Below are 144,179 nucleotides of genomic sequence, written 5' to 3'. Positions count from 1 at the left end.
CTATCCCCCTTGGTTCAGTCCCTTCCCACCTACACCTGCGACACTTCTCATGCTCTCACTCTTTTCAGTAACTTCCAATTCCTTGGCCCTGACCGCCTCATCTCACCTTGGATGCCCAGTCCCTATACATTTCTATCCCCCCATCAAGATGGCCTCAAAGCTCTTCGCTCCTTCCTCGACAAACTGATCCCCTTCCTCTGCTACCCTCCTCTGTCTGGCAGAACTGGTCCTCACCCTGAACAATTTTTCCTTTGGCTCCTCCCACTTTCTTCAAACTCGAGGGGCCGCATGGGCTCCAGCTCTGTCGGAGTGTCAACAGCCCTGAGGACCTAACCATGTCCCAATGTGTCAATGTATCTATAAAAAAGGCAAGACAGCGGTCTTTTAGTTCTTCTCACCTGCCTATTACTTCCCCCTGAGTCCCCTCCTTCTTCCCTTTCTCCTGTGGTCCACTATCCTCTCCTATCATATTCTTTCTTCTCCAGCCCTTCTTCAGCCCTTCTTCACCCACCTGCCTTCACCTATCACCTTCCAGCTAACCTGTTTCCCACCCCCCCCCACCTTTTTATTCTGGCGCCTTCTCCCTTTCTTCCCAGTCCTGAAGAAGGCTGCCTGCCTGAAATGGCAACTGTTTATTCATTTCCATAGATGCTGTCTGATCTACTGAGCTCCTCCAATATTTTGTGTGTGTTGCTTTGGATTCCTAGCTTCTGTAGACTTGTTTCTGTTTAAAACTGAATACAGAGCTATCTTGTGAGATTACCCTGGCATCCTTAATCAAATGTAAATTCATTATGTTTGATACTGGCAGATGGCACTTTATTCACTATCAAAATAATCTGCTGAGTCAAGACAGACCTGTCAACACCAGGATTAGGCCATTTGCTGCAATGTTTGGAGTATTGTCTGCTCCAACCACAAGTTCACAGTTGTTACAACCACAAGTCTACACCTCACTTCCTTACATGGAAAAAGAAACTGCTCCTATTAATTTTTGAACACCTTTTCCCAGACATCCCACCCTGCATTTCAGGTTCCTCTTTTTTTTTTGGAACACTCTACCATGGTACGCTCTCTTGCGCTCTCTCTCTCTCTCTCAAAAAAAATTGATTTCCGGGATATTGTATATAATTTGCTGGTGTCAGGGAGCCGCCATCAATAAGCGGGAGACTCCCAGAATTTCTAGGAGAGGTGGGATGTCTGTTTCCCTGAATAGCTTCTTAAGTAGGAAACAAACTGGTCTCAAAAACTGGTTGAAAAAAATGGTCTCATTGTCATCAAAAATAATAACTGTAACACACATAAAATGTTGGAGGAACTCAGCAGGTCAGGCAGCATCGAGGGATAGGAATAAACAGTCAACATTTTGGGCCGAGACTCTTTCTTTCTTTCTCAATCTTCATTAGGACCGGAACACCAACTGCTTATTTCTTTCCATAGCTGCTGTCTGACCTGCTGAGTTCCTTCAGAATTTTGCATCTATTATTTTGGATTTCCAGCATCTGTAAAATCTCTTGCATTTATCAAAAAACGCAAGACTCATCTGTTGTCACCTTACTTGCAGATTCCTATGGTGAGTCAGGAGAAGCAGAGAGAAAACTATACAGAAATATCAGGCATCTCTGACAAATCTGGCAAAGTAGAGGGCCCAATGAAAAATTAATGAGTTAATTTTACTTCTGCCACTCTCTGGGCGCTCCAAGAAAAGGACATTGGCTGACAGTCAGTCAGGTCCATGAAAGATTTTAGATCTAGAGATACAACATGGTGACAGCACCTTGCAGCCCAACGAGCCTGCAATTACATCTGTGTGACTGACTAACCTACAAATCATACGTCTTTGGAATGTGGGATGTAACCAGAGCACCCCGAGGAAACCCACAAGGTCATGGGGTGAACGTGCAAACTCCTTGCAGAGAGCGATGGGAAGTCACTGGCACTCTAATAGCTTTACTCTGACCTCTGCCCTACCATACCCCCAAGAAGCCTTGGCTTTTGGGGAAAGAGACTCTTTTCATGGCTATTGCTAAGTGCATTAGATAACTGACTAAGAAAAAAACATCAGGTTCCTTTACAGGGATAAATAAAGCTGTGGCTTTTTAAAATTATGTTCTAATCTTCAAGGAGGATTTCGTGTTGGTGCACAATTGTAAACAGATTATAAAACAAATGGCTGCATCACTGTCTGATATGGGGGCGGGGTGGTGGGGGTGGGGGTTTACTGCAAAGGATTGAAATAAGCTGCAGAAAGTGATATACCTAGCCATCTTCATCTTGGGCACGAGCCTCCCCAGCATCCAATACATCTTCAAGGAGCAATGCCTCAAAAAGGTGGCATCCATAATTAAGGACCCTATCACCCACAACATGCCCTCTTCTCATTGCTACCATCAGGGAGGAGGTACAGGAGCCTGAAGACACACACTCAATGATTCAGGAATTGTTGCTTCCCCTCCGCCATCAGATTTCCAAATAAACAATGAACCCATGAACACTACCTCACTAATTTTTTTTCCCTTTTTGCACTGTTACAAACCCCGTAACTGGGTCACTTACCAGCAAAGATGGAGAAGTCCGTTGAGGTCTGATGATACTATTTTTAACAGTATTTATTAGTAAAAATACACAAAAATAATATCAATGCAAATATACAGATAATATACGTCGTCAATACTAAATCTAAAAGTGCGGGTATAATAATAAGCAATAAGAAATAAGCTCTATCATTGTCTAGGGGATAATGTATTGTCTGATGGAAATATAAAGTTCACTCAGTTCATGCAGGCTGCAGCCATTGGGGACCGCTGTGTTGCAATTGTTGGAGAGAGAGTGAGATTTGGAGAAAAACTTGCTGGCTTTCCTTTACGATTTCGATCCGTCAGGAGTCTCATTGTCGTGGCCGTTCACTTGTGACCTCTCCTTTAGCTAAACCGTTCTTCCGTGGTGAGCTCGCCACCCCAGGCAAAGGGAGGACGCACACGAGCCCCCACCGGCTTTCGCTATTAAATGCTGTCACGGGATTTCTAGCGTTTCTCCTGGTGCGTCTAAAGGGGTTGTTCCCCAGACCCTCTTTTATCCTTACTCACGGGGTCTCAGATGTCAATCAGGTTTGGATGATGCAATCCCTCAACCAGACCACTCTGGTTGTCCCGAGGGGTTTCAATGAATAGTACAGTACTCAAGACACAATTCCGTCTCCAAGAGACAATAGCGGTTATCAGTGGTTCCGTTCTGCTGTTACCAGGATACATTCCAAACCTTGTGTATTCTGGATGTCTCTCTCTCATTTCCTGGGTCCCAGACCCGAAATAATAGCGATCTTGCGATTCTCAAAAAGGAGGGGGTGACTTTGTACCCTTCGGCCCCTCAGAGTTGCTTCACATTCATAACACCCCCTTCCTTCTAGGATTTTTGCCACAGGTAAAAATTAATTAATACAGAGTCTTACAGGATTTCAGAATCTAACACAATACAAAAGAGTTTTTTTTCTACAGAGTAATACAGTTATACATTCAATTCAGCATCTAAACAGTTAGCGATTACATTGTCACTTCCTTTTATATCTTAATATCTTGTACCTTAATAAATTCTTGTAGCATCAGACTCCAATTTAATAACCACCTATTTTTATTCCTTTTCTTCAGCAAACAAAAACTTAAGAGTTGTGATCTTAGCTTATGTGTATATTACAAAAGTTCATGCAAATACTAATCTTTATTTTACTTTCAAACTTAACAGTCAATCTTCCATGGGGTTGTCTTTATTAGTTACATGCTTTGTCGAAATCCCTTAAAACCGGATCCTGTTATTTAAAGTGGCATCCCGTCAACCCTCGCCCCTTTTCCAGTTAACTCCCACATGGTTAGCTTGTATACCAGTGTGAAATAGACTTTTGCATGCTCCTTTCATAGGAGTTATTTTATCAACAATGTTTTCCAAACGTAGCCCATTTGCTGAATTTCCACACAATTCTTTATTTTTAAGCAAGTCGTTAGTTTTATCTTCAGGACCCTTCATTCTATTGGTTTTCAGTTTAAAATCTGCAAGCGATCCTTCTTTGTCCAAACAGCATTTCAAATTCTGCCTCTTCACAGCACACTCTTGAATAACAATAGTTTGTGGAGCACCTTTACATTCCAAATCAACCTGTAATTGATTCACAGGCACCGTGTTACCAAGCCATTGTCCCTTCAGCCTGGTTACTGCTTCTGACATCAATCCAGACTTTAAATTTTCTTCATTCAATTTAGGAACTACACTTTTCCCTTTCCCTTCAATAATAATATTCACCTCACCACCTTTTATCTCCTCACTAACTTTTAACACACCTTCGAACACAAACAACTGGGAATTCTCACTTCCCACTAGTACCACAGTTAACCCTTTCTTCACTGAACCAAGTCCATCTGACCCACAAGGACTGCATTCCTTTTCAACTGAATCAAATACCTCAGACTTTTTCTGAGTTCCATTACTAGGTTCAGTACCACGTGCATCCACATCTTGAACACACTCAAACGGGACATCTGCCTCTTCCAGGCTTTCAATACCCGTCCCCTTTTCAAATTCTAAGTTCCCCTGATCCTCCCAGTTACTCTCTGGGCAACTCCCTTCTGGAGTAAACTCAACCCTGTGGGCTGAAACAACCTCATCTGCCAACCCAGCAGACTTCTTCAAGGTAATGGCATCCTTTTCATCTAGGACTGCCCTCATTTCATTATCGGGAACACCTTTAAAATTTTCAACTTCTTCAAACAGTTCTGTCAAACCAGACAGATCATCCATGTCCAACCCTGGACCTTCTAACAGCCTTATCTGTTTCTCATTTTTACTCTGTGCCTCTATAAATTTCCTCCTGATTAAGGGCAGGTCTACCTCCTCTCCCTTACTCTCTTTCACCTCCCAATTCTCCAACCCCTCTTGGTACAGGGTCGGTAAAAACGTCTCAGCCAAATCGATACTGGCCTCTTTCTCAGCTGCCTTTCTCGACATGCTGCGAGTGGTCGCGCATGCAGGACAGATCTTGGAATCTAGGGGCGGGTCCTCAACACTTACAGGCTGGCTCGTCAACTCCATGGCCGACCAAACTTCACCACCAGCTAAATCGTTACCCAGAAGGATGTCTACATCAGTTCTCTGAAATTCTGATCGCACCCCTACTTCAACTGGTCCAGATACCAGCTCACAATTTATAATGATCCTATGCAAAGGCACAGCTTCTGTCCCTTTTCCTATGCCTCTCAAAGTAATCTCTCCAGTCTCGGGACCAAAATCTAGTACCTTACTGCGAATCAATGACAGCTCAGCTCCAGTGTCTCTCCAGATCCGCACTGGAACTGGTGTGTCTCCCTCTTTCACAGACACGGTTCCTTCTGAAATAAATTTCTCAGGCCCCTCTCATATTCTGTCTACCTGGGGCTTTCTCGTCGATTTACTGATCACCACAATACATCCTGTAGGGACTGCTGCTTTCCCTTTTCCTGTCTCCTTCCTCGGAGCAAGGCACTTAGATGCAATATGACCCACCTTTCCACAATTCAAACAGGTCAAGCCAGGACCCCTCCTGCCGTCTTGCCTTTCTTCCTCCTTATTTTTACCACTAGCTCCCGGCTGAATCTCTGCCTCAGCCGGCGGGCTTTCTCTACCGTTCCCACGGTCTTTCTGGTAACTCTTATTCAAGGAAAACTTTGTCTTGTGGGTTAGGGCATATTCATCTGCGAACCTAACAAATTCGGATATGGACTTATTCGGCTTCTCATTCAAATACATCCGGATATCATCCGAAACACAACCTTTAAATTCCTCAATCAGAATTAACTCCCTGAGACGCCGAAAATCTTCTTCCACCATTTCTGCTGCACACCAACGATCCAAGAGCACACCCTTCTATTAGGCAAACTCTGCATATGTCTGATTCCACCCTTTCTTTAAATTTCTGAACTTTTGTCTATAGGCCTCAGGTACCAATTCATAGGTCTGAAGAATGGCCTCCTTTACTCCCTCATAATTCTCAGACTCCTTCTCCTCCATGGACAATGCCACATATGCCCGTTGTGCCTTCCCTTTTAACACACTTTGTAACAACACCACCCTCTGATCTCTGGGCCACTTCTGACTCACTGCCACCTTTTCAAAATGCAAGAAATAACTATCAACATCCGTCTCCTCGAACGGCGGTACTAACCAAAACTCCTTACTAACATTAAATCTCTCCTCTCGGTCTGGCCCTGGAGCTCTTCGCTCTTGCCTTAACTTCTCCATGTCCAACTCATGTTTCCTCTGTTTCTCCATCTCCCTCTCCTTTTCAACTCTTTCCTTCTCTTTTTCAGCTGTTTCCAGCTGTTTTAACTTAATTTCATGTTCCAACCTTAATTTCTCCAACTCTAACTGAGCCGTCCCACTAGCTGGTACCTTTTCAGGGATATTTTCCAATACCTCAGCCGAAAACACATTCTTCACAATATAATACTGAGTTATGGCCCTCCACACCTCCCGCTTTTTCATCGACAACCTCACCTCTGCGAGATTTAGTCCTTTCGCAATATTTATCAAGTCTGACTTTGTGGCAGCCTCTAGCGCCTCCAGAGTCAGGTTTTCTATAAATTCGTCTACGTCCATCTTTGCTGGTTTCCCGTCTGGTTACCCGCACAACCAGATCCAAGCTTGGACTTATAAGCCCAATTTACTGGCCCTCCAATTTGGTATCAAATCTCGAGACAAGGCCCCACGTTGTTACGAACCCCGTAACTGGGTCACTTACCAGCAAAGATGGAGATGTCCGTTGAAGTCTGATGATACTATTTTTAACAGTATTTATTAGTAAAAATACACAAAAATAATATCAATGCAAATATACAGATAATATACGTCATCAATACTAAATCTAAGAGTGCGGGTATAATAATAAGCAATAAGAAATAAGCTCTATCATTGTCTAGGGGATAATGTATTGTCCGATGGAAATATAAAGTTCACTCAGTTCATGCAGGCTGCAGCCATTGGGGACCGCTGTATTGCAATTGTTGGAGAGAGAGAGAGATTTGGAGAAAAACTTGCTGGCTTTCCTTTATGATTTCGATCCGTCAGGAGTCTCATTGTCGTGGCCGTTCACTTGTGACCTCTCCTTTAGCTAAACCATTCTTCCGTGGTGAGCTCGCCACCCCAGGCAAAGGGAGGACGCACACGAGCCCCCACCGGCTTTCGCTATTAAACGCTGTCATGGGATTTCTAGCGTTTCTCCTGGCGCGTCTAAAGGGGTTGTTCCCCAGACCCCTCTTTTATTCTTACTCACGGGGTCTCAGATGTCAATCAGGTTGGGATGATGCAATCCCTCAACCAGACCACTCTGGTTGTCCCGAGGGGTTTCAATGAATAGTACAGTACTCAAGACACAATTCCGTCTCCAAGAGACAATAGCAGTTATCAGTGGTTCCGTTCTGCTGTTGCCAGGATACATTCCAAACCTTGTGTATTCTGGATGTCTCTCTCTCATTTCCTGGGTCCCAGACCCGAAATAATAGCGATCTTGCGATTCTCAAAAAGGAGGGGGCGACTTTGTACCCTTCTTTGTACTTTGTACTCAGAGTTGCTTCACATTCATAACAGCACTGCTTATTTAATTTAACAATTTAAATATATATACTTAATGTAATTTACTGTTTTTTTATTATTATATATTGCATTGTACTGCCGCCACTTAGTAACACATTTCATGACATAGCTCGGTGATGTTAAACCTGATTCTGATCACCATTAACAATTTTAAACAAATCACTGTAATCAGAACATTAACTTTCCATCTAATGTAAATTCAAAATCTGGGTTCCTCCTGCTTTCATTTTGCATGACCATAGAAGGAAAGTCAATTGCATTTTGCACCTCTTATCTATGAGCTCTGCAGATTTCTCATGAGATTCTACAGAAGGAAAGAAATTGTTCCAGTCTTGTGCGATCTGCAGAATCACATTCAGATTCAGATTTATCTATCACATGTACATCAAAACATGCAAGCCCTCTACCTCCCTTCCACACACCCATGCACATACAAAGTGCTCTAACCCCAGGACAGACTTTGGCCTGTGGACACATGTGGACTCATGGATTCATAAACAGTCGGCCATCGAATTCCCTAGCAGATTCATGGAGATTCAGACTTGATCCTCTGACATTTGAGCCTTGACCTCTGGACTTCTGACCAACCTTCGGGCTTTGATCTGGACTCCCGATCAACCTCTGACCTTAGATCTACAATATTGACCTCAGGACACACCAATGGCAATGAATACATATTGCACGGTGTCCTACATTGAAAATATTCCCAGTTTTGGGAAGTGGATATCTAGTTATTTTTAAGTGAATAGATCTTGAAATCAGGTTCCCAAATTGTTAAATACTTTTAAATCATGTATAAGCTGGCTGGTGATAGGTGAAACTAGGTGAGGGGAAAATAGATGGGTGGGGGAGGGGGGATGAAGTAAGAAGCTGAAAATGTGGAAAAGGTAAAGGGCTGAAGAAGGAATTTAATAGGAAAAGAGAGTGGACCATGGGAGAAAGGGAAGGAGGAGAGATAAAAGAAGGAGATGATGGGCAGGTGAGGAGAAAAGAAGAGGTAAGAGAGGAACCAGAATGGTGAATGGAGAAAGAGAGAAGGGAGAGGGGGTAGAAGCTACCAGAAGTTGGAGAAATCAATGTTCGTGCCATCAGGTTGGAGACTCCACAAACGGAATGTGAAGTGTTTCTCCACCAACCAGAGAGTGGCAACAGCATGACTATAGAGGAGGCCATGAATCAACATGTTGGAATGGGAATGGGAAGTTGAAATGAAATGAGCGGCCACCGGGCCTCCACTACAGTCACTTCATTCCCCTCCGTCACTCATGCACCTTCCTCCTCTCCTGATCTTACCTGTCAGCTGCCAATGTGTACCCATCTTCTTTTCTGGCTTCTGCCCCCTTCCTTTCCAGTCTTGGAGGGTCTCGGCCCCAAGCGTTGACCATTTACATATTTCCATATATGCTGTGCTCCTGCAGCATGTTGTGTGTGTTACTCAATAAAATATGAAATACATTTTCAGCCGCTAACAATGTTTCACCCAGAATAGCCGTGTTACACTGCTTGCCTGTAGTATGCTGATGACACACAATTTTCTCTGGTCAGCTTATTGCTGTAATTATTCCGCGTTTCCTGGACACTTAAGGCTTTTGCAGAGAACCAGCTTAATAAAGAGACATGAAAAATCACAGTTTAGGCAAAAAGTAAAGTTACATGTGGGGAAGTGATGGGGGGGTGGTGGAGGAGTTGGTGGATGAAAATTCTTATGACAGCTGGAAATATTCAAAAGGGACTTAAACTAGTCTGCAGCATTTGCCAGAGTACAGTACAGGAAGAGATGAAGTGGTGAAATGGAAGGAAGCAATGGTTGGAGACAGGGAAATCTCATTGAAACCTATCAAATATTGAAAGGCCAAGATAGAGCCAATGTGGAGAGGATGCTTCCAATAGTGGGGGTCTAGGACTAGCAGGCACAGCCCAAAATACAAGGATGTTTGTTTAGAACAGAGATGCGAATGAATATCTTGAGCCGGAGAGGGGTGAATCTGTGGAATTCATTGCCACAGACGGCTGTGGAGGCCAAGTCATCGGGAGTATTTAAAATGGAGGTTGATTGGTTCTTGATCAGTCAGGGTGACAAAGATTACAGGGAGAAAGCAGGTGAATAGGGTTCAGAAGGAAAATAAATCAGCTATGACTCAATGGCCTAATTCTGTTCCTATCTATTATATGATCTGCTCATGTAAATCCGAGTGGGTTTGAAAAAATAATGTAAATATATTTGTTGAGTTTATAGGTATTGGGGTTGAGAGGGAGCTGAAAGGAAAGGACAGTGGTCAATTAATTTTTACTGGCCACCATGTTTCCTTCCAAGACAAAGTGAAAGGTTTCTGTGAGAACAAACTGAACAAAACTGATACTGTCCAGCGTGTAGCAATAGATGGTCAATTAGTACAGAAAGTGGTGGCACAGCCCAGTCCATCGCAAGCAAAGCCCTCCTCAGCATTCAGCACATTTACAAGGAGCGATGCCCCAAGAAAGCAGTATCCATCATCAAGACCTCCACTATCCATAAGATCATAAGACAATGGAGCATTTGGCCCATTGAGTCTGCTCTGCCTTTGAATCATGGCTGATCTTTTGCTCCCCTCCTTAGCCCCACACTCTGGCCTTCTCCCCATAACCTTCGATGCCATGTCCAATCAATGTCCTATCAAACTCTGCCTTAAATACACACAACAGCTTGGCCTCCAAAGCTGCCTTCGGTTACAAATTCCACAAATTCACCTCCATTTGGCTAAAGAAATTTCTCTGCCTCTCTGTTTTAAATGGATGCCCCTCTATCCTGTGGCTATGCCCTCTTATCCTAGACTCCCCCACCATGAGAAACATCCTTTCCATATCTACTCTGTCTAGACCTTTCAACATCTGAAAGGTTTCAATGAGATCCCCTCTCATCCTAAATTCCAGACGGTATAGGCCCAGAGCCAGCAAACAATTGTCATATGATAACCCTTTTATTCCTGGAATCCTCCTTGTGAACCTCCTGTGAACCCTCTTTAATGCCAGCAACCTTTGCTTAGAAAAGGAGCCAAAACTGTTCACAATACTCAAGGTGAGGCCTCACTAGTGCCTTATAAAGCCTCAGCATCACATCCCTGCTCTTGTATTCTAGACCTCTTGAAATGAGTGCTGACATTGCATTTGCCTTCCTCACCACCGACTCAACCTGCAAGTTAACCTTTAGGTGTTCTGCACAAGGACTCCCAAGTCTCTGTGCACCTCAGATTTTTGGATTTTCTCCCATTTAGAAAATAGGCTGCACATTTGTTTCTACTACCGAAGTGCATGACCATGCATTTTCTAACACTGAACTTCAGTTGCCACTTTCTTGCCCATTCTCCTAATCTGTCTTGTCCTTCTGCAGCCTATCTGTTTCTTCAACACTACCTGCCCCTCCACCAATCTTTGTATCATCTGCAAACTTGACAACAAAGCCAAGTTGACAAATGATCCAAGAACCTGAAGCCCTACCCGTTGCATCAGCTTCTCAGCCACACATTTATCTGCCAAATCATCCTGTTTCTACCCTCACTGGTGTGTGCACAGGCAGCAATCCAGAAATTACTGCACTGGAGGTCGTGCTTCTCAGCTTTCTGCCTAGTTCTCTAAATTCTCTTTTAGGACTTCTTTGTTCCTCCATCCTATGTCATTGGTACCAATCTGTAACAATACATCTGACTGCTCTCCCTCCCCCTTCAAAATGCTGAGGACGTGATCCGAGACATTCCTGACCCTGGCACCTGGGAGGCAAAATACCATCCAGATGTCCTGTTCACATCCACAGAATCTTCTGTCTGTTCCTCTGACTACTGAGTCCCCTATCACTACCGTTCACCTCTCCTCCCTCTTTCCCTTCTGCACCATGGACCCAGTAACCCTGTCTCCATGGCATTTCTCTGGGAGATCATCCCCCACAGCAGTATCCAAAATGGTATATCTGTTATTGAGGGGGAATGTCCACAGGGGTGCTTTGTGCTAACTGCCTATTCACATTTCCATTTCTCCTGGCAATCACCCAGTACTCGCCTCCTGCAACTTAGGGGTGACTACTTCCCTGTAACTCTGATCGATTATCTCCTCACTCTCCCATATAAGCCAAAGGTCATCCAGCTGCGGCTCCAGATCCCTCACACAGTCTTCAAGGAGGTGTAGCTGGATGTAGTTCGTTGGGAGACTCTGGATCTCCCAGGACTTCAATATCCAGCATGAAGAACACACTGCAGCCATTTACTATGCTTGGTACAGTAAGAGGAAAGAAGAAGGGAACCTTAACGGGAACCTTAACCTACCCAGCGCCAACCCTTCTTTCAAGCCAAAGCCTCCTTTGAGCCAAAGCCTGACACGCCTACTCACATCACTTGCCTATTCCCAACAAAGACCGCCCTGCTTATCCCTTCTGTACTTTTAAACATGTGTCGCTGCCTATGAGAAGGGGACAAAGTGAGAAGCTGGAAGGTCACCTCACCTATCTCTTTATGGACCAATTAATAGTGAAAAGATGTTCTAAAATGGCTAATTATTATTTTCTGTGTTGGGAGTAAATGGGTATGATTTTCAGGATTTATGAATATTTTTTCAGCAAAGGATTAGATGTGTAAAAATGTACATTCATACATTTTTAAAAAGAAGCATAGAATATATGATTAAAATGACAGTTTGGATATTCATCAGAAAGTCTACAAATAAAAAGCAAATTTATTAGCCTGTCTTTGCAAAAGATAAACATAGAACATGTATTACACTGGGAGTTCCCTAGCCCCTGAAGCTTAATAAGTTTTCTCTAACATAGATTGCCTCTTGAGAATAAGAATTGAAAGAGATAATTTACAATGCAAGATTTGAGATTGTATATTGTCAATCATCAGTTTTTATTGACATTGCTCATTCTTCTGCTGTTTGTGCAACATGTTCTTTTGTTTGCACGTTAGGTGTTTGATGTTTTCTTTGAATGTGATCCATGGCTTTCTTTGTTTCGTAGCTGTCTATGGGAAGATGAATCTCGGGGTTGCATACTGCATATACTTTGATAATAAATGTACTTTGACTTTGAGTTTCTCAAGTGTAAAGGAGAACAACACGGTTGTTATTCCAGAGCTGATGCAAGCATAAAAAAAGACAATCAGCATAAAGAACACAATTACAACATGATAAATATAAATACAACAAGATTAGCTTATATGCATTTGAGCAATGCCTCAAAAAGGTGGCGTCCATCATTAAGGACCCAGGTCATGCCTTGTTCTCATTGTTATCATCAGGAAGGAGATACAGAAGCCTGAAGGGACATACTCAGTGACACAGGAACAGCTTCCTCCCTTCTGTTATTCAATCTCTGAATGGAAATTGAACCCTTGAACACTACCAGAAAGCCATGAGCCAGTGCTCAGTTGAGGATCAAGTGCAGAGGGTCAACAACTTTAAATTCCTCTGTGTTTTTATCTCAGAGGTCCCGTCCTGGGTCCTGCACTTAAGTGCAATTATGAAAAAAGCATGGCAATGCCTCTTCTTCCTTAGGGGTTTGCGAAGATTTGGCATGATGTCTAAAATGTTGACAAACTTCTATAGATGTGTCGTGGAGAGTACATTGACTGGCTGTATCACAGCCTGTAATGGAAACACCAATGCCTTGAACAGAAAATTCTACAAAAAGTGGTGGATACAGCCCAGTCCATCACAGGTAAAGCCTCAGCACCATTGAGCACATCCACATGAAACCCTGTTGCAGGAAAGTAGCATCCATCGTCCAGGACCCCAACTGCCCACAACATGCTCTCTTCTCGCTGCTGCCATCAGGAAGAAGGAGCCTCGGGACTCACACCACCAGGTTCAGGAACAGTTATTACCCCTCAACCATCAGGCTCCTGAACCAAAAGGGATAACTTCACTTCATCGTCGAAATGTTCCCACAACCTATGGACTCACGTTCAAGGACTCTTCATCTCATGTTATTGATACTTATTGCTTATTTGTTTATTATTATTATTTCTTTCTTTTTGCATTTGCACAGTTTTTATGTCTTTTGCAAACTGGCTAAATGCCCAAGTTGGTGTGGTCTTTTATTGATTCTATTATGGTTATTATTCTATGAATTTATTATGTATGCCCACAAGAAAATTAAACTCAGGACTGTATGGTGACTTAGAAAAGTACAGCACAGAAATAGGCCCTTTGACCCATCTAGTCTATGCAAAAACCATTTAAAATGCCTACTCCCATTGCCTGTACCTGGACCATAGACCTCCATACCCCTACCATCCATGTATCTATCCAAAGGAGCTTTGATATAAGATAGATATAGATAGATACTGAGAATATGAGTTGTAGATTCCTTGAAGGGGAGTCCATAGTTTGTGGAATCAGTTCAGATTTCAGATGAGTGTTAGTTTAGGATCTTGGTGGCTGAATGATAATAACTGTTGTTGAACCTGGTGGTATGGGACCTAAGGCTCTTATATCTGCTCCCAATCTGTAAGCCTATCTGGATGAGATTATCAGAAATAGCTAATGAAATTGCATGAAATTTTCAACCCAGGTAGTAAATGATCAGAGTGAATTTCTTGTGAGAGGCCTTAAAGAGTTGGTATTTCTCCAAGACTACACCCCTAGTAGTTCAATCACAAACAAGAGAAAATCTGCAGATGCTGGAAATCCTGGAGAAACTTTGCAGGCCAGTCTGTTACTTGTAAAAATGCCACCCCTTCCCCCCAATTCCTCTGTCTCTGCTGCATCTGCTCTCAGGATGAGGCTTTTCATTCCAGAACAAAGGAGATGTCCTCCATCTTCAAAGAAAGGAGTTTCCCTTCCTCCAGCATCATCGCTGCCTTCAACCACATCTCTTCCATTTCACGTACTTTTGCTCTCACCCCATCCTCCCGCCACCCTACTAGGGATAGGGTTCCTCATCCTCACCTACCACCCCACCAGCTTCTCAGCCACACATTTATCTGCCAAATCATCCTGTTACTACCCTCACTGGCACATGGCACATGTAGCAATCCAGGAATTACTACCCTGGAGGTCCTGCCTCTCAGATCTGGACAACGAGATGCCATGAGATCTCAGAAGAAACCTGTTATGTGACTTAATGTCAGTAACTATTATTTAAATAAGTTCTTGAATGTGATTAGACATACAGGGTTATGGCTGGTTTCTATGAACTAACTAAAATATAAATCTACAATGTAAGTGTGTTTATTTGTTTGTATGGTGTTGTTTTCTAGATCAGCATGGCAGGCTGCTAATGTTTTAATAAAAACCATGTGGACATCCATTGGAACATGCTTACACCACTTCTAACTTTATTATTTATTTATTTATTGGAATACTCTGTGGAATAGTCCCTTCCAGCCCTTTGATCCACGCTGCCCCGCAATCCCTGGTTTACCTGTAGCCTAATCACAAGACAATTTACAATGCCCTATTAACCTACCAACTGGTATGTAAGTACATAAGAACTTAAGAAATTGGAGCAGGTGTAGGCCATCTGGCCCATCGAGCCTGCCCCGCCATTCAATAAGATCATGGCTGATCTGTCCATAAACTCAACTCCACCAACCTGCCTTTTCCCCATATCCCTTAATTCCCTTACTATGTAAAAACCTTTCTAACTGTTTCTTAAATATACTTAGTGAAGAAGACTCAACTGCTTCCCTGGGCAGAGAATTCCACAGATTCACCTCTCTCTGGGAAAAACAGTTTCTCCTCATCTCCATCCTAAGTTTTCTCCCCTGAATCTTGAGGCAATGTCCCCTAGTTCTAGTCTCACCTACCAATGGAAACAACTTTCCTACTTCTATCTTATGTATCCCTTTCAAAATTTTGAATGCTCCTATAAGATCCCCTCTCATTCTTCTGAACTCCAGTGAGTATAGTACCAGGCGATTCAATCTCTTCTCATATGTTAACCCCTTCATCCTCGGAATCAACCTGATGAACCTCCTCTGCACCACCTCCAAAGCTAATATATCCTTCCTCACGTATGGAGACCAGAACTGTACACAGTACTCCAGGTGCAGCCTCACCAGTACCCTGTATAGTTGCAGCATGACCTCCCTGCTCTTGAATTCAATCCCTCTAGCAATGAAGGCCAATATTCTGTTTGCGTTCTTAATAACCTGTTGTACCTGCAAGCCAATTTTCTGCGATTCATGCACAAGCACTCCCAAGTCCCTCTGCACAACAGCATGCTGCAATCTTTCATCATTTAAATAATAATCTGCTCTTCTATTATTCCTTCCAAAGTGGGTGATCTCGCATTTATCAAAGTTGAATTGCATCTGCCAGACCTTGGCCCACTCACTTGACCTATCTATATCCCTCTGCAGACTCTCCACATCCTCTGTACAATTTGCTTTTCCACTCAGGTTCGCCTTTAGACTGTGGGGGAAAACTGGAGCACCCAGAGCAAACTCACGTGGTTACAGGGAGAACTTACAAACTTCTTAAAGGCAGCAGTGGGACTGAACCCAGGTCATTGGTACCGTAAAACATTGCGCTAACCACCCTGCTACCATGCCACCCTGAAGGTCAACAAAAGGGTGACAGTTCTGATCAGTGGATAGTTTGACACCTGGAGACACGGTGCACCATTTAAAAGCGACGGTCAAAAGATAAGGTTGGAGAAGTGGTGGAATAAGACCATAAGACATAGGAACAGAATTAGGTCACTTGGTCCGTTGAGTCTGCTCTGCCATTCTATAATGATTGATTTATTATCCCCCTGAGGACCATTCTCCTGCTTTCTCTCCCATAACTTTTGATACCCTTACTAATCAAAATATCAGTCATTTTTCAGCACAGAAGGAGGCTGTTCAGCCCTTCAGGTCCATTCTGCTTCTGTGTGGAAACAATCTGTCTACTCCCATTGCTCTGCAAATGGATTTAAGTGCATTCAGACATGCAGATAAAATGGCCAAAATGTTGCATCTCTGACGTTGTAGTTTGACTGGTTTAGTGGTGTCACAACAACAACCTTGCACTCACCATCAGTAAGATCAAGGAATTGATTGTGGACTTCATGAAGGGGAAGTCAGAAGAAGACACACCAGTCCCCATTGAAAGGCTTCATTGGGGGTGGGGAAGTCAGTGGTGGAAAGGGTGAGCAGCTTAAAATTCCTGCTTGTCAACATCTCAGAGAATCTAACTTGGGTCCAACATTTGATGTAATTACAAATAAGGTACACCAACAGCTACTTCATTTGGAGTTTGAGAAGACCTGATACGTATCCAACCAAAGACTCTAGCAAATTTCTACAGATATACTATGGAGAGCATTCTGACTGGTTGCATCAATATCTGGAAAGGAAAGGCCACTGCCCAGGATCAGAAAAGGGTGCAGAAAGTTGTAGACTCAGCCAGATCCATCATGAGCACTAGCCTCCCCACCATAAAGTACATCTTCAAAAGGTAGTACCTCAGGGAAGCTGCATCCATCATGAAGGATCCTCACTCTCCTGCCCTCTTCTCATTTCTACCATCAGAGAGGAGGTATAGGAGGCTGAAGATGCATACTCAACATTTTAAGAACAGCTTCTTCCCCTCCACTGTCTGATTTCTAAACGGCCCTTGAACCCACGAACTCAGTATTTTGCTCTCTTTTAGCACAATTTATTTATTCATATTTTTATATTTCTTAATGTAACCTATAACAATTTTATTTATTTATTATACTGTACTGCTGCCACTGAACAATAAATTTCATGACATATGTCTCTGATAATAAAACCAATTCTAATTCTGATTGTAGCTGTAATATGCTTTTCATATTCCGTTAACATATCAGTCGAAATGTCTGGTGAAATCCACAACATTGCTTAAACCTCCAACTTGTGCATTCAGAGGAAAAATAATAAGAATTTGGAAGAGCTGGCATTTTCAGATATGATACATTCATAAAAATTCATAAAGTAAGAGGTTATATCTAAAGAGAGAAAAAAATAATTATAAACATTTAAAGATACAAAACAGCTCAAATTGCATGTCAGTTTTTTTTTGAAATAACAGACACTATGTGGTTGCAAATAATTCCACTGTGGATTGTCCCAAGCCTGGGTGTGAAAAGAGGAGGGTTGGGTCTGGAGCTAGCAATCCTATCCCATGAAGACTCAGAGTTACAGAAACACTAACAGAAGTTCCAAAGACCTCATCCCTGGGAGAGGAAGGATTTTCAATGGACTACACCTGGAGATATCTTGAAAGACTGGCCCAGGACAGAGGAATCTGGTGAGCTGCTGATGCCTCTGTTGGGAATGGTGAGAGTGGCACAGGTAGAAGAGAAGAAGTGCGGGGGCAGGGGTGGGGGGTTGGCGCAGGTGAGGACACATTTGCCCTGAGATACCAGGAAAGGTCATTTGATTCTAAGCAATTTGGTTACTGATTATTACAGAATGTCTCTCTGGTGATTCCAGCTCCCTCACCTCTTCCTTTCCCTTTTCCCATCATTCCCCTCTCCCTGCCCCCTTCCCACTCTCAGTCCACAAAAGAGACCCATATCAGAATCAGGTTTATCATTACTCACATATGTCATGAAATTTGTTTTTTTCTGCAATGCCAGTGCAGTGCAATACATAAACCCACTATGGTACTGTGCAAAAGTCTTAGGCTTCCTATATAGGGGCCTAGGACTTCTGCAGGGTACTATCAGCATGTGTTGCAAATGGTAAATAATTCTCTTCTGAATGAACTATTTCTCAATCAGAATGGCTGAGTTTATTGACATTACAGTGAGGTGGAATCAATGTTACAAGCCATTACTTGTGGATGATCTTTTACTACTTTTACAAGTCAGATTGAAATGCTGCATTACTGCGTGGTACAGAAACTGCACTGTGGCTGACAGGAAGGCTCCACAAATGGTGGTTGAAACTACCCAGTGCAATACCAGCACAGCCTGCCTGCCATCAAGGATGTATATGTTAAAAGGTGTCTGAAAAAGGCCAGAGCTATCATAAAAGATCCCTCCCACCCTGTTCATAGACTGTTTGTCCCACTCCTATCAGGGAGGAGGCAATGTACAGGAGCAACCATGCCAAGACCACCAGACTCAAAAAGTTATTTTCCACAAGCAGTAAGGCTGGTCAACACCTCCACTCTCTAACCCACCCCTCCCACCACCACTACCGTCAGTCATCTAATGTACAGGCACTTCTGTTCCTTGCATCACTTTATGCACATGATTATTTGAGTGGTGGATCTGTGGAATTCAATGCCACAGACAGCTATGGAGGCCAAGTCATTTGGGTACACTTAAAGGGGAAGATGATAGGTTTTTAATTAGTAAGCGTGTCAAAGGTTACGGGAGAAGACAGGAGAAAAGGGGTTGAGAGGGATAATAAATCAGCCATGATGGTAATTCCATCTCAATGGGCCAAATGGCCTAATTCTGCTCCTATGTTTAGTGATCTTACGGTCACATAATCAGTCTATGTATATAAGCTAATCTTATATATTTAATTACATAATCTTATAAGGCCAGTAGCCTTACACGCTGGTGAGACAGGGTCTAGCATGTGAAGTCAGCTCTGTCCGACTGACTGTGCAGATGAGATTCAAATCGCGATGGCTAGGAAGGTGGTATTACATTGCTCTGTGGAGAGTGATGGGCCTGACAAGGCACAGAAGACATCACTGTAACCACGGAAGACCATGGTTTGTGATGCTTGTTCGTACCACTGGAGCCAGACTTCTGAGGTCGAGAGAGTGCAGCTGCCCCAGTGAAATGGCTTTTCCACTTTAAAAACTCTCCTACACACGTTTCCTGTCATCATTGGACATGATAGACGATTTATATGCATTGTGTTTTTTTGTAGTATCTTTTTTATGCTCATTGTATTTTTTATGCTGCATTGCATCTGGAGTAAAAATCATTTCATTCTCCTTTACAGTTGTGCACTGAAGAATGACAATAAACCATTTTGAATCTTGAAAATGTTAACATTTTATTTGTCAATCTTATCAAAATGTTTTTCCTATCCAATTTCTAAAGGGACTGTAATCACCCAATTATTCAGCATTTAATAAGGAGTCTCTGGTATAGATGTTCCGGTGGCATGATTTTGACACATAAAATAAATTGGTTTGTATCAGCATTAGAGTAACACTGATGAGGGTATCTAGATTATTAAATATTTCCAGTCTTATTCCAATTCCATTACAAAGTTGGTTTATTTAGCAATTAGGAAGATTGCTAACATTTTTGGTATTTAACATGGCTGATAAATTCTCCACAGTAAAAAAAAATACACAGATGAGTTGCACAACATAAACCTAGGCAAAAATTGTAGGTACTGCTGTACATTGTAAATTACTGAAGTAATAGTTGTCTTCCATTAGTGGCATGGTTATGCCTGAAGCATAGATTTAATGTCAAATGGCATTAAGATAACAGTATAAGCAATTTGTGATTTGAGAGCCAAACATTTTTAGTTTAATATATATTGCTATCAGACAGTGTGTTTGAGAGTAAATTGTAGAGAATATTAAAACAATCTGTCTGATGTGTCAACAGGGAAAACACTAATGAGCTGCTTTGTCACAGTGACTGAGTGGAGCTACAAAAAACAGATCGATCAATGTTATGTGGTGTGGAACCTTGTTTATTTGGAGTCACAAATTCAAGATGGTTGGAGGACACTTTTTAACAAACACAACTGAAAATATATTAACACGTAAACATTGTATTTTTATTAAATAGAGTTTATTTTCAAATGCAGTTTGTAAATTTATGAGGCAAGAAAGAATGCTATCAAAATTTTTCAATGAATTTGCTGCTCTTTTTGGTGGGATTTCAGGAGGTTGGGAGGAAAAGCAGAGATCAGAATCAGGTTTATTATCATTGACATGTTATGAAGTTTGTTGTTTTGTGGCGGCAATATAGCACAATACATAAAAATATGGCAAGTTACAATATGAAATGTATAAAATATAAATAGTGAAAAAAGAGTAAAATTGTGAGGTAGTGTTTGTAGGTTCAGTACAGACTGACAATTGTAATTGATTTATTTGTTTATTTATTTATTATTATTGTTATTTTTATTTATTTTTTTCTCTCTGCTAGATTATGTATTGCATTGAACTGCAACAAATTTCACATCACATGCCGGTTATAATAAACCTGATTCTGGTTCTGAGGTTTATGTTTCAAAAATCTGATCACAGCCATAATGGCAAAGTTCTACATAGGTAGCCTGGATATATGATGAAAATCAGTGAATGCATAGAACACAGAACGTCATAGCACTGTACAGGCCCTCCAGTCCACAATGTTGTGCCGACCGTTTAACCTACTCTAAGGTCCTCAGTCCCAACAACACCCTTGTAAATTTCCTCTGTACTTTTTCATTCTTATTGATTCTTTCCTATAGGTAGGTGATCAGAACTACACAGAATATTCCAAATTAGCCCTCACCAATGCCTTATACAACATAATATCCTATATTTCTTGTACCCAATACTCTGATTTATGAAGGCCAATATGCCAAAAACTCTCTTTATGACCCTATCTACCTATGACACCTTTTTCAAGGAATTATGAATCTGTACTCCAGGGTCCCTCTGTTCTATTGCACTCATCAGTGCCTTACCATTTTCTGTGACTTACTGACCCAGGGAGAAGATGAATGTTGATTATTTCTTTTGGAACACCGAGCCAAAGACAGGTAATTTGGGTCCATTGTAAATAAACTTTAAAATATAAATTATTATCAGCTTTAGTCCATTAATATCCACGAAGTCTTGAACTAGTTATTGAGAGAATTAGTTTTCTCCCATATATAAAAAAAACAAATGCAAAGAAGTTGTTCAATAGTTACTATGGCTTGGAAGGTAAAACTGACCAATTGATGCATTTTCCATGGTATCCATAGAGGTACTAAAAGTTTTTGCAATTCACCGATTTCTCTAGCAAGGCATAACGTTTTCAATAACTTTTGCAGTAAAAACAATTGATCATAAAGTAAATAGCATATCAGATTACAGATTTTATGTTAATTGTAGTTGTAAGGGTGCATTAATATATCCATAAAGAAGCAGGGCTTACAATAACTTGCTGGGTCCATACCTGCTTTCAGTTTCATAAAGTACTTTCAGTACAAACTGACATCTGTATGATCATTAGAACAAGTTCTGGGGCATTAAACTCTTGCTAGCCCTATTTTGACAGCAAACCTTGATTTTATGTCTAAATGAGAAATTTGGGAAATCATGAATTGGAATTGTTTGGAGCAAGACTTTAGAACTGGGATGCCAAAACCGAGATATTTTCCATTGTAGGTGTGAATGAGAGAATTACTATTAGGTTTATTATTACTGACATCCCTTCTGTACCTAATAAAGTAGCCACTGAGTGTATGTTCATGGTTTTCTCCTGTTGTAGCCCAACCACTTCAAGGTTTGATGTGTTGTGTATTCCGATATGCTCTTCTACACATCATTGTTATAACATGTGGTTAATTTGAATTACTGTCACTTTCCTGTCAGCTTGAACCAGTCACAGAATTGCTACCGATCTGATGATTTGCGTTTGTTGCGCCATTCTCTGCGAACTCAGACTGTTGTGCATGAAAACCTCAGGAGATCAGCTGTTTCTGAGATATACAAACAACCCCATCTGGCAGCAGCAATCATTCCATGGTCAAAGTCACTCAGATCACATTTCTTCCTTATTCTCATGTTTGGTCTGAATAACAACTGAACCTCTTGACCATGTCTGCGTGCTTTTATGCATTGAGTTGCTGCAATGTGAATGGCTGATTAGATACTTACATTAACAAGTATACAGGTGTACCTAACAAAATGGCCACTGAATATATGTCATGATATTTGTTGTTGTGTGGCAGCAGTATAGTGCGTTACTATTAATAAGTAAGTTGTGCAAAAGAGGAACAAATAAGTTCTGTTCATGAATCATCCGGAAATCTGATGGTGGAGAGAAAGAAGTTGCTCCTATAACATTGATTTACAGCATATTCAGGCTCCTGTCCTTCCTTCCTGATGGTAGTAATGAAAATACAGCATGCCTGGCTGTCCTTCATAATGGATGTCACCTCCTTGGGGGACCACTTTTTCAAGATTTCCTTGATGGTGGGGGGACTTGTGCCTGTGATGGAGCTGGCTAAGTCTACAGCTCTCTGCAGCTTCTTGCCATCCTGTGCATTGGATCCTCCAGGTGGTGGTTCAATGAATTGACTGAAAAAACACACTGCATGACAACAGATGGATGTCTAGAAAAGCTCCGGTGAATTATGAAATGTTCTGGTGTCTGCATAGGGGCCATTGTGAAGGCATTAGCAACTTAGGCTCATTTTGAGTCAAGTATATAGTGACCATGTAATTCTAAGACAGATGAGCAAGAATGGGTAATTCCACTTTTATCCAGGTCTTTTGATTAGATAGCTGTAAGTGTCAACTGTTTATTCCCCTCCATAAATGCTGCCTGACCTGCTGAGTTTCTCCAGCACATTGTGTGTTGCAGAAATGTTCAATATGCCATATCTACATTTGATGTTCTGAGCTTTCTCTAACTCACTAGTATGTGGAACCTGAGTGGCTGCTTAATGAAGGTAATAAGCACCACTTGTACTGTATCTCCACTTTTAAACTTTGCTCATCATTCTTCAAATAGAATCTATTAGTTGTCAAATGCCTTTACAACAAAGGTGATATTACAGATGGCAAATCAAATTAATAATCATGAAAAATAATGTGGAACAAAATAATGAAGATTAAACTCCTCAGTTCCATAATCCAGGCAAAGAACTACATTCAAAAGGAGAAATGATTATTGACATTGTGATACAAGACTGTAGACACATTAAATATGAACATTTCACTAACAATATAAGATGATGCAATTTACACTTATAGATGAACTAGATAAGTAATTGCAACAAAAATTAAATAGCTCATATCTTAAACAAGGTTTATAAAATCAATTAAACAACACATTTTGTGTACCGCAGTTCTCGAGGAGACATTGGACTTCATAGAGGAAGAAAGAGTTTTAAAAAATGAGCAGGGGTGGTCGGCACAATTTTGTATGTCACAGTTCCCGAGGGGACATTGGATTGCATAGGGGGTAGTTTAGAAGAAGTAAATTGTGACAATCGGCACAGTTTACACACCACAGTTCCCAAAAAGACATTAAATTGTGTAGAGGAAGAGAGTTTAAAAGGAACGAGTGGGCAGTTAGCACAATTTTGCACATCACAGTTCCCAAGGAGACATTGGGTTGTGCATACTTAGCAAGGTCCAATAAAACAAAGTTAGGTTTAAGCAGCACAGCCTATGTTTGAGAGGGCCAGTATTAAGAAGTTGAGGCTTTGACTCATCAAGGCTTCAGTCAGGAGAGGCATTGGCTACAGGTAGATTTTCTTTCTTATTGCACAGATAGAACAGTGGAGATGCCAGTCAAGATAGTCAAATATGGGAAGGCAGGCAGACCTTCACTGTCTCTGATAACTACACATGCAGAAAATGCATCCAGCTGCAGTTTCTAACAGACCATCTTAAGGAGTTGGAGCTTGCAGGTTCTCCCTGTGACATCATGGATTTCCTCTAGGTTCTTAGGTTTCCTCCCACATCACAAAGATGAAAGTGCTGGTAGATAATTGGCCCAGTCCATCACAGGCAAAGCCCTCCCCCAACAGTGACAAAATTTACAAGGAGCACTGCCATAAGAAAGCAATATCCACTATCAAGGACCCCAAAAATCACTACTCGCTACTACCATTGGGCAGAAGGTACAGGAGCCTTGGGTCACACACCACCAGGTTCAAGACCAGTTATAATCCTTCACACATCAGGGTCCTGAACCAGCGTAGATAACACACGTCAATGCTGAGCTGACTCTACTATTCTGTTCCTGGGCATTGATGTTTCCATACCAGGCTGTGATACAACCAGTCAGGATACGCTCCACTGTGCATCTATAGAAGTTTGTCAAAGTTTTAGATGACATACCAAACTTGTGCAAACTTCTAAGAAAGTAGAGGTGCTGCTATGCCTTCTATGTAAAAGCACTTACTTGCTATTCCCAGTGACAGGAATGTGTGGTAATGACCCAAGTGCAGAGGGAGAGACACTGAAATGGATGAACACTTCACTGACTTTTATTAAGAATTGTGCAGAATTAAAGGAAAAAAAGAATCAGAAATGCTCGGCCAAAAGGGCTGCTAACTAAAACTCGCAAACTGAAAGCTAATGCCGAGTCAGTAACCTAGCACTAAATAAATAATTCCTTTACAGCATCAAACTAAGTATAGTCTTAGTTCCTGGAAAAGGGACAAAAGTAAGTAGGCAGCATTGGCATTGTTGTGCTTTTTGTCAAGACTCGACAGGAAACAAGAAAGAGTTAGGTACCACCATGATTAAACACTGATCAGCTGGAATGTGCATATTCATGAGCATGAATGAGAGACGTCTAGTCTTGTCGTGGGCTGGAACCCAAGAGCTTTCCCCCAGACTATACCCCTCCCAATCCATGAGATACTGAACCCTGCCCCATATCCAGCAAGATGCCAGGAGGCACAGCACATAATAGACTAGGAACTCATCCACCAAGCAAGTGGGGAGGAAGTCACTGGCTTAAGCCGGGAATCATGGAACACTGGGTGAATCTTTATTGATGATGGTAGGCACAATCTATGTGATTTTGTTGACAGTCTTCTCCACTACAAATGGTACTACATAGTGTGTGTCCAACTTGTGCCATTCAACTTTCAAAGGAAGCTTTCTAAACACCGGCTAGACTTTCGCTCCTGGCTTCAGAGGACTTACCTGTTGGTAGACCCGATCAGCCTGCTTGGCATATTGTTTCTGAGAATGCAGTAGGGAAGACCAAATCCTGGACGTGTTCCTGGTGAGAGCAGGAATAGATAAGAATGCTGTCCAAATACACGAAAGCAAGCTGATTCAACATGTCCCAGAGCACATTGTTGGCCAGGGCAGTGGTGTTAGCAAGACCATACAGGTACTCCTAGTGGCCAGTGGAGAATGCTGTCTTCTACTCATCCCCTTCTTAGATACAAACCTGCTTGTAGGCATTGTGCAGATTCACCTTGGAAAATATAATTGTTCCTTGAAGATGTTCAAATACAGAGGCAAGAAAATGAAGGGGGTAGTGGCTCTTCATTGCATGTTGTTGAGGTGCAAATATCAATGCAAGGATAGAGTCTGCCATCCTTTTTGCTCACAAAATAGCCCACTCCTGCTGGCAAGGTTGATGGACTGATAAATCCTAAGGCCAATGCCTCCTTGATGTACTCTTCTGTGGCCATAGTTTCAGGAGACGAGGGAAAAGATCCAGCTCCAGGGAGGACTAGTACTGGGTAAGAGGTCAATGTTGCAATCTATGGCCGGTGAGGAGGCAGGAAAAGGCCTTATTCATACTGAAGACCTCAAGAAGGTCAACATATTCAGCAGAATACCAGACAGGTCCACACTAGCAGTTGACACAGGAGGGGATATGCTGACAGGGGCTTGAGCTTGACCCAACTCATAGACATGCATGCTAGTCTCCACTCTCGGAGCGCCTTTAGGGACCAATCAACTCGTGGGTTGTGTGGAGATAGCCTAAGAAAGCCAAGCACCAGTGACACAAGGGAATCAACAATCCGGAAGGAGGGCTATTCCCTACGGTTATATTCTCGCACAAGTTGAAGGGCGTTCTGAGGAAAGGCAAATTTTGCCAGTAGCCTGAGGCTGCGCATCCAGAGTCTTGACAGTGGTATTTTCTCTCAATTGCGGAGTTGGAACTTTCCATCTTTGAGCCAGAGGCATATCCATGAGGGTTCTGGATGCCCCGAAGTCAATGAATGCCTAAAGCCTATGGGTCTGAGAAACCCCCTCCCCCCACGACAAGGAAGCTGTGAGCATTACACATTCAGGGGAAGATGACTGCAGGAGAATTGACCTGTCGCAATTTCCCCTCCTGCTGACTGGTATCCTCTTTTACAGGAATGCTTGGGATACGATGCCCAGAAGTGTCCTTGATTGTCACGATACAGGCAGGAATCAGTTCTCCTGCGCCGATCTCATGTCTCTTGAAATGTGCCCCACTTGCACAGACTCCTCAGTGGACTGTGTACTGGGTAAAGTGGAAGGGGGTGAAGACAGATGGTGATCTAAGGAGTAGGAAGCTCAGGGCAATCTTCTGTGCCACTTAGTTGCCCGGTTGTCAATTCAAATGGCCAGATTAATCAAGTCATCCAAGCAGTCCTGATCATCATGCACTGAGATCTCATGTTGAACCCCTGTGCTCAGCCCACAACGGAAGACAGTAACGAGGGATCTCTCAATCCACTCCAGCTCAGCCGCAAGCATGCGATACTTTACTGCACAGTCCCTCACTGTACCTTTCCCCTGGGGCAGGTCCAGGAGTCCGTGGGTAGCCTCCTGTGAGTTCTGGGAGATCAAAATCTCTCTTGAACTTTACGACAAATTGCTGGAATGACTAGACTGCTGAGGAACCTTGTTCCCATAGAGCATTGAACAGGTTGAGTGGGGGTCTGCCTAAGAGATTCACCATGTAAGCCAGTTTATGTGCATCATCACTGAACTGACCTGGCTGGGCTTGGAAAGTCAGTTCACACTGGGTAATAAAGTCCTGCAGCCGTTGGGGTCACCAGAATATTTGCCTGGTGGAGGAATCCTCGGTTCAGTTCTGGTCACGGGAATCGGGCATTAGTGGCTGAACCTGATGAGACTTTTAAGAAGGAGAATGTGGGAGAGGGACTGACCTGGCTGAAGGCTACTGAACTACGACAGCAAGAATGGGAATGGTTGCCACCTGATTCTGGCTGTCGGTAGTAAGCTGCTGAACCGTGGTCATGAGAGCAATAATCACTGCCTCCTGATTCTGGCTGTCTGTGGTGAGTTGCTGAACTGTTGCTACGAATGCCGACACTGGTTCTTTCTGCCTGGACTGGGCTTGCTGCTCTGAAAGTAGTTGTTGCACTGCGCGAGACAGTTCTGCCAACCCAGACTCTACTGATTTTAGCTTCTCCTCCTCAAACTTTGGTTTGGACTGAGCTTGTCATTCTGCGAGCTGCTGTTGCACTGTGTGAGACACCTCTGTCAACGCAGCCTCCGCTGACTTCTCTGCTATCTGATCAATGAATTTCTGCTGAGTCCACTTTTCTGATCGAGTTTTCCTGACAGGAATGTGTGGTGATACTCCAAATGTAGAGGGAATAACACTGAAGTGGATGAACAGTTCACTGACTTTTACTAAGAATTATGCACAATTAAAGATAAAGCAATGAACACTAAGCCAACAGGGCTATTAACTAAAACTCCCAAACTGAAAGTGCGACACTGTTGCTCAGAAGCAGTAACTGAACACTAAATAAAAGCCACTCCTTTACCTGCAAGGGTGTGCAGACTCTGCAGCAGAGTCCGTGTTTTTAACAGATAGATCCTCTGAAATGATGACAGCAAGAATTTAAAGTTACTGATCCTCTCCATCTCCGATCCCCTGGTGAAGATTGGCTCATAGGCCTCTGGTTCCTCCTCCTGTAGTCAATAACAGCTCTTTGATTTTGCTAACATTGAATGAGAGGTTGTTGTTGTGGCACCATTCAACCAGATTCTTAATCTTTCTCCTATATGCTGATTCGTCACCACTTTTAATTTGACCAACAATGGTGATATTGTCCGCAAACTTGAATATGACAACGGAGCTGTGTTTAGCCTCATAGGTAGAATCAGAATTATTATCACTGGCATGTGACGTGAAATTTGTTAACTTAGCAGCAGCAGTTCAATCCAACACAAATCTAGCAGAGAAAAAAAAATCAATTATGTATATTGAATGGTTTTATGAAATGTGCAAAAACAGAAATACTGCATGTTAAAAAAAGTGAGGTAGTGTCCAAAGATTCAATGTCCATTTAGGAATCCGATGGCAGAGGAGAAGAAGCTGTTCCTGAATCGCTGAGTGTGGGCCTTCAGGCTTCTGTACCTCCTACCTGATGGTAACAGTGAGAAAAGGGCAGGCCCTGGGAGTATAAAGCGAGTAGATCAGGGATAAGCACACAGCCTTGTGGTGCACTTGCACTCCAGGAGATCATGGAGATATTGTTGCCAATCCAAACTGACTGGGGTCTGCAAGTGAGGAAATCAAGGATCCAATTGCACAAGGAGATATCAAGGCCTAGGTCTTGGAGCTTAGTTTTGATGGGATGATAGTTTTGAATACTGAGCTGTAATCAACGAAGAGCATCCTGATACCTGCATCTTCAGTCCCAGTTGAGTGATTCAAGTTTGGTCTGGAATTGCCAATTCGCGTGTGAGGTGGCTTTCCGAAGATTGTTCTTTCCTTGGCCGCCAGACCTGAATGGCACTGATCTAACCCTCAGCAGATTGTGGATTTCTTGGTTCATCCAGGACTTCTGGTTGGGAAAGACTGAATGATTTTGTGGGGACGCACTCATTCATGAGTTTCTTTATAAGGTCCGTGACAAACATGGCAATATTTATTCAATCATCTGATGAATCTTTGAACATGGCGCAGTCCAGTGACACGAAGCACTCCTGTAGCCACTTCTTTGCCTCCTGTGATCATCGCTTTTACATCCTTACCTCTGTTGCCTTGGTTTTTAGCCTTTGCTTGTATGCAGGAAGGAGGAGGACAACCAGGTGATATTTCCCAAAATGGGGTCTAGGGATGGAATGCTAGGCATACCTTATGTTAATATCAAAGTATCAAATGCTTTGGGACTCCTGGTGCTACAGGTGATATGTTGATAATTGGATAGCTATTACTTCAGACTAGCTTGATTGAAGTCCCGTCAATGATGAAGCAGATGCATATGCAGTAAATTTTAAATTCTTAGCACTTAGTTCTCGGATATTCTTCCAACTGTAGCGCTGCCGGGTGCCGGGAGCCCCCGCGCTCGGACCGCGGCGGGTGCCGGGATCGGTCGCGCTCGGACGGCGGCGGGTGCCGGGATCCGTCGCGCTCCGACCGCGGCGGGTGCCGGGATTCGTCGCGCTCGGACCGCGGCGGGTGCCGGGATTCGTCGCGCTCGGACCGCGGCGGAGGCCGGGATTCGTCGCGCTCGGACCGCGGCGGAGACCGGGAGCCCCCGCGCTCGGACCGCGGCGGGTGCCGGGATTCCTCGCGCTCGGACCGCGGCGGAGACCGGGATCGGTCGCGCTCCGACAGCGGCGGGTGCCGGGATTCCTCGCGCTCGGACCGCGGCGGGTGCCGGGATTCCTCGCGCTCCGACCGCGGCGGGTGCCGGGAGCCCTCGTGCTCCGATTGAGGCAGGAACGGGGCGGGGTGGTGTCCGAGAGCTCGCGCGACGTTAAACCAACGGACCGACTCCGTTGGTGGGAGGAGGTTGAGGGAAAGGGAAGCCGCTTCAACCACATCCCAGGCCCGAGAGCAGCCTGGCGCTCGGGAAGGTAGGGGCACGGCACCTTCCCACGGTCACACCTTCCACATGTCCCTCCCCACCGATCTCCAACCTGGCTCATAATTGCCAGCATAATTGCTACACCTGTCTCTACTCCTCCTCTCTTACCACCATTCAGGGCCCCAAAGAGTCCTTCCAGGTGAGGCAACACTTCACTTGTGAGTCTGTTGGGGTCATCTAATGCATCTGGTGCTCCCGGTGCGGCCTCCTCAACATCCGCGAGACCCAATGCAGATTGGGGGACCACTTTGTCGAGCACCTCCACTCCGTCCGCCACAACAGACAGGATCTCCCAGTTGCCACCCACTTCAACTCTGCTTTGCATTCCCATTCGGATATGCCCACACATGGCTTCCTCTACTGCCATGATAAGGCCAAACAAAGGTTGAAGGAGCAACACTTCATATACCGTCTGGGTAGTCTCCAGCCCCTTGGCATGAACATCGAATTCTCCAACTTCCGGTAATTCCCTCCCTCTCCCTTCCACCATCCCACTTTCACTCTGCCTCCTCTTCTAGCTGCCTATCACCTCTCTCACGATTCTGCCTTCTTCTACTACCCATAGTGCTTTCCCCTTTCATTCCTTCTTCACCTTTCCGCCCTATCCCCTCCCTCACCCCTTGATCTTTCCTCTGATTGGTTTTCCACCCTCCCCCCACCTTCTTTATAGGGCCCCTGCCCCCTCCCTCTTCAGTCCTGATGAAGGGTCTCGGCCCAAAACGTTGACTGCTCGTTTCCACGGTTGCTGCCCGACCTGCTGAGTTCCTCCAGCTTGTTGTATGTGTTACCTTCCCAGGGGAGAGGCTAGGCCTCCTGCCGCCCGGCAGGTGGGAGGATTCTTCAACCTGCAGACAGTGGCAAACCCTTCCCACAGCGATGAAACCTGCTGCTCCTAGCCAAGGCCAAGGTTCTCACACTTGTCAATCAGATTCGGGTATACATTATCAATGACATACACCGTGAAATTGCTTGTTTTGTTGCAGCAGTACATAGAACATTGATCTTTAGTGTAGGCCTTTCATCCCACGATGTTGTTCTGACCTTTTAATACACTCTAAATTCAATCTCACTTCCCTCTACATAGCCCTTAATTTTCTTCTGTCATCGATGTGCCTATCAAAGAGTCTCATAAATAACCATAATGTACCACCACTCCTGGCAGAGCGTTCCACTCACCCACCACTTTGTTTAAAAACCCTACCTCTGACACCCTGCACCCTCACCTCCATGTTTTCCTTCAGTCACCTTAAAAATTTCCCCCATCATATTTGCCATTTCCTCCCCGGGGAAAAAAGTCTCTGGCTAGTTGTTCAATCTACGTTTCATATCATCTTGTATACCTGTAGAAACATAGAAAATAGGTGCAGGAGTAGGCCATTTGGCCCTTCGAGCCTGCACTGCCATTCAGTATGATCATGGCTGATCATCCAACTCAGAACCCTGTACCTGCTTTCTCTCCATACCCCTGATCCCTTTAGCCACAAGGGCCATATCTAACTTCTTCTTAAATATAGCCAATGAACCGGCCTCAACTGTTTCCTGTGGCAGAGAATTCCACAGATTCACCACTCTGTGTGAAGAAGTTTTTCCTCATCTCGGTCCTAAAAGGCTTCCCCTTTATCGTTAAACTGTGACCCCTCGTTCTGGATTTCCCCAACATCGGAAACAATCTTCCTGCATCTAGCCTGTCCAATCCCTTTAGAATTTTATACGTTTCAATAAGATCCCCCCTCAATCTTCTAAATTCCAGCGAGTATAAGCCTAGTCGATCCAGTCTTTCTTCATATGAAAGTCCTGCCATCCCAGGAATCAATCCGCTGAACCTTCTTTGTACTCCCTCTATGGCAAGAATGTCTTTCCTCAGATTAGGGGACCAAAACTGCACACAGTACTCTAGGTGCGGTCTCACCAAGGCCTTGTACAACTGCAGTAGAACTTCCCTGCTCCTGTACTCAAATCCTTTTGCTATGAATGCCAACATACCATTTGCCTTTTTCACTGCCTGCTGTACCTGCATGCCCACCTTCAATGACTGGTGTACAATGACACCCAGGTCTCATTGCACCTCCCCGTTTCCTAATCGGCCACCGTTCAGATAATAATCTGTTTTCTTGTTCTTGCAACCAAAGTGGATAACCTCACATTTATCCACATTAAATGGCATCTGCCATGAATTTGTCCACTCACCTAACCTATCCAAGTCACCCTGTATCCTCTTAACATCCTCCTCACAGCTAACACCGCCGCCCAGCTTCGTGTCATCCGCAAACTTGGAGATTCTGCATTTAATTCCCTCGTCTAAATCATTAATATATATTGTAAACAACTGGGGTCCCAGCACTGAGCCTTGTGGTACCCCACTAGTCACTGCCTGCCATTCTGAAAAGGTCCCATTTACTCCCACTCTTTGCTTCCTGTCTGCCAACCAATTCTCTATCCACATCAATACCATACGCCCAATACCGTGTGCTTTAAGTTTGCACACTAATCTCCTGTGTGGGACCTTGTCAAAAGCCTTTTGAAAATCTAAATATACCACGTCCACTGGCTCTCCCCATCCACTCTACTAGTTACATCTTCAAAAAATTCTGTAAGATTCGTCAGACATGATTTTCCTTTCACAAATCCATGCTGACTTTGTCTGATGATTTCACCTCTTTCCAAATGTGCTGTTATCACATCTTTGATAACCGACTCTAGCATTTTCCCCACCACCGATGTCAGACTAACCGGTCTACAATTCCCCGGTTTTTCTCTCCCTCCTTTTTTAAAAAGTGGGGTTACATTAGCCACCCTCCAATCCTCAGGAACTAATCCAGAATCTAAGCAGTTTTGAAAAATTACCACTAATGCATCCACTATTTCTTGGGCTACTTCCTTAAGCACTCTGGGATGCAGACCATCTGGCCCTGGGGATTTATCTGCCTTTAATCCCTTCAATTTACCTAACACCACTTCCCTACTAACATGTATTTCCCTCAGTTCCTCCATCTCACTAGACTCTCGCATTAGGTATCAAGACTCTCCATACCAGGCAGTGATGCAACCTGTCAGGATGCTCTCCACTGTACATTTGTGATTTGTTGTCATTTCTTGTGTTTTTGGCGTTCAATGTTTTCTTTGAACGGGTTCCATGGTGTTTCCTTGTTCGGTGGCTGTCTGCAGGAAGATGAATCTCAGGGTTTTAAACTGCATCACACACAAAATGCTGGTGTAACACAGCAGGCCAGGCAGCATCTATAGGGAGAAGCGCTGTCGACATTTCGGGCTGAGACCTTTCGTCAGGACTAACTGAAAGGAAAGATACTAAGAGATTTGAAAGTAGTGGGGGGAAGGGGAAATGCGAAAATGATAGGAGAAGACCGGAGGGAGTGGGATGAAGCTAAGAGCTGGAAAGGTGATTGGTGAAAGTGATACAGAGCTGGAGAAGGGAAAGGATCATGGGACGGGAGGCATCGCGAGAAAGAAAGGAGGAGGGGGGAGCACCAGAGGGAGATGGAGAACAAGCAGAGTGATGAGAGAAAAAAACAAACAACTAAATATGTCAGGGATGGGGTAAGAAGGGGAGGAGGGGCATTAACGGAAATTAGAGAAGTCAATGTTTATGCCATCAGGTTGGAGGCTACCCAGCCGGTATATAAGGTGTTGTTCCTTCAACCTGAGTGTGGCTTCATCTTGACAGTAGAGGAGGCCATGGATAGACATATCAGAATGGGAATGGGATGTGGAATTAAAATGTGTGGCCACTGGGAGATCCTGCTTTCTCTGGTGGACCGAGCATAGGTGTTCAGCGAAATGGTCTCCCAGTCTGCGTTGGGTCTCATCAATATATAAAAGGCCACACCGGGAGCACCAGACGCAGTATACCACACCAGCCAACTCACAGGTGAATCTGGGCATTAAGGGCCAGGTTGTTACCGGCACACCACGCGGCCAAGTGCTGGACCTCGTCCCTGTAGGCTATCTCATCATCCCCTCTGATCAGGCCAACCACTGTGGTGTCATTTGCGAATTTGATTATGCAGTTAGAACCGTGTACAGGAACACATGAAATATAGACACTAGTGTGCCTAATTATAAGTTACAAAATAAATAATTCTAAAGAAGAGTGGTGAGGTAGTGTTCATGGGTTTATGGTCCATTCATAAATATGATGGCAGAGTGAAAGAAGCAGTTGCTAAAACATTGAGAATGAGTCTTCAGGCTCTTTTAACTCATTTCTGTTGGTAATAATAAGAAGACATATCCCAGATGCTGAGTGTCATTAAAGATGGACGTTGCCTTCCTAAGTCATCATCTCTTGAAGATGTCCTTGATGGTGAGGAGGGTTGTGTCCTTGATGGAACTGTCTTTGTCTACAACTCTCTGCAGCTTCTTGTGATCCTATGAATTGGAACCTCCATAACAGGCCATGTTGCGACCAGTCAGAATGCTCTTCATAATACACCTATAGAAATTTGCTAGAGTCTTTGGTGTCATGCCAAATCTGTTGGCAGAGGGGAAAAAGCTGTTCCTGAAATGTTGAGTGTGGGTCGTCGGGCCCTGTACTTCCTTCCCAATGGTAGCAATGAGAAGGGATCATGCCCCAGATGGTGAGGTTGTTGTACTTGAACACCTTGTTACCATAAAAAGTGTGAATGGGGGGGGGTGGAATATCAAAAGTTCTGCCAACTGTTCTGTGTTCACACCTGTGCAAACATTAGCATTTTGCTCTATTACCACTGTAACATGTACAGTGTAGAATACAAAAGTTGGGATGTAATGTTGCAACTTCACAAAATACCAGTTAGACTGTACTTGGAGTATTGTGTGCATTTCAGGTTACAACATCATAGGAAGGAAAGAGTAGAAAGGTTGGGCTTATATTCTTTGTAGCCTATGAGATTCGAAGGATGACCTGATGGAGGCATATAAAATTATAAGAGACATATATAGGGTAGATAATTGGAATCTTTTCCCATGGTAGGGGTATCAAAAGCAAGAGGGCACATGTGTAAGGTGAAAGGAAGGAGTTTTTAAAGAGGAAAAAGGATCTCATATTTTCCTGGTATATATCGCAAATAAACTCTTCTCAGGCTTCCAGCCGGATACAGGTATCAATTATAACCGATGTTTTGATGCCAAACTGTGCATCTTCTCAGTGATGATGCCTGGGCATGTCTAGTCTGGTGGTATTTATACCCCCCGTCATCCATCCCTCCTGATTGGTTAGTCCTCATCCAATCGGGTTTCTGCTGTCCCACCTTGTTTACAATCAAATTTCAGCACTTAAAATGAGGCCCTTGTCTTTGTTAAAATTCTTTTCTTATAGTTTTACTTCAATGGCTTCCTTCTACCTGTCGCCCTGACTGCAAAGGATGGATCTGGCCCCACTCCCACACAACGCCCCAGTCAGCTGGTCATTGCCGCCATACCTGTCCTTCTTAGAAAAGTTCTTCCAGGTCAACGCCTTTGAACACAAGGCTATTAGACAGTGGTCAGCACGTAATGTCCTGCAGGCGCTGCAGGAGAAGGATGTGATGGACTCAGTGGGGTGGTTCCCTGAGCAGACTGTCCAGTACATCTGGCAAAATGCCTCATCGCCAGACCTCACAAACAGGCACCAAGACCTCACCTGGCTGGCGGTGAGAGGGGCCCTCCATGTCAGATCCTTCCTGTATGCCCGGAACGTCGTCTCCACACCCTGCTGCCTACGGGAGGACTGCAATGAGGCAAAGTCAGTGACTCAACTCCTTGCACACTGTGGGTTCACGAAAAAGGTGTGGAGAAGGATGGAAGGGGTGATGTCAAGATTCATGCCCAGCTGCTGCGTAACTGAGGACTTCCTGATTTACGGGCTGTTCCCGGGGACGCACACGGAGACAAACATCCAGTTCTGCTGGCAGATCATCAACTCGGTGAAGGACGCTCTTTGGTCAGCCCGAAACTTGGTGGTCTGCCAGCACATGGAGATGTCCGTGGCTGAGTGCTGCGGCTGGCACATTCTCGCCTGCAGGAATACGTGCTGAGGGATGCACCCAAGCTTGGTGCAGCCACCGCGAAGACCCGTTGGGGAAGGACCACAGTTTAAGGTTCATCACCTGCGGGAGTGGGAGGGGTCAGGTGGGGAGGAGAATACCCCTCATCAGCGGTGTGGATAGATGAGTCAACATGGCACCCCAGGAGTGGCTGGAAATGTATAGACTGTAAAGGAACTTCGGGAAAGGAATGAAAGTCAATACCTGGATGTTTATCATTAATAATTTTATTTTATTGTAAATAGGTCTTTAATCCTTGTCTAAAGTTTGAGGGTCAATGAATGTTTTATTGTAAACATCTTTAATTTGAATAGGAACAGAGAGTCAACACATAATTTATTGTAAATAACTTTATTGTATAGGGACTCAGATTTAACAAATGTTTTTTCTATGTAAATAACTATTTTGTAAAATTTCTGAATAAAGTATTTTTGAAAAAAAACAGTTTTGTGGTGTTGAAGTCAATCCTATAGCCATTGCGAATTCAATGTTATGCTACCACTGATTTCTCCAGGTAACCCATTTGGATTATACCTTCTGTGCTCCTTGATGTGGGTTTCCATCGTGTATCCTGTCTGCCAATATACGCTGCTCCACATTCACAGGATGTCTGTGATTTGAGCTTCCTTATGTGTTTGTGGACAGTATTAATCTGGTATTCAGGCTCCTGGTGGTCCTTCCAGAATCCATGAAAATATAGGGGTGACAGGCGGTAGTGACAGGTTACTCCTCATTAGGTTTCCTGGTTTTTTCCGTCGGCCTTTTTAAGGCCTTTTTAAGATTGATTTTCTTCATCTTGTAGCTATTCTGTAGGAATGTCATGCATAATCTTACTTTTTCATGGAGATTCTCTGGGTCCGAAATAGTTTTTCTTGGTTAATTAAAGTAGAAAGAACTGTTCTACATTCAGCTTACTTACGTTCTTGTAAGGAAGTTCAAATCACACTTATGCGGATTAGAGGTGACCTGGGACTCAGGACAGGGGTGTTTACGGGATTCCCTGTGAATGCAGAGCAGCGTATATCGACATGGTGGAAACTCACATCAAGGAGCACAAGAGGTGTAGCCATTTGGGCTACCCAGAGAAATCAGCTGTAGCAGAATATTGCATTCCCAATGACCATTGATTTCAATGGCACAAGACTACTGTACTGAGCCAATGGCTTTTAGGACTGCCTGGTGAAGAAAGCCATTGAAATAAAACTAGAGAAAAAGAAGTTTAACAAAGACGGAGGTCTCCCTCTAAGTAAGAACTGGAATTCAATTGTAAACAAGGTGGGACAGCGGAAACCTGATTGGATGAGGACTAACAGATCAGGAGGGACAGCCGATGAGGGTATAAATACTATTGGACCAGACATGCCTGGGTATCAACCCTGATGAAGATGGCAGAATTTGTCATCGAAATGTCAGTTGAAGTCAATACCTGTACCCAGCTAGAAGCCTGAGAAGAGTTTATTAGTTTTAAAGAGGATTTGAGGGGAGATATTTTCATAGATTGAAGTCTGGAACTTGCTGCCAGAGAAGATGGTTGAATCAAATGCATTTCATATCAACACACATAAAATGCTGCAGGAATTCAGCAGGTCAGGTAGCATCTATAGAGGGGAATAAATAGTCCCCTCAGCCGGAAATGTTGATCATTTACTCTGTTCCATAGATGCTGGTTTTCCATCATCTGCAGAATCTCTTGTGTTTACATCTCATATCAAGCATACTCAGAATAATAAATTCACAGGTCAGACTTTTCAGAATGTAGGCTTTATTTACAGTCTGCTAGAAAACTAACCATATTGGTGAATAGATTAAGATATCCAATACAGCAGTCTCAATATAATCCAGCAATTTTCTCTAACACAGATTAATTGGCTTTTTGAAGAAGTACCTCAAAACAGATAGATAGATAGATAGATACTTTATTCATCCCCATGGGGAAATTCAACATTTTTTCCAATGTCCCATACACTTGTTGTAGCAAAAACTCATTACATACAATACTTAACTCAGTAATAATATGATATGCATCTAAATCACTAACTCAAAAAGCATTAATAATAGCTTTAAAAAAGTTCTTAAGTCCTGGCAGTTGAATTGTAAAGCCTAATGGCATTGGGGAGTATTGACCTCTTCATCCTGTCTGAGGAGCATTGCATCGACAGTAACCTGTCGCTGAAACTGCTTCTCTGTCTCTGGATGGTGCTATGTAGAGGATGTTCAGGGTTTTCCATAATTGACCGTAGCCTACTCAGCGCCCTTCGCTCAGCTACCGATGTTAAACTCTCCAGTACTTTGCCCACGACAGAGCCCGCCTTCCTTATCAGCTTATTAAGACGTGAGGCGTCCTTCTTCTTAATGCTTCCTCCCCAACACGCCACCACAAAGAAGAGGGCGCTCTCAACAACTGACCTATAGAACATCTTCAGCATCTCACTGCAGACATTGAATGACGCCAACCTTCTAAGGAAGTACAGTCGACTCTGTGCCTTCCTGCACAAGGCATCTGTGTTGGCAGTCCAGTCTAGCTTCTCGTCCAACTGTACTCCCAGATACTTGTAGGTCTTAACCTGCTCCACACTTGCATGAGTAATGAAAATACTTCTCCAAGCAAAGCTTCATCAGAAACAATCAATCACTTGCTGAAATTATGGTTTTGGTTAGAATGCATACAGACTGAGATAGCCATTTCTGCAGTTCCTGTGGTCATTCTACAATCATACTGGTTCAGCATGAATAGAGATAGAACACAGAACAGTACAGCCTCTCTAATCCAGGCAGCATCCTGATACACCTTTTTTGCACCCTCTCCAAAGCTTCAACATCCTTCCTGTAATGAGGCGACCAGAACTGAATGTAATAATGAGACATGTAATCCACATTGATTTTCTATTGTGTTTCATTAGTGTTTGAATGTTCTATTTCTCTCCCTGTCAACTGTAAATCCGAGCTACACTGTTAATCCCTTATGCCTATTTATCCCTAAGAAGAACCGGATCACATATACACATTTTTAGTCAGGTTATTTCCACTTCCATTAGATTGCCAGGTGCCACTCAATCTCAAAGTTCAAAATACATGTATTATCAAATTACTTATATGTCATTATGTACAACCCTGAGATTTGTTTTCATAGTAAATCCAGGAAACACAATAGAACCAATGAAATACTTCACCTAATAGGTCTATCAAACAACCAATATGTAAAGGACAACAAAACTGTGCAAATATGAAAGAGATCAATAATAAATAAATAATCCATAAGTAGAGAACATGGGATGAAGTGTCCTTGAAAGTGAGTTCAAAGGTTGTGGGAACAGTTAACTGAATGAAGTTGAGTGAAGTTTTCCCCTCTGGTTCAAGAGCCTGATGACTGAGGGCTAATAACTGTTTCTGAACTTGGTGGTGTGGGTGCTAAGGCTCTTGTACCTTCTTCCTGATGGCAGCAATTAGAGGTGAGCATGGCCTTGGTGGTGCATGTCCCTGATGACGAATGCTGTTCTCCTGCAACAGCCCTCCATGTACAGTAGATGTGCTCAATGTTGGGAAAGGCTTTGCCTGTGATGGACTGAGCCATATCCACTACTTTTTGTAGGATTTTCCATTCAAGGGCATTGGTGTTTTCATACAACTTTCATTAACTGCTTTCATGATGCAAGCAGTTAATACACTCTTAGATGTTCATGCCAAATCTTCATTTCCTCCATGTTTTCCTTTTACCAATGCTTCCCTTGCTGTACCTTTCATAATCCAAATTTCCACTATGTCCTAATTTAATCCAAGTCTCGTTGGTCTGCATTGGATTCCAGTAAATTACACTTAAATGCTAACATTTTCTTTTTCATTTTCAAATCCTTGTCCTCATGCATCACAGTCTGAAAAATTGTTTCCAGTCCTACAAGTGATGAGATATCACCACTTGTTCAATTTGTCTTCATGAAAATTATTAATTAAATTATTTTACTTCTGGTGACCGTGCCTTTAGCTGCCAAGGACCCTCTGAAATTCTTTTGCCTCCACTTCTTTTTCTCCATTAAGTTGCTACTCAATACCTACCTTGTGAGAAAGCATTTGGTCATTTGCCTAAAATCTTTGAGTAATACATTTTCAAATTTGATTTGATAACCTGAGAAGCAACTTGTGTGAGGAGACCAAATGTAAGTTTGGTTTTGATGCAAAGTTAGGTGGAAATCTGAGTAACAGTGATGATGCAAAGACATTTCAAAGGGATAGACTTTAAAGGGCAACAAGATACAGATGAAGCATAATGTAGAAGAATGAATTCTATTTCAGTAGAAAAAAATCCCAAGTATTTTTAAATGATGAGAGATTGAGAAATGCTTTCATTCAAAGGACATTGATATCCTTGTACATAAGTCACTGCAAGGTAACTTACAAGTGCAGCAAGTAAATACAAAGGAAAAATGGTTTGTTACCCTTTTGAAGGATGACTTGAGTACAGAAGTGGATTCATAGGATTTCTGTGATATCACACTTGGAGTTTTGTACAATTGTAATCTTCTTACCAAGCAAAGAATATACTTTCTGTTAGAGGGAGTGTGGCGAAGACTGACCAGCTAGGAGATCAAAGGTTGTGGAAATTAAGTGGGAAAATGGATCAGCAATAATATTGAAAAGTGGCTTGTAGTGCTAACTTAGCTGCTTCTTTTGTTTCATATCTTCACAGACTCTGGAGTTAGTATTTTTTTTTGATTGATTACAATGCCTTTGAGCTTTGAGATGTTAAGAAAATCCTCCGTCACGCTTACTCCTAGTACCTAAGAATACTTTGGGCAATGGCTGAAATACAGTCTCTAGTTCCTATTTCAGCTTTTCTACATCTTCTACTTAATCATTTTATCTTAATTTTGTTTTGAAACTGTTGGAGCCTGTGACTTACAGTCTGTAGATTGATCAAGTGAGCTAGCGCTCTGCTGTCCCTGAGAATACCCCAAGAGAGAAATGCAAGCACAAACTATCATGAAGAGAAGCTCAGGATGATCAACTACATTTCTTGCCAATTAAGGTGTTGAGGTAGATTGAAACATTGAGACAAATGCAGAGGAGAGTGAGCAGTTCTCAGAGGCTACTGGTTCCAATTGCTTTCCTCAGAGAGTCCGCTGGTTCAACTTGCTGCCCTCAGAGAGGCTGCTGGTTTGTGTCACTGCCCTTGGGTCCCGATGCTCTCGGAGATGTTATCGAAATTCTGAGATTTATGGATTGGACTGTAATTCAAACTAATGGTAGTTCATATTGGCCTCTTTAGTTATATGTTTATTTCACTTGCTCACCTATTTTTTCTTGTTACAAATTGGCAGGCTGGGGTTTTAGGTGATCTTTTAGTTTTTGTGCAAGGGAGAGGTTGGGGGTGTTTGGGGTTTGTGAGATTTTGTTCTTTTTCTTTTTGTGCAGGGGGAGGAAGATGGATGTCTTTCAGCTACTTATATAGATAGATAGATAGATACTTTATTCATCCCCATGGGGAAATTCAACATTTTTTCCAATGTCCCATACACTTGTTGTAGCAAAAACTCATTACATACAATACTTAACTCAGTAATAATATGATATGCATCTAAATCACTAACTCAAAAAGCATTAATAATAGCTTTAAAAAAAGTTCTTAAGTCCTGGCAGTTGAATTGTAAAGCCTAATGGCATTGGGGAGTATTGACCTCTTCATCCTGTCTGAGGAGCATTGCATCGACAGTAACCTGTCGCTGAAACTGCTTCTCTGTCTCTGGATGGTGCTATGTAGAGGATGTTCAGGGTTTTCCATAATTGACCGTAGCCTACTCAGCGCCCTTCGCTCAGCTACCGATGTTAAACTCTCCAGTACTTTGCCCACGACAGAGCCCGCCTTCCTTATCAGCTTATTAAGACGTGAGGCGTCCTTCTTCTTAATGCTTCCTCCCCAACACGCCACCACAAAGAAGAGGGCGCTCTCAACAACTGACCTATAGAACATCTTCAGCATCTCACTGCAGACATTGAATGACGCCAACCTTCTAAGGAAGTACAGTCGACTCTGTGCCTTCCTGCACAAGGCATCTGTGTTGGCAGTCCAGTCTAGCTTCTGTATGTGCTTTCTGTATGTGGTAAACTATGTATACCTGTCTGGACACACCCCTCTGCTGACTGCTCCTGTGGCTCCTCCCACAGGCCCCTGTATAAAGGCGATTGGAGGCACTGCTCCCCCCTCAGTCTCCAAGATGCTGTGCTCCATTTTGCTGCTAATAAAAGCCTATCGTTCGCCTCCTGTCTCCGAGAGTTATTGATGGTGCATCATTGTAATATGGTTATCTTGGAGAAGAGACTCATTTCAGATTTGTATTCTGCATACAGAGCTTGATAATAAAATGAACCTTTGAACATTTTAACTGTTAAAATTTTTATTGACTGTTCAGTTTTCACAAGTCAATAAGAACATAAATAGGAGCAGGAGTCGGCCATCTTGCCCCACTGACCTTGCTCCAGTATTCATGAAGATCATGGCTGATCTGGCTGTGGACTCAACCCCACCTATCCGCCTTTTCTCCATAATTCGTAGTTCCGCTGCTATACCAAACTCTGTCTAACTGCGTCTTAAATATGTTGAATGAGCTAGCCTCTTCGGCATCCTTGGCAGAGAGAATTACACAGATTCACTTCTGTCTGGCAAAAGCAGTTTCTCCTCATCTCCATCCTAAGTCTACTCCCCTGAATCTTGAGTCTATGTCCCCTAGTTCTAGTCTCAACTACCAGTGAAAACAACTTTCCTGACACTGTCTTATCTTTCAGTTTCATACTCAGCCTTATAATATTGCCATATTTTTTGATGCTGAGATTATAAGGGTGTAGTTATATTTTATATTGATACAGAAAATGTTTTTGTTTTCTGCTGATAGCTAGGGTTGCATTTCAGATATTGGTCAGTGGTTATTCTTTGTTTGAAATGGGTTATAGTAAAAGCTTATGATCCACTCCTTGCAAATGCCACCCTAATTAACATCTAAATGATTGAACAAATGTTTGTCATGATATGCTCCTAGTAGGCTGGGCAAGTACTTTAGCCCCACATGGCCAGCTGAAAGGGGAACTTAATGACTACAATGCACATTCTCAATGAAGCTGAAATGGTATTATTGACTGCCTAATTGGATTAAATTCACCATCCCCAATTAATGATCTGAATTGATGTTTCGACATCTATAGCTTAAGCAGTTCATATATGTTGACGCATTTCACACAGTAGTTTTCAGTTGTGATTTTACATTTCTGAAGTGTGCTGTTATGTATTTTGCATATGTTGCATTGGTAGGTAAAGTAAAACTACACTTATGAATGCCATTTTGTTTATGGTCTATTTTTCACTGCTCAGCTGCAAGAATGTTCATTTATTAGTCTTTTTTTCTAAATTAGCACATCTGGTTAGAAAGTCACTGAGATCAGGCTTTATCTGGGGTATTCCAGATACACTCAGACATGATAATAATAATAAAAATAGACATGGTACATCAACCTGGAAGTTGGGATTAATTAACTGCATACTGTATAAATTATTGGTATTTTGTTTAGAATGGAAATACATTATTTGTAGATATTTGCACAATACGTTCGATATCAGTAATACTCACTTTATATTCTGCTTCTGATTCATTCATAACTTTTAATTTTGATGCAATATATTTGCAAAAGTTTTCCTCAATCTTTGATCAAGCTTTACATTTGTTTGGTGAATAAACAAGTTGGATTACTCCAGTGAGGGAATTTGCCCAAAAAGACATAAAAAAATACTGTAGTTTTTTTCTAGATAAATCATGCTCTAAATAAATTGCTGGAGATATTTATTATTTTCTTTTCATTTTTAATTTTAAGGTTTTCCGGAGCTTCGAATGATAAGTAGTAAATCAAAATAATGGATCTTTTTGATAAAGGATTGTATGCAGACAAGGTGTGGATTCAGTGTGAATATGAAGATTGCTTGAAATGGAGGCTTTTGACAAAGGAAGATGCTGCATGTGTGGATTTAAGTTTGCCCTGGTACTGTGACATGAATAGTGATTCTAGCTTTAATTGCTGTTCTGTGCTTGAAGAGAGTTTCCCCAAGAAATCTGTATTCCACCAACGTGGATTGAAACTTGTCTACTCACAACTTCCTGTGGGAAGTCTGGTTTTAACAAAAATGCCTGGATGGCCCAGGTGAGACACACCTCTGGAGTCAGGAGGTATTTTTCAAATTGCATACTTTTATTCACAATTATACAGTGCTTCATGGTATATGCATAGTATTGAATGTTTCCTTTTAAAAGTCTGTCAACAATGTCAAAGCAGCAAATCCTGAAGCTGACTATATGGTTATTTCACAAGTTATTTCATGGAAAATGGTTTGGGAAAGTTATGTGAAATTTGTAAAATAACATTTATCAAATTGTTGCTTTATTAACATTGGGAGTAGATTTTAAAGAGCTGTAGTTCTGATATATAAAAACAATATTTCTATAAAAGCTGTAGGTACAATTTACAGATTTGTTGATAAGATGTGAATTGTTAAGTTCTATGTAGATTTATAAATGACTTAAAATGATATTGAGTTATAAATTCAGCTTGAGCCTTGTCAAGTGATGCATTGGCACCAATGATGGTGTAAATAAATTTAAAGTTTAGTTTATGGGTGGGTTGAGTTGTTCACCGATCTTCAGAATCAGAATCAGGTTTAGTATCGCTGGCATATGTTGTGAAATTTATTAACTTTGCAGCAGCTGTACAATGCAATACACAATAATATAGGAATAACACTGTGAATTACACTAAGTATAAGTATGTATATTAAATAGTTAAAATAAGTAGAGAGTTAGTGTTAATGATTTAAATGTCTATTGAGAAATCAGATAGCAGAGGGAAAGAAGCTGTTCTTGAGACAACACGAGGAAATCTGCGGATGCTGGAAATTCAAACAACACACACAAAATGCTGGTGGAACATGGCAGGCCAGGCAGCATCTATAAGGAGAAGCACTGTCGATGTTTTGGGCCGAGACCCTTTGTCAGGACTAACTGAAAGGAAAGATAGTAAGAGATTTGAAAGTAGTGGGGGGAGGGGGAAATGCGAAATGATAGGAGAAGACCGGAGGGGGTGGGATGAAGCTAAGAGCTGGAAAGGTGATTGGTGAAAGGGATACAGAGCTGGAGAAGGGAAAGGATCATGAGATGGGAGGCCTCTGGAGAAAGAAAGGGGGCGGGGGGGGGGGAGCACCAGAGGGAGATGGAGAACAGGCAGAGTGATGGGCAGAGAGAGAGAGAAAAAAAACAAACAACTAAATATTGTCAGGGATGGGGTAAGAAGGGGAGGAGGGGCATTAACGGAAGTTAGAGAAGTCAATGTTCATGCCATCAGGTTGGAGGCTACCCAGCCGGTATATAAGATGTTGTTCCTCCAACCTGAGTGTGGCTTCATCTTGACAGTAGAGGAGGCCATGGATAGACATATCAGAATGGGAATGGGACATGGAATTAAAATGTGTGGCCACTGGGAGATCCTGCTTTCTCTTGCGGACTGAGCGTAAGTGTTCAGCGAAACGGTCCCCCAGTCTGCATTGGGTTTCACCAATATATAAAAGGCCACACTGGGAGCACCGGACGCAGTATACCACACCAGCCGATTCACAGGTGAAGTGTCGCCTCACCTGGAAGGACTGTCTGGGGCCCGACGCAGACTGGGAGTCCGTTTTGCTGAACACCTACGCTGGGTCCACCAGAGAAAGTAGGATCTCCCAGTGGCCACACCTTTTAATGTCAACAGTGCTTCTCCTTATAGATGCTGCCTGGCCTGCTGTGTTCCACCAGCAATTTGTGTGTGCTGTTCTTGAGACACTGAGTATGTGACTTCAGGCTTCTGTACCTCCTTCCTAATGGTTAACAGTGAGAAGAGAGCATGTCCTGGGTGGTGCAGCTCCTTAATAATTGGATGCCGCCTTTTTAAGGTACCGCTCCTAGAAGCTGTCTTTGAAAATACCAAAGATGAAGCTGGCTAATTTTATCACTCGCTACAGCTTACTTCAATCCTGTGCAGTAACCCTCCCTTATCAGACGGTGATGCTGCCGGTCATAATGCTCTTCATGATACATCTGTAGAAACTTTTAAGTGTTTTAGGTGATATTTCAAATCTCCTCAAACTCCAAATGAAATATACCCGCTGTCTTGCTTTCTTTTTAGTTGCATTGATATGTTGGGACCAGGTTAAGAGATGTTAACACCCAGGACCTTAAAACTGCTCACTCTCTCCGCTTCTGCTCTCTCTATAAGGATCGGTGTGTGTTCCCTCGTCTTACTCTTTCTGAAGTCCACATTCAGCTCCTTGGTCTTACTGATGTTGATTGCGAAGTTGTTGTTGGACAACACTTAACTAGCTGGTATGTCTCACTCCTGTAGGCCCTCTCATCACCATCTGAGATTCTGCCAACAATCGTATCATCAGCAAATTTATAGATGGTATTTGAGCATTTAAGTAAATTGGAAAACAACTCAACCCAACCATCAATCAGCCAAGCTACTCATTTTGTGAATTATTTCTAGTTTAGTTAAATGGATATGAGGTTTAGACCAGTGATGTATTTTGGAAAGATAAGGCCATGGAGAAATTTGTAAAGAGGAGAATATTAAAATTGAGGCACTTGTTAATGTGGAGCCAAATGTTGATATACAGCAGAGATAGTGGCAGAATCAAATTTTGTTACAAGGGTGGAAATAGGTGTTCATAAGTGTTGGCACAGACATGTGAACCAGAAGTTATCTTGAACATTGACAACAAAGTTGAAAAGAGGCTGGTTCCAATTCTCTGTTTGCTGGGGATAGAAGGGAGTATGACAGAGTAGTTGGCCAGGCTTGTCTACTGGATCAAAGACAATGGCTTTTTCATTATTTAATTGGAGGATATTTCTAAATTTCCAGCACTTGAGGGCAGGCAAGCCGTATGACTATTTCGAAGGAGTGCAAGAACAACAGGGGTGATAATAGATCTTTACAACAAAGCAGGTCGTATTAGATTTAGTAATGACTAATTAACACTATTCGTTTAACAAATAGTTCACAAATATTTATTTAATCTATGATTGAATTCAACTTTATATTTGAAAGGAGAAAATGTGACAGTTACTAAGATTAGATAAGACTAACATAATCAGACTGGACAAATTTATAATGGATAAAATGACAAGAGTTCAGTGAGGGAGAGGCAAAAGAGGTCCTCATGTACATTAAAATCAGCTTACCCCATAAAGGAGCTGTTCAGAGTTGCAAAAGGCATGATTATACTTTTTAAAAACTGGCACTGGATTGTTGTGGGCAGTTTTGATGTAGGATCTTCAACCTGAAAAGTTAACTTTGTTTCCATAGGTGTTACATGATGTTCAAGTGTTTATGATATCTGTCATCTGTTGTTCTTTTATTTGCAAAGTAAATTTAGTTTGGAGTTGAAGCTTGCTGCATTTGAATTTCTCAGCTATTTTGTTAGGAAAGAAAAGTTGGTTAAAATTATGTGCAGTATATTTCAAGGATTTTTAGACTATTTTCTTGACATTTTTAGCAGATTTTTTCCCATTGCAAGCAATTCATACTTAATGTGGTTACCCACAAGAAAATGAATTTCAGGGTTGTATATGTGACATATTTTTTGATAATAAATTTACTTTGATCTTTGAACTTATATAAGATCAAGCTTACTTCACAGGTTGGTTAGAGTAAGGATGGCAACAGGTGTGTATGCAAAATAGGTTTTTAATGAAGAGTTTAAAGGTCCAAATTCTACCTCAATTTTAAAAATAAATTTGAGGAAAAAATGAGTTATAGACAATAGACAGCAGGTGCAGGAGTAGGCCATTCGGCCCTTCTAGCCAGCACCGCTATTCACTGTGATCATGGCTGATCATACACAATCAGTACCCCGTTCCTGCCCTCCCCCCCCATATCCCTTGACCCCGCTATCTATAAGAGCTCTATCATTCTGCTATTTCATTTACTGAACAAGTTAATTACTTAAATAGTGCAAGGATAAGACAGAGTGAGGCAAAGCAGGTTCAGTGTTGCCTACTCTTAGATGAAATTTTAGGTCTCCTGATAAGAAACAAAATTTATTTTGAATTAAATATATATTCAGATGAATATGCTTGCAAAATTGAACTTTATTCATTATTCTTATTGGCTACATAGCATCAGAAACAATGGACTTAGTTTTGTAGTGATCATGCAATATGCAATATTTTGCATATATGATCATGCAATATATGCAATATATTTGCACATATTTGCAATATATGATCATGCAATATTTTCTTGTAAAGATTTGGACTCAAGAGTAATTTGCATCCTTTTCCAAAATATTATTGTTTCAATTTGGCACATCAAACTGAAAATAGTTGGAGAGAGACATTGTTACAAGGCAGGAACCATTTGAAAAGAACAGGTCTTAAAATTGGGAGTGAATCATAATTTGAAGTAGCAAATGACGAAGAGAGAGACATCGTTGCAAGGCAGGAGCCATTTGAAAAGAACAAGTCTTGTTGGGAGTGAGTCCATAAGACATAGGAGCAGAATAGGCCAATTGGCCCATTGAGTCTACTCTGCCATTCCCTCACCACTAATTTATTATTTCTCTCAAACCCATTCTCCTGCCTGCTTTCCATAACCTTTGATGCCCTGTTTAATCTGAAACTGATCAACCTCTGCCTTCAATATACCCAAAGAACTGGACTGCACAGCTGTGTGTCACAATGAATTCTTCTGATTCACAACCCTCTGGCTTAAGAAACTTTACCTCATCTCTGTTCTAAATGGATGTTCCTCAATTCTGAGGTTGTGCCCTCTGGTCCTAGATTCCTCCACTATAGAAAACATTCTCTTCACATCCACTCTACCTATGTCTTACAATATTTGATAGGTTTCATTGAAATCCCCTCTCAATGAGTTTCCCCAATCTTCCTGTCCTTCTGCAGATACACTGCTTCCTTAACACTACCTGCCCCTCCACCTATCTTTATATCATTTGCCAACCTGACAGCAAAGTTATCAATTCCATCGTCCAAATTATTGACATATAACATGAGAAGAAACGGTCTCAACACCAACCCTTGCAGCACACCACTAGTCACTGGCATTCAGAAAAAGCTCTCTTTATTCCCACTCTTTTGCCTCCTGCCAGTCAACCAATCTTCTATCCATGCTAGTACCCTTCCTGTAATACCACAGACTCTTATCTTATGAAACAACCTCATGTGTAGCACCTTGTCAAAGGACTTCTGAAAACAAAATAAGCAAATTCCACTGATTCTCCATTGTCTATCCTGCCTGTTATTTCTTCAAAGAATTCAAACAGATTTGTCAGGCAAGATTTCCCCTTTAGAAAACCATGCTGACTTTGGCCTATTTTGTCATGTGCCTCCAAGAACCCTGAAACCTCATCCTTAATAATAGACTCCTACATCTTCTCAACTACTGATGTCAGGCTAACTGGCCTATAATTTCCTTTCTTCTGCCTACCTCCATTCTTATAGAGTAAAATGATATTAGTAACTTTTCAGTCTACAGGCAGGAATTTCGCAGGAGAATGGGATTGAGAAGAATAATAAACTAACCATGATGGAATGGCAGAGCAGATTCAATGGGCCAAATGCATTAATTCTGATCCTATGTCTTATGGTCTTGTGTTTACAAAATGAGGAATAATGTTCTTCTAAAGAGGAGAAAGACCTCATTACAGCATGATATGCAGGCTGGGGTCATGAAAGCGGTAGGATAGTGTGAGATTCTCCTTTTCAGATGATGCCCTGTTTATATATGGAGGAAAAAAATGTCATGAAAAAAGAGATGAACAGTATAATAGTAAGTAGCTTAACTTTACTTGGTCATTTAAAATGTTTATTAAGTAAATGTAAAGATTGTCAGAGGAACAAACGTTGCCTCCCAGATGCCAGGGTCAGGGACGTTTCGGATCATGTCCACAACATTTTGGAGGGGGAGAGGTTGTAGAGAAAGCATGCAGTCAGACTGTCAGGAAGGGCAGGCAGATGATAGGACAAATTTGCAGTCAGCAGGGATGTATCAGTGCATTAGGGATGCAGAATCAAAAAGGGTAGCAAGTACGGTAGTCAAACTATTATATCTTAATGCACAGAGTAGAAGAAATAAGGTGGATGATCTTGTTACACATACAGATCATTAGGTATAATATTGTTGCCATCACTGAATCATGGCAAAATGGTTCTGGAGGACTGGAAAATTGCAAATGTCACTCCATTCTTTAAGAAAGGAGGGAGGCAGAAGAAAGGAAATTATAGACCATTTAGGAATAACTCAATGGTTGGGAAAATGTTGGAGTCAATTGTTAAAGATGAAGTTATGGAGTATTTGGTGAAACAGGACAAGATAGGAGAAAGTCAGCACAGTTTTCTTAAGGGAAAATCTCGCCTGACCAACCTTTTCGAATTCTTTGAGGAGATTACAAGTAGGATGGGTAAAGGGGATGTTGTGGATGTTGTATATTTGGATGTTCAGAAGGCCTTTGACAAGGTGCCACACATGAGGCTGCTTACCAAGTTAAGAGCCCATGGTATTACAGGAAAGGTATTAACATGGTTAGAGCCTTGGCTGATTGGTAGGAGGCAGCAAGTGGGAATAAAAGGATCCTTTTCTGGTTGGCTGCCAGTGACTAGTGGTGTTCCACAGGAGTCAGTGTTGAGGCTGCTTCTTTTTATGCTGTATGACAATGATTTAGATGATAGAATAGATGGGTTTGTTGCCAAGCTTGCAGATGATGCAAAGGTTGATGAAAGGGCAAGTGGTGTTGAGGAAACAGGAAGGCTGCAGAAGTATTTAGACAGATTAGGAGAATGGGCAAGAAAGTGGCAAATGAAATACAATGTTGGAAAATGCATGGTCATGCTCTTTGGTATGATGTTCAGATTATTTTCTAAAAGAGGAGAAAATCCAAAAATTTGAGATGCAAAGGGACTTGGGAGTCCTTGTGCAGAACACTCTAAAGGTTCACTTGCAGGCTGAGTCAGTGGTGAGGAAGGCAACTGCAACGTTAGCATTCGTTTCAAGAGATCTAGAATATAAGAGCAGGGATGTGATGCTGAGACTTTATAAGGCACTGGTGAGGCCTCACTTTGAGAATTGTGAAGAGTTTTGGCCTCCTCATCTAAGAAAGGATGTGCTGGCATTGGAGAGGATTTAGCAGAGGTTCACAAAGATGATTCCAGGAATGAAAGGGTTATCATATGAGAAACGTTTGATGGCTCTGGGCCTGTATTTGCTGGAATTTAAAAGGACGAGAGGGGATCCCACTGAAACTTTTCAAATGTTGATTGACCTAGACAGAGCAGATGTGGAAAGGATTTTTTTCCTATGGTGGGGGATTGTAGGACAAGAGGGCACAGCTTCAGGATAGAGGGGCATTCATTTAAAACAGAGATGAGGAGAAATTTCTTTAGCCATAGGGTGGTGAATTTGTGGAATTTATTACCACAGGCAGCTGTGGAGGCCAGGTTTTTGGGTGTATTTAAGGCAGAGGTTGATAGGTTCTTGACTGACCACAGCATCAAAGTTTACGGGGTGAAGGCCGGGGTGTGGGGGCTGAAGAAGGGATAAAAGGATCAGCCATGATTGAATGGTGGAGCTGACTCAATGGGCCATATGGCCTAATTCTACTTCTATGTGCTATGGTCTTATTTGTATTGTTATTATTTACCACCAAGACGAGTTATATTGGATTTTTATGATTAACAGGAATTTATGCCTCAATGGGTGTTTTTATTTACATGATTATAAACTTATGTTATTGACCATTAAACCATTATTGAATGTATTTCTGTGAATATAGTTGATCTTCAGGCTTTTTTCCCCCTAAACCACAGCACTGTTTAGTTCTACTTGTGTAATTTCATGTTGTTAAATAATTAACTTTACTTCATCAGATGGCCTTCCATCCTCTGTCCTGATGGATTGAGTGGAGAATATGTAATATATGACGAAGATGGTTATGTGGAACAATATCATACAGAATTCTTGGGGAAGCCACATACCAGGTCTTGGATTTCAGTGGGACAAGTTGAGCCTTATTACACAAGAGGCAAATTGGTAAGCAGATGTCTGAATTAAATTTAAATTGTAGAAGCCTCAAAGATTTACTTTGTTTGGACAGTTGTCTTACTAAATTTCAATATCAGTTATATTGTGTGCTAATTTTGGCATCCACGACTTACACAGATTAAAATTTTGGAGTTAGCATCTTTCAAAGTTGTATTGTTCAAATTGAATAGAGTGGATGTTGGAAATCCAAAACAAAACAAAAAATGTTGGACGTACTCAAGATGCCAAGCAGCATCTTTGGAACTCTAGCTAAGTGTTTACTTCTTTACTTCTGCTCTGTTACTTTATATCAAATATCAGAAGAGATTTCAGAGATGCCATTTGAAAAACATGTAAAGTTCATACAATAACTCACCATTTTATTGGAATTAATTTTGAAATTAAAATATATATTTTAATGTCAAGTTACAATTTTTATTTTCATTTGCTATTTTGTATAAAGATTCAAGGCTCATTGAGTTATTTATTCATCCATTTATTTATTTACTGATTGATTGATTGAGATACAACGTGGCCCTTTGAGCCGTCCTGCCTGCAACCCCCGGTTTCACCCTAGCCCAATCATGGACAATTCACAATAACCAATTAACCTGCTAACTGGTATGCCTTTGGAACATTGGAGGAAACCAGAGCGTCTGGAGGAAACCCATGCACTCCACAGGGAGGATATATAAACTCCTTACAGATGATGTTGGAATTAAACTCCCACGCCCCAAGTTGTAATAACATTGCACTAACCACTAAGTTATGTTGCATTTGGTAAATACCAATTGGATAGAAGAGAAAAATGTTAAATCTTTAGTAATACATAGTTAACGGCAATATTAGTCTGGACAAACAAATCTTTCTGTGTTCATCTGTATGAATATGAAAATGCCACATCAAAAAGGGAAAGTCAGTAAGGAAACAGGTATCCCTGGTGCCTGGGAATGTCGACGTGCACTTATTGCCAACCAAAGAATTGTATTACTCTTGATGATCCATTGTTCATATTCCTTATGCACCTTTGAAAGGAAAGGTGCGAAGAATATTTTCCAAAACAATTTAATGATTATAAAAAAGGAACAATCCCTCCTACTCCTGATCAAATGTTAGGTAATTTATCAGCTTTATATATGGAGACCTGTAGGACCTGTAGGAAGATGCTATTGCAGTAGTCACCTGTTGGATGATTTGTGCCCATATCCTCATACCCCCATGTGTTTGCATGTCAGGTGCACAGAAGGCATAGAAAGACCATCATGTACTTCATGGTCCACACAAGTCCTCAAATTTCTTCCACAAAATTTGATCTAGAACCAGGAATCACTGTCTTAAATTCAGGGCTGTCCATTCAAGATTGCAATAAAAGAAATTTCTGCATGTAGCATATGATAAAGATTTGGAATTCTCTATGCCAAAGGGTTGTGGAGTTGTTGCTGGAATACTCAAAGTATGGATCAATAATTTTTTAGATATTAAGAGAATGAAATATATCCATATGATTGCTTGAAGAGGCACAAGAGGCAGGGTAAACTACTTGCGCTTCTAGCCTTTATGACCATATGTTTAAACATAGTCCACAGACAAAATTTATACAATAAAATATATTGGATCTTTTTGTTTTGGTTCCCCTGCCTATCATGTTATTGTACTCCCACTAAAATTTACTTTATCAATTCTCTTTTAAGTTTCTTTTTTCTTTTCAGAAAAACATTTGCATTTTTTCTCGTTTTTTGGAGACGTTATTCAGGACTTGGCAGTAATCAGTTCTAATAATGATATCTCTTATATATCTTAACTGTTGCTTTTGAAACTGCTGTTCAACAGTCTTTCACCTTAACCATCTTGCTTGTATTTAGATGAGTCTAGCAGTTATTTTCTGAATCTTTGTGAAGCACCTGTGACTTCTTTGTTAAAAGAAAATCCAGAATCTTGTCAAAATTGTTGCAAGAAAACTTCTATTATTATACATTCTTTATATCTGCAGGCAGAACACTTTAAAAGATCCACACAGTGGTATAAAAGTGCATTGGAGGAAGCAAGAATGTTGTTAGAACTTACGACTCAAGAAAGACTAAAAATGTGCAAGCTAAGCAATGATGGTATATTGCAATTTTATTAATGATTAACATTAAGAATCTGGTACAGGCTAAATTATTTAGTATTGTCCAGCGAAGCTTTCATATATCATAGTCCTGGGAGGTAACTGATAATGATGCCCTTAGACTTCTTTTTGACATCTTGTCCTGTCGTGACAACAGTGCCACATTCTTTCTCAGCAACTCTTTCAGCTGAGCTACAACCTACATAAAGAAAGCACCCTTGCAACTTAAGGAATAAATGGATATGAACTGCTTGCTGAGAACTGATTGGTTACACCCCTACATACAAACAGAATTTTTAAAACTATACCGTTCTTGCTTCCAATATTCATAAGATACAAATCCTGAAATTTATTTAAATAAAGGTAAAATGCAGAAGGAAATAAACTGAGATTAATACCATAATTAACAATTCATTGATGTTGGCAATGCTAGATCAGATTGTTTAACCCACTATTTTAGTGTAAGCTCTTTGCTAAAATATTCAGAAAGTAACAAAAATAGTCATCCTCCACTTTCCCATGCTTTGTATTCACTTTTGTATTGAATATGTTTCCCCACTTCTGCCTTAATTTTTTAAAGTGTTTTTTAATGCATTTCTACAACACTACAACAAAAAAACCCCAAGACCAAAATAAGAGATTAATACAGTGCAAGATAACCACACAATGATAACACTTCTGCCTTAAAAGAGCAAATGAACTTAGATCAGTTATTCCCAGTGATGGAGCATTCCATATTCAAAGTTCACAGCATTTCACACATTTGAGGGTAAAGATTCACGTTACTTTTTGAAGATTTCCAGGAAAAAGTCTTCCAAAATGATTATGTTTAAAAATTAAGGTGGTTTATAAAAATTCTGATGCAGGATTTTGACCTGAAAAGCTGGCAGTTTCTTATCCCCAACAGATGTTGTTCAACCTGCTTAGTTTTATCTATTTCTGATATGGGGAAAAATGTCCTGCCCCACGTAATTTTCCGCATCTCAGTCATGGCCCCTATTAACCTCCTCTGCTCTACTGAGAAAAGACCTAGCTTCTCCAGTCTCTCCTCATAACCAAATTGCTTGAACTCCTGAAATCTCGCAAGAGCTATCACATCCTTCTTAAATCTTTATGACCAGAACTGCATATAATACTCCAGTAGAGATCTGACTAAGTTTTATAAAGTTGTAGCAAAACCTTTCTACTAATTGTATTTAATGCCTTGACTATTGAAAGGCAGTATCCTATATTCCTTACTAACCATGTAATCTACTTGTAATGCTGCTTTCAACGATATATGGACTCGTACGCTAAGGTTTCTGCATTCCTCAGTAGTCTCTAATATATTACCAATATATGCCTGAGCCTCATTAGTGATTCCAAAATACAACACCTCACATTTGTATGCAAGATTCCATATGACTTGGAATTTTCCTTCCTAATATGCACATATGGAAGAACCGTCTGAATTTTATAGATCAGTAATTAGAATTGGGATGATCTTAACTCTGGGATGGAGATGGCAAAGTTTGAACAGTTTGCTACTCCTTGTGTAAATTGACTTTATTTCAGCATGGAGTTTGGATCTGAGGTATAGGATTGAGATAAGGGGTTAGTGCAATGAAAGCCAAGATTGTCCCTGGTCAACACAAGGATTGGGTCTGTGATGGACTAAAGGCTTGCATTTTATTGTGTCAAAGGCGTTCTTCGGTGCTGTCGAGACTACCTACAGTACAGACACCCAAAGATCTGAAACTCAGAAAAGGAAGAGACATTATGAAGTACAAGAGCCAGCCATGACTTTTTGAAGATCTCCATAGCTCTGTCTTTAACATATGCTGTATGTCCTTGATTCTATCTTACCTATGCAGTTTAATCTCAGTGCTATGGCAGAAGTCTGATGTGCAGGCCTCATCTTGCTCGTCATAACCTTATCTTCTTCAGAGATTCTAGGAGGGCATGCCAGAGAATCATGACCAAATGGTAATACCACAGAACACCCTTAAGGTTAACTTGCAGGTTGAGTCAGTGGTGAGGAAAGCAAATGCAATGTTAGCATTTGTTTCAAGAGATCTAGAATATAAGAGCAGGGATGTGATGCTGAGGCTTTATAAGGCACTGGTGAAGCCTCACTTTGAGTATTGTGAACAGTTTTGGGCTCCTCATCTAAGAAAAGATATGCTGGCATTGGAGAGGATTTAGAGGAGGTTCACAAAGATGAGTCTGGGAATGAAAGGTTAATATATGAGAAATGTTTGATGGCTCTGGGCCTGTACCAGCTGGAATTTAGAAGTATGAGAGGGGATCTCATTGAAACTTTTCGAATGTTGTTAGGCCTAGACAGTGTAGATGTGGTAAGGACTTTTTCCCATGATGGGGTATTCTAGGACATGAGGGCACAGCCTCAGAATAGAGGGGCATTCATTTAAAACACAGATGAGGAGAAGTTTCTTTAGCCATAGGGTGGTGAATTTGTGGAATTTATTACCACAGGAAACAGGTTTTCCTGTCATTTGCTACAGGGAAAATCATAGCAAGGATCCTATTTATCCACTGATTCTCAGTGACTTATGTTGCAATGAGGATTCCAAATACTAATTAAGAGGTGCAACAATATTTGTACTATATTATAGGTACAAGAGCCTTAGGTCCCACACCACCAGTTTCAGGAACAGTTATTACCTTACAACCATAAGGCTCCTGAACTGGCATGGATAACTTTACTCACCACAACTCTGAACTGATTCCACAACTCATGTTCTCATTATTATTTTTTTATAATACATACTGTTACGTACCCCGTAACTGGGTCACTTACTAGCAAAGATAGAGAGGTCCGTTGAAGTCTGATGGTACTATTTTTAAAATCCTTTATTGATAAAGGGGCACAAAAATAAGATTAATACAAAGATTCAGGTAATATACGTCATCAATACTCAGTCTAAAAGCGCGGGTATAATAATAATAATAAGAAATAAGCTCTATCGTTGTCTAGGGGATAATGTATTGTCCGATGGTAAAATAAAGTTCACTCAGTTCATGCAGGCTGCAGCCTTTGGGTTTAAGAGAGACGGTTTTAAACTTGCCCGGGTCTTTTATGATGTCAATCCGTTGAGTCGGGGGAGTTGGTTCCCCGTTGTTAGTTCAAAGTCTTTTTCTGTGGTATCAGCCACCAGCTCCCAGGTAAGGGAACTGAACGCACGTGGCTTCCTTCAAATGGCTTCCCGCTATTCCGGGATTGCTAGCGTGTCTTCTGGTGCGTCTGAGGGGGCTGCTCCTGCAGTCCCTCTTTTATCCTGACTCGCAGGGTCGTAGATGTCAATCAGGTTGGGGGGATGATGCAATCTCTCCCCTTCACCCAGCCCACTTTGCCCGAGGGTTCTCACGTAGCATAGGATCTCAATCCACAAATTTGTCTCCAAGAGACACTGGCCATTTCCCCTTGCTTTACATCGCCGGGGAACGAGACAGTCCGCACGTCTCCTTCTCATTTCCTGGGCCCCCTGACCCAACCCAATAGTGCTCTTGCAATTCTCACAAAGGAGGGGGCTGCGGGCATAACAATACATACATAGCAAATTTGTTTCCTTTTGCATATTGGTTGTTTGTCAGTCTATATTTATGTATAGTTTTTAAATAAATTCTGCTATATTTCTTTATTTTCCTGTAAATGCCTGCAAGAAAATGAATCTCAAGACTGTGTATGGTGAGATTTATGTACTTTGATAATATTTACTTTTACTTTGAACATTACTTTGACTAGCCTATCTTGCATAAGATTAGGAACAGTCAACACATATTTCCATTGTATTAACCATGTGCATTGTGTGCTATTTTTCTTTCTAGTGTTGAAGAAATCAGACAGTAGAAAGAGTGGAGAAATTGTGCGAAATAAATCAATTGCAGGGGAAAAAGAGAAAATGGTGAGCTCTTAGATAGATACATGGATGATAGAAAAATGGAAGGCTATGGAAGAAGGAAGGGTTAGATTGATCTTGAAGTAAGTTAAAAATCAGCACAACATTGTGGGATGAAGGGCTTGCACCGTGCTATAATGTTCTATCTTCCATTTTCAAAGTTCCCTTAGTTGCTTGGAACTTCACATTAGTATAAATCTCTTATAACTTTACAAATAAATGTTTAAAGAATCAATGTTACAGTGAAACCTCTATACACATTGTATTTGTGTGAAAAATTAATTTGAAGTAAAATAATGGCTTAAATTTTATGAATGATGGCAAAAGGATTGTGCTGGTTATTCAAATCTCTTATACTTGCCTGGAAGATTTCTGTATACTTTTACACTGAAAGTCACTGTGGTTAGTACTTCTGGCACAGCACTGCCTCAACAGACGTTTGATTAGGGCTTTCAGTTAATTGCTGGTTATATGTGTGATTAATGCATATTAATATATTTAAAAACTTTTAGACTATGTTATTGGGGCTCAATCTACTATTTTCATCTGAAGCCTGGATAGGATTCTCAGTTCATGCAGGACTCTGTTCAGGGAGCAACACTACTACAAAATGATTGTTCTATCACGCCTATCAATGAAATTGTATTGGCAGTTCAACATTAAAGTGTGGGTGGAAGATGTCAGGCTAAATCTGGAATGGTACAATAGAAACAGGAAATTAATCCCATAAAATAACCCATTTTCATATGTGCGGTCCTAAATAAAACCAAAACTTCTAACTCAGAATTACCATAAATTGAAAGTGCTGATTAATTTTTAATGGAAAAATTAGGTGAAAGACCACCAGAAGTCTAAAAGATGGATAAGACAATCTGCATCAAGAAAACATAAGAGGTAAGTTGAAGCACATGAAATTGGATTAATTTTGATTATATAATAATAATAATAATAAATGTAAAGGGTTAGAAATTGTTTACATTCAAAGTAGGTGTGCAACATGAGGAAACATGACACCCATCCTTGCTCTTGTGAGTACAAGAATCATATGTTGCTGGGACCCCAAAGTACTAATAAGCCCCTGCTTATTACTCAGCTTAATATGTATGTGCTTATTTGGGCTAGGTGGATGAGAAGATTGAGCAGTATTTGTGCCTTCTGCAGAGAGCAGAACCTGTTAAAGGAATCAGGAGGCTGAGGAATTTGATCCCACCACATTACATCTAGAATGGCACAATTAAAAGGAGCTGCAGCATTTGGATCTAGGTGAAAAGGGGCAAAGAGAATTGTGACAATGCGTTATCTTACATATTTTGAATAAATTTCATATAGCAGGTACTTGAAGTATTTCTCAGTCTTCTCAAGCCATTTATAGTTAACATTCTGAAAGTGTGAATAGTTTTACAGCCTTCTGAGGCTGGATTTTATTCTCTTGATGAGTTAAGAATGATCATTTTAAACAGTATGTGGGAATCCTGGAAGATAGTAAAATGCATCTATCAGAGTCCTTATAATCGACTCCTTTCACATTTCTCGTCACTTGAGGTTTCGTTAGGAATTAGCAATGGAAATGGGATAATAGCCCAAAACTTAAAGGTTCCCTTTCAACAATCATGTATTTTAGAATCGGGAATTGTATATTTTAGACATATGACTCCAAATGTTCAAGTGCTTATTTTAATTATGTCATCCTAGATGTGATTGGGTGGGATCAGGTTCCTCAACCTCCTCTTCTGATTCATCTAAAAACCCCTGTATTCTTATTTCTTGTATGGGCCCAAGGCTGATGTCTGTGTTATGTTGTGCATGACAAAGTACACCATGACCACTTGGATACTCTGGGAGTGTGTATATAGGCTTTGTTCAATCATTTTTAACAAGTTGAAAGATTGCCCTGTCATATACCAGCTTGTCATTTGTCATTTGTGGTGTTGCTCCTGGCTTCATTTGGTGTTCTTTTTTGTAATCGTCAATCTCGTTTTCTGGTTATCTTGTATCAGAGGAGCTTCCCTGCAGTTCTGCTCTAAAGTAAGAAGAGATAAGGGTTAGAGAATTATTCAGAATGACAATGTCATGACAATTACCGAGGGAGCTTGTACACATTTGCATAAGTTTCTTTCTGTGGTGGACTCAGTTTCATATTGATGACATGAAAACTGTAGCAGTTGCTGAACACTCTTCAAAGATTTGGGTCTGCCTTAATTGGCAGATGGATATATTCAGTAATATCCACACCTATTGGAAGCTGGCCGTAGGCTAAAATCCAAGCATCTGTTCATTCTGATCAGGTGTATTGCAAGGAAAGTGTTTGTCTTTGGCAGCAAGCCAATGTGAGAACCATAATCGGCAGATTCTCACTAGAGGTTCGAAGAATGATGGATGATTTATCTGAAACATACAGAACCGTTATGGGGTTTGATAGGGTAGTTGCAGAAATGATGCTTCCCCTGGCTGGGTATCAAGAATGAAGTTTGTAAATAAGGACAACACGAGTGAATGTGCAGATGCTGGAAATAAATTTTAAAAAACACGAAATGCTGGCAGAACTCAGCAGGCCAGACAGCATCTATGGGAGGAGGTAATAACAATGTTTCAGGCCAAAACCCTTCATCAGGAGTGAAGTAACATGGGATGGTCGAGGGGGGATAAGAAGTGGGGGGAGGGATAAAGTAGAGAGCTGGGAAGTGATAGGCTGGAGGGAAGTGGGCTAGGGGGAAGGTGGAGAATTATGGGAAATAAAAGAGAAAGAAAGGTAGGGCTGGGGGGAGAGATTATAGGGAGGGGGGAAAAAGAGAGAGAAAGAAAACCAGACTAAAATAATAGATAGGGATGGGGGTAAGGGTGGGGGGCAGGGGTATCAACGGAGGTCAGTGAGTTGGATGTTCATGCCGGCAGGAAGGAGCCTACCACATTCCCCCTAGCCCATTTCCCTCCAGCCTAACACTTCCCAGCTCTCTACTTTATCCTTCCCCCCACTTCTTATCCCCCCTCGACCATCCCATGTTACTTCACTCCTGATGAAGGGTTTCGGCCCGAAACGTCGTTATTACCTCCTCTCATAGATGCTGTCTGGCCTGCTGAGTTCTGCCAGCATTTTGTGTTTTTTTTTGTAAATAAGGAGTTAGGCATTTAGGGCTCAGATTAGAAGAAATTCCTTTACCCATCAGATGGTGAATCTTTGCAATTTCCTTCCCAAGGGAACCAAGAGGCTTATATGCTGATCATGTTTAAGACAGGGATTGATGGGTTTCTGGATATTAAGAGAATCAAGGAATGTGTGGTTAGTGCAGCAAAGTAGCACAGGTAAAATATCATCCATAATTTAATCAAATAACAGAACAGGCACAAGGTGCTCAATGACCTACATCCATATTTGTTTCTTATATGCTTGCTTTCCAATGTCTTCCACATATGTAGTCAATCCACTGAAGTGTTTACTCCGATTAGGTAACTTAGACATCATGGACCTAAAACATTACAAAAAGACAACTTGTTAAAATCCAGAAGGAACACCAGTGAATTTGAGTTCCTTCTGCATTTTTTGTGTGTTGTTTTGGATGTCCAACATTTAGAGAATTTTTCGTGTTTGTTATAAGCTTTCAAGTATTATAATTGGTAATTATTCATTAATTATTGATGGAAATGGATTGATGACTTTGAAATTTGTTAACTACTATAAAAGGGCATTTCATATTATTTTTAACATATTTTAGAATTATACTTTATAACACACCAGATTTTCATGGATATGGTGTTACTTGTTATTTTCAGGAAAATTCAAAGGACTACACAGGGATCTTCATTAACAATTGGACGAAATGATATATTGGCAAATGAAACCAATGGTATGTATCATTTTTGAGTATTAGCAAATGAAAACTAAAGATTAAGTGAAATTTATGAGGGTTTATTATTAGGTCTTTGGATTTTCATCTCCAGCCTCTCTTTTGGACACAAGGCTCTGATTTTATATCTAATATCTAAATATTATTAAAGAGGAACCAGAGGATCAGAAAATCCTTCTCAAAATGTGACAAATCACATTATGAAAATGAGGATAGGGTAAAGAGAATTAATGATTAAACCCAGGTAAAGCATCAGGTCAACAGGCCATCCAGGCCATGCTCTGTTCTCACAGCTGCCATCAGGAAGGAGGTACAGGAGCTTCAGGTCCTATACCACTAGTTTCAGGAGCAGTGATTATCCCTTATCCAATAGGCTCTTGAACAGGAGAGGATAACGTCTCTCAACTAGAGGATCAGAGGGATCTTGGGGTCCAAGTCCGGAGGACACTCAAAGCAGCTGCGCAGGTTGACTCTGTGGTTAAGAAGGCATACGGTGTATTGGCCTTCATCAATCGTGGATTTGAATTTAGGAACCGAGTGGTAATGTTGCAGCGATATAGGACCCTGGTCAGACCCCACTTGGAGTACTGTGCTCAGTTCTGGTCGCCTCACTACAGGAAGGATTTGGAAACCATAGAAAGGGTGCAGAGGAGATTCACAAGGATGTTGCCTGGATTGGGGAGCATGCCTTATGAAAACAGGTTGAGTGAACATGGCCTTTTGTCCTTGGAGTGACGGAGGATGAGAGGTGACCTGATAGAGGTGTATATGATGATGAGAGGCATTGATCGTGTGGATAATCAGAGGCTTTTTCCCAGGGCTGAAATGGCTGCCACAAGAGGGCACAGGTTTAAGGTGCTTGGGAGTAGGTACAGAGGAGATGTCAGGGGTAAGTTTTTACGCAGAGAGTGGTGAGTGCATGGAATGGGCTGCCGGCAATGGTGGTGGAGGCGGATACAAGATCACAAGACAATGGAGCAGAAGTAGGCCATTCAGCCCATCGAGTCTGCTCCGCCACTCCACCATGAGCTAAACTATTCTCCCGTCTAGTTCCAATTTCCAGCTTTTTTCCCATATCCCTTGATACTCTGACTAATTAGATACCTGTCAATCTCCTCCTTAAAAACCCTCAATGATTGGGCCTCCACAGCTGTATGTGGCAACGAATTCCATAAATCCACGACCCTCTGGCTAAAAGTTTTCTCCTCATCTCTGTTTTGAATGGGTATCCTCTAATTCTAAGACTGTGACCTCTTGTCCTGGACTCACCCACCAAGGGAAACAGCCTTTCCACATCTACTCTGTCCAACCCTTTCAACATTCGAAATGTTTCTATGAGATCCCCTCTCATTCTTCTATACTCTAATGAATACAATCCAAGAGCTGACAAATGCTCCTCATGTGTTAGTCCCTGTATTCCAGGAATCATCCTCGTGAATCTTCTCTGAACTCTCTCCAACATCAGCACATCCTTTCTAAGATAGGGGGCCCAAAACTGCACACAGTATTACAAATGAGGTCTCACCAGTGCCCCATAGAGCCTCATCAACATGTCCTTACTCTTATACACTATTCCTCGATATTCTTATACGATAGGGTCTTTTAAGAGACTTTTGGATAGGTACATGGAGCTTAGAAAAATAGAGGGTTGTGGGTAACCCTAGTAATTTCTAAGGTAGGGACTTGTCTGGCACATCTTTGTGGGCCGAAGGGCCTGTATGGTGCTGTATTTTCTATGTTCTATCTTCAACTTCACTCACCCCATCACTGAACTGTTCCCACAACCTATGGAACCTCTTTCAAGGACTCTTCATCTCATGTTCTCAATATTTATTGCTTGTATATTCATTATTATTATTTTGGGTGATTTTTTTATTTGCACAGTTTGTTTTTTGTACATTGGTTGTTCATCATATTTTGTGCAATTTTTCATTAATTCTAAAGTATTTCTTTGTATTTATTCTGAATGCTCACAGGAAAATGAATCTCAGGGCTGTATATGGTGACATATACAGTATGTACTTTGAAAATAAATATACTTTGAACTTCAAAGTAGGCAGGTCAGAGTGTGGGAGTTTGATTAGAAAACTAACCAAAGTTTACTCCTCGATTTCATGCCTGCAATAAAAATAGGTAGCTCAATTTTCATTCCATACAAGGCAGAATGAATAGAACCTGTAAACCTTTGCATTGGATCAGTAAGGATTGATCCTTCACTATGAGATGTTTCCACTACTCAACTCTCAGTCTTCTAGAAAATCTTACCCTAGAAACCCTTCCCCCTCCCAAAATAGTGCAATGCTGTTGAAAACAAGGCTTAATGTGTGGTAGAACAATATTGTACAAAACTACAGACCTTGGCATATGGTAAGAAATCTGCCTATATTCCTGGACCTTTTCACACAAAACATGCCTTCTGCAGGCATTATTTTCAAATGGATTGATTGGCTTTTCTGAATCACCTTCCATTTTCTGTTGTTACAGCTTTCACATTTAGACTAGCAACACTCTGTTAAGTAGAAGAGTATTCCTGGTTTTGTGCATCCTCTTAAACATTGGTTCCTGAGTCTGCAGCTGTGAAGCCAGCCTGAAATTATGTATAAGATCTATAGTGTGTGCTGAAAGTGACACAATAGAGCCTTAACCTGGACAGCCTGATGATGGTGTTCTAGAAATCCCACAATAGTGTATTGTGAACTTTATTAGAATTTAAAAATACCATTAGGATGACACACAATGCTGGTTTAATGACATTAAAAAATAGGAAATTACCTTCTGGTTCCTCTTCACTTCATAGTTAGTTTTTTCAGAACTTGTGATATTATATTTGATAATGTTTTCCTAATAGATAAATGAAATAGTTATATCTAGTGCATTTAATTCCTTAAAAATTTAGTACATGTAACTCGTGTTTTTGTCTCATTTTATTCAATTTCATATTCATACCAACATAAGCACATAGTCCTCAAGCCTCATTGCCATTTGATGAGATCACGACTGATCTAATAATAGCTTCTACTCTATATTCTCATGCATTTGCATTCACCATTCACCTTTCATCCCAGTATATAATCTATCCCTACATATTAGGTCACCTCTCATCCTCCGTCGCTCCAAGGAGAAAAGGCCGAGTTCACTCAACCTGTTTTCATAAGGCATGCTCCCCAATCCAGGCAACATCCTTGTAAATCTCTTCTGATTAAAACTAATCCTGAGTTTTACCCAAGAGGAAATAACCTTGCCAGATCGACCCTGTCAAGACCCTTCAAGATTTAATAAAGTCCTCGTTTGTGAACTCCAGCAGATACAGCCCTAAACTATCCAACCTTTCTTCAATAAACAAGATGAATGTATGCAATTCCTCTAGCAATAAACAAAAACATTCTACTAGCTTTTCTAATTATTTGTCTTATCCCTTCGTGAATCTTGTATCTGGATCTCTCTGCATCCCAAAGAAGTGACTTTCAACAATCTTTCAACAGTTAGAAACAAGTGACTCCTGCAATACCACCATTTAGGTAACAGAAATTTGCCTTTACAGAATTCGTAATTCAGTCTACTACCCGGTTTGCTGTCATGGAATTTATGTGACAAGTAAAATTAATAAATGCAAAATTAATTTTTTTTCTCCAATGCACATTTTCTTGGCATATGTGCATAAAAAATAAAATTGCAATATGGATTGTATTCTACGAACAGAGACACTATATTCAAAGATATTTTCAATCTCTCACTGCTACAGTTGATAGTTCCCAGCTGCTTCAAAACATAGAAATCTACAGCTCATTACAGGCCCTTCGGCCCACAATGTTGTGCTGACCATGTAACCTACTCTAGAAATTGTCTAGAATTTCCCTCACGCATAGCCGTCTGTTTTTCTAAGCTCCATGTACCTATCTAAGAGGCTCTTAAAAGACCCTATTGTATCCATTTCCACCATCACTGCCAGCAAAGCATTCTATGCACCCAACTCTCTCTGTGTGAAAAACTAACCCCTGACATCCCCTTGGTACCTATTTCCAAGCACCTTAAAACTATGCCCCCTCATGTTAGCCATTTCAGCCCTGAGAAAAAGCCTCTGGCTATCCACACAATCAATGCCCCTCATCATCTTATACACCTCTATCAGGTCACCTCTCATTCTCTGTCGCTCCAAGGAGAAAAGGCCAAGTTCACTCAACCTATTCTCATAAGGTATGCTCCCCAATCCAGGCAACAGCCTTGTAAATCTCCTCTGCACTCTCTCTATAGTATCCACATCTTCCTGTAGTGAGGTGACCAGAACTGAACACAGTACTCCAAATGGGGTCTGACTAAGGTCTTATACAGCTGTAACATTACCTCACAGCTCTTGAACTCAATCGCATGATTGATGAATGCCAACACACCATACGCCTTTTGAACAACACTGTCAACCTGTGCAGCAGCTTTGAGTGTCCAATGGACACGGACTCCAAGATCTCTCAGTTTCTCCATACTGCCAAGGGTCTTACCATTAATACTCTGTCCTCAAATTTGACCTACCAAAATGAACCACTTCACACTCATCTGGGTTGAAGAACACCTGCCAATTCACAGCCCAGTTCTGTATCCTATCGATGTCCCACTGTAACCTCTGACAACCCTCCAGACTATCCACAACACCCCCAACATTTGTGTCATCAGCAAACTTACTGACCCACCCTTCTACTTCTTCTTCGAGGTCATTTATAAAAATGATAAAGAGGAGTGGTCCTAGAACAGATCCCTGTGGAACACCACTGGTCACCAACCTCCATGCAGAATACAAACAATCTACAACCACCCTTTGCCTTCTTTGGGGAGGACAATTCTGGATTCTTGAATCCTATGCCTCTTTACTTTCTGCATGGGGAACCTTATCAAATGCCTTACTGAAATCCATATACACTACATCCACTGCTCTACCTTCATCAATGTGTTTTGTTACATCCTCAAAGAATTCAATCAGGCTTGTAAGGCACAACCTACCCTTGAGCAAGTCATGCTAACTATCCCTAATCAGATTATGTCTCTCCAGATACCCATAAATCCTGCCTCTCAGGATCTTCTCCAACAACTTGACCACCCACTGAAGTCAGACTCACTGGGTTGTCTCTACTCCCTTTCTTGAAAAAGGGAACAACATTTGCAAACCTTCAACCCTCCAGTACTTCTCCTGTCCTTATTGAGGATTCAAAGATCATCGCAAGAGGCTCAGCAGTCTCCTCCCTCGCTTCCCACAGTAGTCTGGAGTATATCTCATCTGGTCTTGGTGACTTATCTAACTTGATGCTTTTCAAAAGCTCCAGCACCTCCTCTTTTTTAGTGTCTATATGGTCTAGTGTTTCAGTCCATTGTAAGTCATCCCCACAATTGCCAAGGTCTTTTTCCTTGGTGAATACTGAAGCAAAGTATTCATTAAGTACCTCAAAAGGACAGCAGTGCCCAAGAAGAGTAGTGAGAGCTGCCTTAAAGCCTATCATCCAGTAGAACTCACATCTACGGTGATGAAATGCTTTGAGAGGTTGGTCATGGTTACAATTAACTCCTGAATCAGCAAGGACCTGGACCCACTTTAATTTATCTATTACCACAATAGGTCTATGGCAGATGTAATCACAATGACTCTTCATGCGGCCTTAGATCATCTGGACAGTACAAACATCTATGTCAGATGCTATTCATTGACTATAGCTCAGCGGTTAACACCACCATCCTAGAGTCCTTATTGAAAAGCTATAGAGCCTGGGCTTCTGTATTTCCCCCTGCAACTGGAACCTTGACTTTCTAACCTGAAGAACACAGTTTGTGCAGATTAGTAATAACATCTCCTCTTTGCTGATGATGAACACTGGTGCACCTCAGGGAAGTGTGCTTAGCCCACTGCTCTACTGGCTGGGCTTAGCTCAAGGGTCATCTATAGATTTGCTGATGATACAACCACTGTTGGCAGAATCTCAGATGGAGACGAGAGGACATATAGGAGCGAGATATTCCAGCTGGTTTAGTGGTGTCACAGCATTAACCTTGCACTCACCATCAGTAAGACCGAAGAACTGATTGTGATTGTAAGATGAGGGAATACAAACCAATCCTCATAGAGGGATAAGAATATCTCTGAGGATCTAACCTGGTTCCAACATATTGGTGCAGCTATTAAGAAGGCAAGACAGCGGCTATATTTCATTAGGAGTTTGAGGAAATTTGGTTTGTCAGCTAAAGCACTCGAAAACTTCTACAGATGTACCAAGGAGTACACTCTGACAGGCTGCATAACAGTCTGGTATGGGGTGGTGCGGGGGTGGCGGTGATGGGGGGCGGTTGCTCCTGCACAGGACAGAAAGAAGCTACAGAAAGTTGTAAAATTAGTCAGCTCCATCATCAGCACTATCCTCTGTAATATTCAAGACATCTTCAAGGAGTGATGTGTCAGAAAGGCAGTGTCTATTATTAAGGACCCCCATCACCAGGACATGCTCTCTTCTCATTGCTACTGTCAGGAAGGGGGTACAGAAGCCTGAAGGCATACACTCAGTGATTCAGGAACAGCTTCCTCCTCTCTGCCATCTGATTTCTAAATGGACATTGAACCCATGAATACTACCTCATTTTAAATTAATTATTTTTGCACTAATTTTAATTGAACTCTTTACATATACATACTTACTGTAATTGATTTTTAAAATTTATCATGTATTGCATTGTACTGCTGCTGATAAGTTAACAAATTCCACGACATCTGCCAGTGATATTAAACCTGATTCTGATTTTGATTTCTCTTCCCTAATAATATGGTGATTACTTATAAGGTGTGCCTGCTTCTTTATTTTTCTTACCAAAATGAACTATTTTACATTTTTCCACATGATACTCCATTTGCCAGATCTTTGTTCAACTTATTTAACATAACTTTATACCTTTGTGGCCTCCTGACTGCTTACTTTCTGACATATCATATTTCCCTAGCCAATTTCGTAACCTTGGTGCCCTCATACAAGTCATTGATGTGAATTTTGAGAAGTTTACAATTTGTTTTACAGTAGCTTATCAGTCATAACCAATCATTTATGCCTTTTTTACTGCCAGCCAATCTTCACTCCATACCAATATATTACCTCTGGAAATATGGTGATTCATCTTTATCCACAGCATGTTGCTTCTTCAAAGAAATGTTAATTTCTCATAGGAAATTAACACTGAGCCCCATAGAATGTGTTGTCAGCAAAAGTCTCTTACCATTAAAATTTTATGGTATGAAAGGAGGTTGCTTGGCTCCTTACACCACCCAAGAATTGAATTCAAACCCTCTTTTTGGGGAAATTATGGAATTCTGTGACAATAGATTACTTCTGTGGAATACATCTGCTCATGCTTATTCATCAATAGACTACTATTATGTATTCCATTGTCTTGTTTCCTTTTCCCCAAACATGTTACCTCATGCTTCTCTCAGTGGATTATATTTCATTACCCACTGAACCAGTTTATTATTTCTTCCTGTACCTCAGGCTTATCTCTTCATTGTTAATCACAAAGCTCGTTATATCATGAACAAACCTTTTATTCATGCTTCTGGAATGTAAGTCTAAATTGGTTACATGTACAGAAACAACAAGGATATTAGAATTGAGCCCTGTGGAAAAACATTACAAATAACCTACTGGTCATATAGGCAACTGCCACTGAATCAATTTTGAATCCAACTTGCCACTTATTCATGGATCTCCTGGGGTTATCTATTCTAATCAATCTGGTCTTGTTAATTTGTGGTCTTGTTAAAGGCTAGTTTAATTTTGAAATCATCCTTATCTAAAAAAAAGCAATTAGTCATACATCATTTTCCTTTATATGATAGCAATGTTTTAAAAGCATTTAGGCAGACATGTGAACGTAGGGAAAATGGAGGGATATAGACCATGTACACGCAGATGGAATTAGTATAAGTTGGTATCAGCCACGTGAGCCCAGCCAAGCTAAACTGAAGAGTCAGTTTCTGTGTTATACTTTTCTTTTTTTCTATGAAGTATACACCAAATTACTTCATTAAAGTATAATATCTGAAAATGAAAGAATACATGTCACATCAAACTTAATGTGCCATTGTCAGATTCTCCATTCCCATCAATATGTTGTCCTCTTCAGACTTATGCATACTGACCTAATTAAGGAGAACTACCTCTGGAGGTTCTGGCTCAGCACACAGCCAGTTATAGTTACAGAAACACAAGAAATTCTGCATATACAGGAAATCCAGAGTAACACACACAAAATTCTGGAGAAACTCAGCAGGTCAGGCAGCAACAATAAAAGCAATAATCAGTCAAATTTTTGGGCCAAAACCTTTCATCAAGACCGGCTGAATTCTTCCAGCATTTTTGTGTGTTACTACAGAGTTACAGAAACTATTGTCAGGTTATCTTCAGCTGATCAGTAAAATAGGGATAGGACAACCACTTGCCATCAAGATCACTACTTCCTTAAGTCTTTCTGTTTAGCATAATGATCAGCTGATACCTCAACCAACATACTTTTCCCACATGCATTACAACAAAGATTGATATCAGTCAATATTGTCAAGATTTTAATTTCCTTTTCCACAGAATAACAAAGGCAACAAGCAGACAAAGTCACCACACAAAGTTAAAGTTGTAAGGGTCAATGATGGCAACTATATGATCACAGGGATAGCAATGCAGTGCCACTCCTTTGCTAACAGAATTTGGTACTATCACCAACATGATTATGCATTGTGAAATGTCTGAATCTACCTCCTGATGCCTCACTGCTTGCAAACACTGTGGTAAATTAGAGAATAAGACAGTGAGATAATTCGACTGGCTTCTATGTTTAAATGTCAGTTCATAAGACATTACAAAATACATTGAATGATTTTGTGAGCGTGAGAACACTGAGCATAGCGGTGACATGCTTTATCAACTTAGGAAACTCTCTCTGCAATTCTTATAGAGACTTATTTCTAGTTTGGCAGTTATAAACCAGGAGACAGGTATTCTCTAACAAAAACTTCATTTCCTGCCATTACGTTGACTTGCTTTCTTTTTGTTGGGACTTCTTCCTTTCATATAATTTAGGAAAAGGTGAGAAGTGCATGGAAAATGCGTATGGTCTTCTATAAGGATTGAACAGTATTTATCAAGATATATTGCATTGTTTGTTCCAGGATTGTGCTAAATGTGAGAAAGAGCTTTCTGTATGTAGTTCATTAAATTCAAGTCCTATGCGTGAGCCTAATATTTGTCTGCAAATACTAATTAATTTCTGTTTTGTCTCTGATGTGTGTTTTACAATAAAATACAATTATTCATGGAATTAAATATTTTTAAAATGAAATGCAGTTAAAAATATGAAAACAATTCTTATTTTTATCTTGATTCTTGAATCATCCTCATATGTGCATTTTAATCAAATATATTAGTACAAGCATATAGATATACTATTGTCATATAAGATTAAATCAAAATCTTTTTCTTCAGATATTTTGCAGGCAGAAAATTTATTGCAGGATTTGGAACAAATGCTGAAGCAAATTAATGATTCTGACAAACTTGCTCATTCATTTATGCTAGAAAAACAAGATAGAGGCAAAAAACAAGGCCAGAAAAACAAGGTAGGTTCACAGTATACATTACAAACCAATAAAACATCCTTGGACAGATATTTGAGTTTATTTACACTGGACAACAAAGATTTTGCTTCCTGAATACTTTTGGCTATATCTTATGGACTTTGGACTGCTATCATGAAAATCATCTTGAATTTTCCCTATCACACCCCATTTTAAAAAAAATCACCTTTATTTGTGATTTCAATTCATAATTCAAGTTAAATAAAATGTTGTCCATAATGTAAGCTGAAAAGTTTTCTAACTTATCCAGGCATGCCTGGGCATGCTTAGGTAGGGTGGATGCTGCACGGCAGGACAGGTTTTAGAAAGGCTATAAAAGCAACTCACACACGCCATTCTATGCATTGCGTTTATATCGGTTTGTGCTCATGTTGATGCATGTGCTCTACATGCATAGCATATTGTATATACTCATTATAATAAAGTAATTCTATTTTCAGGAGTATTTGTGATAGCAAAATGTCTCACCAAGTTGCAACAGCCGCAATACTTTCTATTATATTTGTGACAAGTATACACTTAAACCTCAAAAGGCGAAGCATGACTCCTCTTATTAAGAAAGCCTATGAGCTCTACTTTGGTTGTAAAATTGGCAACCAAAACAAAGCTTGGGCTCCTCATATTTGTTGCACTACATGCACTGTTGATCTTAGTGCGTGGCTCAGAGGTACTCGGAAGTTGTCCCAATGATATGGCGAGAGCAGAAGGATCATGTGACAGACTGCTATTTCTGTCTGGCCAATGTGTCTGGTTTCTCTGCTAAAAACAAGAAATCTACTGAATGCCCTATTCTCCCTTCAGCCATGAGACCTGTGCCACATGACAATAGTCTTCCAGTACCAAGACATGGAGTCTAGAGGAGGCAGACGAAGAGGCCATAATGCACGAGCCAGGAATGGAAAGCAACATAGTTACTGATGCGTTGAACGAGCCTCATCTGATAACTCAATCTGAGTTTAATGACCTGGTCAGAGACTTGGGGTTGTCAAAGGCAAAAGCAGAATTATCGGGTTCAAGGCTGCAAGGATGGAATCTGTGGTCACCAGGCACAAAAATTTATCTGAAGGATTTCAATATTTGAGTCAGATGTTTCCCAGAATTACTGATGTCAAGATTTAGGAAGTAATTTTTGTTGGTCCACAAATCAAACAATTCATCAATGACAGGCAACTTGAAGAACTTCTAATGGGACTAAAAAAAATTGCCTGGAAGACATTCAAATATGTTGTTGAAAATTTCCCGACAAACCCACTGGCTGTCGATGGAGTAGCAGCATTTTTATAGTTGCTCCTACTCTACTTAATTTACTGTTTCCAACTTGTTTTGAAAACTTACTTTTAAACGCAATATTGTTTTACGATGAGGGGTGCCAAAGCTACTGAAAAAGAAGAGGACCCTCCTATAACTTTGGACTCTATTATGGAGACACTTTGGAAGCAAAAAAATGAACTTTCAGAGGACTTCCAGCAGAAATTTCGGCAACTCAGCACTGGATTTAAACGAATGGATGTAAAATAGGATTCTATTCAAAAAACTTAAAGTGAACATGATCAACGGATAAAAGAGAATGAAGACACTTTGACGATGTTGGATGCAAAGATTGATGACCTGGAAAAGATTTGTGATAAATAGTCAAATGTTAATGAAAAATTAAGACAGAAGGTTATCGACTTAGAAAATAGAAGCAGAAGAAATAATTTATGTATTCTGGGTTTTAAAGAGTTAATGGAAGGCAATCAGTCTTCAGAACTTTTTGCAAACCTTTTGGCTAATTTATTTCTGAATATTTTAAAATCTCCACCTAAAATAGACCGAGATTGCTAGTACCAAGACCTCCTCCAGGAGAACAATCCCATTCAGTGATAATTTGTCTTCATGACTTTCAAACAAAGGAACTTTTAATTCGTGAATCTCGTCGGAAAGGTATGATTGATTATGAAGGCCAGAAGATCAGAATAGTGGAGGATTTTTCACCCAAGGTGTTGAATGAAAGTTTCAAGTTTAAAAAAGTTATGTCGGAATTGTATAATAAAGTTTTTCAACCCTCTCTTTGTTACCCCGCTTGTGTTAAAATCATTTTGAAAAATGGCTCTCAGAAATGGTTCCATTTGACTCACGAGGTGCAGGATTTTTAAATTTACGAATCAGTTTATCTGTTCAAAATTTCCTACATAAATCTATGTTGTGTCTGCCCGATGGATCCTTTTTTCAGAATCAGCAGTCTAACTGTTCATTACTTTCTTTTATGAACAATTCTTTTTTTACTTTTGGTATACTTTTGTGTCTAATTTTTTTTGTACTTTTATTTCTTTGCTGAGAAAATTAAGGATTTAACATCAGTAAGTTTTCATTGAGTTAATACTTTCCAAGTTAATATGTTCTGAACTCTCTTAGTTCTTTTTAATATTTTATACTATATTATTTCATAAGGTTTTTTAAAATAAATTTAATTTTGCTCTGCTTTTTGTTGTGTCTTGTTGGAATGCAGTTAGCCTTGAAAATTTTTTGGAGCTCAGCCGGTAGATTGTTTTGGAAGGGTAATGTTGGTAGGTTTAGCTGTTGACTGCCCTTTGGTTGACTTTCTCTCTTTGCATGGGGGGTGGGGGGTGGGTTTCTTCTTTTATATCAGCTGATTGATTTTCTTAGTTTCATTTGTTACTTGGTTACTTTATCTTAAAGCTCATTGTTTGGATTTAGTATACATCCCAGCAGTTTTTATTCTAATCTCGCTTTTAAGTAATATTTAAAATGGACCATACTATTAATTTACTTAGTTTTAATGTGAAAGGATTAAACCATCCTGTGAAATATAATAAGATACTTAATTATATTAAGAAATTGAATGTCCCAATTATTTTTTAACAAGAAACAAGTTGGTAAATACGATAATTTACGTCTTTTCAGCTGTTGGAAGGGCGTATTGTTTCATTCCTCCTTTCAGGCTAAGGCCAGAGGAGTTTCGAATCTTATAGACAATTCAGTTTCTTTCATTCAACATAATGTAGTGTCTGATACCAATGGGTGTTTTGTTATAGTGTCAGGGAAATTAGATAATAAATTAATGGTTTTTGCTAATTTGTATGCCCCAAATATAGATGATCCAGGTTTTTTTGAATGCTTTTTTTCGCTTTTACCAGATTTAAGTCTGTATTCTCTGGTTTTCAACTGGACTTCAACTGTTGTTTGGACCCTGTTTTAGATCGCTCATCTTTTAAACGATTGACTTTTAGTAGATCAGCCTCCTTTATCCAATCTTTTCTGATGAAATGTGATATTGTTGTTATTTGGCGCTTTTTGCATCCAACAGATAAAGAGTACTCATTTTTTTCTCATGTACATCATATATATTCCAGGATTGATTATTTTTTGTTGATAGTCAAACAAAAAATAGTCAAACAATCGAATCATTGGTTCAATCCTGTTAATATAAAGAAATTGCTGTTTCACATCATGCTTCTGTGCTTTTATCTTTAAATCTTCCGGGTGTCTCCCAAATAAACAGATTCTGGCATTATAATCAAACTCTGTTATCTGATAAGGATTTAAAAAATTTTCTGGAGAGTCAAATTACTCTTTTTATTGAAGAGAATACGCTAAAAGAGACTTCTAGTCTTATTTTATGGGATGCTTTTAAGGCTTATATTAGAGGACACATTATTTCTTTTACTGCAAGTGTTAAGAAAAAAGCTAATAAGGAGAGAATTGAATTAGCCAATCAGTTGAAACAATTAGACCAAAAATATGCTTTGGCTCCAGATCCTGTTTTATATAAAAGACATGTTGAAATTAAAACTAAATATGATCTGCTTTTAACTTATCCAATTGAAACTCAACTTTTAAAAGATAAAAGTTGGATGATGATTTTGTAAAATTTATTAAGGATCAGATAACCTTTTATTTTAACACTAATACATCACCTGAAGTGCCATCCCAGATTGTCTGGGATGCCATGAAAGCATATCTGAGGGGTCAAATAATCTCTTACACAGCAAATCTCAACAGAAGATCCCGTGCAGATCGATTAGACCTCATTAACCAGATTAAAGATTTGGATCAAATATATGCCCAAACTAAGAACCCTGAATTATACAAGAAGCGCGTTGAACTCCAAACTAAATTTAACTTTCTGTCCACTCAACCTGTCGAACGCCAACTTCTCGAAAGCAAGAGTCGCTTTTACATTCATGGGGATAAGTCTGGTAAATTCCTAGCCAATCAGCTGAGGCGTTCCAAAGCCAAACAACATATTACAAAGATCCGGAAGGAGAACAGAGACTTTACATCAGATCATTTAGAAATTAATGACGCATTTAAAATTTTTTATTCTCAGCTTTATTCCTCTGAATCTCTGAATGACAATATCTCTGCTGATCAATTTTTACAGAATCTGAATATCCCCTCACTTTCATCTGATTTCAAAGCCAAACTCAATGCGCCTATATCATCAGAAGAAATATCTTTTGCAATTTCTGCACTGTCCTCAGGGAAATCTCCTGGACCTGATGGGTTCCCTGTAGAATTTTATAAATCATTCTCTTCACTTCTTTCTCCTCAGTTACTCTCAGTATTATCTGACTCGTTTAATTATGGCAAATTGCCACCCTCTTTCAATGAGGCATCTATTATTCTTCTTTTAAAAAAGGGCAAAGACCCAACAGAGTGTTCCTCGTACAGGCCGATCTCTCTGCTCAATGTTGATGTAAAGATCTTAGCCAAAGTGTTGGCTCATAGATTAGAAACCGTTATTCCCTCCATTATCTCTGATGACCAAACAGGCTTTATTAAAAACCGTCTCCCTTTTTTTAACATTCGGCGTCTATTTAATATCTTATACTCAGCTCCAACTGGGATTCCTGAATGTGTTATTTCCCTCGATGCGGAGAAAGCATTTGATCGTATAGAGTGGAACTATCTTTTTGCAGTCTTAGAAAAATTTGACCTCGGCCAAAGTTTCATCTCTTGGATCCAATTGCTGTACCTGTGTCCTACTGCTTCTGTTTTAACTAATTTTCAGAAATCCCAAGTATTTAATCTCAAACGTGGCACCCATCAGGGATGCCCCTTAAGTCCCTTTCTCTTTGATTTGGCTATAGAACCTCTGGCGATAGCATTTCGAAACTGTCCTGAATTGACCGGGATTTGGAGAGGGGGTGTTGAGCATAAAGTTTCTCTCTATGCTGATGACTTATTACTCTTTCTCTCAAATCCGTCTACATCCTTACCTCTAATGTTTTCACTTCTTGACCAGTTTAGCCAGATCTCTGGCTATAAACTTAATTTACATAAGAGTGAACTTTTCCCAATTAATAAAGAAGCACAAGAACTAACATTTCGTGATCTCCCTTTTAAAGTAGTCCATAATCAATTTACTTATCTTGGAATTACAGTCACAAGGAAGTTTAAAGATCTCTTTCGTGAAAACTTTGCCAATCTTTCATATGCTATAAAACAGAGTCTGGTACAATGGTCACCTCTATCTATGTCTTTGGTAGGTCGTATTAATGTTGTTAAAATGTATGTTCTCCTTTTTTTTATACTTATTTCAATCTATCCCAATTTTTATTCCTAAATCTTTTTTTGATTCCTTAGACTCTATTATTTTGTCATATCTGTGGCAGAATAAGCGCTCTAGAATTAATAAAATCCATCTCCAAAAATCCAAAAAAGAGGGTGGCATGGCTTTACCTAACTTTCGTTTATATTATTGGGCAGCTAATATACGTTGTGCTACCTTTTGGTCTTTCTTCCACGGCCAACCCGAGTGCCCTAACTGGGTGGCAATGGAGTTGAGCTCCACTAAAGAATTACCTATCTCTGCATTTCTTGGCTCTGCACTCCCTAGTAGTCTGCCCAGATCAATAGCTAATCCTCTTGTTAGACACACTTTGCGTATATGGGCTCAGTTCAGGAAATGCTATGGTTTCCAGGGGTTTTCCGTTTCCAGCCCTGTCGCACATAATCACCTTTTTTTTATCTACTACGTACGATTCAGCATTCCATGTTTGGTATAGGAAGGGCATTAGACATTTTGAAGATCTTTTCATTGATAATCGCTTCGCTTCTTTTCAGCAGCTCTCTGTTAAGTTCAACCTGCCTAACGCTCATTTTTTCAGATATCTCCAAATCCGACACTTTATTGCTGCTTTAATTCCTAACTTTCCTGAAATGCCTGCGAAAAATGCTATGGACCTATTTCTTTCCATTAATCCACTAGGTAAAGGTTTAATATCAATTATCCGAGATAAACTAGCAGTCTTACGACGGGCCCCTGTGGATAAAATTAAAATGGCCTGGGAGCAGGATTTAAATATCTCCTTATCCGAGGAGAGCTGGGACTCAGTTCTCAAATCGGTTAACTCAACCTCCCTTTTGTGCTCACCATTGCCTTTTACAGTTTAAGATTGTTCATAGAGCCCATATGTCTAAATCTAAACTATCTCGATTCTACCCTGGCATTAGTCCGCTCTGTGATAAATGCAAGAGGGGCGTGGCTTCTCTCATCCATATGTACTGGTTCTGTCCTAGCTTGGAGAAATTCTGGAAAGATGTCTTCACTACGTTATCGTGTATTCTGAATCAGCACCTGGAACCAAACCCCTTAATTGCTCTGTTCGGTTTTTGGGGCGAGACAGATTTATGTCTGGGTCCGACCAAATGCCGAAAACTATCCTTTGCCTCTCTCCTGGCTAGACGCTTGATCCTCCTCAGATGGAGAGATGTTGCCCCGCCCACTCATGTGCAATGGCTTAATGACATTATGGCCTACTTGGACCTCGAAAAAATTCATTATTCAGTTCTTAATTCGGATCTAAAGTTCCATAAGGTCTGGGGACCTTTTATCGAGTACTTTCATAACCTTCCTCTTGACTAGGGTTTTTTTTTCTTCTTTTCGGTCCCTTGCTTTCAGCTCCCTTTTTTTTCTGGTAGCAGGCATTATTATCCTCTGTTGCTAAGTGTATTCACAGTCTGGGAGTTTGACTGTCCTGACTTATACTCTCTATATTGTGTTGTGGTCGGTCTGGAGTTGTTGTTTTTTTTCTTGTGTTGTGGGGCTTGGGGAGGATACTAAGTTTACTTGTCTTCAATTTAGGTGCTTTTTTGTTAAATTCTCTTCCTTTGTAGCATATTGTTATTGTATGCTTAATTTTGCACTGTATTAATGTTCCTCATTGGGATTTGGGGTTTTTAATTTGTAAAGTGTTTTGAAAAACTAATTAAAAAAAAGATAAAAGTCAGTTTTATGTTCATGGAGATAAAATGGGTAAACTATTGGCTAACCAATTAAAGACCTTTATAGTTAAATGCCAAATTAAAGAAATTTGTAAAGCTACGATGATAAAACAGCTGATCATTTAGAAATAAACGATACTTTTAGAAAATTCTATTCTAAACTTTATAGTTCTGATCCTCCTAAAGGTAATACTGTAATGAATAATTTCTTATATCGATTAAACATTTCTTCACTTTCTGATGATAATCGAAAATTGCTGGATCAACCCACTTCTTATGAGGAAATTGCCAGGGTTGTTCACTCTTTGCACTCGGGGAAGGCTTCGGGTCATGATGGATTTTCTGGAGAGCTTTATAAGGCTTTTTCCTCTTTGCTTATACCCCACTTATATTCAGTCCTTTCAGACTCTTTTAAATTAGGTAGGTTGCCACAATCTTTTTATGAAGCCTCTATTTCACTTATTCTTAAAAAGAATAAGGATCCAACTGAATGTCCTTCTTATAGACCAAATTCCTTACTTAATATTGATACTAAAATTTTATCTAAACTTTTGGCTTGTAGGATTGAAAATATTTTGCCATCTATTATTTCCGACGTTCAGACTGGATTTATCAAAAATCGATACTCCCACTTTAATATTTGTCGTTTATTGAATGTTATTTATTCTCCTTTTAAAGAGATATCTGAATGTGTGATATCCTTAGATGCTGAGAAAGCCTTTGATCGGGTTGAATGGAATTATTTATTTAAAACTTTAGAAAAATTTAACTTTGAGCCTGATTTTATTCAATGGATTAAATTACTTTATCTATCTCCCTCCGCTCAGGTTCTTACTAACTCTCAGAATTCTAAACCATTTAAATTTCAACGTGGAACTAGACAAGTTTGTCCTTTGAGTCCTTTGCTTTTTGATGTGGTCTTAGAACCTTTAGCTGTTGCTTTCCGGGAATCTAATGATATCACTGGTATTTTAAGGAGGGGTATTACCCACAAAGTTTTGCTTTATGCTGATGACCTTTTGCTCTACATTTTTAATATGGAGTCTTTTTTACCTTCCGTACTTTTTTTACTCTTCTGCTTAGTCAGTTTTCAGGATATAAACTTAACTTTCATAAGTGTGAACTTTTTCCTTTGAATAATTTGGTATTAGTTAATACTAGCCTTCCTTTTAAAACTGTAAGAAATTGATTTACTTATTTTGGCGTAACCGGTTACTAGGAATGATAAATTGCACTTTAAAGAAAATTTTTTTACATTTCTGAATTATGTTAAGAAGGCACTATCAAATTGGTCACCCCTCTCTTTATCGATGATTGGCCGAACTAATTCTATTAAAATGAATATTTTGCCTAACTTTTTATATTTATTTCAGGCCGTACCTGTTTTCATTCCTAAATCCATTTTTGATTCTCTGGATTCTATTATATCTTCTTATATATGGAAAAATAAAATTTCTGGATTAAATGAAGTTCATCTTCAAAAAGTTAAAAAGAATGGAGGTTTAGCCTCACCTAATTTTAGGTTTTATTACTGGGAAGTCAATATACGGAATCTTATGTTTTGGCTATATTATATTAATCGAGAGGACTGTCCGGTTTGGGTTTCTTTAGAAGCTAATTCTGTTAATAAATTTTCTATGATTTCTCTTCTCGGATCCTCAATTACTTTATCTTTAAGTAACTTAACTGACAATTTTTTAGTTAAACACTCTTTGAGGTTTTGGGTGCAACTTAGAAAATATTTTGGTTTATTGAGTTTTTCACTTTCAAGTCCCATTTTTTCTAACTATTTTTTAAAACCTATGACTGATGTAGTTTTTAAAGAGTTGAATGGATTGGGTATTAAATGTTTTCAGGATTTGTTTGTTGGAGATAGTCTCTCTTCATTTGAACAATTGTCAGCTAAGTATAGCCTACCTAAAACCCACTTTTTTCAATATTTACAAATTAGAGACTTTTTGCGTTCTCAAGTACATACATTTCCTAAAAGTCCGGATAAGAATTTACTTGATTCAATTTTTAATTTGAAACCCTTCCATAATGGATCTCTATCTAATATTTATGGTATGTTGTTGGGATGAGAAATATTCCTTTAGACAAAATTAAAAATCTCTGGGAACAAGACTTACAGATTCCAATTTCTGAGGATACCTGCAATGAAATTTTTAAATTGATTAATACCTCATCGTTATGTGCCTGTCATTCCCTTCTGCAATTTAAAGTGATTTATAGGGCCCACATGACTAAAGATAAGCTGTCTCATTTTTATTCTGATATACAGTCAGCCCTCTCTATCCGCAGATTCTGCATGCGCGAATTCAACCAACCGCGGATCGTGAAAACCCGGAAGTGCTCTTCCAGCACTTGTTGTTCGAGCACGTACAAGCTTTTTTTTCTTGTCATTATTCCCTAAACAATGCAGTATAACAACATTTTACATAGTATTTACATTGTATTAGGTATTATAAGTAATCTAGAGATGATTTAAAGTATACGGGAGGATGTGCGTGGGTTATTGTGCATCAGGATCGAAAAATATCTGAAGTTCTCTTACTAAGTAAGTCAGAACAGGTACGTCCGGTATTATTTAGTGTCAGTCAAACGTTTGTCTTAGTATATAGTATATATTTTACTTTTCTATGCATATAAAACACTTAAGAACGTATGTTTCAGCGCCGGGCTTGGGAACGGAAGTTCTCGGGACTCGGGACAGATCACTCCCTAGTGAGCTCTCCACCATGCTGAGTTGATGTGGAGGATCAAAAACTCAAAGCCCCAAAACCCAATAATTAAACCACTGCATTACTTAGTAATAATTGTAGCTTTCATCGGGGCAGAGCCTTTCTCACTTTATCCTTTAAAATTGTTCTGATCATTGACCAACGTAGCCTAACGCTTTTCCAGTGACCGATGGCGTTTCACCTCTTTCCGATCGCTTTATTATTTCCACTTTATTTTCAATGGTGATCATGATTATTTTCTTGAACAGAGCTCTGGCGCCGGGTCCTAATGTCCACTGCACTGAGACAGGTTAAATAAGGTCTGGGGTTCTGCTGGGTCCTAAGATCCACTGGATTGAGACAGGTTGAATAAGGGACTTGAGCATCCGCAAATTTTGGTATCAGTGAAGGGTCCCGGAACCAATCCCCCGCAGATAAGGAGGTCCGACTGTATCTCCCAATTGTGATAGATGTAACAATGGAGAAGCTTCACTAATTCATATGTTTTGGACTTGTCCGAGTCTTGGAAAAATATTGGAAGGAAGTAATTTTTGAACCAACTCCTTTGACTGCCTTATTTTGGTATTGTTCGAGGAAATTGTATTATTTTGGAGACACATGACTTGCATATTTTGGCCTTTATTTCTCTTATAGCCAGGAGGGCATTGTTGCTGAAGGATGCCACTCCACCTACTCTTAGGTTAAATGATGTTATGTCATGCATAGATTTAGAGAAGATTCACTGTTCAATTTCTGAACCTAGATAAGATTTTTTAATATTGTGGGGAACTTTTTTGAATTATTTCCAAAATCTTTGATTTGCTATTAAGTACAGATGTTGGCTAATAATATTTTTCACTATATGTTAAGGATTTTTTCCTTTTTTTTTTTAACCAAACAGCTGTTTTTTTTTCTGGTATTTGGTTTAGATTTTTTTTGTATAATAAAAACATATTTTTTCAATATTATGTTTAAATTTAATTTATATGGGTATGGAGTAATGAGACTACATTTGTGATTCCAATATATTGTAATCGATATATATTATATATCCTACTGTACTCTGTATTCTTTTATGTAACCATATAACCATATAACAATTACAGGCCATCTTGGCCCTTCTAGTCAGTGCCGAACGCTTACTCTCACCTAGTCCCACCGACCTGCACTCAGCCCATAACTGTCCATTCCTTTCCTCAATTACACCCAAATAGCCTCCCTCGACAATCCTCTAATTTATCCTGCCAGAGCACTGCTGTAATATTTTCTCTGACAAGCAATGCAACACCTCCCTCTTGTCCCTCTGATTCTATCACACCTGAAGCAACGAAATCCAGGAATATTTAGTTGCCAATCACACCCCTCCTGCAACCACGTTTCATTAATAGCTACAACATCATACTTCCAGGTATCAATCCATGCTCTGAGCTCATCCACCTTTCTTACAATGCTCCTAGCATTAAGATAAATGCATTTAAGAAACTCTCCACCTCTTACTCTCTGTTTAGCCCTAACGGTGCAAACAACTTTACTATCTTCTTTTTCTTCCTTCTCCCACACATCTGTTCCTACACTCTGGTTCCCCTCCCCCCTTGTATCTAGTTTAAATCCACTGGAGTCTCTCTAGCAAACCTGCAAGAATATTTGTCCCCCTCCAGTTCAGATGTAAACTGTCCCACCGGAACAGGTCCCACCTTCCCTGGAAAACTGCCCAATTATCTATAAATCTGAAGCCCTCCCTCCTGCACCATGTCTTCAGCCACGTGTTGATCTTACTATTTCTAAACCTGCCTGCATGTGGCACTAGTAGCAATCCTGAGATTGCCATCCTGGAGGTCCTGTCCTTTAACTTGGCACCTAGCTCCCTAATCTCACCTTTCAGGACCTCCTCACTCTTTCTACCCACGTCATTGGTCCCTACATGGACCATGACATCCGGCTGCTCACCCTCCCTCTTGAGAATACTGAGAAATTGATCTGAGATATTGTGGACCCTGACACCAGGGAGGCAACAGACCAGCCGGAATTCTCGATCTCTTCCAGAGAACCTCTTATCTGTCCCCCTAACTATCTAATCCCCTATCACTACTGCTGTCCTCTTTTCCCTCCTTCCCTTCTGAGCTGAGGGTCCAGTCTTGGTGCCAGAGACGCAACCACTGCAACTTGTCCCTGGTAGGTCACCCCCATCAACAGTATCCAAAATGATATTATTGGTGGGAACGGCCACAGGGGTGCTCTGCTCATTCTGTCTTTTCCCCTTCCCTCTCCTGACAGTCACCCAGCTACCTGTTTCCTGACTCTTAGGGGTGACTATCTCCCTGTAACTGCTGTCTATTTCTGCCTCTGCCTCCCGAATGATCCGAAGTTCATCCAGCTCCAGTTCCCTAACATGGTTTGTCAGGAGCTGCAGCTGGATGCACCTTTTGCAGGTGTAGTCATCAGGGACAATTGTGCTCACCCTGACTTCCCACATACTGCAAATGGAGCACTCGACTGCCCTAACTGCTGCCTCCATTACCTACTCCTAAGCTAATTAGATCAATTAAAGGAGCTTATCCAGCCTTACCTGAATGGGAGCAAGCTCATCCTCAGCCTCTGCTCGCCTAAGCCTCTTGAGCCAAAGCCTTCCTACTCTGTCTCCCACTACTCCATCGCCCGCTCCATTAATCTGCTCACTTTTTAAATTCTCCCACTGCCTCACGGGCCACAGCAGTCGTGCCCTGTTCAAACTGCCAGAGAAATGAAGAAATCAATAAAAATATTGAAAAAGAAAAGAAGATTTCCTTGACAACTACAGATCACCAGACTATGTGCAGCTAGTTGACAATATGTTTTAAGCATACAAAGCCATGAAGTGTAGCATGTGTGCAAATCATGGCACTGTCAGTGACGAACATGGTGAAAGGTTTCACCAGGACATTGCAATCATGGAGAAATGGTATCAGGACAACTGGAATCCATCAATTCTGGCTGATTATTGTTGGCACTTTAATTGAGAAGCCTCAGGATGAGTACAAATGAAAATTTCTTGAACTATTGCAAAGCATCAGCACTGTTATGCAATTAAATGCATTACAATCAATAAAAGTTAATTTCTGGTTTCTCCAAATTTGGATGCCATGGAAGTAGGCTGACATTATATTTGTGTTCAGCTTCAAGAGGTCTATCATAGCCACATATCATTTCTGGTGGAGCAACACTTTCAAAAAAAGATTTGCTCTCCAGTGTTATTAGGGATATACAGAAGCAAGTACATTAGATGAATTTACTCATCTCTTACCTTGCTGTTCCATCATTGAAACACAGTCTCAGAAGTCAAGTATAATAGGTAGCTTATCCAATGATAACTATTCAGTATAAACAACTTATGACTCATTACTCTCTTATCTAACTTTATTTATCTAAGATTTGTTATTGTTTACTGGATGTCTCTTTATTTGATTTGTTAGTCATTCTCAAAGGAATCATTGCACCTTGCATAAAAAATGTGGGTTATTCGACTTGATATCCAGATAAACTACTTTTGAGTTTCTGCTTTATAAATGTTTGTTTGATTAAAGTCTCATTCATACTGAATGTATTAGTTATCATTTGAACTGGAATATGAGAACAATTGCAAATTGTAACAAATCAATTTTTATATTATAAACTTCTGTCTTGAAGAATAAGATTTAAGAACCAATCCTTTAGACAACTAGCTTTTACTTAATCCTCAGTGTAATATATCTGCAAGCACATTGCAGCTATTTAATCCTTTTCTTAAACAGAAGAAAACTTCTTAAATTAAGAATATCTATATAATATTAATGTTTAAAAATGGCAATAATTATGAGTGCAGCACATAGTACAAGTAAAAGGCATTTTTTCCTCTGTGATGGCATCTTAAATCAATCATTTATTTATAGCTGGGAATAAAATACGATGTGATTTGCATTCTCAATAAGTTATAATTAGTTTTATTATTGTTTAAATAAATTGAAAACCTCTGAATATAGTTTCTGGTGGGTGTATTCAATTTAGAATTAGTACACACACACAATGTTGGAGGAACTCAGCAGGTCAGGCAGCATCTATGGTGATGAATAAAGAATTGATGTTTCAGGCCTTATCAGGACTGGAAAGGAAGGGGGAAGATGCCAGAATAAGAAGATTGGGGGGGGGGGGGGGTGTATGGAAAGAACTACAAACTGGAAGGTGATAAGTGAAACCTAATGAGGGGGAAGGTGGGTGGGGTGCAGCGAGATACTGGGAGGTGATAGGTGGGGAAGGTAAGGAGCTAAAGAAGAACTCTGATAGGAGAGGAGAGCAGACCATAGGAGAAATACCATCTATAAATTTGCTGACGATACAACCATTGTTGGTAGAATCTCAGGTGGTGATGAGAGGGTGTACAGGAGTAAGATATGCCAACCAGTGGAATGGTGCTGCACCAACAACCTGGCACTCAACATCAGTAAGATGGAAGAGCTGATTGTGGACTTTAGAAAGGGTAAGACGAAGGAACATGTACCAGTCCTCATAGAGGGATCAGAAGTAGAGATAGTGAGCAGCTTCAAGTTCCTGGGTATCAAGATCTCTGAGGATCTAACCTGGTCCCAACATATTGATGTAATTATAAAGAAGGCAAGACATCGGCTATACTTCATTAGGAGTTTGAAGAGATTTTGCGTGTCAACAAATACACTCAAAAACATCTATAGTTGTACCATGGAGAGCATTCTGACAGGCTGCATCACTGTCTGGTATGGAGGGGCTACTGCAGAGGATTGAAAGAAGCTGTAGAATGTTGTAAATCTAGTCAGCACCATCTTGGGCACTAGCCTACAAAGTACCCAGGACATCTTTAGGGAGCAGTGTCTCAGAAAGGCAGCATCCTTTATTAAGGACCTCCAGCACCCAGGGCATGCCCTTTTCTTACTGCTACCATCAGTTAGGAGGTACAGAAGCCTGAAGGCACACACTCAGCAATTCAGGAACAGTTTCTTTCCCTCTGTCATCTGATTCATAAATGGACATTGAATCTTTGGACACTACCTACCTCAACCTTTTTTTAATATACAGTAGTTCTGTTTTTGCACTTTTCAAAATCTATTCAATATACGTAATTGATTTACTTGTTTATTTATTATTATTATGTTTTGTTTTATTTATTTTTTTTTTCTCTCTGCTAGATTATGTATTGCATTGAAATGCTGCTGCTAAGTTAACAAATTTCATGTCACATGTTGGTGAAAATAAACCTGATTCTGATTCTGATTCTGAATGGAGAAGGAGCACCAGAGGGAGGTGATAGGCAGAATTCTGGGGAATCAGAATGAGGAATTTCAAAGTTCAAAGTAATTTTTTTAATCAAAGTACACCTGTGTCACCATACACAACTAAGAGATCCATTTTCTTTTGGGCATTCATAATAAATATAAGAAACACAATAGAAGCAATGAAAAACCAACAGGACAGACAAAACACCAATGTCCAAAAGACAACAAACTGCAAATACAAAAAAAAAGGAAAACAAATGTTCTTGAAAGTCAGTCTATAGGATATGGGAACAATTTGAGTGAAATGAATTTATAAGGAGAGAATGGGGAGGGGGAAGAGGCAGAAATTGGAGAAATCAATGTTCATGCAGTCAGCTTGGAGGCTACCCAAATGGAATACGAGGTGTTCTTCTCCAACCTGAGAGTAGTCCCATTGTGGCAGGGGAGGAGGCCATGAACCAACTTGTCAGAATGGCCACCGGGAAATCCTTCCGGTTTTCAGCATCTGTAGAATCTGTTGTGTGTAGAATTAGTATAGCTTGAATATGTCACAAAGAAAGTTAATGTTTCATATGGTGTTATTTATTTGTATTATTTTGTTGGAAGATATTGCAGTACTCTCATCACATTCCAGATCACAGAACATTAATCCTCAGTTTCTGTTTTGTGCTGCAGTTAAGAGGAGGATGCTTTCTTATTAAAATCCTAAGCATGAATATAAAAAGTAATGATAATGATTTTGTTGCAGTGGCAGCAGTTTTATTACTAAATGGTGAAGGAGGTTATTACTGAAACAGCACATTGAATTCCATTTCAATACTGCTAGTGGTTTCCAAGACATTAAACCAAATTCCAATGTCCAATATCAAAATCTTCTGTTATTTGTAACAATAACCTTTCCTGAAAAGATATATATTTGGAATTATTAACAGAAATTAACAATAGTTTCAGAGCCTCTCAGTTGAAGGGACCTCATTACAGCCATAACAGGATGATGCTGCCTTCCCCTAATTTTCAATGACATTCCGATTGTTGAGGGACCTACCATTGATATTCTGGGGGTTTCCATAGACCACAAATGTAAGCAGAATAATCACTTAAATACAGCTGATCTTCTGGAGTTGGTCCGAGGCTGACTATCCTGCAATGAGTGAATCATTTCATAATTGGCCAAGGAAGAATTCAAAAATGTGAATGCATATGCTGCACTTGCCTGAGTTAAAGTGATGCCTGGAATAAAAAGAAAGAGTATTGTAACCAAAACTAAAACCAGAAAATGCTCCACATTTTCTGCTTAAATAGAATCTGTGGAGGCAGAAACAGAGTTAAACTTTCAGCATGATGACTGTTTTGCTGATAAGTCAGTGTAATTTAAAATGATGATTCATATTTACATGAAAAAGTGAGAACTGAGGAGGATACAAAAATCTACAAATTCATAGAAATAGAACTTTACAGCTCAGTATAGGCCCTTCAGCCCATGACGTTCTGCCAAACTTTTAACCTACTCTAAGATCACTCTAACTGCTTCTTCCATTTTTCTATTACCCATGTGTTTATTTAAGAGTTTCTTAAAGCCCCTTATTCAGTGGTCCCCAACCTCCGGGCCGCGGACCGATACGGGGCTGCAAAGCATGCAGGGGTGCAGTGGTAGCCAGAACACACCCAGCACATCGGCTTTTTTCTTAAAGATGTGCTGGGTGTGTTCCGGCTACGGCTGCACCCCTGCATGCTTCATGGCCCGGAGGTTGGGGACCACTGCCCTTACGTTTCTGCCTGTACCACCACCCCTGACAGAGTGTTCCACACACCCACCACTCTCTGTAAAATCATATAGGCTAGTTCAGCAGAATGATCAGTATGTTGAAGATGGCATATTATGTGGCAAAGCAAGAAGAAGAACAAAAACAACGAAGTAATTTTTCATTCTTGAAAAGCTAATAAATATTTGAATACAGTGGGATCCTGGTATGTTAATTTAGAAGACTGAAAATGTAATTGTGCAAAATAAAATGGTGTGTTAACACATTTACATTATGAAGAAGGAGAATGGTATAATAAGTCTGTAGGTCATAGGAACAGAATCAGGGCACTTGGCTCATCAGGTCTGCTCTACCATTCCATCATGGCTGATTTATTATCGCTCTCAATCCCATTCTCCTGCTTTCTCCTAGTATCCTTTGAGACCTTTACTAATCAAGAAACCATCAACATCCACTTTAAATGTATTCAATGATTTGGTCAATACAGCCATCTGTGGCAATGAATTCCAGATTCCCTGCCCTCGAGCTAAAGAAATTTATCCTCATCTCTGTTCTAAATGGATGTCCCTCTATTCTGAGGCTCTGTCCTCTGGTCCTAACTTCACCCACTATAGGAAACGTTCACTCAACATTCAACAGGTTTCAATCAGATCCCCTCATTCTTCTAAACTCCAGTGAGTACTAGTCTAGAGCCATCAAACACTCCTCATATGTTAACCTTTTCATTCCTGGAATCATTCTCATGAACCTCTTCTGGACCTTCTCCAATGCCAGAACGTCTTTTTGAAGATAAGGGGCCCAGAAATGCTGACAATACTCCAAGTACAGTCTGATAAATGCATTATAAAGCCTCAACATATCCTTGCTCTCATATTCTAGTCCTCTCGAAATGAATGTTAGCATTGCATTTGCCTTTCATCCCACTGACTCAACCTGTAAGTTAGCCTTTAGGGAATCCTACGTAAGGACTTCCAAGTCGCTTTGCACCTCTGATTTTTGGACTTGCTCATTGTTGAGAAGATAGTAAGAGATTTTACATACACAAGTAAGAAAGTGCTGCTGTGTATGTAGGAGTCTGGGGAAACATCATTTGGAGAACTGTGTACCTAAAGAAGGATACATTTGCCTTTGAAGCAGTATAGGATAGATTTGCTAAATTGATTTCCCAATGAAAAATTAAGTAGAATGGAATGAACACATTGAGGTATCTAAAATTCTGAGAGAGGCAAAACCTAAGAAGCCATTTCCTCTAGCTGGTCTAAATAAAAACTGGCAACATGATCACAGTATAGGGAACTGGATATTTAGAGTACAGTTGAGGAGAAATTTCCGATTTAGAAATTTGTAATTCCATGGAATTCTTTACCTCAGATACCATGGATGCTCAGTCAGTATGTATTTTCAAGCCTAATGTAAGTAGATTTTTGCACATAAAGACATTTAGCACTATGAGAATCTGGTGGGAAAATGAATTGGAAACACAACTATGATCTTGTTAATTGTTGAGCAGGTTTGAGGGACTCTGAAGCCTGCGCTTGTCTTATCATCACAAATGAATGTAAATCAGTCCTTTTATTGATTTTAGCATTTAAGTAACATTCTGTTTGATCAATTGAGTTTATTTTTTTTTCAGTTATCCAATTGGAGTGTGACAGCTTCTGAAGAGACAGAACTGCAGGATTTCACAGGGGCTGAAGATTGCACTGTTATAGATGGAATAGAATTCAGGACTGGGAAGTGCATTGAAGAAATCTCAAACCAGCTGAAAGAAATTGATGTAATCATGGCTGAGGTGGAAGATTATTTTTAATCTAATTTCTTATGTTTTCCTCTTTGCTAAAGAGCTAAGTTTATTTAATTTAACTTAATGCTTACCCTTTCCATTTTGTAAGTTTTGTAGCACATAAACCTGGTTATGGTTTCATTGACTACAATTTAAAAAAATAGTTAAAGTAGTTAGTGGTTTGATTGCTTTGTTTTTTGAAATAAAATTTATCTTTTATACCCTTCCTTCTCTGTGTCAACATGAGATCCTTCATGCACTCCCAAGGATATCCTCTACATTTGCTATACTATTCTGAATTATACTAAAGCTTTGTTGTTATGTAATAGCGCACAACTATAAATCTTGTTAAAATATTTATTTTGACCATGTTTGCACCAATTTCTTTTATTTTGTTAATTCTTTAGTTTTGAATGCTGTTTGCTTACTGGTGGCACAATTGGTTTGCTCATGCTATTGGGGAGGGTTTAAACCGAAGTGAGGAGGCAGAGGATGGGGCCATTGGCACACAAGTAGAGATAGCTTGTAGGGAGTATGTGAGGAAGGATAAGCAGATGATAGAGCAAAGATGCACTCAGCCATATGGTTAGAGATATGTCTATTTTAATGCAAGGAGTATCATAAACAAGGTGGATGAGCTTAAGAGCATGGATCAAAACGTGGAACTATGACATTGTGGCCATTACAGAGTCTTGGATGTCCCAGGGGCAGGAATGGCTGCTGAATGTGCCAGGCTTTAGATGTTTCAAAAAGGACGGGGGGGGGGGGGGTGGCAAAAGATGTGGGGGAGTGGCATTACTAATCAGTGATAGTATCACGGCTGCAGAAAAGCAGTAAGTCATGGAGGGATTGTCTACTGAGTCATTGTGGGTGGAAGTCAGAAACAGGAAAGGGGCAATAACTCTACTGGGTGTTTTTTATAGACCCCCCAATAGTAACAGAGATATTGAGGAGCAGATAGGGAGGCAGATTCATGAATGGTGCAATAATAATAGGTTGTTGTGATGGGTGATCTTAACTTTCCTAATATTGACTGGCATCTCCTTAGAGCAAGGGGTTTAGATGGGGTGGAGTTTGTTAGGTGTGTTCAGGAAGGTTTCCTGATGCAATATGTAGATAAACCAACTAGAGGAGAGGCTGTAGTTGATCTGGTATTGGGAAATGAACCTGGTCAGGTGTCAGATCTCTCAGTGGGAGAACATTTTGGAGGTAGGGATTATAACTCTATCTCCTTTACCATAGTGTTGGAGAGTGATCGGAGCAAACAAATTGGGAAAACATTTAATTGGGGTAGGGGAAAATATGATACTATTAGGCAAGAACGTGGGGGGATAAATTGGAAGCAGATGTTCTCAGGGAAATGAACAGCAGAAATGTGGCAAATGTTCAGGGAACATTTGCATGATGTTCTGCATTGGTATGTTCCATTGAGGCAGGGAAAGGACGGTAGGATAAAAGAACCATAATGTACAAAGGATGTAGAAAATTTAGTTAAGAAGAAAAGAAAAGCTTACGAAAGGTTCAAGAAACTAGGTACTGTTAGAGCTCTACAAAATTGGAAGGGTCCGCAGAAGGAGCTCAAGAATGAAATTAGGAGAGCGAGAAGGGGCCATGAGAAGACCTTGATGAGCAGGATTAAGGAAAACCCTAAGGCATTCTACAAGTATGTGAAGAGCAAGAGGATGAGCCATGTGAGAATAGGACCTATCAGGAGCCAAAGTGGAAATGTACAGCGGAGGTAGCAGAGGTACTTAATGAATACTTTGCATCAGTATTCACCAGTGAAAAGGACCTTGGCAATTGTGGGGATGACTTACAGCAGACTGAAACACTAGACCATATAGACATTAAGAAAGAGCATGTGCTAGAGCTTTTGAAAGGTATTATGTTAGGTAAGTCGCTGGGACCAGACAGGATATACCTCAGGCTACCGTGGGAAGCGATGGAGGAGACTGCGGAGCCTCTGGCGATGATCTTTGAATCATCAACAGGGACAGGAGAAGTACCAGAGGACTGGAACGTTGCAAATGTTGTTCCCCTGTTCAAAAAAGGGAGTAGAGATAACCCAGGAAATTAGGGTTAGAGTTAGGTTAGACCAGTGAGTCTTACTTTAGTGGTGGGCAAGTTGTTGGAAAAGATCCTGAGAGGTAGGATTTATGAGCATTTGGAGAGACATAATCTAGTTAAGGATAGTCAGTGTGGCTTTGTCAAGGGCAGGTCGTGCCTTAAGAGCCGAATCAAATTCTTTGAGGATGCAATAAAACACATTGATGACGTTAGAGCAGTGGATGTGGTGTGTATAAATTTCAGAAAGGCAGTTGATAAGGTTCCCCATGCAAGGCTCATTCAGAAAGTAAGGAAGACTGGGATCCATGGAGACCTTGTTTTGTGGATCTTGAATTGGCTTGCCCACCGAAGACAAAGGGTGGTTATAGATAGTTTGTATTCTGTATGGAGGATGGTGACCAGTGGTGTTCCGCAGAGATCTGTTCTCGGACCCCTCCTTTTTGTGATTTTTAATAAATGACTTGGATAAGGAAGTAGAAAGGTGGGTTAGTAAGTTTGCTGTTGACACAAAAGTTGGGGGTGTTGTGGATAGTCTGGAGGGTTGTGAGAAGTTACAGCGAGACATTGATAGGATGCAGAACTGGGCTGTGAAGTGGCAGATGGAGTTCAACAGAGATAAAGTGTAAAGTGATTAATTTCAGGAGGTCAAATTTGAAGACAGAATATAATATTGATGGTAAGACTCTTGGCAGTGTGAAGGATAAGTGAGATCTTGGGGTCCATGTCCAAAGGACACTCAAGGCTACTGCACAGGTTGACAGTGTTGTTAAGAAGGGTTATGGTATGATGGCCTTCATCAATTATGGGATTGAGTTCAAGAGCTGTGAAGTAATGTTAAAGCTATATAAGACATTAGTTAAACCCCACATGAAGTACTGCGTTCAGTTCTGGTCACCTCATTACAGGAAGGATGTGGATGCTACGGAGAGAGTGCAGAGGAGATTTAGAAAGATGTTGCCTGGATTGGAGAGCATGCCTGATGAGAATAGGTTGAGTGAACTTCACCTTTTTTCCTTGGAGCGATGGAGGATGAGAGGTGACTTCATAGAGGAGTATTTGATGATGAGAGGCTTTGATCGTGTGGATAGCCAGAGGCTTTTTTCCCAGGGCTGAAATGACTAACACAAGGGGAGATAGTTTTAAGGTGCTTGGAAGTAGGTACAAGGTGAATGTCAGAGGTAACTTTTTCACACAGAGAGTGGTGAGTGCATGGAATGCACTGCCAGTGATGGTGGTAGAGGCGGATACAATAGAGTCTTTTAAGAGATATGTACATGGAGCTTAGAAAAACAGAGGGCTATGTAGTAGGGAAATTCTAGGCACAATATTATGGGCTGAAAGGCCTGTAATGTGCTGTAGATTTCTATATTCTATGTCCTATGTTCCATTGGTAGGTATGACTGAGTCATGACTGAAAGAAGGTCACAGTTGGGAATTTAACATCAAAGGATATACTTTGTATCAAAAGGACAAGCAGAAAGGTATAGGCAGTGGTGTGGCTCTATTGGTAAGAGATGGAATTAAATTCAAGAGCAGGGAGATCATGCTGCAACTATACAGGGTACTGGTCAGGCCGCACCTGGAGTACTGTGTGCAGTTCTGGTCTCCATACTTGAGGAAGGATATACTGGCTTTGGAGGCAGTGCAGAGGAAATTCACCAGGTTGATTCCAGGGATGAAGGGGTTAACCTATGAGGAGGGATTGAGTCACCTGGGACTATACTCTCTGGAGTTCAGAAGAATGAGAGGGGATCTTATAGAAACATACACAATTTTGAAAGGGATAGATAAGATAGAAGTAGGAAAGTTGTTTCCATTGGTAGGTGAGATTAGAACTATGGGACATTGCCTCAAGATTCAGGGGAAAAGATTTAGGACAGAGATGAGGAAAAACTGTTTTTCCCAGAGAGTGGTGAATCTGTGGAATTCTCTGCCCAGGGAAGCAGTTGAGGCTTTTTCACTAAATATATTTAAGATACAGTTAAATAGATTTTTACATAGTAGGGGAATTAGGGGTTATGGGGAAAAGGCAGGTAGGTGGAGCTGAGTTTATGGACAGATCAGCCATGATCTTATTGAATGGCGGGGCAGGCTCGATGGGCAGGATGGCCTACTGCTCTGATTTCTTATTTTCTTATGTTCTTATGTACATAGGGTGGCATAGGGTCAAGGAATGTTGAATCTTTGTGGGTGGAATTAATCAACTGCAAAGGTAAAAACACCATTATGGGAATTGTATATAGGCCTCCAAATGGTAGCTAACACGTGGGGTTGAGATTGCAAAGTTAGCTGGAAAGGGCATCTAAAAAGGGTAATGCCACAATTGTAATGGGGGACTTCAATATGCAAGGGGATTGGGAAACTCAGGTTGGTGTTGGATTGCAGAGAGGCATTTGTTGAATGTCTATGAGATGGCTTTTTAGAGCAGCTTGTGCTTGAGCCTACTAGGGAAAAGACTGTCTTAGATTGGGTTTTGTATAATAACCCAGATTTTATTAGTCTGCTTAACATAAAGGAAACCTTAGGAGGCAGTGATAATAATATAATTCAATTCATACTGCAATTTCATAGGGAAAAGCATAAGTCACATGTATCAGTATCACAATAGAATTAAGAGAATTACAGAGGCATGAGAGAGGAGCTTGCCCAGGTGGATTGGAGGGGGATACTGGCAGGGATGATGGCAAAACTGAGGTGGTTGATGTTTCTGGGAATAGGTCACAAAGATGAGGATAGATTTGTCCCACAGAAGAAGTTCTCAAATGGCAGGGCTGGGCAACCATAGCAGACAAGGGAAGTTAAGGACTGCAAAGAAGGAAAAGGCATATAAAGTTGCAAAAGTGAGTGGGAAGTTGGATGATTGGGAAATTTTTAAAATCCAACAAAAGGCAACTAAAAAAACTATAAGAACAGAAAAGATTAAATATGAGGGCAAGCTAGCTGATAATATAAAGCACTATACTAAATATTTCGTCAGTTATATAAAGAATAAAAGAAACTTGAGAGTTGATATTAGACCACTCGAAAATGATGCTGGTGAGGTAGTAAAAGGGACAAAGAAATGGCAGATGAACTTATTAAGTACTTTGCATCTGTCTCTACTGTGGAAAGCACTAGCTGTATGCCAGAGATCTGTGAGTTTCAGGGAGCAGGAGTGAGTGCTATTACTATTACAAAGGAAAAAATGCTACAACTGAAAGGTCTTAAGGTGGATAAGTCACCTGGACCAGATGGATTACATCCCAGCATCTTACAAGCGTTTGCTGAAGAGATAACAGATGCATTGGTCATGATCTTTCAAGAATCACTTCATTCTGGCATGGTCCCAGAGGAATGGAAAATTGCAAATGCAACTCCACTCTTTAAGAAGGGAGGAAAATAAAAGAGAGGAAGTTACAGGCCAGTTAGCCTAACCTCAGTGGCTGGGAAAGTGTTAGAGTCCATAGCACCTCTACTCTCTATGAAGGCTGAGAAAAGTCCATCTCCCACCACCCTACCTTCCTCATCACATTCTACAGAGGATGTATCGAGAGCATCCTGAGCAGCTGCATCACTGCTGGGTTCGGGAATTGCACTGTCTTGGATCGCAAGATCCTGCAGCGGATAGTGAGGTCAGCTGAGAAGATTATCAAGGTCCCTCTTTCCGCTATTACAGACATTTACACTACACGCTGCATCCACAAAGCTAACAGTATTGCAAAGGACCCCATGCACCCCTCACACAAACTCTCTCCCTCCTGCCATCTGGCAAAAGGTACCGAAGCATTCAGGCTCTCACGGCCAGACTGTGCAACAGTTTCTTCCCCCAAGCCATCAGACTCCTCAATACTCAGAGTCTAGACTGACATCTACATCATTTATTATTATATTATAATTTGTCCTCTACTGTGCCTATTGTCTTGTTTATATAATTATTGTAATGCCCTGCACTGTTTTGTGCACTTTTTGTAGTCCTATGCAGGTCTGTAGTCTAGTGCAGTTTTTATGTTTTATGTAGTCTAGTGTAGCCTTGTGCTGTCTCACGTAGACTAGTGTAGTTTTGTGTTTCATGTAGCACCAGGGTCCTGGAGGAATGTTCTTTTGTTTTTACAATGTACTAGCAGTTTATGGTCGAAATGACAATAGACTTGACTTGACTAAGGATGCGGTTTTGGGGTACTTGGAGACTAATGATAAAATAAGTCAAAATAATTTGATAAGGTGCCTTGCATGAGGCTGCTTAACAACATAAAATTCTATTGTGTTATAGGAAATATACTGGCATGGTTAGAGGAATGGCTGAGAGGCAGGAGGCAGCAGTGGGCCTTATCTAGTTGGCTGCCAGTGACTAATGGTGTTCCTCAGCGGTCAATATTGGGACTACTACTGTTCATATTGTTTGTCAGTGATGTAGATAGTGGAATCAATGGTCTTGTGGCAAAGTTTGCAGATTTTACAAAGGTAGTTGGAGGGATAGATAGTGCTGAGGAAGCAGTGCGATTGCAGCAGGACTTAGACAAATGGGAAGAATGGGCAAAAAAGTGGCAGATAGAATACAGTGTTGGGAAATGTATGATAATACATTTTGGTAAAAGGAACAATAGTGCAGACTATTATCTAAATAGGGAGCAAATTCAAACATCAGAGATGCAAAAGGATTTAGGAGTCTTCGTGCAAGACTCCCAGAAGGTTTATTTACAGGTTGAGTCTGTGATAAAGAAGGCAAATGCAATGTTGGCATTTATTTGAAGGGGAAAAGCAAGGAGATAATGCTGAGGCTTTATAAGACACTAGTCAGGCCGCACTTGCAGTATTGCCAACAGTTTTAGGCCCCTTATCTCAGAAAGGATCTATTGGCAATGGAGAAAGTCCAGAGGTGGTTCATGTGGATGATTCTGGGAATGAGGAGTGTTTGGCAGCTTTGGGCCTGTACTCACTGGAATTTAGAAGAATGCGTGGGGACCTCATTGAAACCTACCGAATGTTGAAAGGACTAGATAAGGGTGATGTGGAGAGGATGTTTCTTCTGGTGGGGGTATCCAGAACTACAGGGTGCAGCCTCAAAATTGAGGGGCGACTTTTTTGAACAGAGGTAAGGAGGAATTTTTTTTAGGCAAAAAGTGGTGAATCCATGGAATGCTCTGCCACATACTGCAGGGGCGGCCAAGTCCATCAGTATATTCAAAGTGGAAATTGATAGATTCCTGATTGGTCAGGGTATCAAGGGATATAGTGCAAGGGCAGGTATATGGGATCCGGGATCAGCCATGATGAAATGTCGGAGTGGATTCATCGGGCTGAATGGCCTAATTCTGCTATTATGTCTTATGGTCCACTTTTATTGTTTGCACAGTCTTTTTCTCTTTCTTTTTTCTCTGCATGTTGAGTGTTTGACAGTCTTTTGTTTTAATAAGTTCTGTTGGGTTTGTTTTGTAGTAGTCTGTAAGAAGTTGAATCTCAAGGTTGTTTAAAGTATACATACCTTGATAATAAATTTACTTTGACTTTTCATGGTTCTACACATATGGTTGAATTTGATTTTTTGAAATAGCCCTTTGCCCTGGTGTTTCATTATCTGCAAAGTTAACAGGTTGTACAAGATTCTTCTGTTGTTCCGTTTAATTGCATATGCTTTGTATGCTTTATTTTCTCAGGGAACAGTAAGAGGGAATTTGATTTGGGAGGGCACTCAAGAGAAGGATCAAAATATAAGCTCAAAATTTTATGAATGCATTCTCTGGTGTTATTAATTTTAGGCATCATTGGCAAGTTCATCCAAAACTGAGCAGAGTATGTTTACATGTCCATATTGTGCAGTAGAGCAACACTCGAATCAAGTATGTTGATCTCTAAGGGGTTGTCTTTTGGTGGGTCTTCAGTTTATTGCAGGATCCACATATTCTGATGCAGTATGGGAAGAGTACGTGGTGGCTGTGGTTAATGGTTGGGTCTTTTGGTTGTTCAGTCTCTGCAGCACAACAAAAGTTGTTCTCATGTAACACAGCTCCCTCTTAAACAGATTTCCACCAGATGTATCTGTTGAGTGTAATGTCTTCATAGATTTTAGATGTAATGTCCGTACATGACTATATTTATAGTACGTGACTATTTTGTATCAAAGACCAGAAGAAGTAGGAACGGAATCAGACTTTTGGCCCATAAGCCTGCTCCACCATTTCATCATGGCTGATGCAATTTTCCTCTCAGCCCCAGTCTCATGCCTTCTCCCCATGTCTCTTTATGCCTCAACCAATCACAAATCTCTGCTTTACATATACATAAAAAGTTGGCCTCCACTGCTGTCTGTGACAAAAAATTCTACAGATTCACTACTCTCTGGCTAAAGAACTTCCTCTACATCTCCATTCTAAAAGGACGCCCCTCTATTCTAAGGGCGTGTCCTCTGGTCTTAGACTCTCCCACCATAGGAAACATCCTCTCCACATCCACTTCATCAAAGCCTTTCACCATTCTATATGTTTCAATGAGGTCACCGGTTACTCTTGTGAATTCTAATGCATACAGGCCCAAAGCCATCAAAAGCTCTTCATATGACAAGCCATTCAATCCTGGAATCATTTTTGTGAATCTCATTTGAATCCACTCCAGTTTCAGCACATCCTTTTGAAGATAAGGAGTCCAAATGTGCTCACAATATTCCAAGTGAGGCCTCACTAGTGCTTTGTAAAGCTTCAACATTACATCCTTGCTTTTATATTCTAGTCCTCTTGAAATGAATGCTAACGTTGAATTTGCCTTCCTCACCACAGACTCAACCTGCAAATTAACCTTTCTGGAATCCTGCACAAGGACTCTCAAGTCCCTTTGCACCTCAGTTTTTGTTTTTGGTATTTTCTCTCCATTTAGGAAATAGTCACCACTTTTATTTCTTCTACCAAACTACATGACCATACATTCTCCCACTCTGCATTCTATTTGCCATTTTTTTGCTCATTCTCCTAACCTATCTAAGTATTCTCAATCAATTCCATCATCCAAATCATTGACATATAATGTAAAAAGAATTGGTTCCAACACAGACCCCTCTGGAACACCACTAGTCACAGCCAGCCAGCCAGAAAATGCTCCCTTTATTCCCACTTTTGCCTTCTGCCAATCAGCCACTGCTTTATCCGTGCTAGAATCTTTCCTGTAATGCCATGGGCTTGTAGCTTGGTAAGCAGCCTCATGTGTGGCACCTTGTCAAAGGCTTTCTGAAAATCCAAGTACAGAACATTAACCAATTCTCCTTTGTATATCCTGCGTTTTATTTCATCAAAGAATTCCAAAAGATTTGTCAGGCAAGATTTTCCCTTGAGGAAACCATGTTGACAATGACCTATTGTATCATGTGCCACCCAGTACCGTGAGACCTCATCCTTAATAATCAACTCCAACATCTTCCCAACCACTACGATCAGGGTAATTAGCATATAGTTTCCTTTCTTCTACCTCTCTCCCTTCTTGAAGAGTGGAGTGACATTTGCAATTCTCCAGTCTTCCAGAACCATTCCAGAATCTAGTGATTCTTGAAAGATCATTACTAATGCCTCCCTGATCTCTTCCGCCACCACTTTCAGAATCTGGGGTGTACTCCATCTGGTCCAAGTGAATTATCTACCTTTAGACCTTTCAGTTTCCCCAAGAACCTTCTCCCTAGTTATGGTAACTTCACATATTTCATGCCCGCTGACAGCTGGAACTTCCACCATACTGAAGTCAGTGTATAACTCCCGGTCAGGGTCTTCAAAAGAACCCTGAAAAGGAAAAAAAAAGCTGATATTAAAGGTAGAAAGAGAGCTGTTTCACCCTCCTACTTAAGAATGCTGAGGACTTGATCCAAGATATCCCTGACCCTGGCACCCGAGTGGCAGCATACCATCCAGGATCTCGCCCACAGAACCTTCTGTCCATTCTCCTCACAATCCCTTACCACCATATCATGCCCTCTCCCTTTCCCTTCTGAGTCTCAGAGGCAGACTCAGTGCCAGAGACCACTGTGATTCTCCTCTGTTTGGTCATCCACATCCTGCACCCCCCCCCCCTGACAGTATCCAAAGTAATATACCTGTTTATGAGGGGGATGGCCACAGGGTTACTCTGTACTGGCTCCTTAACCCCTTTTCCCCTTCCTGACTGTCACCCAGTTTCCTGTGTCCTGCACCTTGGGTGAAATTACCTCTCTTTATGTTGTATCTATCATCACTCCAGCCTCCCGAATAATCTGTTCATCCAATTCCAGCTCTAACTCCTTAACGAAGTTTGTTTGAAGCTGCACCTATATGCACTTCTTGTAGTTGTAGTCATCCCTGCCTTCCCACATCCCGCAAGAGGAGCAGTTCACTATCCTGCCTGTCATCCCCACTGTCCCTTGCTGAGCAGATATGAAGAGAATGAAAAAACTCGAGTTTTTCTTTCCTTTGCTCTCTCTGAGTAAAGCCTCCCTTTGCTGAAGCATCAAAGCTAAAGCCTCAAGATCACCACTCTGAATATGTACACTCAAATGATGGCCACTGTGACAATGGTTGCTGCGCTTGCCCTTACTTTCCTTTAATTTGCTGTGACTAATCAATCCCAGATGCCGATTGGTTGCTGGTCTATTACACTGCTGCGCTGTGCTGCTGCTGCCTTTTATCCTCCAGTAGACCTGATTGAAGTCCCCTCCTCTCCAAACTTCTAATGTCAGGATGGGCCACTGGTCAAAGCTCTGTTACATATCTGGAATACAAAATTGGGTTTTTGCATCCAGCATTGAAATATGCATGTATAGGCAGTATTTTGTTTTGTAAATGCCAACCTGAATATTGAAATAAGTCTTTGAGGTCAAAGTTACCCTAAATCATGGTGCATATCAGATTTTGACCATTCAACCCTCCTGATCATTTAGCCCATGTGTTCAGCAGGCATCTGAAAGTGTTAATCCCATCTTCCTGTACTTGGCCCATAGCTTTCTATGACTAGGTCAACATTCCCTCTATTTTTTTTACAGTGGCGTGGACCAACCATTACTCTGAGCAGGAAGTTTTTACATAACCTAAAAACTACATGGCACTCTAAACAACACACACAAAATGCTGGTGGAACGCAGCAGGCCAGGCAACATCTATAGGGAGAAGCGCTGTCGACGTTTCAGGCCGAGACCCTTCATCAGGCATTCTAAATGACTTTTTTCTGTTCTAACAATTCATTAATCAAAAAAATCTTATTGATGATTTTTTTGATAGATTACTTACCAAACAAGTTAGAATATAGAATTTTTCACATGCAGCAAACTCAAACCACAACTCACAAAACAAGTAAATGATGGTTGACAGTCAAAATAACTGACAGGCACAATGGCAAAAGCAAAATGTTTTGATGAGATGGCATCAGTGTTCAGCTGTGTTGCAACATCCATGGTCAACCCTGACCAATGGAGGGCCTCAGGAGTATTTAACATTTTAATTTTTTATTACTATGTGTGGGGTAATGAATATTTTTACAGTGAAAATAACTCCCATATAAATTGGTAATTGAATAAAAGCAATACTGCAAACATAATTTTAAAATACTAGCTTACTTTATTCGTACCTTTCTTCCCCACAGCTGTAATATCTCATTGAATTTATTAAGCTTGCAGATCCCATAATCAAATCTAAACTCAGCAACATTGAGTAAAGTATTTTGCAGACTAAAAGAAAATGGACCAAGCTATAAAACAAGACCAATGTGGTCTACAAAATCCAGTGTGGGGACTGCAGCAAATATTACATCGGCCAAACTGGGAGGGAACTATCCACAAGTATTCATGAACATCAACTGGCTGTGAAGCAGCATGACCAACACTCCCTAGTCTATAGCCATGAAGATCAACAGGAGTACAAATTCGACTGGACGTCAAAGTTTCAAAGGTTCGTTTATGATCAAAGTATACAACTCTAAAATTCTTCAATTCTCCGGGTAGCCATGAAACCAAGAAAGAAAAGAATGGCAGCACGAGCATCAACCCCAAAATCCTACTACCCCACAAAAAACACAAACAAAAATGGAGTAGGAACATCACCCCAAATCCCTGCTCCTGCACAAAAAATATGAACAAAATGGATCAGGCACATCAACCCCCAAATCCTTACACCCGCACAAAACAAAACAAGAAGACCGGGTGAGAAAACACAGAATATAAAAACGTAAGACTGAAAAAAAGAGTCTATAGTCTCAAGTCCGAATCAAAAATGCAGTAAAAACCTGGGCACACTCTCCAGGTGCAGCAGCAGGCTCACACCTCTCTGGTACAGTGCAACCGATCAGAAGGCAAGCAGCTGGCACTCACTTCGATGCTTCAATCTCCCTTATCACTTTAATTGGTGAACAATGGGAGATTTAATTGGTGAAATGGAGCCAAACATCAGCTTGCGTCCCATCCTACAGCCTGCCCACTACAAAGTTCACGCACACTGCCTATGCCTCCCAGAATTGGAATCCTCTGCAGAGCACTGGAACACCCAAACGATCTACAAACTTCTGCACTGGCCTTAATGTTTCAGTCGCCCTTGTTGCTTTAATTGGTGAACAGTGGAAGCTCTAATCGGTGACATAGGGTCAAACGTTGGCTTGCACGCCATCCTGCAGCATTCTTGCCACGTGTTTTTCTCATGCTGCCTCTGCTTCTCGGAATGCTCTTGGAGATTGTAGAGCACTGAAGCACCCAAATGATCTCCAAACCACAAAACAGAGGCTCCACCAGTTCCAGAATCACATTCAAGATGAGAAACAAATGTAAAAAGAAGAAGTGAAAAAGATGATTTCATGATCTATCCAGAAATTGTCAACCAAAGGAATGTTGTACGCAAGTGCCATCCTGAGCATGAAGTCAACACATGGCATGCAAGAGAATTCCTAGAAGTGTGGTTTTCAGTTAAAAATTTTGTAAACAAACATGTAGACCTTAATCTTATTTATGTGCCAATGCTTGCAAGATTCCAGACCACAATGCATGAAGTTCGCCACATAGCGAATCAGCGATAAGATTTCCTCCTCACATCACAAGTGAGTTTGCGAAATGATGTCCAATCAGTTGATTGAAAATATGTAAAGGCCAAATTTTCAGAGGACATATCGCAATCAACAATGCACTGATGATGTCTTCCCATATGGCGATGAAATGTTTGTAAGTAAATTGCCAAGACTAGAGAACAACTCAACACAAATTCAGCAATTTCATCCCATGCAATTGGGCTTCATGCCAAGTTCAGGACAGGAGCATATACTTTGACTTGCCAGCTGAAGTCTGGCAAGAATTTTGGGTTTCCATGTTTGCATTGAAGCCCTGCATTTACTCACATTTATGGAGGTAAGTGCCACAATTCATTTCAGACCTGGTAACATTTATTGACAAGGTTTGGCCAATAAAAGATAGTTTTATGCTATATTTCTAATAATCTGTTTTGCTTTGAGTCAGTAATTTTTATATAATTAAGTATTTTTGCAAAAATGGGGTTCTGATCATTTTAAAATTCTATCTACAAAGCACAACATGATATGAAAACTCTGACATTACCAGAGAAGTAATCTCAGCAAGCACGAGATATTAGGTGTTAACTGGGAATACAGAGCTACAATCTTACTTTTGGGCATCTGCTCCTATACATAGATGACACAATGCTCAATCTTCACAATGCTGTTTTGTCCTGACTATTTAAATGTATGTTACACTCACATACTGAATATTTCTAGCATTTTCATTTCAATTTCATGCTGCGAGTATCTGCACTTTTTTTTGCTTTCTCAGATGCAGATAGTCTGGTCATTTGACCTTATTTTTCTCAATGAAGAAACTTGTGATTTGATTCTGATTAGATGAACGAAAGTAGAAAATTAGCCCCTTGTTGCAACAGTGATAGAGTCATAGAGCACTATACAATAGCACATAAACAGGTCCTTCAGCTCATCTAGTCCATGCCAAACTGTTATTCTGTCGAGTCCCATCGAGCCACACCCGGACTGTACCCTCCCATCCATGTACTTATCGAAACTTCTCTTAAATATTGAAATCAAACCCGCATCCACCACTTCTGTTGCAGCTCGTTCCATACTGGCACCGCCCTCTGAGTGAAAAAGTTCCCATTTGTGTTCCCCTTAAATATTTCACCCTAACCAATAACCTCTAATGCTAGTTTCATCCACCCTCAGTAGAAAAAACCTTCTTGCCTTTACTTTATCTACACCCCTTATGATTTTCTATACCTTTTTATTGCAAGATTGTTTTCTCAACACCACACCCACAAAATACATGCTTCCTAGCAGAGGTGGTAATACAATTAGCATACAATTTTTATTCATCAACTTTTATTATTTAAATGAATTGATGTGGAACATCAGTTAACACAAAGGATCATTTTGGCTAATATGTGGATAGTAGATTGAGAATATATCGGGAACAACATTTCCTTTGATAACATTTGTTCCTAACATTTCCTAAGTAGTTACAACTTATCTAAATTGAAGACTTCACAGGATGTCACAATTAAATTCTAATGAATGATTTGGCATTACAAGCTTTTATAATCAGGATGAGATTTATCCACTCAGATTTTTTTGTATGTGTCCAATTGTGCAATTCCATTATTTCTTGCCACCTGGGGTTGCACATACATTGTGAGTGCAAAACTTTACGGTAGGGTTTCCAACCCGGGGTCCACGGACCCCTTGGTTAATGGTAAGAATCCATGGCATAAAAAAGGTTGAGAATCCCTGTTTTAGAAGATGTGAGGGATTACTTCTGATAGCCGTCCATGGGATCTCTCTTTATATTGCTTCTGCAATAATAGTGAGTCTGTGGAATTCATTGCCTCAGGCAGCTGTGGAGGCCAAGTCTTTATGTATATTTAAGGCAGAGATTGATAGATTCTTGATTGGTCAGGGCATGAAGGGATATGGGGAGGGGGGTGGTGAAGGCAGAAATTTGGGGCTGAGAGGATAAATAGATCAGCAATGAAGAAATGGTGGAGCAGACTTGATGGGCCAAAAGGCCTGATTCTGTTCCTACTTCTTCTGACACAAAATAGTCATGTATTCTGTATGGACATTACATCTAAAATCTGTGAGGATATTACACTCAGTAGATACATCTGGTGGAAATCTGTTCAAGAGGGAGCTGTGCTACATGAGAACAACTTGTGCTGTGCTGCAGAGAATAAGCAGCAGTTACAAAAGGAGAAACTGAACAAGCAAAAGACCCAGCTCTTCCCACACTGCACCAGAATATGTGGATCCGACAGCATAATGGCCTAATTCTGCTCCTATATCTTATGGTCTTATAATAACCAATATAGCACTTCAGCTCTTCCACATTTCTCACAGGGAAGATATTGCCCTTTACATGTTAAAGGGTGTGGGATAGAACTCTATTAAAAATGCAATAAATTACACTCCTTAATGATTGGCCAAACAGGGAAGTTGAATAATATCACTTGTTTTAACTCCAGGACGTTAATCTTCCAGCACTCAGATGAAAAGTGACAAGAACTCACCCAAGCAAGATATAAAGATAGCAGATCTGGAAAAATTTGAATTAGGGATTCCAATAATGTTTTCCTTGAGTTACATGACTAGTAACTTATTTTGTGGATGATTTGAAGTAACAACATTCTGCAGATGTAGTTCACTCAACATTTGGTAGCCCCATGCCTGCTTTATCAACTTTTTGCAGCCTTTGTCAACTTAATTAACCTGATTATTTTAATGATTCAAGATTCAAGTTTATTTATCACGTATACAGTGAAACATACTGGACAGTGAAATGTGTTGATTGTGTGAACAACCAACAAACCTGGGGCTGCCCATGAGTTTTGCCATGCATTCCAGCACCAGCAAAGCATGCCCTTAATGTTCAGCCAAACAATACAGAACACAACAAAACAGAACACTGCAAGAAATAAAACAACAGCAAAACAAACCCCTTTCCTCTCTCCCTTCCACCCAATGCATATTATATAGACCTCTAGCCCTAAGACAGGCTATCTTCGTCAGCCTCCAGCAGACTCAGTTTTGGAGTTGGATTCACTGACATTGGGCCTTTGGCTATCCCAGCAGACTCACAGAACTTCACTAACTACTGGCCAACAGGCCTTGACTTCCTAGCTTCCAATTTGATCCTCGGCTTCGACCCTTTGACCCACTGTGGTAAACTATGTATACCTGTCTGGACACGCCCCTCTGCTGACTGCTCCTGTGGCTCCTCCCACAGACCCCTGTATAAAGGCGATTGGAGGCACTGCTCCTCCCTCAAGTCCAAGATGTTGTGGGCTCTTTTGCTGCTAATAAAAGCCTATCGTTTGCCTCCCGTCTTCGAGAGTTATTGATGGTGCATCAATTTTATTAGCAGCAATTTTTAAACATGGAGAGCATTTTACAACCAGACCAATTGGATCTCGACCCTCAATCCCAGGAAGCCGGTGACACTTTCGAACTCTGGCTAGCATGCTTTGAATCATACCTGGAGGAGATTCATGTGACCGACCCTGCCACAAAACGCAAGATTCTACTCTCCAGAGTCAGTGCAAGGGTCTACTCCATGATCAGAGACCAAACGGACTACCAGGGTGCGATAGATGCCCTCAAAAGACAATACCGGCGGCTGGTGAACACCGTCTACGCAAGACATCGCTTAGCGACACGGCGGCAGCTGGCCGGAGAGTCGAGCGCTGAGTTTGTCCGGGCCCTACAGACACTCGTGCGGGCCTGCGACTGCAGGGGACTGATGGCGGAACAGCATACGGTGCTCCTGGTACGAGACGCCTTTGTTACGGGGATCAGGTCAGTGTACATGCGCCAGCGGCTGCTGGAGCACGCCGATCTTACCTTACATTTGGCGACCGAGCTGGCCAACATGCTGGAGGCCGCTCTGCATGATGCTGATGCTGTCCAGGCGCGCGATCTCCCGCCGACCCTGTAGACGCTGCAGACCCCGCAACCCACTGGCGAATTGACCTCGGCTGCTGCCAGTCGCGAGTCCGTGAAGTCCCTGCAACCAGCCGGCAAGTCGACCTCAGCTGTTGCCAGTCGCGAGTCCATGAATTCCCGCACCAAGACGGCGATTCAACTCTGGCCTCCGTGACCCTCGACCAAAGCACCCACACCAGCTTGCAAGGTCAATGATGGACATCTTGGTGGAGGGGCACAGGACTAGCTGCCTGTTTGACACGGGCAGCACTGAGAGTTTTATTTACCCGGGCACAGTGCAACGCTGCGGACTCGTGACACAGCCGGTAAGCCAGAAGGTCACCATGGCTTCTGGATCACATTCCACAGACATCTGGGGGGGGTTGTGTGGCGACACTGGTGGTGCAGGGCACAGAATATCGGGACTTTGCGTTACTGGTCATGCCTCAACTGTGTGCCCCTGTGCTATTGGGGCTCGACTTCCAGAGCCACCTGAAAAGTGTGACAATGGAGTATGACGGGCCCCTCCCACCAATCACTCTCAGAAATCCTCAGTTTTGTGGGACTTCGTCATATACCCCGCTACTGACCACACACACACACCGACCCGCATATCCCACCCAACACCATGCCAACAGCCACAATACTGACACCACTTGCAGCCTCTCCACCCTCAAGATCCCTCCCCCACCGCTGTTTGCCAACCTGACCCCCGACTGTAAACCTGTGGCAACTAAAAGCAGGAGGTACAGCGCGGGGGACAGGGCCTTCATTAAGTCGGAGGTGCAGCGGCTGCTCAGGGAGGGGATCATTGAGCCAAGCACAAGCCCTTGGAGGGCCCAGGTGGTCGTTGTTCGGACCGGGCAGAAAAATAGGATGGTCGTGGACTATAGCCAGACCATCAATAGGTTCACGCAGCTTGACGCGTACCTCCTACCCGGCATCGCGGATATGGTCAACCAGATAGCTCAGTACAAGGTGTACTCAACCATAGACCTGAAATCCGCTTACCATCAGCTCCCCATCCACCTGGAGGACCGACCCTACACTGCCTTGAAGGCGAGCAGCAGGCTCTATCACTTCCTGTGCGTCCCCTTCAGTATCATGAATGGTGTCTCTGTCTTCCAGAGGGAGATGGACCGGTTGATGGACCAGTGCCAACTGAAGGCCACGTTCCCATATCTGGATAACATCACCATCTGCGGTCACGACTGGCAGGATCACAACACCAACCTCCAACGATTTTTCCAAGCGGCCAAAGCTCTTAACCTTACCTATAACAGGGACAAGTGTGCGTTTGGAACCAGCCGACTTGCTATCCTTGGGTATGTCGTGGAGAACGGAGTCATTGGCCCTGACCCCGACCGTATGCACCCCCTGTTGGAACTCCCTCTTCCCACCACCCTCAGAGCCCTCAAACGGTGCCTGGGCTTCTTTTCCTATTAGGCCCAATGGGTCCCTCACTACACAGACAAGGCCTGCCCTCTGGTCAGGTCCACCGCATTTCCCCTCTCAGCCGAGGCCCATGCGGCCTTCAACTGCATTAAAGGGGACATTGCCAAAGCAATGATGCATGCAGTGGACGAGACCATTCCCTTCCAAGTAGAGAGTGACGCCTCCGACTTTGCGCTGGCTGCTACCCTCAATCAGGCAGGAAGGCTGGTAGCATTCTTCTCTCGTACCCTTCAAGGCTCTGAAATTCAGCACTCCGCGGTGGAGAAAGAAGCCCAGGCCATAGTGGAAGCTATTAGGCACTGGAGGCACTATCTCGCCAGCAAAAGGTTCACCTTGCTGACCAACCAGCGCTCAGTTGCATTCATATTTAGCAACTAACAGCGGGGCAAAATCAAAAATGATAAAATTTTGAGGTGGAGAATAGAACTCTCCACCTACAACTATGACATCCTGTACCGGCCTGGAAGGCTCAATGAGCCCCCTGATGCCCTATCCCGGGGAGCGTGTGCCAGAGCAGAGCTCGACCGGCTATACACCCTCCATGCAGATCTTTGCCACCCAGGGGTCACCCGCCTTTACCATTTCGTGAAAACCCGGAACCTGCCTTACTCCCTTAAGGAAATCAGGACAATGACCAGGGACTGCCAAGTCTGCGCTGAGTGCAAACCGCACTTCTACCGTCCTGAAAGGGCACAACTTATCAAGGCCACCCACCCCTTTGAGCGACTGAGTGTGACTTTAAGGGCCCCCTTCCCTCCACCGACCGCAATGTCTACTTTCTCAACATAATTGACGAGTACTCACGGTTCCCCTTTGCCATCTCCTGCCCCGATACCACTGCCACGTCCGTCATAAAAGCCCTGTGCCAGCTCTTCACCCTGTTCGTATATCCCTGCTATATCCATAGTGATAGAGGGTCCTCGTTTATGAGTGATGAGCTGCGCCAGTACCTGCTGGCTAGGGGTATTGCTACTAGTAGAACCATGAGCTATAATCCCCGGGAGAATGGACAGGTGGAGAGGGAGAATGCCACAGTGCGGAAGTCCACACTTTTAGCCCTTAAGTCAAAGGGGTTGCTGGTCTCTCACTGGCAGGAGGTTCTCCCCGAGGCACTCCACTCCATCCGCGCCCTGTTATGCACATACACCAATGCCACCCATCATGAGCGACTCTTTTCTTTTCCCAGGAAGTCTGCCACTGGGACCACCCTACTGGCTTGGCTGATGTCCCCAGGGCCAGTGCTTCTCCGGAAACATGCGAGGAGCAATAAATACTCCCCGATGGTCGAGAGGGTTCACCTACTTCATGCGAACCCCCAGTATGCCTACGTGGTCTTACCTGATGGGCGGGAGAACACGGTCTCCGTCCGTGACCTGGCACCCGCAGGAGCACCAGACCCCTACCCCGAACACTCCACAGTGACTATGAACCCCGTACCCACCGATGTATATACCCATGAGACACAGCGCACACCAAGCCCTACACAGACTCCTCACGCCACTCTCATACCGGGCATACACGCATGCAGGATTACTGACGCCTAACGGGCTGGCACCTCAAGTCAGGCCAGAGCCAGCACAACCACCGTCTCCGGTGCAATCACCACCGGCACTGGTGCAATCTCCACCGGTGCTACGTAGATCGCAGCGACAGACTCGACCGCCTGATAGACTTAACCTGTAAATATACTTGTAAGAAACTTCGCCCCGTGGGGACTCTCTTTTAAAACCAAGGGGGGTGAATGTGGTAAACTATGTATACCTGTCTGGACACACCCCACTGCTGACTGCTCTCTGGATACATCCCTCTGCTGACTGCTCCTGTGGCTCCTCCCACAGACCCCTGTATAAAGGCGATTGGAGGCACTGCTCCTCCCTCAGTCTCCAAGATGTTGTGGTCACTTTTGCAGCTAAAAAAAGCCTATCGTTTGCCTCCCATCTCCGAGAGTTATTGATGGTGCATCACCCACTGAACACCGAACATTAAGCCTCGAACTCTGGACATGTCAATGACAGGACCCTGAACATTAGCCCTTGAACTTGGTTCTCACCAATTCGCAAACCCAGCATGTCATTGGACCTCATTCCTCTATCTGTCCACATGGAATTCCAACCCTGGAGTCTGCTGGCAACACTTAGTTTGCAGAGTTAGAGCAAGCTGTTCTATGTAGATGACATGTTTCATGTACAAGTGAACGAAATACTCAGGATTAGAACAAAATCATGAGAGGTGTGCGTCACTTAAAGCTGGTCAGCAGTGCTTCAATGTAGCTTGCAATTCTTAAATAGGATGCTTTGCCGTTTTAGCCAGTGGCTGTCTTTATGCTGTAACTTTATCTACTTTGGGAAAAGGTATAATAATAATGCATTATATAAGAGAGTGAGCTCCAAAGTGTTTTAACATTACCCTGGAAATTTTGGATTTAGACAGGAGAAATATGAGGCACAGATGCTTAGTGTGAATTATTTTGGGAATGATGAATTGCAGTGGTATATAACACACATAGACGTGAGTTTCACTCAGCTCCTTTCTACCATCAGGCAGCAAACTCTGATGCATAAAAACAAGAACAGTCGGATGGGAAACAATTTCTTTCCTCAGGCCATTAGGCTTCTGACCTCCCTGCTGCATCACATTCGAAGTGTCACTGGTTAATCTGTTCTGTACTTTACAATATTTAATTTATGCACTTTGCTTTGTTTATTTATGTGTAATTCATTTGTAGATTGTATCCTTACTTTCCTAAATCATTGTGTGTTATGTGTATTACTGTGCTTTACACCCTGGTCTGGAAAAATGTCTTGTTTGATGGGATATATGCATATAGTTAAATGACAATAAACTTGAATTGAATTGACTTGACTTCACTTATTTACCTGCTCAATTAGAACACAAGGGGAGTATGTAAATTCTCTGCTAAACAGTAGGAAATTCTCTTTACTACTGCATTTGTCCACAGTAAAATTAAAACTCTGCAAATGCTGGAAATTAAAATGAGCTGGAAATTAAAGGAGCCAGATTTAGGTATGGAACTAATGCAGTAAGATGAATATTTGTATATTGTTTTTCTTTTTAAAAACAAGCACTCATAAATTCTGAATGTAAATGTAGGAAAATTAATCTGAGGGCAGTATGTGGTGACATAGAACACAGAACATAGAAAACCTACAGCACAATACATGCCCTTCGGCCCACAAAGCTGTACCAAACGTGTCCTTACCTTAGAAATTACCTAGGGTTACCCATAGCCCTCTATTTTTCTAAGCTCCATGTACACATCCAGGAGTCTCTTAAAAGACCCTATCATATCCACCTCCACCACTGTTGCCAGCAGCCCATTCCACGCACTCACCACTCTGCATAAAAAACTTACTCATGGCATCTCCTCTGTATCTACTTCCAAACACCTTAAAACTGTGCTTTCTTGTGCTAGCCATTTCACCCTTGGGAAAAGGCCTCTGACTATCCACACGATCAATGCCTCTCATCATCTTATACACCTCAAGTCAAGTCAACTCAAGTCACTTTTTATTGTTCATTTTTATTGACCATAATTGCTGGTACAGTACATAGTAAAAATGAGACAATGTTTTTTCAGGACCATGGTGTTACATGACACAGTACAAAAACTAGACTGAGCTATGTAAAAAAAACACAGAACAAAGCTACACTAGACTACAGACCTGCACAGGACTGCATAAAGTGCACAAAACCGTGCAGGCATTACAATAAATAATAAACAGGACAATAGGGCAGTCAGGTGTCAGTCCAGACTCTGGGTATTGAGGAGTCTGATAGCTTGGGGGAAGAAACTGTTACATAGTCTGGTCGTGAGAGCCCGAATGCTTTGGTGCCTTTTCCCAGACGGCAGGAGGAAGAAAAGTTTGTATGAGGGGTGTGTGGGGTCCTTCATAATGCTGTTTGCTTTGCAGATGCAGCATGTAGTGTAAATGTCCGTAATGGCGGGAAGAGAGACCCCAATGATCTTCTCAGCTGATCTCACTATCCACTACAGGGTCTTGCAATCTGAGATGGTGGAATTTCCAAACCAGGCAGTGATGCAGCTGCTCAGGATGCTCTCAATACAACCCCTGTAGAATGTGATGAGGAAAGGGGGTGGGAGATGGACTTTTCTCAGCCTTTGCAGAAAGTAGAGACGCTGCTGGGCTTTCTTTGCTATGGAGCTGGTGTTGAGGGACCAGGTGAGATTCTACGCCACGTGAACACCAAGAAATTTGGTGCTCTTTACGATCTCTACCGAGGAGCCGTCGATGTACAGTGGGGAGTGGTCGCTCCATGCCCTCCTGAAGTCAACAACCTTCTCTTTCGTTCACATTTAGAGACAGGTTGTTGGCTCTGCACCAGTCCATTAGCCGCTGCACCTCTTCTCTGTAAGCTGACTCGTCGTTCTTGCTGATGAGACCCACCACGGTTGTGTCATCGGCGAACTTGATGATGTGGTTCGAGCTGTGTGTTGCAGCACAGTCATGGGTCAGCAGAGTGAACAGCAGTGGACTGAGCACACAGCCCTGTGGGACCCCGTGCTCAGTGTGATGGTGTTGGAGATGCTGCTCCTGATCCAGACTGACTGAGGTCTCCCAGTCAGGAAGTCTAGGATCCATTTGCAGAGGGAGGTGTTCAGGCCCAGTAGGCTCAGCTTTCCAATCAGTTTCTGAGGAATGATTGTGTTGAATGCTGAACTGAAGTCTATGAACAGCATTCGAATCTTTGTGTCTTTTTTGTCCAGGTGGGTTAGGGCCAAGTGGAGGGTGATGGCAATGGCATCGTCTGTTGAGCGGTTGGGATGGTACGCAAACTGCAGGGGGTCCAGTTTGGGGGGCAGCAGGGCCTTGATATGCCTCATGATGAGCCTCTGGAAACACTTCATGATGATGGATGTAAGTGCAACGGGACGGTAGTCATTTAGGCAGGACACTGAAGACTACTTCGGTGTGGGGACGATGGTGACCTCTATCAGGTCACCTCTTGTCCTCTGTCATTCCAAGAAGAAAAGGCCGAGTTCACTCAACCTATTCTCATAAGTCATGCTCCCCAATCCAGGCAACATCCTTGTAAATCTCCTCTGCACCCTTTCTATGATTTCCACATCCTTCCTGTAGTGAGGCGACCAGAACTGAGCACAGTACTCCAAGTGACATATATGTACTTTCATAACTGATACACCATTAATAACTCTCGGAGACGTGAGGCGAGATATAGGCTTTTATTGGCTGGAAGGAAGAACAAACAGCAAGTGACCACCACACAACATCCTAGAGACTGAGGAAGGGGCTGTGCCTCCAATCGCCTTTATACCGGGGTCTGTGGGAGGAGCCACAGGAGCAGTCAGCGGGGGGGGGGGGGGCGTGTCCAGACAGGTATATGTAGTTTACCACAATAACAAATGTACTTGAACTTTGAATTTTAAGTATAGATAGAGTAAATGCAAGCAGGTGTTCTCCTCTCAGAGTGGGTGAGATGAGAATTAGAGTCAAAGTCAAAGTAATATTTATTATCAGAGTCAAACCTGTCACCACATACAATCCTGAGATTCTTTTTCTGCAGGAATACTTAGCATATCTATAGAACAGTAACTGTAAACGGTAAACATCAGGAACTGTTAACTGTAAACAAACTGCGCAAATGCAGATATAACTAAAAAGCAATAAATAATGAGCATGAAATAACAATATAACAGAGAACTTAAATGAGTGTAGTTATCTCCTTTTGTTCAAGAACCTGATGGTTGAGGCGTTGTAATTGTTCTTGAACCTGGTGGTGTGAGTCTTGCGACACCAGTATCTTCTACTTGATGGCAACAGCGAGAAAAGAACATAGCCTGGGTGGTGAGGACCTTTGATAATGGATGCTGCTTTTCTACAGCTAAGTCTCATGTAGATGTGCTAAATAGTTGGGAGGGTTTTACCCGTGATGTACTGGGCCGAATCCACTACCTTTTGTAGGATTTTCCGCTCAAAGGTATTGGTGTTCCCACACCAGGCCGCAATGCAGCCAGCCATCACACTTCCCACCTCACATCTATAGAAGTTTGTCAAGGGTTTTGATGTCATGCCAAACCTCCGCAGACTCCTGTGGCACTGTCATGCTTTCTTTGCAATAATATTTATATGATGAGTGTAGGACAGGTCCACTGAGATAGTGACACCCAGGAATTTAAGTTATTGACCCTCTCCACCTCTGATCCTCTGATGATTATGGCTCACGGACCTCTGGTTTCCCTCTCCTAAAGTCTACAATCAGATCCTTGGTCTCACTGTTGTTGAGTGAGAGGTTTTGTTTCTACACCACTCAGCCAAGTTTTCAATCTCCTTCCTGTATGCTGATTCATCACCCCCTTTGATACAACCCACAGCAGTGATGTTGTCAGCAAACTTAGCCACACAGTCATTGGTGTAAAGCAAGTAGAGCAGGGGGCTAAGTACACATCCCTTCAGTGCTCCTGCGCTGATGGAGATTGTGAAGGAGATGTTTTTGCCTATCTGAACTGACTTGATGAAGGTTATAGGTTAAGGGTAAAAGGTAAAATATTTAAAGAGAATCTGAGGGGGAGCTTCTTCATTCAGAGTGTGGTGTAAGTGTGCAACAAGCTGCCAAGCATACACCAGAAAATCTGCTGATGCTGGAAATTCAAGCAGTTTGAATTTTCTTGTGTTTGCCAGTGGAAATGATTGATGAGAATTCAGTTGCAATATTTAGAGCATAAGACATAGGAGCAGAATTAGGCCATTCGGCCCATCGAGTCTGTCAGGAAGTTTGGATGGGGTATGGACGGCTATAGTCCATGTACAGGTAGCTAGGACTAGGGAGAAAACCAGGCTGGCATAGACTAAATGGACTGAAGGTTCTGTTTCTGTGCTGTAGGGCTCTAGGACTCTAACTACTCTTCAGATGAGGTGCTTTCTGAAGAAAGATGGAAGTAGAATTGCTGCAGAGGGGAGCATGGACAGGATTCACTGGAATGTCTTGCAGATGAGAGAACCTGCTGTGGCTCTCCTTGGAGACCAGAAGGGCCTGTTCCGCACTTAATCTTTAAATACAGCAAAATAAAATAGATGAGTATGTTAGACATCTAGCCACATTGATTTGGCATTGACACTATCAAGTTAAGGTTTTATTCTCCTGCTGACACTCCTGCTTAAATTTAAATAGAGCAAAGTTTATAGGGAGAAGGCAGGAGAATAGGTTTGAGAGGGAAGGTAAATCAGCCATCATGGAATGCCAGAGCAGTCTTAAGGGGCCAAATGGTCTAATTCTGTTCCTATATCTTATGTTCACTTCTGAACAACATTGTCTTGGTATACAAGCCAACTGCTCTTAAGCCCAATATGTGGATTCCTCTTAGAAAAATAGAGGAAAGCCTAGGCTTATTTGTACATGTGCATTGAAACATCAAAATGTGCAGTGAAATGTGTTGCTTTGTATCAATGACCAACCAAGTCCGAAGATGTGCTGGGGAAGTGTTGCCAACATAGCATGCCCACAACTCACTAACCTTTACTACCCAGCACATCATCCTTGGCAGATGGCTTGATTGTGAGAGTAATCTGAATGAAAACTGAGTATCTGAGTATGCTAAATTGTTTAAATCAGAAAGGGAGAATGGGAAAACATTCTAAGGGTCTCGGCCCGAAACGTCGACAGTGCTTCTCCCTATAGATGCTGCTCGGCCTGCTGTGTTCTACCAGCATTTCGTGTGTGTTGTTGGAATTTCCAGCATCTGCAGATTTCCTCGTGTTTGCTCAGATGATGATATTTCTTCCTGAGGTGTCCAGAAAAAAGCCTCCACCTCAAAGAGCAAACATTTGGAATTTCTGTAGTTCAGTAAGATCACCATTAATTATTCTATTGAGTGCTTCAACTTGAAAGCAGAACAAAGACCACATTCTTTCTGTAGGCCATCGTGGCAATGACTTTTTATGTGTTAAATAACAGATATTTGTACCACCATGCTTTTGTAGTGTTCTTTTGAATCAGTGAAGTTACTGGTACCAACTGTTCAAAAAGAATTTAATTTCCTCTTGCCGGAGAGAAGCAGTTCAAGTGAGACTCCAGCTGCATTCACATCTCTTTGTGGATTTCCTTATTAAATTTGAGGTATTCTGCAAACAAAATGAGTGGCATAGTAGTGTAGCAGATAGTATTGGTGCTTCACAGTCTGAGCAATTTAGGTTCAATCCTGATCTCTTGTGCTGATTGTGTAGAGTTTGCACATTCTTCCTATGACTGCATGAGTTTCCATGTGTTCTAGTTCCCTCCCACATTGTAAATGATACATTATTAACACAGGAGATTCTGCAGACGCTGGGGATCTTGAGCAACACACTCAAACAGCATCATCAGTTAGTCTAGGTGTTGACACCAAAGATCGAAGCCCAGAAGTCAACCTGAAGTCTGGAAGTCAAAGCCCAATGGCTAAAGGCAGGAGACTGGAAACTAGAGGCCTGAGGTAGGAGAACTGACCACGTATGTGCAAAGGTGGAAAGGAAGAAAGGAACCTGCTTTGCTGTTGTTATTTTGTTTATTTTATTTTTATTTATTTAGAAGTACATTGCAAAACAGGCCCAACCTCCCAACAAACCACCCTGTCCAGCAACCCACCTATTTAATCCTAGCCTAATCACAAGACAATTTACGTTGACTAATTAACCTATTAACCAATATGTCTTTGGACTGTGGAAGGAAACCGGAGCTTCTGGAAGAAACCCATACGCTCACTGGAAGGACATACAAACGTCTTTCAGACGTCGTTGGAATTGAACTCCGAACTCCAACTCCCTGAGCTGTAGTAGCATTGTGCTAACCACTACATTTACGTGGTTCACTATTGTGTCCTGTGTTGTTATGCTAAGCATTGTTAGCATGCTGTGATGGCATTGGAACATGCAGCAAAACTTACGGGCTTTCCCCATCACACTAGTCTGTGTTGGTTGTTAATGCAAACAAGGCATTTCATGTTATGTTTCAATGTTTGTCTAATGAACAAATGATTCTGAATTTTAAAAGCTGAAGAAGCTCAGTAAATCAGGCAGCATCTATAGAGGAAATGAACAGTTGATGATTCGGGCCAAGACTCTTCACCAGGACTGGAACGGAAGGGGACAGAATCCAGAATAAGAATGTGGGGGGAGGGAAGGAGTACAAGCTGGTATGTGATAGGTGAGACCAGGTGGGGGTGAAGGTGGATGGGGGAGGAGAATGGAGTGAGAAGCTGGGTGGAGATTGACAGAAGAGATAAAGGACTGAAGAAGTAGGAATCTAATAGGAGAGGACAGTGGACCATGAAATAAAGGGATGGAAGAGGGGGATCAGAGGGAGATGGGGCAAAGAGAAAGGATGAGAGGGTAATTTTATACTTCTTTTTGTAGTTATTCAACTGATGATTATTCTCTATTTCAAACTTGTTAGTACCTTTTATTGTTCTCACCTCAACCACATCTCATTGTACTCATCTGGGAGAAGAAGAATATTCCAACAGATTTCAGAGAGTAGTTCATTCAGTAAGTACTGAATTTTCTTCTTCTCCCAGATGCGTACAATGATATTTTTGAACTTCTAACAGAAGGACATCACCAGTAGTTTTTGGATTTCAGTTGCAATGTTATCTACTCCTAAGATGTTGTTATCTTAAAGATGTGAAAAGGTTTTCTCAATTCCTTGTATGTCAGGAGTGGTGGTAAGACTGACAGAATGCATTGCTGCTGGATGGGGTCAATGATGCTCACATCTAGGACAGCATCATAGTTCAGGAAACCTTGAAGTGTTCCTTCCAGTGGATATTGATTGCCTCACTGTTTCTGATGAAGTCTTCTTCCTTCTACCGTCACGGTGAGTGGAAGCCCTGGTGTTTGGACTATGGACTGTTTCTGCAGTACTAAAGAAATCCTGTAGGTCATGGCCGTCAGTGAGTTGCTGCACCCCCTGCAATCTCTATCCACTAACTGTTCTTTAGTGGATGGGTTTTCTAGAGCATAGAACAATACAGCATATTAAAAACTTCTCAGCTCACGATGTTGTGCTGACTATTTAACTTACTCTAAGGTCAATCTAACCCTCCATTTTCCCTTTATCCTTGTATCTATCTAAATGTCTCTTAAATGTACCCTAATGTATTTGTCTCTACCACCACACCCACAGTGCATTCCATGTACTTACCCCTCTCTGTGTAAAATACATACCTCTGACACCCTCTCTATTCTTTCCTCCAATCTCCTTAAAATGTTGCCCTCTTGTATGACCTTTGCCATCCTGGAAAAAAAGGATTAACTCTCCATTCTATCTATGCCTCGTATCATCTTATACATCTCTATCAAGCTGCCTCTCATTCTCCTGTGATCCAAAGCAAAAATCCCTAACTTCCTTAACCTTTCATCATAAAACGTGCTCCAGTCAACATCCTGTCAAACCCCCTCTGCACCTTTTCTAAGTATTTTTGGGCTCAATGGAGACACTAGAATCGATTAGGCGGTGGTCAGTCCAAGATTCATTGGTGTGTGTGATGACCCAAATGATGAAAACATCCTCATGGTCTCTTGCTTTGGATTATGATATAATCCAGATGCAAGTTCTTCTGGACATAATGGGATTATTCCCATTATGTCTTGTGTTCCTAATGTCTCTGTTGAAATGAGGGGTTCCTTATGACAAGGTTACGCTTTGAGTATTTTGTAAAAAAAGGATCCCATTGAATATATTCTTCCCTATTCCTTCCTTGGTGGTAATGTCTCACTAAATGGGTGTGTCCCAAATGGCCCATACTGTGTTGTACTGTTCTACATTCCCATACTGGCACTGAGGTTTCCTTGAAAGTTAACTCCTCCGCCAACCTGCAGCACTTGAAGTTCTTAATGTTCAGCAGTGTCTAGTGATAATAAAAAACCATTTAAAGAAGACAAAAATACCTTTGGTTGGCCCTTGAGAAGCTGCTGCATCTGAACATACCACTGTTTTACTGGCAATATCATGTACATTCAGAATTAATCCTTGAACATTTCACAGGCAAAAATACATGGAAACAATATAAATATGGAAACCACCTAGTTTCCAATGAATTAGGAAGGTTAACAGAAAAAAATACTGATTTAACATTAAGTCCTCATAAGTATTCAAAGGTATGAAATCACCTCATCTCTGAACTGATTCCACAACCTACAGATTCATTGTAAAGGACTATACAACTCATGTTCTCAATATTACTTATTTTTTTAATTTTTACTATTTGTCATCTTATGCACATTGGTTGCTTCTCAGTCTTTATGTATATTTTTTTCATAAGTTCTATTGTATTTCTTATTTTCCTGTAAATGCCTGCAAGAAAATAAATCTCATAGTATATGTTGATATATACATACTTTGATAATAAAGTTATTTGATTTGAATTGAATTGAATTGATTTTATTTCTTACATCCTTCTCATATATGAGGAGTAAAAATCTTTACATATGTCTCCGTCTAAATGTGCAATGTGTAATCATAGTAATTTATAATAATTTAAATAAATAGAACAGTGAATGTAACATAGAAATACACTCAAATCAGCGTGAGTTAATCAGTCTGATGGCCTGGTGGAAGAAGTTGTCCTGGAGCCTATTGGTTCTGGCTTTTATGCTGCGGTACCGTTTCCCGGATGGTAGCAGCTGGAATAGATTGTGGTTGGTGTGACTCAGGTCTCCAATGATTCTTCAGGCCCTCTTTACAAACCTGTCTTTGTAAATGCCCTGAATAATGGGAAGTTCACAACTACAGTTACACTGGACTGTCTGCACCACTCTCTGCAGACTCCTGTGATTAAAGGAGGTGCAGTTTCCATACCAGCCAGTGAAACAGCCAGTCAGGATGCTCTCAATTGTGCCCCTGTAGAAAGTTCTTCGGATTTTGCAGCCCATACCAAATTTCCTCACCCAACTGAGGTGAAAAAGGCATTATTGTGTCTTTTTCATGACGCAGTTGGTGTACAGACCGCGTATGACTTTGTATGACTTTGATTTTGACTTTGATGTAGTGCCAAACAAACAGACTTGACACAGAAGATTAAACCATAAGCATGAATTGAATGTTGAAATGGGTGAATATAGTAATGGGATCAAATCCTTTCTGTTTATCAAAGACACTAAAGAGAAGAAAAAGACTGAAAGTATTTCTATGAGATCTTTGCTGTCTTCTGGAGTCATAGAGTACTACAGCACCATAACAGGTGTGAAGAAGTTTCTTTCAGGTACCCTTTAAATATTTCACCTTTCACCCTTACCCTATGACATCTAGTCTAGTGTCACCTGACCTCAGTGGAAAAAGTCTCCTTTCATTTACCCTATCTAAACCCCTCTTAAACTTCACATTGAGCTCAATTGAAAATGGATAATGAATCGGAACAAGAAAATAAAATAATTAATGGAGTCAAAAATATAATGAACTTTTTCTACTTGAAGAAACTCATGAGATTTCTGTGAGGAAATTGTTAGCAGAGCAATAGAAATTGGTAGAGAGGAAAGAATCAGTTTTTTGTAGAACAGTTCATAATGAAATATGCAATAACATTATAGTGTATTTATAATATCCGTAATGTATTATCTGTTATTTTAAACAGAAAAGTGATCTTCCAATGACTGACTATCTTATCTGAAAAACATTAGTATGAAACTGAGAGTGAAATAAACCAGGTTAGTCTCACCTGAAATAAAGAAAATGGAAAATAAAAGAAATAAAGATATATTGCTATTTTCTATTGTTTTAAAAGTATATCAACATGTTTGCCAAGGGAAGTATTAATGTTTTGATGAATATACTGTATAAATTAAGCACAGAATTCTTGAGGGTTGATTAACTACTTCAAACTTTAACTCTGTCTTCCTTTTATTATCAGGGCATTTTCTATATTTCATATCAGACAAACAAAATCTGTTCCATTATTGGATTTTCCTGTAGCATGCTTTGTAGAGCATATTGGTCTCTAAGCATGTTGGCATCTTACAGATCAAAGGAACTGTTTTAAGAAATGCCAAGAATTGTTTTCCTATAGAGATAGGTGTGGGAAGTTGTAGGCAGAGGCTTCATGCAATTAAAGAGTATGTTTAATAAATCATCAGACTGCTTACTTGATATCACACATGTCCTACATGAATAGGCACAAATAGATAGAGCAGGTAGAGGATCCAAACCGTGAAGAGAGCTCCTAAAAGTCAAGCTACGGTCCCACAAAGGTAATTGCCAAACTAGAAAAAAATGTAGTTCACAATTCCTTGTCTTTTATTCCACCACAGCTGAAATGATAAAATGTATGATAGCCAAAAATAATTTAGGCTACGTTGTTATTCTATATTGTTCAAGGACAGATTGAATTAACTTGTGAACAAATGTCAGACAATAAATAAATGAATAATAAGTTTGGGATTTTCACTGTGAGTTCTCCAATCTATTTTATGACAAAAGAAATCAAACCAGTATGTCTGCAAATTGAATTGAGAAAGTGGAGACTGCTCCCACTGCCATATTCGGTCTCAACATATCGGGGTTATGACAGTGAGGGATGAAGTGGAAAAAATCAAAAGCTGCAGACGAGAATGAGGCAGAGAATAAAGATGAGTTGAATGATTGAAGAAAGGAAGGCATGATAACTTAATTAAGAATAATTGATATTTCTTTGGGTTCGTAGGTGTTTCCTCTAATAATTATTCAAAATCCATCAGGGACGAATAAACTATCACCATACTGTACAATCTGTGTTAACTCATGATGTTGAAGAGGATTTTGAAGCAATTGCTGAAAATTTTCTGGCAGTCAAAGAGAGATAACAATAGTAAATATATGGAAGATCCTCAGCAGAATATTAAATGAGGTTATCAAGAAAGATAAAGATGCAATAGGTCAAATTGATATGAGAATAACAGGGCTGAGTGGTGTTTTGTGGCTACAAGGTCACATGACATCTAAAATGGCATTCTTACTTCAAACATCACTGACAAGAAGTGTGCTGGAAGCCAGATTTATAAAGGGGTTAGTGAGCTTGTTTGAAGCATGCTGGCAGAATTTAGAATAGACAGATCATGACATCAATCACCATGCAGTGCTAATTTGAAAGTTTTGGCCTTAAACTTGCATTCAGATCCAGAATCAGAATGAGAATCAGGTTTAATATTACTGACATGTCATGAAATTTATTGTTTTCTAGCAGCAGTACAGTGCAATACATAAAAAACTAAGTTTACAATAAGAAAAAATTACACACACACACAGTGGCCAATTTGTTAGGTGCACCTGTACACCTGCTTGTTAATGCTAATATCTAATCAGCCAATTATGTGGCAGCAACTCAATGCATAACAGCATGCAGACATGGTCAAGAGGTTCAGTTGTTCTGAGCAAACATCAGAATGGAGAAGAAATTAGATCTAAGTGACTTTGACTGTGGAATGATTCTTGGTGCCAGACGGGGTGGTTTGAATATCTCAGAAACTGCTCATGTCCTGTGATATTCATGCACAACAGTAACTAGAGTTTACAGAAAAAAAAAATCCAGTGAGTGGTTATTCTATGGGCAAAAACACCTTGTTTAGAGGTTAGAGGAGAATGGCCAGTCTGGTTCAAGCTGACAGGAAAGAGACAGTAACTCAAACAACCATGCATTTACAGTAGTGGTGTACAGAAGAGCATCTTTGAATACACAACATTTTGAACCCTGAAGTGGATAGGCTACTGCAGCAGAAGACCACAAACTTACACACAGAGGCTTTGTTATTAGGTATAGTAGGTTTCTAATAAAGTAGCCACTGATTGTATATTTTTTATTGCAATTGATAGTATTTTCCGAACGCATGTTTATAACATACAGACACACACACACTCAATTAAATAAGTAGTGTAAAAAGAGAGCAAAAATAGTGAGGTTGTATTCATGGGCTCATTGTCCATTCAAAAATCTGATGGAGGAGGGAAGAAGCTATTCCTAAAATGTTGAGTGTGTCTTTAGGCTCCTGTAACTCCTTTCTGATGGTAGTAATAAGAAGAGAGCATGTCTTGGTGATGGGGGTCCTTAATGATGGATATTGGCTTTTGGAGTCATTACCTTCTGAAGATGTCCTCAATGTTGTGGAGGCTAGTGCCCATGATGTGTCGCTGAATTTGACCTTGAAAAACTTGAAGAATCAGCAATATTTAAAAGAATTATCAATAATATGTAGATTGGCTACACATACACTAGTTCACACCTCCAAGAGGACAATAACCTTGTCATGATTTGGAGGCTTGCATGCCTCAATGACCCGGAGAGCTATGTTGGCTGGAGTTGGCTTTTTATGCTTTGGCTCTTGGTAAGGTCACCCATACCAAACAAGTCAAAAGGTAGAGGTTTGGGGATTCAGCTCAGGGCTAACAACCCCAGTGGTAAAACAGAATTGTTATGGAAACAGAAATGAAGAATCCTTCTACATTTGAGTGCAGTGGTATTTCTATGTCTCCGTCCAGGACTTGCAAGGCTGTCAGCAGTGAAAACTGAGCTACTGACACAATGAAGGAAGTTCTGAACACTGCCAGGGATGGAGGACCTTCACTGCTGCCCTAAACATCAGCAATATAACAGGCAGTAGACATTAGTTCACAGAAGAAATGTTTGAGGTGAAGCAGGAGGAAAGTTGGAAGAAAACAAAAGGCTAGCTTTTTGGTTGTATATTTCTGCTTAGGCTGTTTGGGAACAAATTTATAATGACAGAAAACAGTAACCTTAATCCTAATTCCATTTTCACTGGCTATTTTATATTCTTGCCCTTTTCTCTGTTGCTGAGCATCACAACATCTTCCTTCTTACAATGCAGAAATAAATACAGGCCTAAAATAGAAATGTCAATCCTCTCCAAATGTATAAATTAAATAATTACCACAATGTACACGAAGAATGAGTCATCATTCTTGAACATTTCCTTGGTACAAGTAGTTCTCAGGTTATGCTCCTGAGAACTGACCAGAAGATGATATCTCTGTAATGCAGAAATATCTATTTTTTATAATACACACAAAGTACTGGAGGACCTCAACAGGTCAGGCAGCATCTATGGAGAGGAATTAAAGAATCACCAATGTCCTGATCAAGGGTCTCAGCCCAAAACGTTGACTCTTTATTCCTTTCCACGGATACCATTACTCTGGATTTCCAGCGTCTGTAGAATCTCTTGTGTTTATCATTTTTATAATAACCTATATTGTGTATTTCATTCATTTCCCTTAGCATTACCCATAATTAAACTAATAAAAAATATACCGTATCCAGCCATTAATGAATACCGCAAATGGCATGATAGCATAGAGGTCAGTTACAGCACCAGTGACCTAGATTCAATTTCCACTGCTGTCGGTAAAGAGTTTGTATGCTCTCCCCATGACTGCCTAAGTTTCCACGGACCCCTTGCTTAACGGTATTGATCCATGGCATAAACTGCTCTAGGTGCTCCAGTTTCCTTCCATACTTGAAAGTGTTAGTAAGTTCTGGGCATGCTATGTTGGTGAGGAAGCATGGCAACATGTGTGTGCTGCCTTCAGCACACCGTTGGACTGTTTTGATTGTTGATGCAAATGGTACTCCAAGTTTCAACATTTTGTTGCACATGTAATCTCTTTTATCCCTTTAGAATATCATGAGACTTTTTATTATTATTATCATCACAAGATTGAAAAATATTTTAAAATTAAATGCAAGAAGTTTCTGTGTCAGCTCATTCAAACCATGGAAGCTCCCGTATCTCTTCCATTTGTACTTGGCTATCCAAGTTCCCAAAAAAAGTGCTATCCTAATCACTACTTGTGGCTTGTGGAAAGCTGCTGAGTATCCCCAGAAAGATCGCTTTGGGGAAAAACCCTGAGCAGACCTTTCACTAAAAGGTCTGGTAATACACTGCACCATTTTGCCTGGGTATATGAATCATAGTAACAATGGCAGGAGCACAAACACATTCTTCCCAAGGGAGGACAGCAGGTCTGTGATCGATGAAGCTGGTATGACTTTACCATTGAAGTCTTCAGAAATCCAAAGCTAATACGGTGGTGCATATTCTTGGAGCACTGGGACAGCTCGACACTTCTTTGGAAACTGATATTCAATATGGAAGTTGTCTGACTTCAACAGCAGCATTCCAGTGTTATAGTTCTATAGATTTGTGGTGGAGAGTTCCTGCATCACAGACTGACATGGAAACACAAATTCCTTGAATGGAAAATCCTACAAAAAGTAATGGATACAACCCAGTCCATCACAGGTAAAGCCCTTCCCACAATTGAGAGCATCTACACAAAGTGTTGTCACAGGAAAGCAGCATCCATCATCAGGGACACTCACCACCCAGGACACACTCTCTTCTCGCTGCTGCCACCAGGAAGAAGTGCAGGAGCTATAGGACCCACACACCACCAGGTTCAGGAACAGTTATTATCCCTCAGCCATCAAGCTCTTGAACCAAAGAGGATAATTTCACTCAACTTCACTTGCTCCATCACTGAAATGTTTCCACAACCTATGGACACACTTCATCTCATGCTTTCAATATTTATTGCTTATTTATTTATTATTATTCTTTCTTTCCTTTTATATTTGAACAGTTTGTTGTTAAGCACCCAAGTTAGTGGGGTCTTTCAGTGATTCTATTATGGTTATTATTCTATTATAGATTTATTGAGTGTGTCTACAAGAAAATGAACCTCAGGGTTGTATATAGTGACATATATGTACTTTGATAATAAATTTACTTTGTATTTCCATGTGTCTATTGCTTGTTCTGTAATGGCACCTGAGATATCAGCCAGTAGATGGTGCACCGTTTCCATGCCCTTGTTGCTGGAGTTAGCCATCCATTACATGTTGCAAAGTATTGACTCTGTGTAAACTTCTGTACCAAATTGGTGTTGGAATCCTCTATTCTCATAGCATGGTAGCGTAGCACTTAGCATAATATTATTATAGCAGCAACAGTTGGGGTTTGCTTCCCACCACTGTCTGTGCAGTTTGTACATTCTCCCCGTGACTGCATGGGTGTCCTCTAGGTACTCGAGTTTTCTCCTACATTCCAAAGAAGTATTGTTAGGATTAGTGAGTTGTGGGCATGTTGTTCTGGTATCAGAAGCATTGTGACACTTCTGGGAGCCAAGAACAACCCTCACTGGTTTAATTTGTCGCAAACAACACATTTCACTTCATGATTCAATGCTTCGATGTACATGTGATAAATAAAGCTAATACTCACCTTCTTTATCTTTATGCTCCATGTCTTTGAGAGAAGCTTTGTGAAAGACTTTTGAGTGACAACAAATTTTTGTGTGAGCTCTCATCAGTTTTCATCTGATTTCTCACACTTAATCAACTTAGAACTGAGCTGAATTAATCCTCTTTTGTCCCTTTTCCCAGCTGCAGCATTCTTATTCCCACATATCAAATTATTTATAGATTTTGTCTCTAAATCATGCTGGCAACTATGTTGATGGTTGTGGTAATGAAATCAAGTGATGGCACAACTTCATCATCCTTCACTTGCTGCCCAGATTCTGATTCTGGAGTATCTGAAAGAAGAAAGGAGTGTGCAAGGGAAGAGCAGTATGTTTATGTGTGTACTTAGATTAGTAGCAGATTTTCAGTTACAAGAGGTTTTCAGGTGAGTGAGAAATCTCTAGGCACAGCTTCTGCAAAGCCTATTCCATGATATTCAGCACCACCTTTTTTTGTGGTGCTTAAACAAGCAGGTTAGTTGCTCCAGTCTTTCACTGTCCACTTAGAGAATAGAGAACAGAGGACATATCCCCTTCTGGCAAGATGGCCACTCGGACGCAAAGGCCTCTCCAGGGCTAACCAAAGGTGTTACTGTCTTTTAATTTTTTTTTTAAACATCTCTTTATTGCTTTTTCAAAATGAAAAGAGAACTCATTAAATCATCCATAGGTTTGAAAGTGCAACAAAGTTAAAGAAAAGGGAAAAATAAAATACAGTAGATAAGAAATCAAAAGAAAAAAACACACAAAAAAGCAAACACTCCACCATTAAAAAAAAAGCAGTCAATTCAGTTTGTTACTTTCATCATCCTGAATATTGTTCTCCAGAAACTTGTAGAAAATGTCCCCAATTTCCCGAAATTTGCTAAGTTTGTTTTTTGTAATGTAGCTTATCTTTTCTAGAGCAAGATAAGAAGTCATTCTTTTCAGCCATTGTGAAAGTCCACTGGTTGTCGGTTTCTTCCATGAATAGGCTATGCAGCGTTTGGCTTCCAAAAAACAAATATTAAGCAGGGACCTTAGATTTTTGGAGGTTACAAAGGCCTTCAGATAAATGTTTAGAATACATAATTTAGGATCAAGGGGCACCTGTTTTCCAATAATCTGACTAATCAAATCCATCACCTTCTTCCAGAAACAGATTATCTGGGGACATTCCCACATACAATGGAACAGAGTCCCCTTTTGGTGATTACATTAATGCATGTGTCTGGAATGTTGGGGTTAAAGTGATGCAACCTGACTGGAGTGATGTACTGTCTGGTTATCCATTTGTATTGTAGTAATTTAGAATGAGTGTTCACTGATTGGGTTTGAACTAAGGAACAAGCTTCTGACCACTCTTTTTGTGACAAATTCTCATGCTAATCAGTTTTCCATGCTTGTAATATGTTGTTTGATGACTTTTTACATTTACTTTCAAACAAATTGTATAATACAGACACATGTCCCCTAGCTTCAGATAATTTCAAGGTGATGTCTTCTAGGGTAGATAAAAGAGGGAGCTTCAAACTAACCTTGCCTGGACATAATAAAACTTCGCAACTGAAGCTATTTAAAAAAGTGTTTTGTTGGAATTCCATATGTGGCCTTGAGTTCTTCAAATGACATAAATGTATCGCCATTATAAAGATCAGACACTTTAGCTATGCCTCGGATCGACTAAGTTTTAAAGCCAGGGTCTGCTCTGCCGGGCTGGAAGTTATCATTACCAAAGATAGGAGTGAACTGGGATAACTGTGATATCTCTCCCAAATATGCAAGAGCATTGTGCCAAACCATTATTGTATTTTTAAGAAGGGGTTTTTAGTTTGTTTGACCAGTTTTTTCTTATCCGCTAGTTCTAGAGGGATATTGATCGACTGGGATTCCATTGAGACCCAAATAGGGGAGTGATCCTTAACAAAGTGAAACATTCCTGCTCTAATTTGGGCCACCCAGAAATACCATATAAGATTTGGTAGCTGTAAGCTGCCTCTATCATACGGCAGATTTAACGGGGAAAGCCTGAGTCTTGGCCGTCTATTATTCCAGATGAAATTAGAAAAAATTTTCTTTAATAAATAAAAGAAAGATGACGGAGGAGAAAGTGGGATAGATTGTAAAAGGTACAGGAACTTCAGTAAAATTAGCATTTTTAGAATGTTTATGCGTCCAATCAAAGATATGGGTTATGGCGCGGTGCTGAGCAGATTTATGTCAGAGCTCCTCTGAAAAGTTTTAAAATTACGCAACCAAACAATCGAACAAGCTCCAGTTTGTCTGATTGGAAATTGAGTGATCCTAAATGCCATTGAAACCAAGAAAGCAGACGCAAAAGTTTTTGAAATTAGACTTCACCTGTAGTCATGCGGTGCAAGCTAACGACAATGCTAGTGAAGAAGAGGCAACAAACGCTAGCAGGGCAGCAGGCCCAAACCAAATCCTAACCGCTATTCAAATAACGAAAGATGACCTTGTGTCGGGATTTGATGGGCTATTAAACGCTATACAAGGAGTACAAGCTGATCTGAAAGCTGTCACAGTGTGCATTACAGAAGCTGAAGATAGAATTAGCACTGATCAAGATCACATCGCCTCTCTGCGTAATCAGAATACAACCATGAAAGCAGCTAGCGAGGCGTTAGCGCTTAAAGTGAACGACTTGGAAAATCGTAGCTGCCGTTCTAACCTTCGCCTGGTTGGTCTCCCGGAGAGGGTGGAAGGGGCTGATATGGTCTACTTTTTGGAAAAATGGATCCCTGAGATGCTTAGTGCTGAAAACTTCCCTGTGCCCCTGCTGATTGAGAGAGTGCACAGAATTGGCAGGGCTAACAAAGTTGAAGCACAGTCGGCTAAGCGACTCAGGGTAGTGATAATGAAGTTCCTAAACTACGCGGACAAGACCTGGGTTAAGAAGGCTGCCAGGCTGAAAGAACCTGTACTTTTCGACAATCAGAGAATCATGTTTTTTCCCCTGACATCTCTGCCGAACTCCTCAGGTGAAGGAAAATTTTTGATCCAGTGAGGAAAGAGTTAGCCTTTCTCTGCATCCTGGACCTGTGGTATGGGATAATTCACCTTGCTAAACTGCTGGTGACCTACAAAAGAAAATGCCACACTTTTGACAGTGTACTAGCAGTGGAGAAATTTGCGCAGGAGCTGAAGGACTACAACTTGGAGGCTGCGGGTAAGTGAGACAGTACAGCAGTTTTTTGACTTTTGCTTGAATAGTGGCACTACAACTACGACCAGGTTAAATTTGATAAAGACTCTTGGTATAATTTGGTTGTAATATTCTCTACTACTGATAACGTTGGGGCTCTGTTCTGGCTGTTGACCATGCTGTTCACCATGATGATGGCGTGGGAGGACCAGTTAAGCTCCATAATTAGGCTCTCTTTCGGGGCCATCAGGAGGTGTTCATCGTGTGGTGGGTGGGTGTATTTCAGTTCGGGAAGTACACTTAGTTATGTTTACAATGTTCTAGTTACTATTTACTGGTTTTTACTCTTTTTTTTGTTAAGTTGTAATTTCAGTTAGCAGTCATTCTAGATCAATTCAGCTCAATACGATTGAAATTATAACTAATAGCCTATGCCCTGCGAACTTCAGTTTACCTCTTGGAATGTAAGGGGATTAAATAAACTTGTCAAGTTAAAGCAAGTTATGAGTAGGATAAGACAGTTAAAAGCCAGAATAGTTTTTTTGCAGGAGACCCATTTAACCCCTGAGGATGTAGTTTTAAAGTAAGAAGGACTTATACATAAGTCGGTGCCTTTCCACCTTGTTAATGTTACTGAAGGCCAATCTGCCAGATACCTTATTATTCAATGCGAATTTTTCTCAATCAGCCTTAATTTGATCAATGTGTATGGGACAAATGATGACAATCCAGCTTTTTTCAGACATCTGTTTTTATCATTAGCTGCTCTGCCGGGTCATCTTATTATAGGTGATGATTTCAATTGTGCACTTCAACCTGAACTAGACAGATCTAATGGCATAGGTATCTCTCACCATCAGACAAGAAAAGAGTTATTGCAATGTGCTAAAGACTTTAATTTTGTTGGTGTGTGGAGAAGGAAGTACCCGGATAAATTAACTTTTTCCTGCTATTCTAGCACTTGCCAGACCTTTTCCAGAATTGATTATTACTTAGCTTCAGCTGCTTTAATATCCACAATTTTAAGCTGCTAGTACGATAGCATAATAATCTCAGATCATGCCCCAGTTTCATTTACTTTGAACCTGCCTAATGCTTTACTCTACTCCCCAAGATGGCGGCTTCAAACGATTTGACTTAGGGATCCAGAATTTATAGAGTTTATTGGAGAACAGATAGACTACTATTTTGGAAATAATATGGACCAGACATCTGCTGCCAGAAGGTGGGAAGCCTTTAAAGCCTTTCTAAGAGGTCAGATGATTGGCTTTACCAGCTTTAAACATAAATCTTTCAGATTGGAAATAGAACAGCTTGAAAAAAGAATAAAAGATACTGAATCTGAAATATTTCAAAATCCCTCTCAGCAGTTATTTGCAGAACTTAACAAACTGAGAGCTAAATATAATGTATTGTCCATTAATAAGGCAACAAAAAGTTTGATGAGACTGAAGCAATCCTATTTTGAGCAGGTTGAAATGGCTAGTGAACTCTTGACCAGGCGCATCGAACAGATACAAACAGAAAGGGCAATAAACTCCATTCATTCAGATGAGGGGGTGACAACTGTTGACCCAAAAGAAAGGAACAATATCTTTTTGAGATTTTACCAAACTATGTATAGCTCAGAATATTCGGATTCAGCTTCACAAATACAAAAGGAATTTCTCAACTTGTTAGAATTTACACCCTTGGATGAAATGTCCTTGACCTCGCTGGAGTTTAACTTACAGGCTAAAGAATTGTCTAAGCTATAACTAATATGAAGGGAGGGAAAACTCTTGGGCCTGATGGAATTCCAATTGAAATATATAAAATGTTTTTAGACCAAATTAATACCACCTTTGCTTGATATGTATCAGGAGTCATTTGACACTGGATCCCTTACCCCCTCTCTTAATATGGCAGCAATTACACTACTGTTAAAACCTGGAAAACCACTGTCCCTATGTGGATCTTAAAGGCCAATCTCACTTCTGAACAATGATCTCAAAATTCTCTGTAAGGTATTAGCTAAAATTAGGCTGCAATTTTAACTAATGGGCTTTTTTCGGGGAACAAGACAGGGCTGTCCCCTAACTCCCCTCCTGTTTATCCTGGCCATTGAGCCATTTGCTATGGCAATTTGAAAACAGGCTAACATAGCAGGAATGACTATAGGAGATATAGAACATTGCATAACCCTGTACGCGGATGACATAATTTTGTTTTACTCCAACTTGAAATAAACATTCCCTGCCTTAATTGACCTGATAAGTACTTTTGGTACTTTTGCGGGCTGTAAAATAAACAACAACAAATCTGCGATATTATTCATGGATAAAGGTGAGAGACTCAATCCCCCATTTCAAATTCCATTTATGGTGTCAGAACAGGGTTTTACCTATCTGGGAGTTAAAATTACTCATACTATTGATAAAATTATCCCAACTAATTATAACCCTCTCACAGACTCAGTTATTAAACTTAAAAACAGATGTTACTGTCTTTTTAAAATGTCTTTTACGAGAGCAAGATACTGCTTGATATTAAGAACTTCAATTGCTGCAGGTCCACCCCCACCAGTAGAGGAGCTGGTAGAGCTGGTCTTGGTTGGTGCCTGCTGCAGAAAGGCATGGAGTTTGTGGGTGAAAGCAGTGTGCAATCTAACAGCGAGTGATTCTCTTGGATGTTTTCCCTGGGATCATAAGACCCTGTTGGACATTGATAATGTAGAATAGTGCAAGCCCGGTTCCCTGATTTATTGCAATGGCCGATGGCAGGGGAGCTGAATGGTCTTGGTTATAGCACGGACTAGGCCTCATGCCATAGGTTCACCTTTTGCAGCAGTCTAGGAGGAGAGATACTGGAGGCTGTGTGGCACATTGTCCATGCACCTCAATGTTCGTTTGGTGGAAGATAAAATGTATTGCATTTGTCTGTAGATTGCTGTGGGCTTATTCTTGCTGATAACATCCTTGCATGATCAGTCTACAGGACATGTCACTCAGGGGGCCATGTTATACTTTATTGTATGATTATATGTCTCCTGCTGTTTTGTACGTGTTATATGTGCCTTGTGCCGTGTATGATTGTTGGTACTGTGTTTTGCATCTTGGCCCCAGAGAAACACATTTTCATTTGGTTGTATTCATATGTATGGTTGAATGACAATTAAACTTAAACTTGAACTTGAACAACTTGACTTGATGTTTAAGAAATTTGTCGTGCTGTTTTGTGGCAGCGGTACTGTGCAGTAACTAAAAAATTGATAAGTTACAATAAGAAATATAAAAAGTAAATAGGTAGTACAAAAAGAGAGAAAAATAGAGGTAGTGCTCATGGGTTGGTTCATTGTCCATTCAGAAATCTGATGGTGGAGGGGTAGAAGCTATTCCTAGAAAGTTGATTGTGTGTCTTCAGTCTCTTGTACCTCTTCCCTAATGGTAGTAATGAGAAGAGGGCATGTCCTGGATGGTAAGGATTCTTAATGGTGGATGCCACCTTCTTAAGAGCATAAGACCATAAAATATAGACCACTTAGCCCATCACATCTGCTCTGCCATTTCATCATGGCTGATCCAATTTTCCTCTCAGCCCCAATCTCCTGCCTTCTCCCTGTATCCCTTCATGCCCTGACTAATCAAGAATCTTTCAACTCTGCCTTTAATATACATAAAGACTTGGCCTCCACACTTGTCTGTGGCAAAGAATTCCACAGATTCTCTGGCTAAAGAAATTCCTCCTCATCTCTGTTCTAAAAGGACCCCCCTCTATTCTAAGGCTGTGTCATCTGCTCTTAACTCTCCTATCATAGGAAACATCTTATCCACATCCACTCTATCAAGGCCTTTCAACTTCTGCTAGGTTTCAATGAGGTCACCCCTCATTCTTGTAAATTCCAGTCAATACAGGCCCAGAACCTTCAAACGATAGTCGTATGACAAGGCCTTTCGCCATTTGATAGGTTTCAATGAAATCACCCCTCAATCTTCTGAATTCCAGTGAATACAGACCCAGAGCCATCAAATGCTGTTCACACGACAAGCCATTCAATCTTGGAATCATTTTCGTGAACCTCCTTTGAACCTTCTCCAGATTCAGCACATTCTTTCTAAGATAAGGGGCCCAAACCTGCTCACAATACTCCAAGAGAGGCCTCACCAGTGATTTATAAAGTGTCACCATTATATCCTTGATTTTATATTCTAGTCCTTTTGAAAAGAATGCTAACATTGCAGTTACCTTCCTCACCACAGACTCAACCTGCAAATTAATCTTTCAGGAATTCTGCACAAGGACTCCCAAGTCTCTTTGCACCTCAGTTTTTTGTACTTTCTCTTCATTCAGAAAATAGTCAACTCTTTCATTTCTTCTACCAAAATGCATGACCATACAAATTCCAACATTATATTTCATCTGCCATTCCTTTGCCCATTCTCCTAGTCTGTCGAAGTCATTCTGTATCCTCTGTACTTCCTCAAAACTATCTGTCTCCACTTACCTTCAAACTTCCTAACAAAGCCATCAATTCCATCATCCAAATCATTGATATATAACGTAAAAAGAATCGGTCCCAACACAGATCCCTGTGGAACACCACTAGTCACAGACAGCCAGCCAGAAAAGGCTCCCTTTATTCCCTTTCTTTGCCTTTTGCCAATCAGCCACTGCTTTATCCATGCTAGAATCTTTCCTGTAATACCATGGGCTTGTAGCTTGTTAAACAGCCTCATGCTGTTCTATTCTATGTTCTATGTGTGGCAACTTGCCAAAGGCCTTCGGAAAATCCAAGTACACAATATAAACTGATTCTCCTTTGTCTTTCCTGCTTGTTATTTCTTCAAGGAATTCCAACAGATCTGTCAGGCAAGATTTTCCACTAGGGAAACCATAGCCTATTTTATTATGTGCCTCCAAGTACCCTGAGACCTCATCCTTAATAATTGACTCCAACATCTTCTTAACCACTGAGGTCAGACTAACTGGCCTATAGTTTCCTTTCTTCTGCCTCTCTCCCTTCTTGAAGAGTGGAGTGACATTTGCCATTTCCAGTCTTCCAGAACCATTCCAGGATCTGGTGATTTTTGAAAGGTCATTACTAATGCCTCCACAATCCCTTCAGTCACTCTTTCAGAACTCTGGGGTGTAAACCATCTGGTCCAGGTGACTTATCTACCTTCACACCTTTCAGTTTCCCAAAAACATTTTATCTAGTTATGGTAACTTCACATACTTCATGACTTCTGACACTTGGAACTTCCACCATACTGCTAAAGTCTTCCACAGTGAAGACTGATGCAAAATACTTACTCAGTTCATCTGCTATTTCCTTGTTTTCCATTACTACTTCTCCAGCATCGTTTTCCAATGGTTCCACCTTTATCTTCTTAACAACTTTTTTAGCTGCCTCTGTTAGTATTTGAAAGCTTCCCAATCCTCTAAGTTCCCACTAATTTTTGGCTCTATTGTATGCCCTCTCTTTGGTTTTTATGTTGGCTTTGACTTCTCTTGTTAGCCACAGTTGTGTCATCTTGCTATAAGAATACTTCTTCCTCTTTGGGATGTATATATCCCATGCCTTCCGAATTTCTTCCAGAAATTCTAGCCATTGCTGTTCTGCTGTCATTTGAGACAGTCTTCTTTTCCAATCAATTATGGCCAACTCCTCTCTCATCCCTGTGTAATTTCTTGTACTTCACTGTAATACTGATAACTCTGACTTCAGCTTCTCCTTCTCAAATTTTAGGGTGAATCCAATCATAATATGACCCGTTTCCCCTAAAGGTTCTTTTACCTTAAGCTCTCTAATCAATTGTGGTTCATTGCACAAAAAAGGCTTCACCTTTTGAAGATGTCCTCAATGGTGGGGAGGCTAGTGCCCATAATGTTACTGGCTGTGTTTATAACCCACTGCAGCTTTTTCTGAATCTGTGCATTGACACCTCCATACTAGATGGTGATGCAACCAGTCAAACATAGAAATTTAACAGAGTCTTTCATAACTGTTTTTTTGCAGTTTTTGTATTTTTGGACAATGTGAGAATCAGGATTAAATAGCAAGTAGTGTGTACAAAGAATCAGCTGTGGTTTTGACACTGGAGTGATTGATGTTCAGTGCCTGGTGACATTATAGAACATTAAATATTTGGAGTAACCACTGATTTTGTCGAGATTGTTGGCCTCTGAGCTATATGTGAGTGGTATTTGAGCAGTGTCCAAGGTTTAGTTGGTATGATACCTGTATGTCATTTAATAATAAGTTCACTGATCTTTGCCACTGTGTGAGATCATTAACATTCACTCTAAACTGCACGATGTTCTTAAGGCTAGATTTCCAGAACTGGTAACTATGAATATCTCTTGGCACTACACTCTGAGCAAATGCCTGGTGGCCTTGCTGCCTCTGTAAGGTGCAGGACCTCTTCCTTACTTCATGTCTTCAATCTAGGCCTCCAGTGAAGCAACTGAAATTGTAGGTGTTGAGCTCTTCTGAGGTCAGTCATTGTTAACCCTTTCTCATATCTCAGATTTCTAGAATAGACTGCAGACACAGTGCACTGGGGAAGAGGTTTAGTCGATCTGAGTGCCAGGCTGATTTGGAAATATCAGCCTGGAATGTGGTGGCAGGGTCCAGGCACAGAGCGTATTGAAACAACAGGGCCCGGGTCCTAGAGCAAGGAACGACCTGAAGTTCAGATGATTTACCGTAGATTCCGGATTTTAAGCCGCTACTTTTTTCCCACATTTTGAACAGCTTTGAACTCTGTGGCCTTTAATACGAAGCGGCTAATGCATTATTTTTTTTCATGCCGCCAAAAACATTTTGCCTCGTAACAGTAGACCAATAAAATTGATGAGTAGTTCACAGAGGTCCAATGAAATTGTACGATAAATCAAGCGCACTTTCACAATTAAATTATTGTAAATCAGTCATTTGTACTCACCCTCATCAACATGGAAAACACTCGAAGAAAAGCATTGTGCTGCCTTTATGGCAGTTATTTAGTTTATAATATTTTCGCTTAGTAATTCATTTTCTAGTTAAAGTTAGAACTGTTTTAACTATATTTGTTTTCTGTACTACATCGCAGGATGCTATGACGTCACACCCGGTTTCGCCGCGTCTTGTGGGATACCAGTTTGCGATAAACGGGAAGGAGGGGGGCGAGCGGCGGAGCGAAAACGCTGCTTTTAAGTTAAAGGCGATCAATAACTTTTCCTGGTAGGCTGCAGTATATATATTTTTTACCAGTCGTTAGGAGATATTGGAATGTTGTTCAGTAAAGAAGTATACGCAACGTATATTTAAAAGTAGCCGCGTTACAGGCACGGTTCGAAAAAAAGCATTTGCAATATGTATTTGTTTATGTTACCATATGGATTTAATTAAAAGTTAAAAAATCCTCACGTGTAATATCTTTCTGTGTAAATATCTCATATTACAACGTGGGACACCTGCGGCCGAAAATCCGGTGCGGCCTAAAATCCGGTGCGGCCTGTACAAGTAAAAAATTGATTTTATTTCTAAAATTAGAGCCAGCGGCTTTTAATCAGGTGCGCTCTGTAGTCCGGAATCTACGGTAAATGCTGGACCAAATGGATTGAAAAGGCAGGGTGTAAGGACCTGAGGCTAGGATTGGGCAGTTTTTCTTGCTGCTCTGTGACATTTACACTGCTCTTTGCTGTACTGAGACTGAGGCTTAGGGCCTGCTCTGGCTCCTCTGGGTTTCGTTTTCTTTTTGCTCTGCATGTTGGTTGTTTGTCATTTTTTAAAATGGCTTTATTAGGGTTTCTAGTTTTGTGGCTTTGTGGCTGCCTTTAAGGAGACAAATCTCAAGGTTATATAATGTACACATACTTTGATAATAAATGTATTTTGAATTTTGAACCTCCATGCAAAAGGAACAGCCCAGATTCAAATGGAATAAACTGGCTTTATGTATTCTTTGTCCTCACAATTATGCACCCCTGCTTATGAATAATTCAGGCAGTATGCAGTAATACTAATAATAATTAGAAAGCACAAAGCTGGGATACTGTTTCCATTATGGTGAAGAGTTTCATGTTAATCACTGAGTCAGAGAAGACTACAACATAGAAACAGGCCCTTCGGCCAATCTAGTCCGTGCCGAGCTGTTATTCTGCCTAGTCCCACCAATGTGCACCCAGACCATAGTCCTCCAAATCCCTCAGAATCCACGTACATATCTAAACTTCTCTTAACTGTTGCAATTAAACCCACATCCACCACTTCCGCTGGCAGCTTGTTTCACACCCTCACCATCTTCTAAGTCAGGGGTTCCCAACCTGGGGTCCACAGACCCCTTGCTTAATGGTATTGGTCCATGGCATAAAAAAGGTTGGGAACCCCTGCTCTAAGTCAAGAAGTTTCCTCTCAAGTTTGCCTGAAATATTTCACTTTTCATCCTTAGCCTATAACCTCAAGTTCTAGCCTCAGTAGAAAAAGGCATTAACTGCTTGCGTTTACCCTATCTATACCCTTCATAATTTTATGTAAACCATAAGACCATAAGATACTGGAGCAGAATTAGGCCACTTGGCCCATCGAGTCTGCTCCGCCATTCAATAATGGCTAATCCTATTTTCCCCTCCTCAGCACCATTCCCTGACCTTTTCCCCGTAACCCTTGATACCGTGTCCAATCAAGAACCTATCAAGCTCTGCCTTAAAAACACCCAACGACCTGGCATCCATAGCCACCTGCAACAACAAATTCCACGTTCACTACCCTCCGTTTAAAGGAATTTCTCTGCATCTCTGTTTTAAATGGGCTCCCCTCTATCCTGAGGCTGTGCCCTCTTGTCCTAGACTCCCCCACAGTAGGAAACATCCTTTCCACATCTACTCTGTCTAGACCTTTCAACATTCAAAAGGTTTCAATGAGATTCCCTCTTATCCTTCTAAATTCCGGCAGGCACAGACCCAGAGCCATCAAATGTTCATCAAACGATAACCCTTTCATTCTCGGAATCATCCTCGTGAACCTCCTCCGAACCCCCTCCAATGTTAGCACATCCTTTCTAAGATAAGGGGCCCAAAACTGCTCACAATACTCCAAGTGAGGCCTCACCAGTGATTTATAAAGCCTCAACATTACATCCTTGCTTTTGTATTCTAGTTCTCTTGAAAAGAAAGGTAACATCGCATTTGCCTTCCTCACCAGTTCGGCAGGACTAGATGGGCTGAAGACCCTGCTTCTGTGCTGTAGTTTTCTATGATTCTATTACTCTAGGCTGTGATGTTATAGCTTTAACATTTATATTCTATTGCTGGCTCCAAACCCAGTATAAGTTATGTTGAATCAAAATGCTGAACATCTGTGCAGGCGCGTTTCTCATTTGTTTATTCTCAAGCATTCTTGTAAATGCATCCGATGAATTCAGATATTTAATCCTCACTTGCTGAAATAATGTTTTACAGATCCATTTTGAATTAGCCAACTTTTACCTGCAGGTAGTATCCTCTGATTTGGCTGTTGACAATCCAAGCCAATTTTTCGTGGTTAACATTATCTGGTCCAATTAGAATTCTGATGCAGCAACATATCACTTCAGATGGAGTAAGTTCTTGCCAACTTACATAATTACTGGCATACCAAATTCCAGCCTTGCCAGCAATATTTTAATTTTTTGAGATTCAACCTGGAACAGGCCTTTCTGGCCCTTTGTGCTGCACTGCCCACCAATCCTCCAATTTAATCCAAGCCTAATCATGGGGCAATTTTCAATGACCAATTAACTTATCAACCATTATGTGTTTGGAGTGTGGGAGAAAACTGGAGCACTCAGAGGACACCTACTTGGTCACGGTGAGAATATACGAACTCCTTACGGACAGCATTGGGAATTGAACCCAGGTCACCTGTACTGTAAAGCATTGAGATAACCCCTATGCTACTGTGCCGCCCCACAACTGAGTAAAACGCCCAGAATCCAGTAAATATTTTGGATTTTTCTTTCTTTGTTTTGATTCTTCAGCAGTCAGTATTTTTCTCAGAGTTCCATGTGTTAACAGTAACTCCACAATTTCAGCTCAGTATTGACTGTTTCGTGTACTATATCCCCACAATTGATTTACCTAGCTCTGTCATTAAGCATCGTTTCTACAGAGTCAATGTTTTGTTGATCAATGGTTTTCATTATCCATATTATTTTATTTTATTTCAGTTGTAGCTTTTTCCCAAATATCTTTTACCTGTTAAAGTATTTTGAATTATCTAACCTGGATTTCATCTATCATTCGTCTATCTTAGTCGGATTTCAAATGCACTTAACTGTTTATCCTTTTTTATCTTCTTCTTCTTAAGTCCAGCACCCCTACACAGGCATCAGTGGCTCGCCAGAGTCCTCTCTCCTGGGTCACTCTTTCAAGTTGTTCCCAGGTGTAGCCCATCTTCAAAGATCCTTCCTCTCCTAGGGATGAAGTCTTTGGAGCTTCTATTGGCCTTTCTGTAGCATTGGGTCTTTATGGGATGGGGTTGCTCGCTCCATGTCCTATCCTCCTTTCGCAGACAGGCATGAGACCGTCTAATGCAGAGTTTTGTTTTATTTTGCACTCCATCATTTACCATCCCTTAATATAAATATTCCTTTGCTTTTTCGAGGTTTCATTAATTACCTTGGCTGTGGAAAATGCCACACCAAACAACATTACAACAATCTCATTGAAACCTATTGTATGTTGAAAACCCTCGATAGAGTGGATGTGCAGAGGATTTTTCCAATGATGAAGGAGTCTAGGATCAGAGGGCACAGACTCAGTACAGAGGGATATCCATTTAGAATGGAGAAGTGGAGAAATTTCTTTAGCCAGACAGTGGTGAATCTGTGAAATTCATTGCCCCAGGCAGCTGTGGGGGCTAAGTCATTGGGTATTCTTAAGGCAGAGGTTGATGGGTTCTTGATTAGTCTGGGCATAAAGGGATACAGGGAGAATGCAGAAAATTTCAACTGAGAGGAAAATGGTGGAGCAGACTCAATGGGCTAAATGGCCTAATTCTACCCCTCTATCTTTTGGTCTAAAAGAAGATTGTTAATTTACTTTGATCTATATAAATTGCACTAAAATGGGCCCTTTTCAATGAATGAAGAGACCTTGAATAATTATCAGACAATTTATATGCTCCTAAAATTACTAACCTCAGGAGGTGAGAGACTGTTGTCTTTCAAAGGACATAGAAATGTCTGGATTAGAAGTCTATAATTTCCCATTCAGTGATCCAAGAGAAGAAGTCTCCAAAGCAATATTCAGAGAATTGATTTTATGTGTGAGGGATGCTTCTATGCAAGACAGAAATTTCACAAAGAATTGGTGGAATAGTTTCAGTTGATGTTGCTGAAGTTAAAGCTAAATATTTAACAGAATGAAGACACAGCAAATCATGATATGAATGAGTCACAATGAGAGGATCTCCTGCATGATGTTTCAACATCACAGCTCTACTCAGAGGGGACATAACAGATGGCTCATTCACTGAGTCTGCATGGCAGGACTGAAAAATAAAAAAGGTGATGGGGGTTATACTAGAGACCTCCCCCCCACCCCAGTAGTCACCTGGACTTTGACAAACAAATATGCAGGCAGTGAATAGTTTGCCCAATTGTCTCAATCAACATATTTTTCTGGGCGTTTTTAAGTGATCTTAGGAAGTCAAATGGGATGATGTATGATTATTTATGGTTTGTCCGCAGAACTTGACTCAGTGAGAATGTGTGTTGCAAGTTTAGGTACTTACCTGCCATGTGCACAAATTTAGGAAGCTTTTGTCTCCAATATTTTGCAAAAAGTTGAATGAATTGTGCCAACATATCAGAATTAAAATCAAAATCAAAATCAGAATCAGAATTGCTTTAATATCACTTAGATATGTCTTGAAATTTGTTTTACAGCACCAGTACAGTGCAAAACATAAACAATTACTATAAGTTACAATAAGAAATATGTAAAAAATAGTTAAGTCTTTGAACAAAATGTCACTTACTGAAATACCTATGGCTGTGACTGTAGACTTCAGCTGTAGTAATCCTAAATGTGAATACTTTGTAATTTATATACTTGCCAATTCACACTTCAGGGATTAACAACATCCCACTTGTTTTGAGTGAGTTCTATTTAGTGCGACCTGAATCCAAGCCTGAGAACATTTAATATTTTGCATACTTTCAGAGATTTAAAGAGTTGCTTTTTATTTGTCACATGTTCATTGAAACATCAAAATGTATTGTTTTACATCAATTCTCAACACAGTCCGGAGGTGTGCTGGGGGCAGCCCGCAAGTGTTGCCAGGCTTCCACATGTCCGAAGCACACGAACCCTAACCATATGTCTTTGGAATATGGAAGGAAACTGGAGCACCCAGAGGAAATACAGAGCTCATTGTGAGAACATACAAACTTCTTACAGGTAGCGGTGGAAATCGAACCCCAATCGGTAATCGCTAGCACTGTAAAGCTAGCAGTTAGTTGGTACTAACCGAATAATTACTGTTCCAATTTGACTCAAAGGAATTTGTAGGAAAAATAACTTCCTATGCTGCATAAACCTTTCTACTGAACAGGAATGATGGTCGCATGTAGCAATACTAAGCAAATTATCCCGAGTTAGTTGAGGCACAGAACCATGCTGTGATCCAACACCCGACCCAACCTGAACAAGAATGAACTTTCAGAATTTACAACTGACCCATCCTAGACCTAGCACTCCTAGTTGTGTCACATCAACCTTAAGTTAGGTAGCTAGATTATAATTCATGATTGGCAGTTTGTGAGCTGTGTGTAACTGTGCCATGTGCCTGGACCAGGGAAACTGCTAAGTATAATTCTGAGTCTTCAAAGCTTTGAAAATTAGCTTCTAATTTCCTTTAGCAACTTTTTCACATCCACTTTGATGATAAATACAACATAGCTTGAAACAAAGAAGAGCGGAGACTTTGGTCAGCATTCACCTCTCAAAATATTGATTACCTGATTATCCATTTGCTTATCCATTTTGAAATTCTTGTAAATAAATTTGTAACTTTACTGCCACAATTTTTCACACAATAATGGTTGCATCACATTAAAACAATAAGACCATAGGATATCAAAGCAGAATGAGGCCAATTAGCCCATCGGGTCTGCACCACCATTCCATCATGTCTGATTTATTATCCCTTTCAACCCCATTCTCCTGCCTTCTCCCTCCCTTTGATGCCCTTACTAATCAGGAAACTATCAAACTCCACTTTAAGTATGCCGTTCAATGACTTTTTTTTTGTTCTTCACATTATTCTCTATAAACTCTAGAGATTCTTATGCATGAAAATTCCAGGAGATCAGCAGTTTCTGAGATACACAAACTACCCCGTCTGGTACTAATAATCATTCCACACTCAAAGTCACTTGATCACATTTCTTCCCCATTCTGAAGTTTGGTCTGAATAAAAACTGAACCTCTTGACCATGTCTGCATGCTTTTAGGCAATGAGTTGCTGCCACATGATTGGCTGATTAGATATTTGCATTATCGTGCAGGTGTACAGGTGTACCAAAAAAGTGGCCATTGAGTGTATATCTAAATGAAATTCAATGATGAATTCTATGTAAGACGACAAGACTTTAAGACACAGAAGTAGAATTAGGCCTATTGGCCCATCAGGTCTGTTCTGCCATTACATTATGCCTGATATCCCTCTTAACTGCATTCTCCTGCCTTCATACTGTAACCTTTGATTTCCTGACTAATCAAGAACCTATCAACCTCTGCTTTAAGTGTACCCTTATACCAACTCATAGCAAGATCTCATATGTAAGTCATCTTCTTCTTCTTCTTGGGTCCTTAGATCCTCAGTAGAGCATTAGTCATCGATGACCTCCCATCTTCATCGTCCAAAGTTGGAGTTCATCAATTTTTCTATAATCCATTGTATCCACTGTACAGGGCGGGTTGGCCCATACAGTTTCAACAGAGCCCTGTTGGCCAGCCTTACC

At 40.9% G+C, this 144,179-nt stretch overlaps 1 protein-coding gene across 1 annotated transcript; it reads left to right on the top strand.

The window, feature by feature from the left end:
- Positions 1–29,944: 29,944 nt before the first annotated feature.
- LOC140713942 (zinc finger CW-type PWWP domain protein 2-like) lies at positions 29,945–90,416 on the top strand. Its single transcript, XM_073024635.1, has 9 exons — positions 29,945–30,018; positions 43,898–44,221; positions 51,988–52,111; positions 54,096–54,246; positions 58,077–58,153; positions 58,980–59,041; positions 61,916–61,989; positions 71,484–71,617; positions 90,240–90,416. Exons 2-9 carry the CDS (start codon positions 43,938–43,940, stop codon positions 90,414–90,416), a joined length of 1,083 nt encoding a protein of 360 aa, XP_072880736.1. The 5' UTR covers positions 29,945–30,018; positions 43,898–43,937.
- The last annotated feature ends 53,763 nt before the right edge of the window (positions 90,417–144,179 follow it).

The sequence above is a fragment of the Hemitrygon akajei genome, chromosome 20, assembly GCF_048418815.1.
Source record: "Hemitrygon akajei chromosome 20, sHemAka1.3, whole genome shotgun sequence".
Classification (NCBI taxonomy): domain Eukaryota; kingdom Metazoa; phylum Chordata; class Chondrichthyes; order Myliobatiformes; family Dasyatidae; genus Hemitrygon; species Hemitrygon akajei.
The sequence above is the reverse complement of the archived record's forward strand: the minus strand, read 5'-3'. Positions and strand labels throughout refer to the sequence as shown.

Coding starts and splice junctions, on each gene's coding strand:
- LOC140713942 (XM_073024635.1), top strand. CDS start 43,938: ATGGATCTTTTTGATAAAGGATTGTATGCAGACAAGGTGTGGATTCAG. Junction 44,222..51,987: donor AAAATGCCTGGATGGCCCAG/GTGAGACACACC, acceptor TTACTTCATCAG/ATGGCCTTCCATCCTCTGTC. Junction 59,042..61,915: donor GCATCAAGAAAACATAAGAG/GTAAGTTGAAGC, acceptor TGTTATTTTCAG/GAAAATTCAAAGGACTACAC.